The sequence below is a fragment of the Oryzias latipes genome, chromosome 15, assembly GCF_053564925.1.
Source record: "Oryzias latipes strain Hd-rR chromosome 15, Olatipes_Hd-rR_3.1".
NCBI classification, from domain to species: domain Eukaryota; kingdom Metazoa; phylum Chordata; class Actinopteri; order Beloniformes; family Adrianichthyidae; genus Oryzias; species Oryzias latipes.
Window position 1 is genome coordinate 24619782 of NC_136251.1, and position 144179 is coordinate 24763960.

The 144179-nt window shown below is 38.7% G+C and overlaps 2 protein-coding genes across 4 annotated transcripts; both read right to left on the minus strand.

Annotated features, from left to right (window-relative positions):
* Positions 1-24441: 24441 nt before the first annotated feature.
* Positions 24442-89097, minus strand: zgc:171482 (zinc finger protein). Of its 3 annotated transcripts, none has more exons than XM_023963348.2 (7): positions 88513-89097; positions 66226-66342; positions 62326-62418; positions 54000-54177; positions 49623-49880; positions 39950-40046; positions 24442-27196 (listed from the first exon to the last, which is right to left on the minus strand). In XM_023963348.2, exons 2-7 carry the CDS (start codon positions 66334-66336, stop codon positions 27175-27177), a joined length of 759 nt encoding a protein of 252 aa, XP_023819116.1. In that variant the 5' UTR covers positions 66337-66342; positions 88513-89097; the 3' UTR covers positions 24442-27174. The 3 variants fall into 3 exon arrangements, with proteins under 3 accessions (XP_023819116.1, XP_023819117.1, XP_023819118.1); XM_023963349.2 differs by having other exon boundaries at positions 39935-40046; positions 88513-88790; XM_023963350.2 differs by lacking the exon at positions 66226-66342 and having other exon boundaries at positions 88513-88750.
* A 30923-nt stretch (positions 89098-120020) lies between these two features.
* Positions 120021-136878, minus strand: sfrp5 (secreted frizzled-related protein 5). Its single transcript, XM_004077142.4, has 3 exons — positions 135880-136878; positions 130417-130494; positions 120021-121214 (listed from the first exon to the last, which is right to left on the minus strand). Exons 1-3 carry the CDS (start codon positions 136430-136432, stop codon positions 120886-120888), a joined length of 960 nt encoding a protein of 319 aa, XP_004077190.1. The 5' UTR covers positions 136433-136878; the 3' UTR covers positions 120021-120885.
* Positions 136879-144179: the final 7301 nt, after the last annotated feature.

The window sequence follows — 144179 nt, forward strand, 5'->3', positions numbered from 1 at the left end:
ACTTTGCAAAGTTTTGACACAGGAACTTCAAGCTAAAATTGCAACAAAAATCTCTCACTTTATTAAAGAAAACACATATCTTTAGCGTACTTACGTCTTCAGCTGACACATCCCTCATGGTATATGAGAATTTTGTATAAGTTAATTTCATGCATAGAACCCAAAACTCAAAATAAATGAGAAGATTAATCTTAATCAGATTTGCAATCAAACTATGTTTAATAATATCAAGTTATAAGGGTCTGCAAAAATCTGTATGTGTGTTAAGCATAAGGAGACCCTTTGAAGTTAGTGTTCCTGACTTGTCCCTCTAATTTGAGTCGGCTGCATTTCTTAATGCATGATTAAGCTGCCAGAAGGATGCTGCTAATGTCTTCGCCTTTGGAAAAAAAATGCAAACAAATAAAAGTGTCTGTGCACACACAAAGGCATCTGTTATACAAGTTTCTTTCAGAGTGAAAAAGAACAAAATCTGAGCTTTTGCAGTTTGCAAAATGAGTTGCCTGCTTGTAAATGTGTCAAAAACAAAATGTTACAAACATGCATATCAGATTCAGGACAGAAATCTCTGATGATAATCTAGCACCAAGTATTATCAATAACAAACTAATCAGTATAACTGCATGTAAATAAGCGTCACACTGACACGATAATAAAGAAACACTTGTATAATCTCATTTTCTGCATTTGTAATAATAAAAAAAAATGTTATACAAAGACATAGGACTTACAAATGCAGCATTCTACTTCATCAACTGCCTTTTATAAGAAAAACTTGAAGAACCACACCTTTAACCTTGAGGTGGAGTGAAACAGGTAGCATGAGTCATTTGTCTGTGGAAATAAATACCAACCAGACACTCATATTTTTAGAGTCAAGACAAATTTCTATTTCGCATCTTATCACTGCTTCATTTTAAGCTTGATGTTGTGTCTCGGTGGGCATTGTATGTGTGTAAATGTGCAGTATTTTAGAATTTTTAAAGGTAATTTCTAACTTTCATTTATTTGTTCAATTGCAACTTCAAAAGTGATAAAACAAAAATACTTTTTTGTGACAAACATTGATAACAATTTGGTGTCCAAGTGTTTCATTTTTGTTGTTGTTGTTTTTTTTATTAGAACTTCTTAATTTGTTCTACCTTCCTTGTATTTGCTAATTAAACTAGTTTTTCGTTTAAATGTGGAGAATTTTATGTTTTTGCTGAATTAAAAGCTTTGAATTCACGTCAGTCACTTGTCTAAACTACATTATTCTGTAAATCAACATTCAGAAACAAGATGGAATCCAGATGGCTGCAGTGTAATTTCTGCGAGAGCTTCTTTTTTGTGTAAGTCCTCGTCCAGCTTTCTTACGTAGCATCTGATCTCCTGGTGACCGTGGCAACAAATCCACCAGAAAAAAGAAAACATTCCCTCTCTGCTTTTTTTCCCCTTTGCTTGTGCTGAGTTTGTACTTTAGCTCAGCAGTGCCGCTCTTTTCACAGTGTATTTAAAGGGACATACAGGGTTTTCAAGGCATGCCAAACTACTGTTAAACATTGTAATCTGCATTCAATTTTGAATCTGCTTTAGTTTTGAAAAGTCTTGTACCAGAGTAAGATTTGATTGGATAAGATTTTCTTTTTTTCTATTGTCTAATGGCTTTCCATTGTGGTTGACTGGGATTGTTAGTCTGACTTTTGTGTGAAACTTGACTTCCTTCACGATCCAGTCCCTTATTGCATCTTCAAATCCATACCAATTTGTGTTGTGTTTTTTTTTTGTTGTTTTTTTGCTAATTGCACCCATGCCATGTGTTACAATTTTAATAAATGGGATTTGAGTTTCACAACAATTTTATCTGTTCTTCATTTAACTAAACATTAACTCCAGAGTCTCAATTAACTGTGGTTCTCTTCTGTTTTTCTTGTTAACAAGCAGAGAAACAGAAGTAATTACAAATCTCTGCTTTGCATCTTGGTTTGTTGAAGAAGTGAGTGAAAGCAGAGTTGGATTTAGCCCCTTTGGTAATTGGATGACTGTGCGAGATAACCCAGTGACACACTTATGACTTAGCGCAGTGCTGAATTGAACTTTGCCGTTGATCATTTTTACTCACAATCTCCAGGGTAAGTGTAATGGGTCATTTAAGTAACCCATTGCTCTTAGACTTGGGCTGTTTTGGTTTAGTCTACCTGTCTCCAACGGATGTGAAAAAAAGGGATGAAATTTATTTTTCTAATTAACTCAGTAGCAGTTTCCCTGGCTTTTTCTCAACCCCATCTTGAATTTACTCTGCTACATTCTTCTGTACCTTAGAGGTAGAAAGAAAAGACACAGCATCATTTCATGAGTCGCCACATAAACAGATAAACTCTGGCCACTTAGACGACATACAAAGTGGTGTTGGTCAAACACTGCAATGCAAAGCTGCCTAATTTTGCTGCAACTCTGTGTTCTAGGAGAAATAAGATAGGAGAAAACAAGTTATATATTTAACAGTATTTAACCATTTAATACCAGAGTCATCACTGGTGACAGCGAGTGCAAAATTTACTGCAATTCTAAACCCTTTACACAATTAACTTAATTCCACCAGGTTCTAAAGTGGAGTGAAGCCGATTTTCTCCATGTCAAAATTAAGTTAAATATGTAACCAAAATATCACTGAAATGTGTATATTTGCACAAAGCTGCTTTTCTCCAAATTAGAGTCTGTTGGAATTATTTTAATTAGTTCAAGAGTTACAGTAGTTTGTACGTCTCCAGCGTTAAAGGGTAAATAACGGATTGAACACAAAAATACAGAATATTCAGAGATTTATTTAACCATCAGTGTGTTGGACTATCCAATGTCTCTCTTAAGCTTTGTTCACAGCGCTCTTGGCAATGTGCATACAAGCAATCACTTCCAGTGAAACATCCCTGTAAACAATATGCACCTTTTGGGGCTCTGAGTTCAAGTCTCAGATTCACGCATCACAACACAAGTTTCTATGGCCGTTTTCGGGTTCATTGTACGAAATGTGCCCATTGAACGCATTTAAACTAGTTGAATTTTGACCAATCAGGGACTCGCATTTAGTAGTGACTTATAGATGGCGTCCATTTAATGGAAAGGCCAACCATTTGAAAACTGATCATGGAGGAGAAATTAATAATTGCAGTTAGTGCCCGGTAAGAACTATATGACACCAGATCTTTCACATATCGGAACAACGCGGTGAAAGAAATGTCTGGTACAAGATTTGCCAGATTTTGGCATTTCCCTACCAAGCCTCTTCAAACTGTAGGTGGTGGACATGCTCTGGTATTGAGTGGCGACAATACAGTGTGAAGACCTTATGCAAAATGTTCAAGAACTTCCTAAAAACACGCTCTTTAGTTTGCTTGTGTTACGGCGGGTGGTTGGAAGAGTACCCAGGCGCAGAGAGGATGAGGCATCGGTGAATAGGGGCTTTAATATTAACAAAGACTACAAACCAAAAAACCCCTGCATAAGCAGGCTAGAAAACTCGAAACATTATAAACACTCGAAACAGGGGAAGAGCCAAAATATAATCTATGGACCAGCACGGGAGGAAGGGAATGACAGGACTTAAATACAAGCAAGACAACGAGACACAGGTGGAAACAATCAGGACAGAGGAGAACCAAAGTTAAGACTCACAACCAAGGTCAAAACACAGGAACCTTTCAATATAAAACAGGAAGTGACAGAAACAGAAATAAAACAGAAACCGTAACAGCTTGGTGTGAATGTAGCCCAAATGATCAGACTTGGAGGGACACTAAGACATTAGAAATGGTTCAAAACATCATTCCTTGCACCAAATAAATGATCAAAACTCATAACAAATACACTATTGAAACATTACCAAAACTTGGAACAACTGATATCAAACATGAAATATGTCATGTGTTCCTGCTTCACAGAAATTGTTTGATGATCATTTCTTCACAGACAAAACTTAAGAAAAGAGATTACATCGACATTTAATATCATAATGTTTCTGTACTTATGTTAATAAATAATGCACTGAATGAAAAATGTCAATACAATGGTTTTAAATACATTACAAATGTTTTCAAAAACATACTTGTTTCAAAATGGCGCTGCTGTAGCAGAAGATCTGCTTCTTTCCTGTTAGACCTTCTCTCTGATGAGCTGTCAAACAAATCTTTGTCTCTTTATGCAGCCCAGCGTTATTAATTTAATGAAAGGTGCTATTATGTGAGATCCTTAAAGATGAACGAGGGTGTTTGCCTTGGTCATTACTCCCACTGTTTGAGCGCAGCTGCACGACTACCTTGCAGCTCATTTAGATCAGCCAGCGTTTGCCTTGAGCCGTCATAATCAAGGTCAGTGAGGCCTTGCAGGTTTTACATTTAAATGTATGGACACACAATGTGTATGTGTGTGTTCCTTTTATCCTTCACTGGTGTGTCAACACCACAGTAATCTGTGTGTTTTACATGCATTTGCGATCAGTGGAGTCTCCAATATCTCAGCTTGGTGTCACTGCCTATTTATTCCTTTTATCGATCCCAACCTGGTCGTTCCTCTCAAACATACTCACCCTGACGCAACGGCATTTCCCGCAGGGATTCTCTGCTCTTTCCCGACCTTCATGGAGCTCCAGAGTTGCTCTTTCCTTCTCTTTCTCTTAACCTCACCACGTGTGCTAGTTTGGAGCTGAGGGAGCAGTCTACTAATAGAAAGTCTATTGACTGGGCCACTCACTTATTGCTGCTATTATAGCTGCTGAGGCCCTCTGGACGCCAGTCGATAAACCGGCTTGTCTCTGCTCACTGGTGAGACGCCTTTGTCAGCACTGGAGGAAAATTAAATGTTTGATCGACCACCTTGAGATTCAGTTTTATGGCAGGATGGTGTGCATGTGTGTAAGCGGGTGTGTTTGTGCGTAAGATCAGGGAAGGGGAAAAAATAGAAGGCAGGTTTGACAATGCAGCAGTTAATCCTCTTTGACTGTGTGTGTTTTTGTGTATTTGGGAATACCACAGTGGCAGCTAATTCTCAGAAACCTTGCTCCTGTGTGAGGCTGGAACATGCACCACTGGTGCATCGGTCTCAGAACTACCTCTCCCTCTCACACTTCCTCAGTTCCTTTTAGCCGCAGCGGTCGAGGCTATAGGAATATCCATTTAAATCCATAGATTGTGTAAAAGCGTTGTTATTACACAAAAAGTTCCGTATTTAAAAAAACAGCTGGAATATTTCCTATGTTTTGTCTCTCTGCATGAATGCTGTAACGGAGCGCCATCTCAGACGCACCGTTTAGTGGTTCAAAGTTAAGCTGTGCCTCATTAGAGGAGTTCCTGCGGTGGCACCAGAGGGGAGATGTGGAGGTAACTGACAATGCTGGCATTCAGAGTCAGACAATCCGGAGATAAGGGAGGTCACTGTCAGGGAGAAACAGACATGGAAAGGGTTATTTGCATTTATAAAACTTTTTGTACAATGTTAACTTCAATAGTCATGTGGTTCCACACTCCCACAGTTTGGTGTCGAGGCCACAGGGTTTCCAGTAAACTGGTAAGATATGGCTTTATAGCAGCTATGATCCACTGGTTGTTATTAAACGAAGTATCAATGAATGCCTCACTGTTTTGATGTTGGATATGGCATAAAAACAGCCTAAACATGATGCATAGTGACAGCTACAATGTCAGAAATTGGTAACAAAGGAATTGTAGTGTAGCTTAGCAATATGATATATTTAATATAAAGGCCCGTACACACCGGGACGAATATCCGCCAGGCGTTATTCGCCAGCGTTTTTCGCCACATTTTTTGTGTTCACACCCAGGCGATTTTCGCTGACGATGAGCCGAGCGAACATGCAATTTCATTCCCTGACATTAGATGGCGCTTAATGTAAACAGAAATACTCCTGTACACAAGGTGGCGCTGCGCAACTTTACGCTTCTCAAAGTCGCTTTTCACTCAGAAGAAGAGAGCAAGTATTTACGCGCTTGTCAGACTAATACAAAGAAAACATGAATATTTCAAGCACCAGTAGCTCCAACTGGTGCTTGGTTCGGGGATATTTTAGAATGTCAGTCATTATTTCTTCGCGGCAGTGTAGACGCTACTTGGTGTCTATCTTTTTCGCTGGTATGTGTGCTCAGCAAGGCATTTTTATGTTTGAGCGCCCCCAAGTTGTGTTTTACTGTAACTTCAGAAGCTCCAGACACGTGTGCAAAAGTGCCATTCTCATTGGTCGAATAGATTTCGACGCGATGCGTCGAAAAAAAAAAACGAACCCGAGGCGTTTTTTTTTTTGGACGCTTTGACGCGTGCCGTTTTTTAGCGTCGGTGTGCACACTCTCATTGGTGCCCTTTGTTTAGTCACGAGGCGTTAAACGTCGGCGAAAATCGCCGACGAAATTCGTCCCGGTGTGAACGGGCCTTAAGAGTACAACATAGCATCATTTAATTTTTGGATAGTGCTGTGCAGCAGTAATGAAGCATTTTGATAATGTACAAGTAACAGATTAGTAATAACCTGCTGTAGTAAAATAATCTAATGACAAAAAAAAAGTCATTGGTCTGTCGTTTATCGCGTTCTAAAGTAGTCAGCTCTATAAGTAGCCTATTGTCGATGTTTTAAGGCTGTAAAACTTCTCACTACACACTTTAAATACTTTTCTCAGACATGAACATTTTCAAACTTTTCTCTATTGTTTGAACTCTCATAATTCAAACCTTCCTAGAAAAATAAGTTCTGTATTATAGAATGAAAACAAAAATCTGCTCACTAATGAAAATCTTTGTTTTTATTCTATAAAACTGCACTATGAAAACTATGAAAATGTTGTTAAATTACAATTTCAAAAGTGTGAGAAAGTCTGAGAAAAGTGTATAAAGTGTGTAGTGAAGGGTTTTACAGCCTTAAAACATCTATAATCCTTCTTTGCAGATATCATCTATTTCAGGTTATTTTTGTAACGTGATCAACGTGATAAAAAAGGGACTGCTGTAAAAGAAAAAACGTGCAAAATTGCACCAAAAACATCTGGGCTATAGTGATGGACAAATTTATTGTAGCACCGTGATGAGGTAGTGTGAGGATGATTTGGAGCATGAGTATTATTATAGCGCTGTTTCATTTTTGCATAATGCTGGGTAGTAATAATGCTGGGTTTTGATAATGTGTGTGTAACAGCATAGTAGGAACTTACTGTAGTAAAATACTAATGTTTTAAATGTTAGAGAAGCACAGCCGCTTAATCTTGACAGTTTGGACAGATGGATTTTGTCTGTTTTCATCTCTCCTTTTGCTGTGTTCCAAGCATCTAAAAACCACAGTTTTAGAGGTTTGGTGTGACCATTGACTGTATAATATATAACTGACGTCACCCACAAAAAATGTCTTTCTTCTGCTTCCAACCAAATTCAATTCACTTCAGTCGCCTTTTTGTCCGCAAGAAGTCCCTCACCATTTGGGAATCAGACATCCTCAGTAAGTCGTGATTGGTCCGGCTACATTTCCATGGCAACCACTCTCCCCCACAATCAGGAGTGAGCACGTTAGAAGGCCACACCCCTCCTGAAAGTGGGCTTGGGAGAATTTATCAAACGCTTTGAACGTTTGTGGTGAGGCCGCCTACTTTTATTGAGGTATCTGATTTGTCCGTTTATAACTTGAATAACTTGCTCTACAGCAAAAATTGGGATTTGCAATAACATGTTAATAAAAGCATGAAGAGCAAGAAGGATTATTCTGACAAACATAATGACGGAATAATAGCTGCGCAGTTCTCTATAGAAGTCTATGGAATTTCGGATTTTTGGGACCAGCAGTAACACGCAAGGGGGGGGGGGTTGTTCAGTCCAGCTCTTATTTCATGTCAATGGCTGTGACCGCTCTCTTCATCTCGATTGAGTCCCATTTACCTCAGCAAATGCCCCACAACCCCACTGTTGCCGTGTCCAGTGCCTCTGGGCCTTGAATTTTTTTTTTTTTTATCAAGGCCAACTAATCGCATGGGTCTTTTCTGGCATAGTATGCCAGCATGGTGAAACTGGGGCCATCTCAGTGGAAACTTCTGATGCCCGGTCCATTTCACCGCTGGCCTCATGATATATTGGGCCAATTTTGTCCAATTTAAAACATCCCATATCTTGATAGCAGCTATACAGCATTAACTTCCTCTGTCAAAAGTAATGTCTTAGTCAGCCTCTAAGAGCAGTCATTGCCAACACTTTAGTGACCTTCTTGGAGGGTTGGCGGTATCACAGCTGTGAAATAACAAGAAAGTAAATCTACAACGACTACTGTCCAACATTTCTCCTCATAGCAGACCGAGTAGAGCCAACATGAATCTAGTTCATTTCTGCAAAACTGCTGGGAAAGCAGTGCTGGATTTGCAAAAAAAGAACCATTCACACAGCTTAGCTGTATTCATGCACTCAATTAAATAGACAGAATGCAGGAAGGTGGAGAAGTGCTGATTAAATTAAGGTGAAATTAAATGAGAACTTGGAGAAAGTTTTGCTGTTTCCCCCCCAGGCAACCATTCGATTAAGTTCATTAACATACCTGGCTAGAGTTTTTGCGATGGAGAAGGAGTCACGCTGACAGAGAAATGTATGGCTGCATGTGGGGGTGGTCGTGGTGGGAAGGTGGTAAAATTAGGATGAGGCAGTAGCCAGATGGAGAGGGGAGTGAGAGGGAGGAAGGCAGTGCGCGGAGCGCTGAGTGAGTTGCAGGGTAGAAAGCGTGTCATCTGTCATCTAATAGAAAAACTGTGGCGAAGACTGAAATGCAAGAGAAGAAAAAACACATTCTTGTTTCCTATTGAGAGACTCACTTTGTGTTGCTATTTGTACCTACGGTCGGGTCCACTCACATTGCTGCTCATCCATCTGCCCTGTATTACCTGTCACTTTTACGGTTTTAATGCCATTCACCACAGCTGTGTGATTGGAATCCTAAGTGAGTTGGGAATGACTTCAATTTATTGAGAGTTTTTCAGAGCAACATTTGCAAATTCAAGGCAACAAGCTTCTCTGTTTGCTTTCGCATAAACATGTCTGTTTTGATTGGTAAAAGATGCTTGCAATCAGCAGCTTGTGTAATTACGTAAACGCTCCCCTTGATTAGCTGTTTTACGACAGCTTTGGTACAAAGAATAGTTAAAATAGTTAAAAGCCACAGTAATTCAGTCTTACGGGTGATTTTAAACCCAGTCAGACATGTAATTTAGTTAAAGTCAGATGGAACTGCAAGGTCAGAGTGACTTTTCTGAGTTTTGTTCAACCACAAAGTTTGTATTTGACATGTTCCGAATGTTTTTGGGAGATTTTTCTGGTCAACCTGGCAATGGTCACAGTCAACCTGTCCATTTTGGCAAAACTCTTGACAGTTTTCAAAGTTTGAGTTTGACTTTATAATTTTCCGCCTAGAATTGCGAAATTCACTCCCACCTTTTTTTTCCCAAACCTGCCCTTGTGACTCAAGCTTAAGCTACCTAGATACAGGTCAATTGACACATTTAGTCCATGGGGTTCACACTGGACAAACAGGAAAGGACTTCTTCTTCTTCTTTTTTTTATTTGTCTTTTTCTACTGTTTACTGACAGAGGCTTTGAGCAAAATGTGAAAGAGGTGCAAAACTCTTGAATCTTGCTCCAGCTCTATTCTGATATATAAAAAAAAATAGTGTCCTTACATTCCATCCAAGCTCAAAGCCTGATTATTAATGTCTCCTCCATAATCGATTTTTTTAACGATTGGGAATGAAAAGGGACACCATCCATACATCACTGCCAAATTCGAGTCCCTGATTAGTCAAAGTTTGACCCATTTTAGTTAGCAGTCAAAGAGCACAAATTTTGTGTACAAGCTCGAAAATGTTTGTATAAACTCATGTAGCTACATGTGAATGTGAGACTTTTGAACCAAATATACGCCTTATGTTTACATTGGGTTTCATTGGAAGTGGCAGCTTGAACGTGTGTTGTGAAAATAACTTTAGGGATTAATTACAAAATCCATCCCGGAGATCTAAGATAAATGAACAGTTTCTTAAGTCTTGCAGTGTTTCCTCTCCTTGCTGTCTTTGTGATGACAGCAGCACTCTGGTTTGTGACCCAAAAGATTACTCAATCTTTCTCTCTTCATGGAGAGCTCCAGCTAGTTAACTTCCTGGCCTTCTACATTTTCTATCAACAAAAGAGGAGCTTGCTTGCCATCTCCACACTTTTTTTTTCCTTTAATGAAGGCTAAGTGAGTTTTACTGTTATAATGACTTTGCATAAACCCCCTTCCCATCCTGTTCACTTTTACAACATTGTCTGATTAAGGCCAAGACTCCTTGAGCTTCTGCTTAGCAAAGGCATGCATTGTTCCAGGGTTGAGGAGGTTCAGACATTTCAATGCTTAATTATTCATTTCATGCAACTTTTAAGGACTTGAACTTGTGAAGTGTATTACAAAATGCATCTGAAAGTTTCCCTTCAAAAAAATCTTTTTTTAAATAGAAAACATTCTGCACTGATAGCTGCTGAGAAAATATGCATTTCTCTGTATTTCAGAAATAGTTCCATTTTTCCCCCCGTCTTCCAGACCTGACTAGTGCAATCTGTCAGAAAGCCATGTGTGTTTTTTCTCTCTAAAGCTGTTCCCTTATGCTGGATTTTAGAGAAAAATGTTTTATTTAGCTGCAGTCATTTTGAGAAGATTGTGTTCTTTTAGATGCAGTTCTGTCCGGTTTTAGATCAAGACAGGGCACTGAGTCTGCAAAGTTCAAAATAATTTTCTCATATCATGGACTCAAATAAACTATTTCTGCTCTTGATGGTGGATCTGAATGCAGCTTTTGACACCATAGATCATAGAATGATCACCACCCGTCAGCTATAGTTGATCAGTTTCCGTGGAAACATCCTTCAACGATTTAAGCCATTTTTGTCTAAAGAAACCTTTGCAGCTACTAATAAAGACCAATCACCCTCTGACTTCTGAGTCCCTCAAGACATGCTTCCTGGTCCAAATTTGCTTTATATACTTGTAGTCAATATGCAAGGTTGTTCAACAGCAATGTATTTATCACTTCTATGCTGATGACACAGCTTAGTCTTTTAGTTTCTCTAAATGACCTAAATGTTAGGGTAGAAGATGTCCATGATAGAGTGAGGTGGAAAAGGATGATTCGCTGTGGCGACCCCTGATGGGAAAAGCCGAAAGAGAAAGAAGAAATGACCTAAATGTCCTTGACTCTTATATATGACTCTTTAAAGACTGACTCAGATCATCTTTTGATCTATTCTAAAAGCGTTTCCAGTGGTCTCCTGATTATGATTAAGCAGTTTTTAGCCAAAATTAACAACCTTTGTTGTTTTCTAAAACATTGTTTCTACAGAGCGGCCGTAGTACATTAGAAATTCCCCTCTTGATTGTTGTTGTTGGCACAGAGGAACCCCGCCCCCCCTTCTATCACCTATAACTGAGCATTCTGTTTACACGGCCTCCCACTAGTTTACAGCCTCTCACAACCCCAAGAAATAATCAGAAATAAATTTTATGTTATGGTTTGAGTTTTTTGCTTCTGTTTTTTGGTTCTATTTTAGTTCTGTTTCCTTTTTTATTCTGAAAGGTTTCTTCTTTTGTATCATGGTTTCGAGTTTTACTTTTGGTCCCCATCTGTCCTGATTGTTTCTACCTGTGTCTCGTCTGTTCTGTGTCTAAGGCTACGTTCACACTGCAGGCTGAAACGACCCAATTCCGATTTTTTTGCCCCTATCTTTTCATGACAGTCTGATCGACACAGATCTGATCTTTTCAAATGCGACCCAGGCCACTTAGGTATGTGGTCCTGAATCCAATTCGTATACGATCTTTTGAAATGCGACCGCCATCTGAACGGCCAGGCCACATGAATCCGACCCTGGGTGACTTTTTCCCCTTTCCGACCGTGGCCAAAAGCGCGGGGGAGACCTTCTCCAGGGCCGAAGGCGGATCCTCCTCCGGGGTTCACTTCCCCGTTCGGACCCTCAGATTCTCCAGGGCGGGTTAAAACAGAGTCAATAGCATTTATTCTGGGGGAAGCCTTCTTTTATTATCGTTCTCCTTCCTTCGTAACACGCAACACGAATGCGCGCACCCAACACACTTCTGCTGCCCCCCCCCTCCAACATCTCTACGTGCTCTCTCCTCTCTCTTACACACACACACACATGCACGGCCCCAGCACATTCACATCCCCATTCCACAACAGTGGGTACAGACGATCCTGGATCCAATGCCTTCTTAAAATGAGAAGATTGTTATTGTGCTGGCTCCATTGTGAAAATGAATTTAATAATGCAAAAAGAGCTCCGCTGTTGACACCACTGTTGTTGACATCCATTGTTAACGTTAGCTACTTCCACAAACAACAAGTGACGTCGTTGACCGTTGAGTACTCTTCTGCGCATGCGGGTCACTTCTGGGTCATTTCACGGTCACACAGGAGATCACAAAAGTTCGGATTTAATTGGAAATGTGAACGGCCTTGCAAAAAAATATCGGAATTGAGCATTAAGCACTGCAGTGTGAACGTAGCCTAAGTCCTGTCTTTCCCTTCCTCCTATGCTGGTCCATGGTTTGCTGTTACCCTCTTTCTAGTGTTTCAAGTTTTCGAGTTTCTCTAGCCTGCTCAACAGTGGATTTTGGTTTTTACTTTTTGTTATTAAAGATCCTGTTAGACACTGAACCCTGCCTCCTCCTCTCTGCGCCTGGGTACTTCCCTAATCCCCCGACATGACGCTTTTAAGCTTAACTTTCTTAAAAATATCATCCATCATGAGAAAAATGCCACAAGAACATGTTAAAACCAACAAAAATACAGCTTTCAATCGTAATGGATCTTTAACGGAAATAAGCAGGACAACATAATAGTAAAAGTGTAAGTGTTTTATTTGGCCTCAAACTGGCCACTGACATTGGAGTTGTTCTCCATCAAATAATTCAACACTGTGAACCTGAATAAACTTATCAGGGAGTAAAATTTAACAGCTACATTGAAGTGGAGAAACAGATGGACTTGTTAAAGATGACTTTTTCCAGTCATTTAGTTGAAGTGAAGCCATTAATAAATCAGAGGGACCTGGAAAAGTCTGTTCACGTATTTATAAGTTCTTGGCTGGACTTGTGCAATGCACTTAGAATTAGTGGGAACCAGAACAGCCTGCAACTGGTACAAAATGCAAGGATGTTGACAGTGCCTGAAGATGGAAACATGTGACTTCCATCTTTTACTCCCTTTGTTGGTTTTAGAATTGATTAAAAACTTCAATTGTTAATTTCTTTTTTTACCTCTACATTTCCCAGACCAAGCTGAGCTTTGATGTTTTGTACTCTGGAGGTCCCGTCTACAGTTTTTTTTCAGATTGTCCCAAACTTTAGAATACTCCGTTTCCTGGAGTACTGCATCAGAGATTTGATCCTTTTAAAATCAACACTCAAAACTCATTCTTTAAGATTGAGTTTTAAAATGTAAAGCACCACTGTGGCATTTCTTGATTTAATTTTTTTAATCTTCATGATTACATGTAAATTCATTTTTAATTTTGAACACTTTTTTACTCTAATTTTTAAGTGTTTTTTTGTTAATTTTCAATGGAAAGCACAGCTGTGGCTGCTATAATGACATATAAAGGAAAGTTTCATTTAATCGTTTGATTAGATTAGTTATAACTGTAATGTCATTGCACATGTGGATACAAGGCAACACAATACAGTTAGAATCCAACTGGAAGTACATTTGAATGCGTATCCTTTGACATCCAACATGTAACAGACGTGTAACCATGATCCAACCACTCCAACCTTTTTCATGTAGTTTATCAAAGACACTTTAAAGATGAAGCTTTAAGAATGTTTTCAAAAATAGAATAATTAGGATGTTTTAGTGAGGCATTTTCAACTGTCTGCTTGTGTCGTCTTGGTTGAAAGATCACCTAAGTGGACTCCTGTCACTTGAGCTCACTGCAACTGCAGCTGTGTCTGTGTCCTCCTGTGCGATCTGTCTGGCTTCAATTCACATTTGTGTCCATTTGTTGGGATAAACAAGAAAGAAGTCATGCAGGCTCTTGTCCCAGCTGGAGAGCAGCTCAAGGTTACACGTAAAACGTAGCGAGTTGACGCCGGTTTAGAGTGCCTGCCGGAATTGAGCGGTCAATGCACACAGCATGGAGTCCTCCACTGTCCTGCAAAGCAAACACAATCTGATCAGGCAGAGGAGACGCATGTGGAGTAAAAATGACTTGTTTGAATTAGAAGCGTTGACATTCCAAAGAAGCAGTGGCTGATGTCAGAGAGGGTTCATCCTTCACATCTGTGTGTGCACCCACAGTGCAGAGGAAACATGAGAGACTAAACGTGGAGAGATGAAAGAGAGCAGTTGAGCATGACTGTTGGACTAATTTGCCCTTCCACACTCAAAAAACATGAAAACTTTTAAATAATCCAAGTGAAGTCAATTGATGCTTATAAAAAAACAAGTGAAATTCATAAAAAATAGCCGTAAAGATGGAAATATTAGTAGCTCACTGATCTTACTACTGACGTGGATTAAGGTTGAGGGTTTAACATCCGCTTTTCTGAGAAATAGATGATAAATTCTGCTTTTCTGGACAGCGCAGGGACAAATCAACACATGCCACATTTATTTTGTTCTACACCTGAGCCTCTCTTTTCTCACGTCTTTATGCCGTCCATTATTGCGTTTCAAAAAGCTTTTAATTGCTCCATCTTGGGTGTGAATTAAAAGAAAGGCTTGTGAAGCAGCGGTGGTCTCAACCACATTTGACTTATTAAAAAGGAGAAACCACTTCAGGGGGTAGAATCTGCTCCCTGCAGTCATAAGCAGTGTACAAAATAAAACATGAACTTGTTGACTTTGTCTCAAACTGAACATGCGAGTCACCGGGAATACTCCCAGAGTACACAACTGGAGAAGAATAAAGAAATGCTTCATTTTCTTAAATTAAATTAGCAAAACATAAATATTGATGGCTGCAGATTACATTTTTATAACGAAATAATGTGCCAAATATGTATTTTTATAGATTCTGTGTATTTTGATCATCTACAAACATTTTTGAGCAGTTTTTATTCTATGTGCTTTTGTCTAACAGCACACATAGAGAAAAATGTCTCACCGAAAGTCACATTCTGATCGTAATTGTTTTATTTTCAGCATTACAATGCAAGTTTCTGCTTAATTGAAACTCTCAACAGAAACAGCTCTTTTCTGGGTGTCTTTTTTTCCTCTGATGGATGAGTTTTTGGATAATTTATATGGCACCAAAGACAAAGTTCAAACTTCAAAGTGGGAACACCAAAACAGAGAAAGAGATGTAAATTGATGAGTTTTCGCAGAACCTTTTACTGAACCGAAACCTTAAACCCCATGAGATAAAAGTGATTTCCTTCTTGGCTGACCTGGGACTTGAGTTGCTTTAAAATCCAGAGTGAGCTGTGTTGTTTTTTTCTTTTTTTTGTGGCTGTTTTACAATACAACCACATTTTAGTTTAGGATGAAATGTGTTCTCTGACATTGCCTACTAGCAGATGCAAAACCTTTTTATGTTAAGGACAAGGTGACACAACAGAGCAAAGCACCCACTGACACTTAAATCAACTGAGGACAATTACCGGTAACTGAAATGAAGACAGCTGCGGACCATGATAAACATGAACCTGAAGTGACTGAAAGGGGCACCAAAACCAAGAAAACAACTGACAAACCAAACTAACGCACAGAATCCTTACACAAAGAGGTTTTTGAAGTAGAATTTAAAGTCAAATTTTTTTCAAATCTGAGTTTAAAATACATTTTAGGCAAATTGTGTGCTCGTTTTCAAATGTGTTTTTCCTTTAAAGTTTTAATCTATGTATCCTGGTGTCCCAAACATCAAACGTACTGTGGGACCAAGAGTAATAAATGCAATTTCTATTAGACTGCTATGGGAAATCATATCATGTTTCCATGGAATATCAGGGGAAATCAGGAAAAAAACACAACACAAGAGCATTAAGGAAAAAAAAATGCTGTAAAAAAACCCTCAACAAAACAGGTAAAGACGTATCAGAGTAGATTTAGTTATTTTATCGAATGAAAATTATATTTTCTTAGTTGCAGTTTCAAACATATTTGTCATGCGAGTTTTTTCTTTGCCAACAGCGTTAATGTTGCGGATCGTTTGGGTGTTTGTTACGCCTGGTGCCATAACGAGGTATCCTACACCTCCATTTCTTCTCATCATCAAGAGCATTTGCTAAATATATTTGAGAGTGTATTATAAGAGTAAAAATAGAGCTGTGACAGTTTGACTCTGATGAGCTACATTTTTAAATTTATTGCACAATATGTTTTTGCTCTTTGCTTAATTTTAGGAAATTGTTATGTACACTGACCAAAAATATAAACGCAACACTTTTGTTATTGCTCCCGTTTTTTATGGTATGAACTCAAAGATGTGAAACATTTTCCACATACACAAAATAACCAGTTCTCTGAAATATAGTGAGCACTTCTCCTTTGCCAAGACAATCCATCCCACCTCGCAGGTGTGCCATATCAAGATGCTGATTAGACAGCATGATTATTGCACAGGTGTGCCTTAGACTGGCCACAAGAAAAGGCCACTCTGAAATCTTCAGTTTTGTTTTATTGAGGGGGTCAGGGGACTCAGACAACCAGTCAGTATCTGGTGTGACCACCATTTGCCTCATGAAGTGCGACATATTTCCTTCGCATTGAGTTGATCATGTTGTCTATTGTGGCCTGTGGAATGTTGGTCCACTCTTCTTCAATGGCTGTGCAAAGTTGCTGGATATTGAACTGGAACACGCTGTCGTATACGCCGATCCAGAGCATCCCAAACATGCTCAATGGGTGACATGTCCGGTGAATATGCTGGCCATGCAAGATCTGGGATGTTTTCAGCTTCCAAGAATTGTGTACAGATCCTTGCAACATGGGGCCGTGCATTATCATGCAGCAACATGAGGTGATGTCGTTGGATGTACTGCACAACAATGGGCCCCAGGATCTCGTCACGATATCTCTGTGCATTCAAAATGCCATCAATGAAATGCACCTGTGTTCGTCGCCCATAACATGCCTGCCCATACCATAACCCCACCACCACCATGGGCTACTCGATCCACAACATTGACATCAGAAAACCGCTCACCCACACGACGCCACACACGCTGTCTGCCATCTGCCCTGAACAGCGTAAACCGGGATTCAACCGTGAAGAGAACACCTCTCCAACGTGCCAGACGCCATCGCATGTGAGCATTTGCCCACTCAATTCGGTTACGACGACGAACTGGAGTGAGGTCGAGACTTCGATGAAACAAAGAGCATGCAGATGAGCTTCCCTGAGACAGTTTCTGACAGTTTGTGCAGAAATTCTGTGGTTATGCAAACCGATTGTTTCAGCAGCTGTCCGAGTGGCTGGTCTCAGACGATCTTGGAGGTGGACATGCTGGATGTGGAGGTCTTGGTCTGGTGTGGTTACACGTGGTCTGCGGTTGTGAGGCCGGTTGGATGTTCTGCAGAATTCTCAGAAACGCCTTTGGAGACGGCTTATGGTGGAGAAATGGACATTCAATTCCCTAGCAACAGCTCTGGTGGACATTCCTGCTGTCAGCATGCCAATTGCACGCTCCCTCAAAACTTGCGACATCTGTGGCATTGTGCTGTGTCATACAACTGAAGATGTCAGAGTGGCCTTTCCTTGTGGCCAGTCTAAGGCACACCTGTGCAATAATCATGCTGTCTTATCAGCATCTTGATATGGCACACCTGCGAGGTGGGATGGATTGTCTTGGCAAAGGAGAAGTGCTCACTATCACAGATTTAGACAGATTTGTGAACAATATTTCAGAGAACTGGTTATTTTGTGTATGTGGAAAATGTTTTTACATCTTTGTGTTCATACCATAAAAAATGGGAGCAATAACAAAAGTGTTGCATTTATATTTTTGGTCTGTATATTAAACTCTGCCTCACAAGATTCTTTTCCTATTCCAGAAATAACTTGGAATGATTATTCAACAATTGAAAAATTTAGTAGCAGCAGAAATATTCACAAAAAATGATACACAATTGATAGAATATCTGGTAAAGGCATAAATTTATCAAAATGTATGTCTTTACCTACTAAAATGTATTTATTCACTGGGAAGACAACAGGACGTGGAAGATCAAATCCACGTCCTGCTGCTCTTTCATGTAAATAAACACGGTGCTCTCCTGAAACTCCTCTTCTTAATAACATAATAAATAACATTTCAGCCCCGTCTGACGGTCAGAGCAAACATGCCACCGTATAAAGTTATTGATTCTTCCTATATTATATGTGCGCACGATTGGATGGCTGCCCAACACGGACATAAAGCACCATAGTAGCATGCGATTACCTTTGACAACCCATTTCTCAGCTGGAGACGGGCTTCTCATAAATGTGTCAGGGTGCACGTGCGCGCCTCCATGCTGGGAACACATTTAGATCCCGGGATGGGGTGAACTCTGCAGACTGGGAGCGGGATGATGAGATGACAGCAGTAACAGAGGGGAACCATCAGATGTAGCTGTGAGCTGGCAGACAGGCTTATCACACCGGTTTTCCCCTCCTGAGCTGAGGCACAGATACAAACAGTTTTAGCCCAAATGCTGCCTTACTGGCCCCATTTCTGCTCAGCTGGTATTGGAATATGTAGGTGACTGGGGAGACCTCTGTAAAAAAAAATATTTTCCTTTTTCTTAGATAATCATGCAAAGAAATACATTTTCAAGTTTTGGGAAATGGTCATTCTTTAAAAATCAAACTGTTATGCAGATTTTGATGAATTTTGGTAAATCCATCTATCGTATTTTGCTGAAACATTGTCATAAAATTCTCCCAGACAATAATTTTTTTTCTATGTTGAGGGAGCTACATTCATATTTCAAGAGCATTGCACTCAGCTGATTTATCGCAAACACATTTACATGCATGTCAAATATTTGAAAAATAGGATATAGTTAATAAGAAGCTAATCTGGCACATATAGCTTTTCATTTTTCCACACACACAGACTGGGCTGGAGCAGATTTGAATTGCAGATTGAATCAAATCAGAGGTTTAATTAACGCCCCTGTGGCCAGATGTTGAGCAGCGACAGCAAAAAGCCTTTACTGAACTTGGCAGGCAGCAGGCAACAGCTTTCTATTACCTTGAAACACAAAAATGTTCTTCTGAAATAAAATGCTGCTTTATTTTAGCAGGAAATTACACTGAAAGTTAATTTTATTGCACTGCAAAAAATGTTTTTATCTACAAAAGCAGATTAAGCTCAAACTTTTTATTGATGTCTACACAATTGGGGTCACAATTTTATAAACATTCACCCCTAAATTTAATGATTTTCTTTTTCTTATTGTTCCACTACAAACTGAGTGCATTTTTTGTTGAAAAAACAAACACATTCCTGCAATTTCAATCAGTATTTAAGTAACTGCCTTCTGTAAAACACCTTTGAATGTGAGCTGAAAATACAATAATTCAATGAGGCTCATTGAATTATTGTATTTTCAGCTCACATTCAAAGGTGTTGACCGCAGATTTGCTGCAAATAAATGCTGTGTTTATAATAAAAAAAAGCTCAAAAATATTCTGTAAATTAAATAATATTCAGAACAATTCTTGTCCTATTTTTACAAAATTTTTACCTGAATTTACATTTTTTTACCTAAGTGTTAAAGGTAAAGACATTATAATATTTCAAATGTCAAAAACACAACATTTCCAGAAAATGCAGCAAATACATTTATTGCATTTATTGCATGTTTATAGATGAAATGACAAATCAAGATGCCACAAGTGTAAAAATAATGAAACATCACTGTTACATTACATTTCTCACATTTAAGGACCCTCATCTTTTGAGCGATTTTAACCAGACCAGACCTATATCTATGCAGTTTTTTATAGCTGAAAACACACTGTCGTTTTCGTGGACATAGTTTCTGCAAAGCAGCAGTTGCTCATTAGATGTTCACCTACGAGTTGTGGATGAGACTCGGAGCAACTCCTCTTCACATCACCCATAATTGAGAGCTCTCCATTTGCACACTCTCCTGTTAACTTACAGCCCCTCATGCCAGTGACGCAACATTACTGGGCAACAAAAATGACGAGCAAAGTTGGAGCTATCCAGTCATACAAATGTCAGCTCAGACGATGAAAACAAAGACTTAAATGGATCTGTTTGTCTACAAGTGGCTGCATCAAAATGGAGCGGAGCAGGAAGCTTTTGGCCCGTCCAGCATATTTTTACGTCACAAATATGATCTTTTAAGACTGATTTTTTTTCTCTGTTTCCTGATTCACAACAAATTGAAATTGAATTTGAAAAAGTCAGAAATACAATTTTAACCAAACTTCTTTTCATATATGTTCTCCATCATAAAAAAAATGCCACAAGAACATATTGAAAACACTAACAGCAGAAATGTTTTAGAGTGGGTATTTGAGTAACAATTTTTTATATAACATAGCCTTCAGATGATCAGAAAACATATAAAAAAGTCTCTTAATCAATTTTCAAAATCTGATATGATCAAAATGATAATTTAATTGAGAATTACTTGTGTGCTTAGTGATGGCAAACCAAGTTTAACTAATTTTTTGGAACTGATATTATGGATCACGGCCATTCTGTCAGAACCTTTTTTTTTTGGTTCAGATTACTGTTTCAACAGCTGGAACCACAGGTAACGGCACAAACAGAGAAACTCTATTATGTGAAGCGTCAGCATCACATTGTCATATCAGTAATTATCCCAGTTTCAGAGTCTTGGTGTTGGTGAAAATGTATTCAGTTCCGAGCCCCCCCCCTACCTCCGAATGTCAGTCGAGACTGTGGGGTCAATATTGTGATGACAACAATCACTTTTGACAAGGAAGCTCTGACAGGCTCTAACAACGAGCAGTCTGCTGCACAGAGCAGAGCAGCTGAGTGGAAATCTGTTCCTGCAGGGCGGTCCGAGGTCACACCACCACTGCTGACAGCCATATTGGAGCATGCAGATACAACATGCGAGACAGTGAAGAAGCAGCCTCAATCATATTTTAAAAATTAAGGGGGGAAAAAAATTTGAATTTCTTACTATCAATGCACTCTAACGGTATGTTTGGATTAGTAAACCCTCTCAATCGCTCCTCTAAATAAAGGTACAGTTGAATAAAATATTGGACATTTTAGGGGCACCTTCATTTCCTGAAATCCTATTATTTTTGAGTTGTGACAAGAGTGACTCACTGTTGACAGTTTCATTATTCTAATCTGAAGAAACCAGAAGAAAGTAGCTGGTGAACTTGGTGCTACATTTGTCCTTTAAAATGCCAACAAGAGACATACCATATCTGTGTCCTGACATTTCCAGCAAATGCCTCTCATAATGATGGAGCAGGGTCACACAGAGGCAACTCTAACAACCAATCTGCTCCATTACAAAGCACAATCAGTGACTCACTCATATTCTTTCAGGTTTTTTTATGATTACACAGTTACCAAAGCTAATACACCGTAAAAAAAATACTACAATGTTTTAAATGAAGGGGTTCAGGAAAATCAAACAGGAAGACATTAAAAATTACCTTGTCAAGATCCGATTCCAGCAGAGCAGGGGTTGCAGTGATAGGGTCATAAATATGGATGAGTGAGCTAAGTGGGGTGGCAGTCCTGTATTCTTACACCCACTGACTTGCAGCACACAGAGGGTTAGTGGTTCAGTGGAAATGACATAATACTAACCTTAATTTTTTATGCAGCTCATTTTCTGTGGAACATGACGGGCCATTATGGGTTCAAAGCCTCTCCAGTTTGTGTATATATCATTCCGCTACTTAGATTGTTTTTCTTTGCAGTTTTATTGTTCACAAAGTAGCTTTTATAGCACAGACATTGCAAAAAAGATAACGTGTTTTTCCTGCGTTGGAAACATTTCTGGGGAGCATTGCTGTTCTCATCTGTGAAGTTGTTGTGCTCACTTATTTAAGGAGGGTTTGGAGCAGAAACAAACCCTGACAGTAGAAATTGTGTCGAATATTTTAGCTTTGAGGTTGCCGAGATGATGACAGAAACTTATTCTGTTTTTTTTTTGGTAGAGAACATCATGAGAGGAAAAACATTTTCTTAGCTTGGAAAATGTATTCAGATGTCTAGAGTTAAATGACACAAATTTGAAAAAGCTCAGCCCACATCATTTACCTTTATCAGAGGTGCCAAGAAGTCCCTTTTTGCAAGTCAAGAACAAAGTCTTTGCATTTAAATTTAAATTCAGTCTCAAGCTATGAACCTTTCAGTTAAAATAGTATTTTAGTGTCGCAAATTGTCATCAAACTACTTTAAACAACTTGTATGGACACAGTAGCATTAAGTTGGTGCTCTGCATTCCCAATGCAATAGCTTTGGTTCCACATTTAGACTTGACAAAGAGGTCCTAGAGCTAAATCAATATTAATAAACAATGAATACTCAACACAAGTTAAAGAAAAGTTTTCCTTCACATCCTTAGCTCTTTATTTCCACTCATCTACTAGAAAGGGTCTATTTGCTGTATGTCAGAATTTGAGTTGTAACTCTTTTTCGTTAAGTGTTTTCTTGCATTTTGCAAACTTTTATGGCAAACAATAATCTGATAACTTGTAAATTCCTTTTTTATGTAGGGGTTAATGGCCGACAAAGTGTGCATTATAGACAGCTGCTTCTGCTTTTCTCACAAAAGTGAATTATTTGTTACCTGGTGCTGTGTGTTGTCATGTTACTGTGACAACGCACCGCTTAACCAGCTGAGCCGGCACTGACCTCGACCGCAGCGGGAAAGGAAAGCGATATGTATGCTGATCATCACAACAGGTTAAATAAAATCATTTCAGAGAGAAAAAATGACCTCTTACCGCTTGGGTTTGTCCAGATGATGAAGCCAAAGTTTGTTTTAAAGAAGCTCTCACTCCTAAAGGACAATTTTAGAGTTGGTAATCAACAACCAGGCTGCACGAGTTTGCACGGCATTTGGAAAAATTTGGCAGAAGCTAGATGCATCAGATAATTCAAAAGTGCATGCTAAAATTTAAATGTGTTTTGCAAGAAATAGACATGTTTACATGAGAGTCCGTAAAAAAAAGAGAACAAACACTTTTTTCTTGCTTTCTTGACTCAAATTCTCCAAATGTATATAGTATGTATTTTATTCAATTTCATTTATCCATTTATTCTTGTTTATAATCTTTAGTTGCCTGAAAAACAAAGGCGAAATGAGCAAAAGAAGCAAAAGACTTTGTGAGACTTCTAAAGATAGTGACCCCTGAGTAACCTGGCTTTGAGCACAAAGGTTTGCTGGTTACTGAGAAAGATGTTTCAACTGTCCCTCAGTTTCAACAACAGTGAGGTATTGAACATTTTTCAGGAAAAGTCAACAGAAAGCAGCTGGTTTTACAAAGAACACAAAAGAAAAAGAGGACCTCAGGATTAAAATGATAGAAAATGGGATATTTTATCTAGCAAACAGGGAAAATTAATTTGGACTAAAATACAGGAAAGAAAGAGAAGATCAGAAAACGTAGAACTTGCAAAACACAGAAAGCAGGAGGGCTTATGTAAAGTAGTTTGCTATTCATTATTTAGATGCTTACTGATATAAGCTTGAAACAGTGAACTTTTGGGCTTCTCTGCAGATCTACTCATCTAACATTTTGCCCTGATGTGACCATGACCATTCTTTCCTCTTCTTAATTTTGCTTCTGGGTTTACCAGCTATGTCCACATCAAACAGTGTTGCAGTTTAGAACAACTTCTGACAGCATTTGATGAGATAAAAACAAGGTGACGTTTGGCTGATGTAGGTCAGAGGAATTTGTCACAGCTGTACCAACTTTTTGTGAAAGAATCTTTGGTTCATTCATTCATGGTAATTTAAAATGTTGTATTTTGCTAAATCAGAAAGCCTTACTTAAATAACTAATTCCAATTCAGATTTTCCATATCTTTTTTTTTGCCTTTTGATATTAATGAATATAGTGGAACATTTGCTGCCCTTGTGTGCAGTCATGCTGCCACTGGGGATTTTAAACTGATGCGTCTGACTGCATACTAACCCGTAGGGATGTTGTTGCCATAAGAACAGCTACTGAGATCCTCTGGGAAGGGGGGACAAGGTGATTTTAGGTTCAAGTCTGAGTAAGCCCTGATTTCCTGCATTAACCTGGTAAAACAAAAGTAAAATGACAACGTTATTGGTTAACTTTTTTTTAAAGTCTTAAAGGTAGCAATTATGATTTGATTTTTGTTTCTTTTTAAAATATTAATATCTTTTAACTAAAACCATCCAGAAAGTGAATTAATAACACATCTTCAATTAACACACAAGAAAAAACACAAGTCAGGAGTTTAAGAGAGAAAATAAAATGTCATTTTCATTTTCATTGTATTCATCATCAAGTGTGTTTACAAATGTGCTCACAGCTGACAAGGTGACAGCTTCACATACAGACACCCACAGCAAGCATCGTATCACACAGTTACTATCATAGATAAATCTCTCTCATATATTGCGTAACATCAGTTCAAATACGAGACTCAAGGCGCAGTCACTCTTTGCACAGGCTCCAACGTGGACACACGCAGACAGTTTTATTTTGAAAATCCCAGTGCAGAGATAAGTCAGTCACTGCTCATCCAGATGTAATTTGAATCAAAAGCATCAAACGACTTTTTGTTGTTGAAATTTTGTGACAGCATTTCAAAAAGATAATAGAATTCAGCAATTTGTTGTATTTCAATGAAAGCCTATCCTAAACATGCATTTTTTTCCCCAAAATATTTTCTCTGCAAATGTGACAACTTCTATTTGCTAGATTTTGGTCCATTTTTCTTATTATCCATTTTAACAAATTATATACATTCAAATTATAACCATCACACACGATTTTAAGATGATTTTATCATCTTAGTGCCAGAAAAACTATACTTTTCTGAAAGAAAATGATCACCTGTGGTTCAGTGCAGCTCGACATCTTGAGTTTAAAGAGGTTTTTATTTAAAGTTTACCTGCAGCTACAAATTTACACAGAACACATCATAGCACTTTTCGTTGAACTATTTAAAGTCCACATTAAATGGTTGGTAATATTACAGCATGATTGCATAAAAAACATTGCTCATACATATATGCTTTGTGACAAAAAAAGAGTTTAAAACTAAAGAGTCAAAGCAATAAGACACATTAGACAATGTTTGCTTTGCTCATTTTAAAACACTCATTTTTCACTCTGTTGCTGATGGCTGGTCCTGAGCCGTCCTTTCAGTTTTCAGTGCAGACGTACCCTGTAATCTTCAGTCTCAACCATTGAGTGTATATGAGAATTGGACTGGACTGAGTGACCTGTCCCCTCTCACGTTCCAAACAGGAAGTACCTGCTGGCTCCAACATGTCGGAAAAAATGGCGTTTGAATTGACTTCATTTCGTTGAAGCTGGAAGTAAGCCATTTTCTATGGGTGAGGTCACGCTTGATTGTCCAGTTTTCCTGTACATTCAATGGTCTCAACCATCTTTGTGTAGTTGTAAACAATTTGCAACAGCTGCACCAACAAGAAACGGCTGCATCAAAAAGGTTTCTGCAATGTGGGAGAATTGGATGGGAGGAGCAATGGAGCAGTGTCCATCAGCTAAACAATGCTTTCAGGGTGCTTTCACACTGGGATGTTCGGTACACACCTATGTTTGTTTCCTTTGGATAGTGTTTTGTCAGAATGTGTGAAAGCGCAGTTGAACTCTGTTCTGCTAAAAACAACTCTCGGTTTGTTTGCAAGTAAACCCTGTTATGATGCTTTTGTAGTACCCAGTAGAACTTCATCAACTATTAAGGGGTTGTAGTGTAATTCTTCTGAAGCTCAAATCACAAGAAGATCTTGTGTGGAAGCGCCCTCAGAGGCTTTCCTTGCTCTGAAAGCTGATCGAACCGCCTGCTGAGTAAGAATCAACATCGGAGGAGTTGACTGAGTTGTAACTTTCACTCCAAAAAAAGCTTTGAAAAGTGACTTTACAGATACTTTGAAGACAGTAACAATAAAGCTGTCATACTAAAGTAACAAGCCTCATATCAAAGTATCAAAATGTTTTCCCTTTTTTTAAATCATGTATAAACCAAGCTCAAGAGGTGCAGAGGCTCACTCAGTTACAAGCTTGTGCTGTAATCCATGATGAAGCTGTCACTGAAAAGCAGCGCAACGGCCAAAACGCACAATAAACAGGCTTCAAAAAGGCAAGTGAATGCAACGTTTACATGCACTGAGTTACATAGCAGTTGTATGGTACATTGGCTGCTACATGAATCAAAAGGGAAGTACGGTGTTCTTCTCTGTCCTTAGAAATAATGAATTGTTATCTACATGTCGTCCTTCTTGCAGAGTTTTGTGCCTCCTCCATCGCAACTGACATCGGTATTTGGAGCTGTGGGAAAGTTTTTCATAGAGGAGGATTTACAGAAATACTCGGATCCTCTTGAGCAGAAGTCTGTAGTGCTTTTAACTTTAAACTCTAGGTTTTAAATGTGTGGAATTTGTGAAAGAGTCCGTCAATCAGTACTCAGACTCAAAGCAAAGAATCATGTCTGAAGTCAAGCAAACACACAGTCAGTGGTGGTTGAGGTCATCGGGGTTTTCTTGTCCGTGGATTTTAAACCCTTGGCCTGAGAAGATCCCAAGTGGTCTGAAAGTGAGCTGTGCTACTGTCAGAAACTGCAGTCCAGACTTGGATCACCGCCAGAGAACTTGGAGGGCTGCTAGTTGCAGAGCTTTTTGTATGACTTCTGCTCTATGACTATCATTGGAAAGCTCATTACCACTGTGGGCAACTCACTGACATCAGATTAATGTTAGGATTGTTGTTCACAAAGGAGACGCATGTCAACACACGCCAAAGGTCCTTAGACAGTTGAGTGTCGAACTAATCACAAACACTACTCAAATTACTCGTGTGCATACTTTTGATGCAAGCAGATACCATCAAAAGGCACCCCACACTCACACGCATTCAAGTTTTTGTGCATCACTTTTTAACAAGTCCAGCTTTCTGTCAATCCAAAAACTCTTCTTCTCCTTTTTCCATGGATGTCTGTTCTTACTGCTGGTGCTGCTTTAAGCTGAAAGCAAAACAGAGACAGAAATTGTTAGTCCTGCTATGTCCGTCCAGTTATGACAATTGTTTGGTCTGTTCCTGAAGGGAGGAAATCATAACCAGTTAGTGGGGAAATGTTCTCATACTATTTAAACAAAGAATGGATGACACAACGAGCAATATCCTTGCAGAGATTCGATATCACTATAATGCTACATCTGTTGTTTTTCATTAACTGCTGCACTAAACAGCCCCCTTTGGACCATGCAGCCTTTATATGGGAACTTTTGCCAAATATTCTTGTCTCATTCATAATTACAACCGTCCGTCTATTGTGGTAGCTATCTGGCTGTGCCCCAAATTAAAACAAAGAAGATGGACTGGAGCACAAAGCTTCGTGTTTAGTGTGCAGGATTTGCTGTGGATTCTGCCTTTATCTAGAATGCCTGATTGCTTATCATGTTGACAGGTGCAGTTGGACTGCTGTGTGCCTTTATCACCTGGAAGCTAAAGGAACTGCAGATGCAGGAAAGCAGCATGTAATTAAAAAAAGGAACTCGTTGGAATTAGCTTTTTCCCCCACAAAGAGTGCTGTTTATGCATTTTAGAGCTTTTTAACACAGTACAACCTTGACTGATCCACAGTCTTTGTATAGTTCCCATGATGATAGAGAATAGGCAACAGTAGTGCTTTCTAGCTAAATATGGGTATAGCTTTTTGCTTTTATGATGTTCTGAAATGTTAATTCCCCAGTTAAGTCATTCTTCTCATTACCTTATAGCAGACAAAAAAGATCAAATGTTCAAAATAAAAGCTTTTTTTCTCTAATCTTTTGTTCTAATCTTGAAACAAGCGCCAGCCCCTCAGATAGCTCAACAAATTTCAGCGTTCTACACAATTGTCCATCCTACCTCTGCACTTTATCCTAATTGGAGCACAGACATGCAGACACACCCCCACACAGGGCTGAGAAGAAGAGGGATGATACACTGGCTGTCAGCAACTATCCCACTAATGGCTGTTAAAACAGTGGCCTCTACACTCTGTTGCCTCCGTCAGGACTCATCCCTCAAGTTGGCCTTTGAAAAAAGTGGGAGAGCACACTTTTGGTTGTGTCGTTTCCTCTGGAAGGGGACAGGTAGCAGTACATTTGTTCCATGCTGCCAGGGCGCCGTGTGCTCTTCTTGTGCTCTCCTGCTGACTTACTGCCTGGTCCAGGTGAACCAGCCCAGTTTGTAGATTTTTGTTTAACATTTTGTTAGTACAGCCTCAGTCAGTCAGTGGCTGGGCCAGTATTATTTTCTTTTTTTTAAATAATGTTATTTGCCTTTTGTATTTCTGACTAATCATCTTTAATTATTTATGCCCAGCATTAAAAAATATAATAATGTTTTTTGGTGTCTTTTAACATGTTATAGTCCAAGAGTTTAAAGAGTTTTCCTTGCAATTTTAGATTGGATGCAGCCTCATGTGGACTTAAAGCTGATAACAGTCTTCAACAGCAAACCAGTAAATAAATCAAAAGTTGAGAAAAAAAATGCATAACACCAATAAACATTTTTACAGGTAATGCAACATTTTTTGTTGTTGCCTAATCTGCTCCAACCAGCATATTGCTTTATTGGCTGCTTCTCTGGGTCACAAGTTCTTATGCTAACTGGAAAGACAACATAACTGCAATGAATGCCAGTAATAGTCTTCAAATCGTTGTTCTGGCCGACTTTCATGCAGAAAAATGCCTGTTACTGAGAACGTTTGAACCACTGACTACTTTGGTTGTCTAACTGAATCATGCGACTGGTTTAAAAACCCTGAAGGCAGATTTTTGATGGGAGACTTTTGCACAAGCATCTTGAAGGTATATTAATGAAATATGTACATCAATATGAATTGTGTGCATTTGTTACAGTATGCACAGTTGCTGTTCATCTCTGCAATCTGCTGATACTGTATTTATTCATTTGAAAAGCCATTTGGCAAATGCCTCTCATCTGTTAGTAAAACTCTTTCTAATCAATAAGTAATTCAACAATCTCAATCTTCAACTTTTGAAATTCACTCACATCTTACTTGCACTTGTCACATATTTGTGAAAAAATTATCAAAGCATTTTTCATTGATCTGCGTCACTGAAAAAAGGTTTTGACTGGATTGAAATGATTTATAATAGTAGTCAAATACGTGGTTTACTGCTTCACTTGAACATAATTCATTCTTGTACTTATGTAACCCTTAACTTCTAAAAGATGGTCAAGCTTGCAATTCCCCACAATGCATCTATCCATTTCATTATCTTAGAAGAGTTTTTATAATGTCCACATTTTGAAAGAAGTTGATCTTTCCGCTGTGTTCTTAAATTGCTCTCATCTGGTTTGATTCAATTATCAGTGAGCTTCAGTTTTCTGTGACAGATTCCTGTCATGACTACACTCTTGTCAGTTTTTGCAGCTCTGCCCTCAGTTTCTGTTTTCAGATTCCCAGCTGTTGTCTATCTCCTATCGCTCTTGGTGGTTGTTGAAATCCTAGGGCACGGGAACCATAACCTTACATACGCCACAGGGTCTAATTAGAAACCAAAAGCAGCTGTGCTGATTATCAACCTGAACCAGCTGTGACCATGAGGAAGAAAACCTGCAGGAGCTAAAGAGAAGACCTGAACACAAAGACTAAACATTGTTGTGAGAGTTGCATTGATTCCAGAGCTGAGAGGAAGTTACTATTGTTCTTTAGTGGAACCCTTCTATTTAAGTTAATATTTTATTTTTCAAGAGTTAAATCTTTTTTATGTAAAACTGAGTAAATAAAAATCCTTCCTGACACAACCAGACAGGAATGTCAGTGCACGTAAAACCGAAGTAACAAGGGTTTCTATAGTCCAGTAATTTGAACTGTAATTCGTTACATTCCTCCTTTACCAGCAAACATAATTAAATTACAGTAATTTGTTACTTTGTAATCTGTTATCCCGAACACTGGATTTATGTGTAAACTACATCAAATACGCTTAAATGGGTATTCTCAACCGACCAAAAATTTTGAACAGCTCAAAACCTAATTTACGTAAAGACCCATCAGCTAAAACCCTTAACGGACATCTGTGCACATCGAAGAAGAAAGAAACACTTTTGAATTACGTATATCACATATGCATACAAACAGACAGAAATTTGTACAAAATGTACATAGTGGCTGTGTGACATGGCCTTCACAAACCTTCCAGAACTTTTAGATCCTCAGACGCTGCTCTCTTATCTGTATCCAATGTGAGAAGCAGCAAATATTATGTTCTAGGGCTCTTCATGGTTTTAACCATCGTTTATTTATGTTATATATGGCAAGCATCTTATGTTCTACAAAATGTTGATGAAAGGTGCTCTACAATTTGATTGATTGATTGATAAAACGGGTTCTCAAGCTACTTCTTCTGATTCCTAGAGGAATAAAAAAAAAAGTAGCAGAAGACATTTTTAAAATCAACGACAAAAGTTCAAGGTTAAGTAAAATTTATTGACTTGTTTATCTTTTTTATTTTTGCAAGTCGTGATCTTCTATCACACAGGCGTGTTTCTGTGGCTGTCAAAAACGTTGACATCATCCCTACCTTTGTCTATCTTTACACAGATGGCCACAGGATTGAAGGATGAGGTAGGAGTACAAGATTTTCATATTCACACAATTGGTTCAAAAAACTTTTATTGCATTTTTTTATTACTTTTTTTCTTTTTTTTCCCTTTTCTAAACTATTTTTTGGCATTCTTTTACTGTAGCAGCTGAAGTCTGTGACTCATGCTGCTAATGAGATTTTTGTCCATTTGAATACATGGTATTATCTTCATAAACATCATCTTCCTAACACCTTTTTGTTTTAGTGAGCAAGCCTCTATCACCCCCCATCAATCTGCATGCCTCCCTTTTCTGATGATGCTTTCGCCACAGTTATTTTGGTCGCATTCACAAATACCATGCTGGACCCCATCTGAGCTGAAAAACTGCGCCTGATCTTAACAAAGAATGTGTTAACATTAATCATCACACGTTTTCGATGTTCTCACTGCCGTGTTCTGTTGCAGTTGTACACTAAAGTGGGAGGCGGAATTCTTTCTTGGACAACAGAGTCGAAGAAGTGTCATCTAAGATATCTGATCTGCCTAAAATGTTGACAGCTAACTCGTAAACGGAGTCATACACACTTGCCCGCACTGTCACATTACGTGGAGGGCACTACGGCTCTGATTAGTGGTGTTTCATCTCGATAAAAACTTCCTGGTTACTGCGACATCTATGTTTTGACAGATTTTTTTAGGTCACTGATCTTGCTGTATCCCTTTCAGTTTTGTGATGAGTTACAATTGGATTTTCCAGTTTTGGTTATTCTTTTTCATGTGGAAAGAAAAGGCGTATCTTTTCAGAGAGATCCTCTATGGGTCAGAAAATAATAGTGTTTTTAAAATATTTTCTAATTTGACGTTTGCTGGCTAACTTTTTGTTTGAAGGATCACAATTTTTCAAAACTGGTGTGCAGTTTTCTACATTCCAGTTATTTCTATTTTTCTTTTTAAAGTTTTTTTTTCTTCTAATAATTGTTTTGCTTGTTTTTGGCTTACATTCCCTTTGGTGTATGAACCTAATCTAATGTGTTGTAAAACTCGTAATGTATTTGCAAAATGGGCTGCAAACAAATAGAAGTCAATTTATCACAACACAAGCCTGTATGTAGAGAAAAGCCTTAGTATAAAATCGAAGCACATAAGATAAAAGGTGGAAAGCGTGTTGTGATGGAACTGAAGAAAGCAGAGTCAGAGAGACCAGCAGGAATGAGCAAAGTGAAACAGAGGATGGGGTGGATGTGTGAGTGAATGGGGTTTTCAATGTATAAGCCAATGAATCTCCCAGGGTCACATATTCCGGGTGCAAGATATGTGAGAATGAGAATGCTTGACAGGGAGGGCAGTGATAGTACATATAGCTGTACAGGCAGCCCGGATGTTTGTGATTAGATGTGAAGGTCAGCTTTATATCCAAAAATACACACAAAGACGTCTGTCGAATATTTCACACTTGGGTTTGTGCATTACAGTTAGATGAATTTACTGACCAAAATGTGGGTGGCAGACTGTAACGTTATCCTTTTTCCTTTGCATTGAGTAAGAATTGTAACTATTCTGTGTGTGTGAAAAGGAAAAAGGAAACCTTATTAGCTTTTTTTAACATTTTTTTTAAATTTAGCTAATATTAAAGCCAAACTGCCATCAAACAGGTGAGCCCACTATCCATCATCTATTCATCGTCATAGGATGAACTGGCTGAACCTAAACTATTTTGGAACAAGGATGTGAGCATGCCAGTGACGGCTGTAAAGATTGGCATTTTCACGAGAAGATTCTGTGAGTGTCAACTCCCTGCTGCGATTATTTCAGGAGCTGTTTTTGGCTTCATGAGTTCATGTTTGTCAGTTTGAAAATATAGGAAACACCAAAAAAAAAAAAAAAGGAGCATAGGGAATTTCTCTGTTGTGCCTCCATGCTGATAAAAGAGAGAAAAAAAAATCACTTTTAATTTAAGAGTTGTTGGTGTAATTCCAACAACTAAATGCATTTGTAGTCTATACTATTAAAAATGTATATATCATTATTTATCATTAACATATAAAAATAACAAATAAATATATAAATTGTATTATGTTATATCGTATATGTTATTTATTTATTATTTTGTGTATTTTTATATTATTATGTTTCATCAGCCTGGTAAAAAAAAATCAGCTGACAGTTTCTAAGCAGAGATGAGTCCTGATTTCAGAATTATGTGTCCCTGACATGAATTTACAAACATCACAGAAGTGGTTGTTATTTTTGTGAAGAAGAGAAGGACCGGTGCTTTTGGTGGAGGATGAGGAGAGCCTAAGGCATCAGCCTGTGTGTGTTTGTGTGTGTTTAAGTGTGACAGTGGACAGCCAACCAGCAACACTCCTCATTGCCTTTCACCTTGCCTTAAGCAGCGAGAGAAAGCGCATGCGCACTCATAATCAAACTCACAGATGCATCGTGCCTGTTAGCAGGTCGGTGGCTCAACCGTTTGCATTCAGAGTGACTTTACACCAAACAAGTGCAAATTACACTCCTGCTGGCACCTTTTCTCACTTCCTTCGTTTGCTTTTCTCTCTAAAATGTGCTTCAATTAGTTTTTAGGCGCACGTTTATATTCCTAGGCTTGCATTGACTTGCATTTAAAGCTCTAAGAAAGTAATCCAATCAATCCTCTTGACTTTGTGAACATCTCTGTGCTTCTTAAAACACCAGCAGAGTCCATGGTCAGACACATGGGTGGCTCAGGTTTGTCTTAAAGACTCTAAATAACTTCCATAACTGTCATGTCTATTTTACACAAGCTTCTGTAAATCCTTTAACTATGCCTAAATGCCCAGCACTTCCTTTTTTAGACCCCTGGCTGGTTGGTAATAAATGTACATGGTGGCTGTTCATTATACAACACCCCAAATGAACTTTTCAACTCTGTTTCTCTGCTTGTAAGTTGTAATCTCCTACTTGTATTCTCAATAAAAGGAGAACGGAGAGCAGCATTCCTGTGAGAAGGAGAAAAAGGGTCATGGCAATCCCCCGTCAAACTTGTTTTTCTCTCTTGTGCACAAGAAACTTTGCTTGTTGGTGTGGTTTCTTACTGATGAATTCATCGTACAACACTATTCCAACAAATGTCATTTATCCAACTTCTATAACCCCTGTGACCCAGAAAGGGATATAGTGGGTTAAGAAAATGGATGGATGGATGGATGGATGGATGGATGCTTCTGTAGCAAACTATTTTCCACTAACAAATGTTTTTTTGTTCTGGGGAAAATCTACGAACCTATGCAGAAGTTTTTGGACCCTATACAACAATACATTCCATACAGAAGAGTATTAATAAAGGTGAGTAGCACCTTCCACCACATCTGAGAAACTACCAGATGTGGGATTGAGTTCCTATTAATCATAGGAACTCAATCGAGTTCCTATGATTAATGACATATCGTTGCCACTTCACCAAGTAGAACCAATGAAAATGATAGAAGCATCTGTCCTGGATCTTTCTTGAGTATAAAAAAATAATCATCATTGAAACTTCTTTTTAGATGCCCAATTTTGTTATAAATTGGGAATCTGATCTAGTATAAATGGTAATAGTCTAGGCAAATGTTTCAACCATTTTAGCGGTGGGAGAAATCCTGCTCCCACTACTATTACACTGATGTTTCTTCATGGTGATGTTCTTGGTCACCTTTTCTTCTCAACATCTCTGAGCTTTTGAATTTCCTCCAATGTTCTTTACATGGTGTTTGTTAACTGTTTGACAAGCAACTATTCCCGTCTTTACCTACTACATGAAGTACCAATGTATTTTGCCTGTCTGACAAACATAACTGCGTAGATGAGAAAAAAAATCTTTGACTCAGTCTCCTTAAAGCAGAATTGTTGGTATTAGCTGCCAGCTCTTCCATACAGCGCATCTTTAGTCAACTGGAAATTATTAGTGACTGTCTCCACAAATTCTGCATTAAACCTGGAGTCATCTTCAACATCCATCTTTTCAAAATGTGGTCTCCACCTCCGGAGTGTCTCTATTTGCCATATGCAAAATCAGAAAGATCCAAGACCCTACTTTTTTTCTTGACCCAGCTTCTTGTTCAGGCATTTCTGAATGGATTAGTACAATGATCTAATAAGGTTATAAGCCTGCATAATCAAGCCTCCGCGAAGGATCCAAAATGCTGCTGCACATCTCATTTTTACTCTGCTTAAAAAACAAACAAACACACACATCACACCATAGTAAATATGTCTGCACTGGCTTCCTGTGGCTAACATCAAATTCAAAGCCCTGATTCTCATCTGAGGTGCAACTCAACAGCACCTCAACACCTAAACAGTCAATGATTAAATGATCCCTTGACCTGCTGCAAAAAATCCCAGGCTAAACTGTTCAACTCTGACTTATGTTTTTGCTGTTGTACCTCATTTGTGAGTCTTTGTACATAAGACCATCTGTAAAGTGACTAAACATAAACCATTCATTTCCCAAACACAGACTAACGTCAAATAATTAACTAACTACACGTCATATGGCCTAATTCATTTCAGTTTGAATTCAGAATATATTAGGACCAGATCAGAACATTTTCTTCTATGTTTCTTTCAATTAACCAATAAGCACAATGAAAATGTACTTTCAATTGATACTGTTTCATTGATACAATTAATGAGAAAACTGTGGAAAAATTGCAGATAAGAACAGAAAAACTGTGCATTAAGTTATTTTTCTCTCACAAATAAAAAACACGTGATTACATGGGCGGAGCTACAAGGGGTATGGGAGAAGAGCTACTCCTCCAGCAACAAGCTTTGTCCCCCCAATTTTGAGTCAATATTAGTATAATTATTGACAAAGATTAAAAAAAATCATCAATACAATCTTCTGTAAGCATTAGAATGTGCACCTCAGCTAAAAGAACTGCCGTTTTAAAAAAAGTGAAAATAAAAAAAACAGTTTCAAATAGTACTTTTGATACTTTCATTTGGAATGAAACTATGCCGTTCTCTTTTGTCACTTTTCCGAAGTCTTCCGCCCCCATGAAAACCTGACAAAAACATAGACTCAAGTAATAAAAATATTCTTTAGATTAAACTTATGTAACACCTGCTTTAAAACTGCTATTTTTCCAGATGATTATTAACCTTGATCTCTGATTACTTTGTGAGAGGATCTGCTTTTTTCACAGCTGGGAATTGAAATTTCTCATCATAAAACCTTTTCATTTTTGTCACACAGCGGTGTGCCTTGAAAGAACAATGAAGCTTCTCTTGGCACGCAGCCCTTTATTCTGTGTTTAGGTTTCTTTTCTATATCTGGACCATTAGTTTTTAGAGTTTTATATGAGGATTTAGTGTTCATCTGCCTGGTTCAATGCGATGCCTGCCTCTGTCCTTGTCTTCTTGCCAACTAACTGCATAAGCTTAATCTTAACAAACTGTACACGGAAAATGATTTGCCTGCTCATCTCTTTAAGTCCCGCTGCTGTCATTGTGTACAGGTCCAATTACAGCAGCCAGCCTGGACTCACTATTTGCTATATGCTGTGTGGAGCCTTTCAAATGACCTGCAGATGAAACAGATGCTGGGAGAGAGATGCACCCAGCTGTTTAAAAAATGCAGCAGACTGTTGTTTTTTGGATGACACATTCCTAAAGCCGAACATCACAAAGACACAAAACGCACACAAAAAGAGAGACATCCACTCTTGTGATGGAAACTCTGTGGTAACTAATGGTCCTGTCAGCTGTTCTCTTCTTTCATCTCATTCCTACATAAGGAAAAGCTCTTGCTGAGTGTAAAACAACACAGATGTGACACAAGCCCAGATGATGATGACACATGCCATCACTCACAGGTGCAAATGTCTTCATCTGTGGTTTATTTGTTCTATGCCAACACCTTACTCGGCCAAATGAGAGGCACTGTACAATGAATGTGGAGATTTATTAAACCAATCTACTGAGGGATAACCTGTGGTAGATTCTAACACACACTCATGAAGATCCATCTTGTTTTGCTCTGGTGGTTGCACAGAGGAGGTAAGTTTGACCAGGTGGAACCTTTGCTCTTGTTCTCCTTTTCCCCAAGGATGGTTAAAGCACTGAAGCTGCACCGTACAGACTTCCTTCAGTACCTGTGTTCCCTCTATAGCACATTTACAAAAAAATAAATATAAAAAAACATCCCACGAGGACTCAGGGGAAGGTATTACAACACACAAATTACTTGGGCTTAAAAGTACTCTTACTTTTAAAACAGATCGACTTAAACAAACTATTGTATTTTCCCAGCAGAACACCGACTTCAACAGTTCTTACTTTGTCAAAAGATTTCATCTGTTTTTGCTGACATTGCTGTGAATTTCCGGCCTATAATGCAGGGATCCCTCACCTATAGATGTGTAATTTAGTATTGGGTGGTGAAACAGGCTGTAGCAATATTGAAGCAGCAAGCATGTGACATTCTGCCAATAATCCCATGAGACTTCATGCAAAAAATACAAAAAACAGACCCCTCAAATTACAGGAGCGAGCTCACCGATGCTTCATGGATCACCCTGGTCTAAGTGACTTTGAAAAGGCTTTAACCAAAAACAAGAGGGAAGAAACAAACACATCAGCAAATCGGACAACTGAATTTTTATGAACGACCTAAAGGTGACTCACTAACATCCTGCGGACAACGCACATGTGATGGCAGCAAAAACTGATCAACCATCATTGCAGCCCAATGTGTTGAAACACTTTGAATTTAACAAAGACATGTGACCATGCAGTGTGGTAGAATGTTCTAAAAATGTTCCGTCAGGTCAGTGAATCAGATCGTTCAGAATGAACAATTATTGTCTATGAATCGTATTAGTAACCACAAATTATGATACGAATCAAATTGCTGTTAAAATAAATCGTTAGACCCCTAGAATAAGGAAAATCTACCATGACTATTATTAAAATTAGTGAAGGACATCGATTGGGTGAATCCCATTAATGCAACTTTCTGACAGTGGATGGGGTCATTAAATGTACAGCCAATCCTATGAAATTCATTTATAATATCTGTATTATTGTTTTATTTAGGTTTTCTGAAATCCTTCATTTCAGCTAACAGCTCTACATTTAAAAAAAAAAAAAAGATGTTTGAAAGTTGCCTTTGAGGAAAAAGAAGCATCAAATTCTGATGTATCCTCACGCATAAGCTCTGCGCTAAAAAAATAAAATCATACTGAAGGTCCCTGAATAGAATTCCAAATGTATAGAAAACAGAGAGTTAGTTTAAGTCTTTGGTCAAATTTGACTTCAATGTTTATTGTTTTTACATATTAATACAACCAGAGGTTTATCCCTGCCACTCTTCAGCTTTCAAACCACCTACACATATTTTTTCACTGAAAATAATCTAAATAACCCTAAATAAAAGATTTAAAACCCTATTTTAGTTAAACAAAATCAAAATGACTTGTGGCCAAACACTAGACACACAAAGCTTTTTATCTCCTCTTTGATAAAGAAATTTTACACCCACTACTCTAAAAAACAAAAAAACAAAGTTAGTTAGATTGGCTAACTACAGAAAAATTCTGTCACCAAAACAAAAATCCTCCAGTGCCTTTTTTTTTAAATTTGACAATTCATTACTTAAAGACACAAAGTAGCAGTATAATCACTATAATCACAGCATGTCTTGTTAATCACATGCAATTTAATTCTCCTGTGTCACACTTCTGCTGCTAGTGGTTAAAAATAATGAGACGTGTTGTCAATCTGGAACTGATTCTTTATTCTTGTCTTTTATTCTCTTTTGTGTGTCTTACCCTTTATCCAAATATTTGTATCAGCAAAACAAAAACAAAAACAAAACAAAAAAAAAAAAATCACAATTTTAAAGGTGCTTAAAGATGAAAAAGAAAACTTGCAGCAGAAGCTCTAACCAAGAAGAGACGGATGGATCTTCTTTGTAAAATTATAGTTTTGTGTTTGGAAGAAGATAGGAAGTGGATAAGCTGAAAACAATATTTAAAACAGAAATAAGATGAAGACGCAAAGATTTTGGAATAAAAAAGTAAAAAATGAGCTAGAATGAATGACTGGAATATATTGCTAGAGCACTTTATAGCTAGGTCCCATAAAGCTTTACGATACAAAGGAAAGTATTAAAAAGAACATTTCAAACGAGCTAAATAAGAACTAACATTTTAAAACAACCGCATACCATTATACTGGCAATGAATTACAATACAAGACAGTTAAGAATTCACTAAAATAGGTAAAATAAGTAATGAGAAGTAAAAGTCCACAACATCCATGTGCAGGAAAATCTTCCCCAGAATTACAGACTTTTTATTGAACCAAAAGCTAAATTTAACATTATTTATGGCATAGATCAGGCACATTCGAAGCCCGGCCCGTGGGCCAAATATGGCCCGTATTCAAGTTTCTATCGGCCCACAGGTTCCTGTCAAAATGACAAAATAAATAAATAAATAAAATCCAACCCCCAGAACTTTCTCACATTAAGCCTTATAAACCCGAGGCAACAACCTTTGTCCACTTGACCTTCAGAGACATTAGGGCTAAACGAGAACAATAGAATTATTTGTTTCTCTGAATAAAACCACAGAGGTTTGCATTTCAGAATAAGATAACTATTTGTGTCATTTTCCTGTTTACATAAATTAATGTAGAAGTTTGCAGTAAACATTTGACCCTGTGTAATATGTAACATTTGATATGAACTCAGATATAATGTTGACACACTTTTTCTTTGTTTTATTTCTAGTCTTCAAATAAAGTTTATATTAATTATGGTAAAAAAATAGATTTATTTTTGTTGTGTGCAGACATGAAAAATATTCCATTGCAAAATATGTGAGATTATGTACTGTAGTTTGTTAGAAATATATGGTATTATATGGGTTTAAAGAATGCAAGCAAGTTGTTTGGCCATCTGACGTTTTCACTTCACCAAAATTTGGTCTTTGTTGCAATATGTTTGGACACCCTTACCATAAAAAGTTTACACCCTTGTTTTACCTACTTTTCAGCCCTTTCTTTTTTCTTAATACCACAAAGATGAAATGTTAGTGCGTCTTTAACAGCTTCTAACAAATCATTTCAAAGCTCATGCAGTTGGATCATAAAGGAGGTTTTGAAATAACAACCCGCATTTCCATACCTTCAAGGTACTTACTTGTTCTGGTGCTTGGAGCCCTGGAGGTGTGCATGGTACTGCTCGATCGAGTTGAGAACTACGCTGCAGATGCTGCATGAGTAACTACTGCGCAGGCCTGAAAAAAAAAGGAACAGACACATCCAAAAGGGAAGTTACGACAAGGACACTTTAGGGATTCGGTTCATAAAACAACTTAAAAGCTGTCATTATCGTCATTATCAAATGTATTTGCCTGCAAGAAGCACTAAGCCAAACGAGAACCACAATGAAGTCTAAAAAGAAGCTACTTTAGGTTATTTTTATACCCAGAAATGCAAGGTAATTTTCCTAATTAGAGTGCATCTGGAAAGAGATTTGATTTGGCTAATCATTAGCAGAAAATCCAGTTATAGCTTCAGATTCCTAAATGACTGCTTTTGTGCTTCTAGTGCTCAAATGTGTGTGTATGTGCTCTTTTATATCTCAAACTTTAGCTGGCTTCAGCAGAGGAACTAGGACACTGGGAGCAGCAAAAGAACAGTGCAGTCGGTTGTGTGCTTCGAGAATGGCTGCGTGTAAAAGCTGAACTCTATTGTGGGGGTGAATCCGGGCTTGCGATGGTGTGGCTCCGACACAGATGTTAACTAATTAGAGGGTTAGCAGGTGGTTGCCATGCACACCCAAAAATAGACAGATGAGCTCGGAGATTCTGAAAGAATGCACGAAGCGCTTTAGAGGTGAGGAAGTGAGGATCAAGTAGAGCAATTGAGAAAGGGAAATAACCAGAGAAAAATAAGGTGTATGTAGAGCGGTTAAAAAAAACAAAAGAGAGATGGATAATGAGTTGCTGGTGTGATTGCTGTGCCAGCTTTAACAGCGTCTTTCTTTTGTGAGGGCAAAGGAAGCGGAGGAAGTGCTCCCAGTGGTTGATGAGTTCATAGTGATAAGCGATGTGATACAATTGGTCAGAGGTAGAATGTGGTGCTATTTTAGTTTTTGAACATTTTGCGCTCTGCAGAGGAGTCACTGCAGGGCTTTACGCAAATCAAAGATGAGCAGCTTTGACAAATCTAGGTTGTGCAAAAAAAAAATCAGAACCTCAAAGTTGAGGCCATTTCTGCAAAACTTGTTAAAGCTTTTTTTTTTTTTTAAGGAACAATTCCAGTGTGCCATGCTTCAACGTCTGCTTTCAGGGAACATGGGTGAACTGCTTCTGTGTGAGTGCCCTTTTCCCTGCTGTCACAACCGTGCTTGAGATTTATGAGTGGTCAGTGTATTCTGTCACCTTTTGACCTGCTGTGCCGGTAATTGGTGAAGAAATGAAGTTGTTATACTGTTCGAAAAGAAAGAGGGAAGGTTATTTTGAGTTGGCTAGAGCTGCATAATGTGACATATCTACTCTGTGTTGCCCCAAGAGTCACTCTGTCTGTGGTTGAGGGGTATTAACGACAAGCAGACATTTGCAAAAGATATAAATTAAAAATGTCTGGCTAGGCAGCCAGCAATGAACAAAATCATAGTTTAAGAGTTAATGTGCTGCATATGTAAAGAGATTTTACCTAAAACGAAGGTAACCTTCGGCTGATTAGTCTTCATAATTACTTAAGCTATTAGTTTGTGACACTTTTTTATTCATTTTGGTTAACTGTAATTCTATGGTGATTGTAGTTTCCTCAAATTTTGTCTCATCAATAAGAAGGTTGCATGTGCATTTATGTGCACACAAAAACGCAGCTTATTTGCTTTCACTGTGACTTTCCTGTCTTGGCATCACTGATGCACAATGTGCTTAAGTTTGTGTCGGCGCCCCACACAAGGCCGTGCCCCCCAAACCCACTCCCTAACACACATACCCACATCCAGCTTAAATCTCACACATGAGCAAATATGGAGAGCTTTTCGTTCTGGCATTAGAGCATGCAGTGCTCTAATCCATGTTAATTACATGCATGCAAAAGTGTGTGGCAGCACAGTTCAGATTTGGGAAGGGACGTTTTTTTTTCTTTTTTTTGTAAGCATGAATAGCATGTGAGAGGGAGTTTTAAGCCTTGTTAATTACACAAGATGGTATGCCAGGATGAGAGAAAGAGGGGGTGAAATGGGCTAAGGCAGTGGGTGTGGAGCCATTGGTGGCTGTTGCTTAATTTACAGAGCTTTCTGCCATTGCTGGCACTGGTTGTTTGGAGACTCCTAAATGCTTGTCAAAAAACGTAATGAGCTACATTTTGTGCTCACAAAACTGAAAAAAGTATGCTTGTTTGAGGAGCGTCTGTGCATGAAAATCTAACATACCCCTCCAGTTTTAGCATCTGATTTATTTTAAATCAAACCTTTTGCCTTAACTCAAAATTAGTGTCACTTTCTGGAGCAGGATATTTTAGGCCTGTGTTGCTTGGAAGCTCTGTTTCAGGAATGAGTACATCAGAGGGAGAGCACGTTAGAGGTTTTGGAGATAAAGTAAGAGAGGCCAGACTGGTTCAGACATTTCCAGAAGAGAGAGTGTAAATATATTGGTAGAAGGATGCTGAATCTAGGGATGCCAGGTAAGAGGTCAAGAGGAAGACTGAAGAGGAGGTTTATGGATGAAGTAGCTGGTGTTAGAATGGAGGATGCAGGAGACACAGGATGGAGAAACTGATTTGCTGTGGTGATCCCTGAAGGGAAAGCCGAAAGGAACAGAAGAAGAAGCTACTTGTAAGCTCCGTTAGTGAAATTCTGCCTATATAGTGGAGCAGGTTATTACAGTTATCATGCATTTTGTGGTAGAAGCACCAAACTTAGCTTGGATGCATATTTTGGATCCCGTCTTTCACGTTACTCACAAGAAAATCCACGATTTAATTAGAAAAAATTATATTATTTTAATATTATTTTTATATTATTATTTTAAATAGAGAGAGAGAGAGAGAGAGAGAGAGAGAGAGAGAGAGAGAGAGAGAGAGAGAGAGAGAGAGAGAGAGAGAGAGAGAGAGAGAGAGAGAGAGAGAGAGAGAGAGAGAGAGAGAGAGAGAGAGAGAGAGATTATGTCTTAAATGACTTAAGGGAAACTGCCTAGCTACTTGATTTTTTTTTTTTTTCTGGGAGAATTTTACATTTGTTCACACCACATTTGCACTAAATGGTGTCATATATTTTTAACAAAGACACTATATTTTGTTCACAGAATTAATATCTGATTTACAGCTTTTGTTTTTTAAATAATGCGATAGCTATGGCTTTGTTTTTCCAATGTTAAGAACAATGTGCCTGGCAGCTACTTGACTAACTGAATTCTTTGTTTATCCTGTTTACAGCAATTTTGTACTAAATATTAGCACTGCTGTCCATGTTCACTATTGTTTACACCGAATTTTACAGATATTTCCAAACGAAAACTGTTATCGTTGGTCAAAGTCAGAGTATTGCTGATTTCAGCAATGTTACACAAAAGTCTGTTATTCATAACACCAAATAGGACACAAGTTGTTTATTGTAATTTTTTAATTTTTTAAAATTCTTTTTTCCAAAAAACATAGTTTTTCAAGTTGTTCTTTCTTAAAGTTTGCTATATCGTGAGTTGTTAGGCGATATATTTTGAATATTACGATTTCGCCTTTCGTGATAGTATCGTTATCGTGAGTAATGTATTGCAAATCGCATCGTATCGTAAGGTACCAGTGATTCCCAGCCTAATATATATATATATATATATATATATATATATATATATATATATATATATATATATATATATATATATATATATATATATTCATAAAACATTGTTTTTGCATATTAATTGTATAAGAAACTAGCCAGTTAGATCTGATTTTCCAATCTTTTTTTATTATAATCCAGGTCATTCTCCTTGATTGGTCATATGGTCAAGATTTCGGTTTGTGAGCCTTTTACTCCCCTTTAGCCTTCACGCTGTGGTATACCATCTCTGGCATTCTGCTAGACTAAAAATGTTCCGGATTCAAATAGTAACCCCTTGAGATGTGATCAAAACCTACAAACTTCAAAGACTTGACAGAACATCTCGTGGGAATGTATCACACATATCACAGCAGAAAAGGGCTGAGCTCTCAGTGAGTCGCACTATATCCTAGCAGAGTTTCAACAGAAAACTCTACAATTATAATAACGGGCTAATTTGATAGTAATTGGAAAGACCATATGTTTAAAAGGCTTCCAGAAACCATCCATGCAAACCTGTTCTGGGTTGTCCCGATAGCTTTTTCATTTTAGGTTATTTTTTTTACGTATAAAAATTGTATGCTTAACTATGAAATTATTTAAAGCCTGCATTCCCACCAGAAGCCAGTGAAAACAAAGCTTTACGTATCAAAAGGAAAAATATTTAAACCCCATGGAAAAAAATGTAATATAAACAACCGAGTAATAACTAAAAGTAACAGTGTTTATATCTTGTTGCTTGAGGTTTAATGAACCGCTTCTACACTTATTTTCTACTATTTAGCTCCAAAAGTACATGGGGAAAATTCTAAAAACACAATTTCTTAAATAATTTCATTCATTTGTAAGTATTTAGAGGTCAGACTGTCTTCCTTTGCTCAATTTACTAATTTGTTGCTTCCATCTTTTACGCAAGAAAATACTTTAGACCTCATAGTCAAATAGTGTGTATTTCACTAGGTTTCAAATTATAATTTTCTGCAACTAAATCTTGTCTAAATGGAATTAACGTTCCCTCAAAAATCCCCACAATAATATCTGTGTCTGCAACTATTAACCTCAAACTTGTCCTGTTATTGTAATGATGATCCAGGCCTTTTTACAGAAACATCATTGAATTATAGAGTTTCTTAATATTTTATTTTAAAAATTTGATTAAAACACGAGAGTTTCAGTCTTGCCTTTTGGCTTAAATTGGTCAGAAGATGTTACTGTTCTTTGTTGGACTAAATTGGCACTGCTCCTAGGTTGGAGTAATGAGTCAACTGCCTGGTTGTGTCTGGTGCATCCAGACCTTCAGAGCTTCATTAGTGTTGTCTGTCTATCACAAGTTTTGAGTTTTATAAAAAGTTTTAAACAGAAAGTATTGGTCATCACATTATTACTGTTTTTATTCTTGATGAATTCCTTTACACCAATAATCTTCCGAATTTATGATGTAACAATGCAGAAAATGATTAGGCTTAATCTGAGGCGCACAGCATTTCAGTAATTTGATTCTAGGTGTTGTTAGTATGTTATACAGATCACGCCAGAAAATAAAGGTGTCACAGCTCATGAAATGAGACTAACAGACTAGAGGCATCAGATTAAAGAAGTGATTTAAAACCACTAATGCTGCAATGATGCTGAACTAGATAAGGATCAAAGACGGAATACAGACCAAAATTAGCAAGAATTTGACAGTGTGAAGAGAAGTGGTGAGACTAAGTACTGTGGTGATAATGGTGAAGAGCCGAAGCTGGTGTGGAAATGAGGATGGAGAGCAGGTGGAGAAAGTGCAGTCAAGGGACACAACAACCGAGTACAAAGACTGACAGATGATACCAATATTCCAAACACCTCTTCGAAAACAAGCCTATTAGTTTGGACCAAATGCTGCAGATCAGTGAGCAACTAACAACAACGTCTGTAATTTTAAACTTTTTTTCCGGAATCCGTTTATTTTTTCAGAAGTTTCTCCTTACTGAATAGGAGGGTCTAAGGGCAGGGATGTCCAGTTTAGATTAGTCTGTTTAGTTTAGTGTAGCCAATACCTATTGAATTCTATGACTTTATGCTCTTTATGATTTCATGTTTATTATACAATTACTGGTATAAAGCCCATTGAGACGACTATTGTAGTAATATTGAGCAATATATATATAATTGAATTGAATTGTAATTAACCAGCCTTTGCACAACTACACAACATAGTGACTGTTTTTGGGATGACATGAGAATTAAGTTGGCTTATCTGGGTTGCCTAATGCTCTATTCAATTATGCAAAAATTGACTAGGCCGCCTCTCAAAACTGTGTCAGATAAGCTGACGCAACCCCCAGCAGAAAGATCCTCTGACACTGAGCAGTTTAACAAGCCACCTGAACCACATGCTGTCAGAGAGCAGCTGCAGCTCCACATGCCCTAAAGTTCAGAAGCAACAGGCTCCTGACTTCTTTCTCCAGGCACTCTTTGAAGCTCAAGTCATGATGCACATCAGTGACACTTAAGTGACGACAAGAAATGCTAATGCAGTTTATGCACTAAATTTGTCTACAGTCAAACGTTTTTGCACCTGCTTTTAATTTTTTCAAAGATCAAAGTTGTATTTATTTGTTGAACTAGGACTTATACTCAGGAACAACTTACACTATATTACCAAAAGTATTTGCTCACTCATCCAAATGATCAAAACCAGGTGTCTTAATCACTTGGCCTGGCCACATGTGTATAAAATACAGTACTCAGGCATACAAACTGTTTTCACAAACACCTGTAAAAGAATGGGCCGCTCTCGGAAGCTCAGTGAAATCCAATGTGGAACTGTCATAGGATGCCACCTGTGCAACAAATCCATTGGTGAAATTTCCTCACTCCTGAATATTCCACAGTCATCTTCCAGCTCTATCATAACGAAATGGAAGAGTTTGGGAACAATAGCAACTCAGCCATGAAGAGGTAGTCCACAAACTGACGGAGAAGGCTCAGTGGATGCTAAAGCCCATAGTGCAAAGAGGTTGCCGACTTTTTGCAAATTGGGGCTTTGTTCCAGTGAAAGGGACTCTGAATGATTCAGGATACCAAAACATTTGGACAATTTCATACTCCCAGCCTTGTGGGAACAGTTTGGAGCGAGCCCCATCCTCTTCCAACATGGCTGTGTATCAGTGCACAAAGACATGGATGATAGAGTCTGGTGTGGATTAACTTGACTGGCCTGCACAGAGTCCTGACCTGACCTGAACTGTGACTTATACTCTACAAAATATGGTAATCGCGTTTTTACAGGTTTTATATGTATCTGTAGTACAGTTATTGCCGTCTCCAAGGAAAGGGGTCGTCTCCTTCCTGACTCCAGCAAACTCATCAATTACACACAATTTTCTCACTGCTCCACTACGTCACCCTCTCTGGAGTCCTCATGAGCACACACACAGACACAGACAAATACGCTCCCAACCTAAAGGCTTATCTCACTGCCTTTAATTCTCTATGGAGTCTCCGGGGAGGACAGACAAAGCGTCAGGCCTGTCTGGAGGGTTTCTACCCTATTGTGATTTATGAAAAGACTCAGCCACATCATCTGGACCCATCCTTCACCTGTGCACATGGCTGTTTCAACTCTATCCTCCTCCTATGTAATCCAAATCCAAGGGGTTTTATCTGGCACATAGGCATGGAAAATTATGACAGTCTCCTATGTCCCTATTGCTTGCAGTTCAAAGTCCCAGGACAAAGAGATAGTGTCCAAATGCTATGATGGTTTAGTGTTTCCTTGTAGGTGGGTTTAGGAAGGAGTAACACCAATAAAAGGGAAGGTCAATGGTGTTAGGAAGGCAGAAACATGAGGATGAGGTTGTGTAGCCAGATCTTAGAGAGATGGCTGTAAATAATTCCCTTTTACCTCGTGGAAGCTAATGAGGATGACAGAGATGTGATGACAGATCGGAGCCCCCTGCGGCACACTTGCATATTTTCACACAAAGTAATCATTGACGAGCAGTAAAGAGGCGGAAAGCAGTAAGAAGTGGGTAGGTAAAAGATAAACAGACTGCAAACAGAAACAGTCCCAGAGAGCAGAAAACAGGACGAATGCTGAGAGATGAATGTGTGCTGGGCTGAGATTAACCCGCATCTTGCGTCAGCCTAGCAGCCGCCTCTCCCTCTGAGATTACACTCAGCGCACCTGTAACTTCACACCTAGAGTGGTGATAAAAGCCAATCAGACGTGAGAATTTTGCTTCATTGGAAATGTGTCTGACTGAAGAACAAACATCAGCTGTCAGTAAAGCTGCATTGTGAGGAACAAAGTGTTCCTGACTAAAACAGCTTTAAAAAACGGTTGTTTGATCACTTAAAAAGCTTGGATGCTGCATTTCAAAGGAAGGCATGCAACCTTTTTTGCAGCAGCAACCAAATGCATGAAGATTAAAGGCGAGAAAATCTCTTTTTTTCTTAATTATTTTCCCATGTAATTTCAAGCAAAAGAATGTTTTGGATCAAAACTAGAAACCAAAAAAAGAAAACAATTTGGGTCACATCATGCACATGGAGGACGCTATCTAACCTGACACCACTTAAAGCATGTGTGCCTCTGTAGGCGGCAACATGACTCATGTTTTTAATATCATTGGCTTCTTGGGAAGACGACTTCTGTCATGGCATCTGGAGCACATAGCAAACGGCATGGCTTCAGTTTTCAGAAAAGTTGAATGACCTTGGAAAGGCCTGTGCAATGTCTGCAGCATGTGTGTCAAACCTGTCGGTGCACCCTGCATATGCTGATTTTGCTGCAGGATTCAGAAAAATGAAAAGCAGTTTCTGGGACAAATACTCTTTATTGGAATAACCCTCAGGCAGAAATGTGTGTGAGCGCAAAAATCGTGTCATCGTACTGCTATGTTTGTCCACAGACGTGTTTGTGTGGGATACAGAGATAAATGCAGGGGGTGAGGAAGACGTTGGAAATGAAGCCTTAACATCATGTCAGTGTTTAATTTTAGGACTGTTGGTGAGCAGAAATACATAATTTCTTCCTGTCAGACCCCTTCCCATCTCATTTTGTGTGGGATTCCTGTGTCTTAATGTGTAGTCTGCCTTTTTACTATGCAGTTGATTAACGGTTAATTATGATGTACCATGCCAAGACAAGTCACATGACACTTTTCCCCAGTTACAATGCTAACAGTAGCAAGTGTGAAAAGCTGTACAATGAGCAGACTGTGACCCTAAAAAAACTAGCCTTAAAGGTTAGACTGAAGCAAAAAATAATTGCTAGAATATGTTTCACTGCTAATTATGTTTAAAGAAATTTCTACTTAAGTTAATGGATGATTACTGGTGATTCCCAGAGAACTGAAATGGCTAAATAATGAATCCTAATTGGAGAGGAGGATTAAAAGATATGTAAAATAACACATCAAAAGACTTAATCTTTTTATACTTCAAACTTACAATTCAGGTTTTGGAGTTCTGAAATACAAAACAGACAAATAAATCAAGTAGCTCTAATAATATTCAATTCCTAACCCATTTCTTAAGATAGTGTGTGATACTCTGCATTTTATGACACATTTTTCATATGAATTTGTTAATTGCCGTTTTGTTTAGAAAAATGGATATTTGATCACCTAATTATGTAAATAATTAACAACTATAATATAAGATATTCAAATTATGTGGGAGAGATGGATCTGCCCATGGATTGGCTGGCTTTGGCTTTGCAGAAAAAGCATGAATAAGATATATACGGTAATATGATTTTAGTTATTCAAGCCTAAAAATATGTTTCTACCCACTACCCACTTTCTACCCAATAATTCTAAAATCACTTTATTGTTATGATAAAAACTGGGGTTAGTTTTATGAAATAAAAGTCATACTAGTGAGAAAGTGGTAAAATGCAAACTAACAAAAGACACAATTTGTCAGCCAGACTGCCTCTTCATGCTGCACTCAGTCGCCCTTCTAATAAAGTTCCCGCCACCAAAGTCCTAACAGCCTCGCTGCCCTTCATTTGTCAGCGTTCTGGGCACTGGCTCAAGATGCTGACCTGTGCTCTCTGTGGCATCCAGACTGCCTGCTAGCTGCTCCAGGAGGCGTGCTCTGGCTGCGTTCCTGCGATGTTTTTTGCCCTCGTAGTGCTGCTGGGCCATCAAAGGGTTGTTGAACCAGGCTCCACAAAGGCAGCAATACTTCCCAGCTTCTCTACCACCGTTTCCACTGCCTACTGCTGTGGGCCAGGGGAGAGCAGGGGGCGCAGGGGGGCATGCAGCAGGATCTGTGGGCAATGGGGTAGTCGGAGAAGAATCTGGAAGAGAAAGAGAACAGGCAGGAGAATTCAAAAAGGAAAAAGCAATGAAAGCAAGGGCGAATAAAAATTCCAATTCAAGTATAACGAGAGGTCTAAAACCTGAAAAACATAAAATAAAAATGTGTTCATATAATACATGACCTTGAAAATGATGAGTATTTTTGATAGTCATGTTCTCATAGTCGAATGACATCTAAAACACTTGAACACCCACTTGTACGTTTAGACATTCACCAGCTCTAGTTTTCAGTTGTACTCTTCAAAGCTGTTAGCAAATAGATTGCTGTAGGCTGTATCTGTGGAAATTAGATGAAGGTTGGAAAAAGGCCATTTGTACTCCAGGGTCCAGTCTGCAAGTGCTGGCTTTTTGCCCACATCTTGTGTATGGCTGAAGCTTCTCCCTTTTTTTGTAAACATTTTTTTTAGCCTACCTCATTTTCTTGCTCCACTGAGGGAATGAAGGAAAAGGGAAATGGCAGACTTCCAGGTGACCTGCTGCACACGACATGACACTGGTTACCATGGTGATTGCCCATTAATAGCTTACGGGCACTGACATGTCCACAGGACGCTGTTGCGGCTCTCGCAGATGATGGCTGTGCACGTGCGAGGGAGTGCATGAGTGTCTGTGCGTTCATGTGGGAGTAAGGGTGATGGAATGAATGTTTTATTTCAGTCTTGGTAGAAATGTCTGTGCATGCGTTTGTGTGAGCGTGATTGAAATCTCTGGACAGGCTGTTTGCATGTGTGTAAGGTACAGTACGTGTAGCAAAGGAATCATCCTTGGGGGCAGTTAGGTCCACAGACTGTGAGAGAAAGAGTTTGATGCCAGATGGCGCGTCCAAATGTGCCGATTCACCATCCACTATGTGTCAATGTTTGTAGAGTCATTCCAACTGTGATGCAATGCTGCAAGTTTTGACATTTTTACTGAAAGCAAATCCATGTTCTTTTTGGCTTGTTTGAGAGACTTTGTTGTCTTAGAACAGCCTTCAGATGACTAACAACTAATGATGAGTGGAAGTTTGTTGTTGCTGGAGTCAGTTGTACATGAGTTAACTCTGTAGCAGAGCAGATAAACTTGATATTTCAGACAAATTGTGCATTTTGTGGTACACGGACCGAATTTGGATGAATGCAAAATGGTGACCACTTGTAAAGATGGTGGCTATTCCCTCAGTTGTTACGAAAATGTCTGTTCAGTATTAAATTGCCCCAGTCTTAACAATATGGACTTTTTAGGTGACAACATACTAGTATATGTATATTACATAAAGGATATAATCTTGGATTTTCTCATGGATAATGCACTTTTCTGAAAGAGGGGATCTTAAGCTATATTCAATGCCAAAATGCCAAAATTCACGATTATTCTAATAACCTGCTCCAGAACTGTTTATAGGTAGCCCTAAGTAGACTTAACTTTAGCCCAGAGGTGTCCAAATCCAGGCCCTGATGGCCGGCCTCCTGCTAGTTTTCCAGAAACCCTGCCTCATTTGCTGTTGATTACCTGGATCAGGTGTGTTTAGCCAATAAGGAGCTTCAGTGGCACGTTGGTTAGAAAATATGTAGGAAACCGGCCCTCGAGGCCTGGATTTGGGCACCCCTGCCCTCAGCCCCTCTTGTTCATACCATCACAAATCATGTTTGTGTTTTCATAAATGTACTTTGTCTGAAAGCATCAAACCCAAGAACACTATGATGATCAGATTTGTTTTGTGTTTATCTGATTATTGGCTATGTAAAAAAAGCAAGGGCTGAGTAACCATTTTTCCAAAAGGTTTCTTTTTTTGTTCCTTTTTTAACATTTCATTTTGATCTCTATAAATGGCTTTTGTTTTCCTATTTTGTTTTTTTTACCAAAATGTAATTGGAATGGAATCTAAAATGTAGTATTGTTTTTTTCAGTTCTTTTTAGTGATTGTCGTTGTTATCTCTAAAATGTTTTTGTGTCGAATGATTTGTTGGTGTGATTTGCACTTCAGGGCCACCATACTTATCCTCCTCTGACTGGGATCTCTGTACATTGAAGCAGAAGTAAGTGTTTTTCACGGAGTGGGTCATGGGGATTGTGCATGACTGTGTGTGGGTGTGTGTATGTGTGTTTGGAGAAGGAAGTTGTTAGTAGTATGTTAGGGGGATGGGAAGTGCTCCGGGGAAGAAACAAAAGGTCTTTGCTCACCACCTCAAAAATGGTTTCTTCAACATCCGTGGTCCTCGCTCTCTCATTGTGTCAACGTGTCCATGGATGCAAACGGCAGCATCCGTCATCTTGCACGTGTGTGCCTCTGTGCCAATGTGCACCCAAGCCTGTCAGCTTGGTTTCATCTTCTGTGGAGAGCTCAACTCTTGAGTGTTCGCAACAAGTAACTTTGACTTTAATCTCTCTTGAAATCCACTTCTTCTATTCCAGGTTACTTTTCCTCTCTCCATTGCTTTTGTTCTCTTGTACCTTTTTCTCCAGGTCCTTCCGTCATTAGACCACAGAAACTCCAAAACAGCAGCAGTACAGGAGTGACAGTTTTTCACGGCAGAGCAAATTTTCATAGAAGTCTCTTAAGGTTTGATAAATGCATCCCATTTCATTGCACGGTTATGGAAATTTCCCCTTTTTATTCAACTTGAATCACATTATGTAAAGTTCCCTTGAAGATAACCCACTCGCACAGATTTAAAAAAAAGCTTCTCTTAAGCAGTCATGAACTTGACCTAAAATCAGTCAGAGAATGGTTAAAAAGCACCAGACTGCCTCTCTTTCATTTGACTATATGGTTTTAAAGTAAATGCACAGTTCAGAGACTTTTCTGCCCCTTACTCACAGGCAGAAAGTTTTGGCTAACTCCCGCCTTAAGCTTTCAAACACCAAATGCTTTGAACTAAAAATAAATCAAAGCTAGAGTGTGTGTTTGGATGAAGTCCATGTGTTTGGATAGAGGTCAGACTATCTCAGATGACCAACCTGTTTAACATTCTCATTACTGATGGCTCTGGGTTGAAACACAGACAGTCACATTAGGTAAAAGCGAGGGTTGAAATGTGACTATCCTACTACTGGATTCGTTATGGAGTAGTGAACTGTCCAGGGTGTTTCTGCCTTTGCTCTGAAGTAGCAGGGATAGGCTTCTACAGTCCTATGACCCTGCACAGGACTACAGGGGAACAGAAGATGGATAGTTCCAGGTCAGGTAATTGTGAGAAGACTGACCTGAGCAGAGACCTTGATGAAACTGGACAACTTTCAGACTATTTCAGCATTTCAAAATTGAATTTTATACTGCAGGAGCTTTAGGCACCACTGACACACATGGAAAAAGAAGAAACTTAAAGAAACAAAACTTATTGAAAACATGAACAATCCTGGAACCTTTCTTTTTCTAAATAAACTCACTCGTGGCCTTTACTGACCTTCAGGAATAGCATATTTCAATGAAATGCTAGCAAACAGAAAATACATGGAAAACCAAAATAAAACTTCTGTCTTCCAATGAAAGGTATTGTTAAGAATTCTCAAGTATTGCTGGTAAAAATGCTTAAGGGTTGTGTGTGGAACATTCAATAATGTCTTAATCTCTATTTTGAGCAAGTTTTAAAGCAAAACTGTTGTAAACTTGCAGTTTATTTTTTTTAAAGAACCATAGGCTAAAAATATACTACAGTTTTGTTTATTTGAGAAAATGTTTCTAAAACCAATGTTTTTGTTGCTTGGAGTAACTAGTTTCTTTGTTAAACTTAGTTTAGTGTGCGAGCACACAGTAGTAACATGTACAACGTGTGTTCTTTTGATGCAACTGCTCATCTGATGTTACTGTTTTCTGCTATTTAGTCATCTGGTGTCATTCTGTCACCTAGGGAACTGTCAAAAGCTACATTCTTTTAAAGCAATTATCTCTGAAACTTGAGAAAGGGGATGTGATCAGTAGATAGTGAAACAATTAATTAAAGGCACAACCAAAAACCACAACAGATTGAAAGTCGCAAAGTTGTGTTTCAAAATGCATGATGTTGTCATGGATATTCTACATATCTACAAGCGTGTACATCAAGTGATACAAGATAAGTGTACCAATGCTCAGTGGTGAGTAGGAATTAAAATAGCTGATGAAGTGTTGAAGATACCTGTGTTTGTAGGGTTGGCTGTGGCTGTGGTTAGATTAGGCGGCTCTCCCAGCACCAGACGGACTCTTTTGGCATGGGTTTTGCCCTGGTAGTGTGACTGCGCCACAATCGCAGAGGTAAAGAACATGTTACACAACGTACAGCACTTGTTTCTGTCTACCTCTGTTTCAGCACAGTCCTGCAGAGTGGAAAGAGGGGAGGGGGAGTGAAGAAAAAGATAAATGTCAAGAAATGAAAGGGTAAGCAAGGTGAAAAAGGAAAGTGGAAGTTAAAAAATGTATGGTGAACAAAAAAAAGTAAAGGTGGAATTGAGAAAGACAAGATATTCAGAGAGAATTGCAAGTGGCAAAATATACATTTAGCCCAGAGTTTTGGACTTTTTTGTTCTCCCACAGACACACAAACACACAAACACATGCAATGGCAAAGGGATGAATGATCAAATATTCATCTGTCTCTCTGGGCTCAGTTTGTGGCTTGGCCCTTTCACCACTGCTGCTTCATTACTAATGATGAGGGGGAGTTGCTCCCCCGTGGGAGAGAGGGAATACAAACATAAGACCAACCGCCTGACTGACACAGATGTGCAAACACACACTTATAGCCATAAATTCACACGTCCGGTCCAAACACATGATTTCAGAAAAAAAGAAACCTGAAATCCCTTTATTTTCAAATGCGACAGGACAGATCAATTTAAAGATAAATATTAGATATACCAATGTACCCCAGAAACCGAGCAAAACTTCTTAATGTGCTTTTAAACACAAAGGCACAAAAACAGTGCCTAGTTAATCCCATAACCCACATTTTGTGTGTGCGTCCACATCCTATGCTCCCTACAGTTCTAGTTAAAACTAAATAGTTTTCTGCAGCAGACGTTTTCTGCATCTCGCCCCTCTGCTCACTGTTTTAAAGTATTATGGTAAAGGAAAACTTCCTGATCTCATACACTCTAATCAGAGGGACCCAAAGGCTCACTGTTGGGATCTATTCTGTTTGAAATATGCAAATTCCTTTGGCTAATTCATTTGCTGGCTCATGTTTTTGCACCTCTACCAAGTTACTACTGCTGCCATTCCCAGTAGAAAAAAACGCAGTCTCTAATTTTTTCTAAAGAAGGAATTAACTGAGATGATATAAGGCTCTATGTCCTAAAGCATCAGTGAAAGGCACCCCTCTTCCAACCTTACCAATTCAACTTACTCAACTTTCTTGACTCCTACTGATCTTTGCACATCTTTACCATGAATTTCTTATTGCAAACCTTTGCTTGGACTTCAGTAACTTTGTTTTAGCTTAAAATTTTAAGTGTGACTGTTTTCTTGACCCATGATTGATTTACTTTCCTATTAAGCTGCTTTGAAAGAACACCTTCTAAATGACCAAGTGTTAATGTAATTTACTAAAAACAGAAGCACTTATATTCTAGTTTGAGCATGCAACCTAAATGCAAAAAAGTCACAGTAAATTGATTTTTACAGTAAAATTGGATTTTTAACCCTTTGTTACAGAAGCTTTAGCTTCTGTGTTAATGTTTTTTTGAATTTCATAACTCTTCAACCGTTGATGCAATTCACATAATTATAGTGGATTCTGAAGCAGAGAAAAGTAGTCTTGTTACACATTACAGTAGTGAAGAGCTAACGCAGAAGATCACCGGTTTGATTACTTTCCTGGCCACCCATGTGTCAAAGTGTCCTTAGGCAGGACACTAAACTCCTGATGGTTATGGGTTGGTGCCAGTGTGAGGCAGCGGAGCCGCCATCAGTGTGTGAATGTGTGTGTGCATGGGTGAATGGTAATGTGACTGTAAAGCGCCTTGAGCCTTCTGAAAAGGTGGTAAAGCGCTATATAAGTATGAACCATTTATCATTTAGGGAATCAACGTAAATCAGCTGATTCTATTCATGGAGAAAAGTGGTTTTGTGTCATTATGCAACACTTTTCTTCAGTAATATGCCGGTTCAAAGCAACTTTTATTCCGTGTCAGAATCCGCTGATTCATTTTAGTCATCTAAACAGTCGAAGAGTTATGCAACATTCACACCAGCCTCTGCAACAAATGTTGAAGCGACCACTTTCAATTAGAAGTTGTGTGTAGTTGCGCATAAATGCACATTTTGAGCTTCAAGGTTAAAAAAATCATGCATTAACGTGTCGCTAAGTAGGTTTTAAGACCGTTTCTGGACTCTACTTACAAAACAATGGGCCATTGAACGTATGTTGAAAGTTAAGCCAGTTGAACTTTGACCAATCAGGGACTTGGATTTGGTGGTGACATTTGGATGGTGTCCCTTTTACTTCACAGAAGTGCCAACATTGAACACTGATCATGGAGAAGGCATCAATAATTGTCCTTTGTGCCCGTCCAGAATTATATGACACCAAGTTTTTCATGTGTCAGATTTGAGCTATGAAAGAAAAACCCTTTCGCACCACTTTAGCATTTGGCCCCAAGCCTCTACCAACTGCAGGTACACGCGCTAGTATCAAGTAATGAGAGTCCAATGTGAACACCACATGCCAAAAACGCGTTTAAGAATGCACTTTTAGCCCAATCTTGAACACACATCACATGCCCGGTGTAGGATCAGGAAATGTCAAAAAGTGTGTTATTTAGGGGTCGCTGGCGATATCTTCAATGTTAAAAGGTTATGTTAAATTTTCTATCCAAGATCTAAAATGACCTGACAAAAAGGCAATAGAGTTCCTGTCTGTCTGCTTTCTAGAGAGCTTTATTGTTTCGTTGACATAAACATCACATCAAAAGTTTATACTAATGCATGATTAGATGTGCAAAAAAGGGTCAAAATGGTAATCATTCAGATAATTTATAATTTTCTATAGCTAGCCTTTTCAGTACAAAGACTTAAATCAAAAGGACAATGAAAGAAAAAGTATCTTAAACTCTACATGTGAGTGCATGGGGGCATGCTGTTCATCAGGGGACGAGTGAGTGTGTGTTGTGTCAACACTGGTTAGTATCATGGAGAGTGAACATGTGACTTGAGGACACCTTTACCTTCCAGGCGCAGCTTTGTCTTTCAGCCCCCCCCCCCCCCCCTTTTCCCTCACCGCCTCCCTTGTTTCTCATCTTTCCGCCTTGCCTTCAATCTCAGCCTTTTACTCTTTTACTCCCTCCTTCCCTTCCTGCTTCCTCCCTCCCCCTCTGGGCACCAGTCTCACTGACTCTGAGTGTTGTGGGATGAAATATTTATCTGTATTGGCAGGCCTTTGCCACCCCCTCCCCTCCTTGCCATCTCCCGCTTCGCCTCTTTTCCCTCCGCGTGTCTGTCCCTGCTGTGATCATGTTAAAGGTTTGTTATGAAGCGTGCCACACCTCCCCCTCTGTCACCCGGTGCCTGACTTTTTTCTGACGTAGTCAGGACTTTATTCAAACACCAAGCATTAGCTCTTGAAACTAAACAGTAGTGTCTATTCCAAGATATTTGGGATACTTGTATGTAAAGAATAAAAACACATACATTTTAGATTCATGAGGGAGATAAAGTGGCTTGCTGAAGTCAATTTTCAAAATCTTTATTTTGAAGTTTACATTCTGTAATTCTACTAAAATATCACACTACCACTTGCACAAAATGATGTACAGAAAACATTTGATTCCAAATACATGCTGCAGAAGGCTTAGGTTCCACAAATACTGGTGTTCTATTTCCAAATCTTTTCTTTTTAGGTCTATTTTGAGGACAGAGAACCTGAAAAAAATCATTCTGGCAATGTACAGGGATTTCACTTGTCAAAACACACTTAAGGTAACAGAGGCAGTCAACAGAGATGAACCTCTACTGGGTTTTTCTTTTGAAAATGGGTTGAAAAAGGGGCCGGAAAAGTGAAATCAGCTGGAAGTAGCCAAGTGACAGCCATGATGAGAGGTGGTGGAAACCTCTAAATACGTACAATGTATTGTTTGTGTTGCTCGTTCTAGTCAGAGGAATCCTCTGAAGCTTTTTTTAGACAGAAAAAGACATGACTTTAAACACTATTTTGTACAAATTGGTAAAAACTATTTTATACAGAATTGTGTGCAAAATGTCCAGCGACAATGGTGCAGAGGCAGAGGGGTCAATCTAAGATCAGAAGATTGTATGTTCGATTCCTGCCTTGCCTGTCAATGTGTCAAAGTTTTCAACTGTACATGAGAATTGGACCAGAAAATGTCTTACTTCCAGCTAGAGTAAGATTTCAATTCACTTTTTTAGCGATGCAGACGCCGCCATGTTGGATCCAATCAACATCAGTAAACAGCAATTGGTCAGAGTCAGTTTCAGTCAAAATTTCTAGGGCAACCACTTTAAGAAATCACGCAGGGGTGAGCTTGTTGGAAGTCCACACCCCTTCCAACTGAAAGTGGGCTACAGTAACCCTTATGCTATCTTAGATGACCCCACCCTTACATTGATGTGTTCTCCCTACCATGACAAAGGTGGATAAAGGTGGAAAGATTTCATGTAATCCATGGACACCAGTGAAGATCACAAATCATTGAAGAAAAAAGGTTCAGCGCACTGTCTAGTGGGTCTACATGACCCGACTCCCAATGTTAAAGTGCCTAGGATAGCACAAGGGTTAAATCTGCCAATCAAAAGTTTTAAACTTTCAATGCAAGCCCACATACTTTTATTGAGGCATCTTTTTGTCCAGTTTCTTACTTGAATAACTTCACTACAGAAAAAATTATCATAAAAAAATAGGATTGGCAAGAACATGTTAAGAAAATGTTGTAGAGCAGGAAAGGTTATTCTAATAAATATAATAACTGAGTAACAGCTGCTCATTTCTCAATAAAAGTCTATGGGGTTTTGGCTTCATGGGGATAGCGGGTGCTTCCTGTTTAGAATGCAAGTCCAGTCATAAAGTCAATGGTCAAAGTGTCCTTGGGCAAAACACTGAACCCCACATTGCTCCTGTTGGTTATAGGTTGGTGCCAGTGTTAGACATAAGTGTGTGAATGTGTGTGTGCTCTTGGGTGAATGGTACTGTGTCTGTAAAGAGCATTGGGCCTTCAATGAATGTAGACAAGCGCTATACAAGTATTTACCATCTACCCAAATTTTTTCTTGGTTAGTTCAATCATTATAAAAATGTAATAAAGAGCTATGGAGAATTTTAGCTGTACATGTTGTGATTTGTTTGTGAAAAAGTCAAGCTAATTGCATTTACAGAAAGATAATTAAAGGTTATTTTTGTTATTTCTAAAGGATTTAAGTTTACCCACAAAGAAGACTCTACCAAAAGCATGACTGATTTAATGACAGCTCAAGGAAAGTTTGAGATAATCTTAAGTATGTGTGGGTGACAAACATGTGAATAATTGCCAGCTCAATACAGCTGCCACTCCGCTGAACCTTTTTGAACAGTAAACACCGTCTCTGACAAACTGTTTTTCTTCATCTGTCGCTGCTGAAACTTATCTACCTCGCTGTTTCTTTCGGTTTGATTTTTCCTTTCACGCCTTTTCTCTGTCCTTATTTTGTTTCTAACTGTCACTACTGGTAAGACTGACTTCCATGCAGTCTAATTACTGTGTCTGTGTTTGTTTGCATGTACCCAATATGGATGTATGCCTGCTTATCTTCTGCCCAACATTTGAGCTTAAATGGTTGAATATTTGGAGTTTGGTGGACTTTGTTCTGATCACGCACCTATCAATAGATTAGTAGTTATATCTACTTTCATGCTATATTTGTTTTCAGTTCATCCTTTCTTTTCCCATGGCTCTGTGTTGAGGCGATGTGGGAAACATCGCTGAGCGTGCCCAGAGAGCGGAGGGAAACAGTTGTTCTCATTCTAAGTTTGAAGATGCTCTTAATTGAAAGGGTCAACAGTTCAAACGAATAATCAAAAGGAGAATAAAAAGTAAACAAAAATATGTATTTCTTTCCCGCTTGGGTTGTGCAGAGAAAAAATTCCAGACAGATAATGGAGAGAAAAAAAATGCAATGAGTCTCTCCGCTTTCATCTGGGAGCACCTTTATGACCTACTTTTTCTCCCTGTTTGCTGTGACAAACACTTTCACCTACACACAAAAACCACAGGGCATAGAATTTTAACTTGGCATTTCTTTTCCTCAGCGAAAGGAAATCTTTTCAGTCATTCCCACTGGACTGGAGCATTTCCATGGTACGAAAACAGACGTGTGGAAAGAAAAAAAAACGAAAAAAAAAACAGTGAGACACAGTGCCGCAAAGCTATGTGTGAAATCTCCCATGGGAGGAACAGAGAGATCAAAGAAGAAAGTTTATTCTAAACTCCATATATCCTCCTTTCACAACAGTTTCCAGCCCCATCTTATTTCCAATGTTGTGACTCTGCTTGAAAGGCTGCAAACAAATTGCTCACAGTGGCACCCACATTTCATTACAGTATGCCAGATGAGAGCAGTGCGTTTGTGTGACTGTGTGTGCATAATCTGTTTATGTGCATTCAGTGTCCTGTATGAGGTGGCGGCTGGGATGGGCTGAGTCATGTCTTATTCACTTAGGGAGTCAGATTGAGACCCAGGTGTATGTATTTCTACACTATGTGTGATGCTATATCTTAATGCAAAATGATTTCACTGAAAATCTGTTGCATTTCCAAGTTTTTGCTGTGTTTATTTATTTTTCAAGGTACTCTAATTTGCAAAAGCATTGTTCAACTTAATGTTTAACAAATGCTGTATTTACTGTTCTTTATCCTGAAAGCTGCCCGCCTGCTTTATCATAAATGCATCTTAGGTTGTCAAATAGTGGCCAATTAAAGCTGATCTCAATGCAGGTCCTGAAAAAGACTTCGATTTTAAATCCCTTTGGGTGTGTGAAAATTATTTATAGGAATTCAGAATAATGCTCATGAATGAGCATTATTCTCTTAGTTTAAAAAACTTTGGGAAAGGAGGAACATTAAATCACTTTGTATTTCTCACCTTTATATTTTGTCTTTTTTAATTTAATATTTTTTTATTTTGTGCATTTGTTAGTCATTTTTGCATATCCTTTGTCCTTTTATGGTAAAACCTTTCAATTTTTTCTATTCTAGTTATGTATAATACATAATCTAAATAAAAAACAATTAATTCCGTTCTATATCAATTCTGTGGAAAAATATAGGCAAAGACAAAAGTACAATTGTTAATAGGGTTTGTAAAAAAATGTAAAAGACTGATAATCGCTTTCAACATAGTCTGTCTCAAAAAGCACATTGTTGTTCTTTTGCTTTTCTTGACATCATGTCTTAAACTATTTCACATTCTGAATAGATCTCTTACAACAATAATAATAATAAATATTTGTATCATTTTGCTTGGACAAAGAAAGTCAAAACAGTTGAACTTCGCTTTAAAATGCTTTAAAACGTACTCTGTGTCATATCAAGGAACATTTTTATTTATCTCTCATGTTTAGAGGGAAAAACGTCAGTTTTTCTACTTTTAAATAAAAATAAAACTTTTGCGTTTTTTTCCCGAACTGCTTCTCGGCAGAAGTAATGATGCTGCTTTAATTCAGAGTCACTGAAAGTCTCAAATACTGTCAGAAAAAAATAATTGATTTGATGCGAGACACAAGTCACTGAGGGGTAAAATGGAAAAATATTCATACATTTTTATCGGCGTTTATTTTTCGGTCTTATTTTTTTGTCATTGGTCCCTTTTTATTTTCTTTCCTCTCTCATGTATGCTTTATGTGTTTCCCCAAAGAGGGCTCTGCACACTGTATATATCCCCCTGTGCACATTTGCATTTCATGAAGAGTGTCACTAACCAGATAAATGGGGCTCGTATTAAAAACAGCAAAGCTCTCTTTGGAATTCACCATACAGCACACTTTCACACACAAACACATCGTAGCTGTGGCAAAGTACCTGTTAAGCCTGAAGTCCAACAGTACACAACAAATGCAATTGCAACGTCAGCATTAGCTTCATTTGCATAACCTAAAAATGGCCCAAGACACATTGGTATTCCTGCAGCTAATTCATGCAAACAGAAACAAGCTTTTGTAAAGGAGTGACCTCCTTAGCACTGGCATGCAGTGCTTAGGAGCTATTTGGCAAAAACGCTGGTCCACTAAATCTTCTCAGACACACAGCTAATTATTATTTAAATGAGAAAGTCTATAGAATGGACATTTTTGTAATGATTAGGGCAGGGAGTGGACAAGCTTTGCAAGGTTTGACCAAAATTATGGTTAAAAAATGAATTGCTTTTGTAACTTAACATGGCTGATCACTAAACTGCAACACAGAGAAATTGAAATGATCTGTGAATAGGAGAAAAGACAGGTGGTGTTTGTGGGAACCAGACACACATGAGTGCGAGCATACTGGGTTATCTGGTCTCAGTCTCTTCGAAGGCGGTCCTCCATCTTCAGGATGCAGCATGTAGAACAGACGTACCTTGTTGGCATGTTTTTTACTCTAAAAGAGAGAAACAGAAAGAAACTCAGGCAGGAAATTGAATTCTGTTTTCTTATGCGAGACAAGTACGAACAAAATCGGAGGCTGCTACTCTACCTTGGCAGCTTCCTCTGTGGTTTTATCTTTTTTTTAATGCTTATAAGGTTATCAGAACATTTGCCCCCGGATAGGTGTCTAATGTCCTGGGCCAGCCTCAGCTTTTTGATGCCATGATTTGATTGAGAAGTGGAGTTGACAAAGTGGTGGTTGTACTAAAGTTCAGTCCTAGACATTTCAGAATATGGTTAAAATAGGATAAGTTTGGTAGTTTTTGGACATATTTGTTGAAAATTCAACATATTTTCATGGAATAACACTATTTAGAAGGTCTTTCTGGGTTATATAGCATTGGATTAAAAATAAAAAAATCTATAATATTAGGAAAGCCATGGTGAAGAATTGGTCGACCTCTCATCGGAAGATCACAGGTTCAGTTCCCGCCTTGCCCACCTAAAGTGTCCTTGTGCTAGACTCTAAACCCCAGATTCCTCCTGGTGGTAACAGGTTAGTGCCAGTGTTCGGCAGCAGAGCCACCATCAGTGTGTGAATGTGTGTGGTGGCGGCGAATGGGATAGTAAATTGCTTTGGGTCTTCAAGCAAAGTAGCAAAGCATTTAGCATTTAGTATGTGGGAATATGGACAAGTTTTATTTGAAAGATCAGAGAATTTTCCTTGAAACTGCTAGCTGTCACTTAAATGCAGAACCACACACACACACACACAATAGCCAGTAAACGATGAAAAAAAAATGCTTTTATTTAAAAAAGTTCCTTGTTTCAAAAGTTTAATTTCATCACCATCCTTTGTCCTAGATTTCTTCTATTTATATCATTTTAATAATTGTCCAAACTTCTTGTAAAAACTGAGACATTGTTCTTGGTTAAAATTAACCTAAACATAGACCAATAAGACATGGATTTGATGACAAAGAATTGAAAAATGAGATATGTACATGGAAATATACTTCCAAGTGTAAATAGAAATATAGGTTTGAAAAAGTGAATATTAACGTTTGACCAAAGTGCTCCTGCTGCTTCACTGCCTGCATTGGTTGCTTCGCCCCCAGGAGAAAAATCCCTCTTCAACCTTGCTTGACTCCTTCACTTGCCGGACCGCAGTTAATGCTTTCTGCCAGTGGTTATATGTGTGTGTGTGTTTTGGAGTGTATAAGAGACCGCTTGTGTTTGTAGGTGTATAAATGGTCATGCCTTTGATGGCTCTGGTATGGGCTGAAAACAGGATCTTGACTCACCATGCTTACCTTGCACTGACCCTCCTGGCTCACCCTCCTCCAAACCTACTCTAATGGACTGTCTGTGTATCCCTGTCTTTTCTTTCTCTGTTTTTCCAAGTGACAAGTCAAGTCGGAGGAGGCAAACAGGGAGGAATGAAACTATATAAACATGCCAGCCACTTTATAGGGCTATGTGTGTGCTAAAACACAGAGAAGAGGACATTCAAACTTGTGATCTTGTTAACCCAGATACATTTCGTAAAAAAGGGCAGAAGCAGGGTTTGGAGTGGTTCTATTAGCCCTTTTACACTCTTTTTACATTTTTAATAGTTTTCCATACTAAAAGCTTGGGAGGTACTTGTTCTCTCAGTTGAAAACATTTATCCATACATTTAATTTGATGTAATAAAACACATCATAATTGAATTTATTCTCAAAACAGGATAAACAAAAAATAGGATAAGTTAAATAAAAATCAAGAACCTATAATTATACATCACATTGATTACCGGTTTGAACTTTAAACAATGTATAGATATATATTTCATAACACATTTTTTATTTTCTGTAGCAATGGTCCCATCACAGCAGAAAGATATGCTTTTATTGTCACTGTCCACTTGGACAATGAAGTTGGAGGCTCACCCTAGAATAACTGAGCCAGGCTCCAGCAACCTCGATGACTGGTCTTAGGACAAAACTGGTATCGAAATTGATTAAATAAGCAGTTATGGCTGTAAATGTTTAGATTACCTATTTCTGCATGAATGGAAAAATGTGCATATTTTCTCACAACTAACAAACAATTTTGACATGCTGCCTAAAGAACAATAGTACTTGTATTTACAACCCTGCAGAAAAGGCATTGCACAGTCCCAGAGCTGCAAGTGTGGATTTTTAAAATTAGATATAAATAATCCACAAAATACCTCTGGAGGACAGGGTTACCTTATTATCACATAAGAAAGACTCATCTGAAGAAAATGTTTAAACATTTTACCCCGAATCCCAATAGGGACGTCAAACCTGTGGTATACAATCCCCAATGAAAGATTAAACTAGGATTGCACAAGATCAGTAAAAAGTACCGGTAATGCTCCATTTCTGCAAGTAAACACTCTTTCAGTCTGCGTTTGCTAACAGTGGAATAGCAAAAAAAAAGGGAATAAGAACAGAAACCCTCACATACTCAATCATTTCGTCCTCTGGAGGAGAACTTTCTAAAAATGTGTTTGTGATTTTTATATATTTTAGAGAGTGAATATGTAGCTAAAACAAATGAACCGTCTGACAGAGCAAAAGCTCAAATATGAGTTCAAGATGGTGGTACTGTCAAGGATTAAAGAAGTGGCATATTAATGATAATCAAAAGACAGATTAAAGCTTTAATCAGGCTGGAAAGAAATGGAAAGTTCCAACATTCAAAACACTAAACCCTTTCAAACTAAAACACATTTTCTCATTTTCTGGTGGTACTAGATGCACATTTTCAGACTGAAACCGTATACAGTGCTAAAGGCACTGAATTAAATGCAAAGTTGTGACTTCGACTGGTTTTATTGCCTAAAGTTTAAGGGCCAGTAGTTGTCACACACCTGAGTCTGCAAAATTTGTTCTCCACCTTTAACTTGCAGAGCCCTGAGGGCGCCATGAGCTGCCGTCATAACTGCTGGAGAACCATTTACTGGTTTAACCCCTGGATCAGACTGCTGGTGCTGCCAAGCAGAGCAGCCCTGGGTCCCATTTTTAGAGTATGACCTGACAGTGGAGTCAAACCGACAAATTCCCGGACACTCTGACACCTAAGTCACTGAATTTCACCTCTTATAGCAGATTGAAGATGCTTCTTGCCCTCAACCGATATTTCCTTTATTTATGGATCAACTGAAAAGTGCCTCTGCACATTAATGCATCCCAGCTAATGTCTGTGCACTTCTGTCAGACGTTAGGGAGGACAAAGAAATAGATTACTGTTAAGTGAAAGTGGTAATTAAAGGAATGCACACTCTCACATACTGTGGTTGGAGTTTCCTCTGTCTCTCCAGATAAGGCCCTTGTCCTTAGTTAGTCTTAATTACTGTTTTGTGATCCCAGTTGTGTTTTTAATGAGAGTATATACACTCAAAAGAGGTAGGTAGGCAGACAGACACAAGCTTCTGCAAAAACAAACAGGTATTCTGATTCACAACCATTTAGGAGCTGATTATGTCATGGTCATCTATTATAATTCTCTTAGAGCGTCAGCTGAAAGGTAGACTGCATTACAACAAAGTGAGTGTGTGTGTTGGGGGGTGTATGTTTACATGAAAGTAACTTGCATTACCATGCTGCATTGGATCTATGTATAATGGATGAGCACGGTTTCAAACAACACCAGCACAAATTGGTGCAAAAAAGGTTGTTGTGAAATGTCTGGTTTGCAGCAGGAATTTCCCTGCAAAAGCTTTCAACTTTGCAATAAAAGCCACTGAAGGATTTTTTTAATTTTTATTTTACATAGAAACACTTTCAAAACAGAGCAGAGATGGACTCACCTCATAGTGAGCAGTACGCTGGGACTCAGAGATGAGCTGGGCATTGCAGATGTTACAATAGCTTTCTGTGAACAAGCCTCCATCCACGACGCCTGCAGACTTCATCTTCATCTGAGACTAAACAGACAGATATGAATGTCATTCGATTCAGAGGGAAGTGGACTTACAGTGAACCTTTCAGTTTGAGTGAATGGCGTATGCAAACTTAACTTAGAAATAGGTTTGCTTCCCCACCCTGAATGACAGATTTGGGATGACAGCTCAGCCCAAAATATGTTGATCCTGTCTGTCAGAACATCCTCTCATGGAGTATTTTGGATGCAGAGTTGGATGGCCTTAGGCTCACATTTCAATTTCTGCATTTTACCATAAACTATTTTCATCCTTTGTTTTCATTTCAACACATTCTACTGGTGAAGTGCAGCATTAGTTAGTTAAGTTAACCATACAACTAATGTTTCATCTTTTTGAGCAGAGAGTCTAGAGAAGACTCTGGTGTTTGTACAAACAATTATACTGCATTATTCCCCAAAGAAAAGGATTGACACATAGACTAAGGTAGATGTACAGATTTGAAGAAAAAACTAAATTTATCTCAAATGTCTGCTTTAGCGTCCAAACTTAGCTGAAGAATTGTCCATTACCATAAAATCATGAACGATGCAGAGATGTGATCAGTTATTTCCGCAAAGTCCATCCACTTATACCATAGCATAAACAAAATAAATCAACTATTAAATACATTATTAGTACTTTAATCTGGTTATTTTTTAGATTTAAAATGTTTTCACAAGAAGAAGACTATTTAATATGCGGTGCAACCTGTTACCATGGTAACGGCTACTGAGCCTGCACCGACTCTGCTGTGCTGCAGCGGAGGACAGTATGGAAAATGTCATGTGAAGTGATACAAAGCATCACTTCAGAAACAAAGTTCACCCCTGACTGCTTTTTTTTGACCAGATGATGAACCAAGGTTGCTTAAAAAAAAGTCCAACATTAGTTTCCTAGATTGCTGATAACAAAAGAAATATCCACCATTCACTCGGATCATTAAATCTGTATAAAAAAATAAATGGTTTCTTTCATTAATTGTTTAATAATAAAATCATTTATAAACACACTCACACTATATATCAAGCATTAAGGTGAGAAAGACAGAAAACAAACAATTTAAAATTAAGTGCAACATAGTCACCCAGACCATGGCATAATGCAAAATAATGACTCTGGCTTGTAACACTCAAGCCTTTTTAGATATTTGGCAAAACTGTATTTGACTGCATTTATCTCATGTCGGCATCAGTCTTTTGTCTCCAGCTTTGAAAGTAAAAAAACTTAAGTCATGATGTGCATGAACAATCATCCTCAAACCACAGTGAGAAGACAATGGAGACCACATGGAAATGAAGCTTCGAATCCTTTACAACATGGCCACAATATTTGCTTTTGCTTTTATCGCAGTTACTGTGATAGAAAATGGTTTAATGATGACCTCTAGGGTCTTGTATTCAATTTTCTATTCTTTTCATTATGTGTTGGCTGTAGGCAGTCCGGTGACTTTGCCGTGGTAAGTGTGGCTGATCTTCAAGGAATGTTCAGGAACATCAACCATCAAACAGCATTAGATCCATTCAGTGAGGCAGTGGCAGGGCCGACTGCAAGGACGAGGATTTTCATAGCCCAATGTCTAAATACTGCAGAGGTCAGCTTTAACTTTGAATGAATTAACCCTTTTGACTGCTGTGTTATAGTAAGAATCACAGTTCTATGTGATCAGACAAAATTAAATGACTTGATGTGTCAGCAAGGACAAGCTGGGATAAGATCTCCTTTTCTTTTTCAGTCCTCACATTAAGCCAATGCATTTGTCTGTTCATGCACCACATCGCAGCAGGGATAATTACAACTGTCTGATCATGTTGTTGGTATAGTTCACACCGGATATTTCCATTAACTACTGAAAGGCTGTAAAGCCGCTTCCTATTCTGTCTAAAGAAACTCACAAACACATGCAGAAATATAAAGATTAGAATTTAAAAAAAAATCCACATTTCCAAGAAAACAGAATTCTCTTCATATATTCTCAGTGTATCCTGCATGCATATATTTAAAATAAAGATATAAAATTGTTTGGTGTAGAGATCCGGGAGTGTTATTACCTTAACGATGTAAGGTACCGCATAAGACACAGTAAGACAGATGCATTATGAAAACCACCACATTAAAGTTGTCTGAAAATCAACAGCATGTCGAGAAAAATTTGTGGCAAAAAAGACTGCGGAGGCCAGCCAGGCGAAAGAGAACCTATCTTTAAATCTTCCTACTAATTAAAACTGAGCGCAATGATAGAAATATCCATATCTTCCTAATATTTCAATTACCTCAGATTATTACATGCAAGATGGGAGATGCAGAGTAATTAATAGAAGCAATCTGTTGGTGAGATTAATGGAATAGCATGGCCAACGGAGCAAATGATGGAGAGGCAGATAAACATGAAAGAGGAAAGAAAAACACAAAGACTGAGGAGGAAGAAGGATCATGAATAAGATTTGAATATTTGTAAAGTATATGATGATTTATAATTTCTTGTTATGAAGGGTTTCATGAGTTATCAAAATCTGATGTAGGTTTGTCTTCATGCCTAACAACAACCCTAACAATGGGCAACTTTTATACAGAATTCTCTCAGTCAAGAAGCTGTTTATTATTTTTATTATATACCACTTGTTTTAGTCTTTAGTACATCTAGAAATCACAAAAAATATGATAATCATTATTTCTGTGAGCAAACAGTTTATTGGTTTGTAAGTGAACAACATTCTAAACAGAAAAAAATGTAATTTAATGTCACTTAGAAATTTGTAATGATATTTTTTTCAAAATAAAATTAGATACAGCAAAATCTATTATCCATAGACCTATGTAATTATCTGTTTTCTGAACCAGTTGAATGCCTTTCGGGGTCACAGGACCGCTGGAGCCAATTGTCGGGCGAAGGCGGGGCACACGCCGGACAGGGATGCCAGTCTTTTGCAGGGTGACACAACAATCTCACATGCACATCTAAGGACAACTGAACATCTAAAGTATGTTTTTGCACTGATGGAAAAAGCTTGAGTGTCCAGAAAAAAAAAACATGCATGCATGAGGAGAGCATGCAAACTGCACGCAGAAACCTCGCAGCCGGGATTCAAACCAGGGCTTTCTCCCAGTGAGCTGAGAGTGCAAACCACTACCTACCATGCAGTCCCAATATCTTATATTTCCCATTTAAACAAGTGGGTTTTTGTAAATACAGATAATGGTCACACAGAGCTCTACAGGGAAAACAAGTGATACAATTATAAATAGACTCTTCCTAACTTATAGGAGAGAAAAGGGAGAAAGGCTTGGGTAGGCTCTTTTTCTTTTTTGGTTAACCGTACAACACATCTACTATGAAGCAGCGGGATCCGTTCACTCACATTAAAGATTAAATCCAGAAGAAAACCAGACAGATTTCAGCATGTCCTTGATGTGGGTTGTAGCAGGGCGTCATGCATGAATAAGAACCCATTGGCTCCTCAAATGTCTTTGAGAAAAATTTGCTGATTCGATGCGAGTTTTTAAAAAAAAAGAAAATGAATAGAAAAAAAAACTAGAAAAAAACATACTTTTTTTTCTAGAAACATGGTAAAATGGTACCATTTGTCAGATTTACCATCAATATTTAATCACTATCTTTAATGCAAATGCTAGTGTGTCCATCTCCCAACTAATCAACAGCATATGATCTGACAAAATCATGACACCCATGAAAAAAGGTTTGATTGGCTTAATAGAAAGAGCAAAAGTAGATAGAATAGTTTTCTGACTGCACACTGATGTTCTTCTACTCTAAGTCCAGCTTTATTTAAAACCCTTAGCTGGTTTTTGTTTGTATGTGTCCTAATAAGGAGTAATAAGACGGAGGGAAGGCAAAACAATAATGCTTTCAGTAGGAGTGGATGTGGGCAGCAGCCGAGGTGGGTATGAAGTATGACTGAAAGTGACACAACCTGCAAAAATACATGCTGCATAAATTTATTGTTTAAACACAATGATTTAGGGATTGTTATGCATGATCCTAAAAGGCCAAGTCCTTCTTTTAAATGCAAATGACAAAAAACAGTTGAGTCTTTATGAAAGCCTGCAGGCATCTGAAGATGGAATGAACCTTAAAGGGGATTCCCTTTGAGACCAAATTTCCACTGTGCCATATATAAAATATGTTCCTTAAATGTCGAGCCTCGAGGCTGTCCATTCGTAAATCTGTTAATGAATCAGACGAGGGTTATTATTGTTTTCTGAAAAATTCAACCAAAAAGCTGTTTTTATTTTGTTTTATTCCATAGAAAAAATACTTCATATTAACATTAATATCAACGGAAACCAAGTAGCGTTCTGTAACTTTAATATATTGTAATTGCACATATATTTGTTGTTCTTTTATTATTTTAAAGCAAAATGTCAAAATGCATAAAAAGTAAAGTCTGCAGTGATAAAAATATGCTTCACCTAATAAAAAACAGGAAAACAGAAAAACGATTAAAAAATATATATAAAAACATATCTAAATGACTTGTCCATTCATTTAATCTTAGCTCTATTAGAGAGCTGGACAACATAACTAGATTCCCTTTTACATTTTCAATGCTCACATTTTATGATTCTTCTATTTCAGTTTTAATACACTCTTATACAGATTTAGGTCTCGAACTGAAAAGGAAATATTAACCCCAGCCTGACAGCCAATGTCCTGTCTAATGAGCCTCTGGTGAGAATAAAAAGTACGAGGTTGTGGGGTTAATGACAAAAAGCCTTATACAAGAATGACCTTAGAAGGGTCACTTTGATGCCTTACATAACATTTATTCTCTTTCGCTACTGGTAAGGTTATATTTCTGTACAATTGTACTCTAAAAGCTGCAAGCTGAAGATCTGATTAAAAATAAAACATGTTTCCTCTTTTGTGTCAACGCCCAAAGTTTAAATCCAAAAGGCAAAGCTGATCAATTGGGTACAAAAGTTGTGTCGAAGTAGTAATCTGGAGAAAAGGTAGAAGTCTATTAAAGTTTTTTAACCTAAAGGTAATCACTTTCCCATTATGTCAATTTCCTGCCAGCTTGAGGTACTTAAGGTTTTTAAAAGGTTTCTGCAGCTGAGCAAAGCAGCACAGATGGTTTCTTCCAGGATACTTCTGGGATGCACCATGCTGCTCCTGTTGAGATCACTCTAATTGAGTAGAATGGGTGGTCTGGAGCGGCTAATCTGTGGCCCTTCTGGGTCTGCTTAGAGGTGGAGTAGCTTTCGACTAAATGCAATATACAGTAACTCATAAGCACACATTCCTTTACATCTAACCATCTAGGCAAAGATAATTCACACAATTTCAGCTACACAGATTATTTTCACCAGTTTACCCAACTGTTTACATCAAACACTAAGTAACCCCTTAGAACCCAGTTATAGTGCATATTTTTCCACAAGGCACAGCCATTAATTTCGTTATAAAAGTGTTATTTTATATACTGTTTTTGGTTCCTTGGATGCAGCAGAAAAGCAGGAATTTAGTTCAAACAAATATACAATTCAGCTGACTTAAGATAAACCTAAGCCACACCTAGCTATAAAGGTTTCAGTAGTGCAGAATATATTTACCACAGTTTGTTTCCTTTTTAGTTTTTGTTCTGCTAATGCAGCAAAAACTATTTATCGTTTAATTTCTTCTCTTGTTTTTATTTTATTTTAGTGGAGTTGAATGTATTATTTGTTTTGCATTGTGGGGGAACCAGCACTAATAGCAATAGCTGCATTGCTGGAGTGATATTGTCCACGGGTATTACAGGTTTCAGACACTCAAAGAATGAAAGCAGAAAACCCACTGATTCCTTTGACCCATAAAGCCAGATCTGTTAAGTTTCAAACCACTTTTTGAAAAATAAAATCCAGTTTTCACTCATTCACGCTAATACTGTCACTGTAAATGACATTCCTTTACCATATAGATTGATTGCACATTCATTTAACCACTTTAATTAATTATGTTAATTTTGTGGAAAAGAATAGCCTTCTGGTTCTAGCCCATTAAAGCTGTAAAATTACTGAGCAGTTAAGGAAAAGCACATTAGGAAGTGTTAATGTGTAATGTTGACCTGACAAAACTTCATTTTTAGTGTCTCATCATGCATTTTAGCCAGGAACTAAGAAATAAGGATTTCTTCTCATGGCTTGGTTTAACTATTCCCATTGTATAAAAGTTGGACTTCAAAAGTCTTTAACTTTAAAGTTCCATTTATTTTTAATTGATCTAAACAGCCAAACAATCTTTATTTTTAGCTGTTTTTAGGGATAAATGAAACTATTTACAGACATTTATACAAGATTATAATTTTTACAAAATCTTTATGTTTTTCTAATCATCTTTGTAAATAAGGCAAATTCTGGCTACTAATTTAAACAGCTGAGATTAACTGCAGGCCTCTGAGCAGTGACGTGCAGTCAGGAGAGGCAGGTGAGGCACAGCCTCACCTGTCATTATGGGAAGAAAAGAGAAAAAATAAATTCAATTATTATATTTAATCAGTAATTTGTGCTTTGCAGTCATTTTCCATTTAAATGTCCCATTTTTGGGTGTTTTTTCTTTTCAAAATTGCTGAATTTCCGCATTTGCCGTTCAGATACTAAAAAGTGACGTGCGATGAGGCACCAGCCCGCTGAGCCTCACCTTGGATTGCGCAATACTTATGCAGTCAGACGGTACTGCTGTCTCTCTGTATGTCGGTTCAATCACTTGTACTATATGAGCTGAGTTTACATAATTTAGCAGATGTATATGATGTACAGTGTTTGTTTTTATAAAAAACTGTATGTGAAGGATGTGTTTCTTGTGCTGAGCGCTAAACGCCGGCGAAAAAGCCGCTGGGTGAGGCCAGTAGTTCTCGTGCCTCATGTTAGGGGGCGCCGGTGAGCCCTGAGATTATGACGCTAAAAAATACTAGAAGAAGTGATAGCAAGCGGCAAGTCATTTTCTTCAGAAGGAGCGGCGTGTGGACTTTATTTACAAGTAAAGGTAAGATGATAATAACGTTTGTGCTTTTTTCTATGCTGCAGTTTGTATATGAAAAGAAAACACGTTGAAATGATATTTTAAACAAAACACGTTAACTGTTGTCAATCAAATGGTGAATAAGTTACTCAGTATGGTTCATATGTTTGTAAATCTGACTGATGACGTCAGTGCCTCACCAGCCATTAACCTCACCGCACGTCACTGCCTCTGAGTGATAGGTTTTATTTTAAAACTAGTTTGTTTTTTAAACGTAGACTTTTGCACAACCCTCAGCAAGATTTTTTAATCACTGTCAGAAGTCAGAGCTCTATGTTTCCCCCTTTGGTCACCGGCGGGAAACGACTCCAAAGTACTGAATGCACTACATCTCCCAGCAACCCCAGCGCACAGTTCCTGGATGCCACACATCACCAAGTGTTATATCCAGACCTGATCTGCTGACTTCCTAAACCTGTTTTGTCTCTGACTCTGTTTGCCTGCAGCCAGCCCAGAGTCTCTCCTGGATCCTGACTACTCCTGTTTCTTCTTCTTTCTAAAGCTGCAATTATGAACAGGGTCTTTACGGATGCATGATATTAAACCTTTTTATTGCAGATATTATTTAAATGTCAAATGTAAGACCTTGTGTCCAAATAAATTACTTATCAGTCTTGGTTGAGAAGAATTCCAACAAAACTGACAAAATGACAACCCACTCATTGACACTGTCCAAATTATAAAGAAAAGAAAGAAAAAAGAAGGGATTGTTGTCGTTCTTCTGTGAAATAAATAAATAAATAAATAAATAAATAAATAAACCTTTCACATGTGATTTTAAATAGTTCTGGAATTTGATCAAACCACCAGGGCAAAATTCAAGTCTTTTAGTCTCCTTATTCATTTTTAGTACGGTAATTGTACTACATTAAACGGTACTATTTTCAGTTATTTAGAGTTATATTTATTCCAAAAAGATAAAACATATTTGAGCTAAACTTATTACTTTATTTTAGTTGCACAGAATTGAAAGTTCTTCACATTTCAACAATGCAGTAAAAAGCAGTGTAAACATCACATTTCTTTGATACTATGCAATTCGCGCCTGTCGACTGTTGCTTTTCAGCTCTGGCGCTCTCACTCTGCTCACTTCCATTCAAGTATGTGTCAGGTTAAAAACATCAATGATTATCTTGCAGAGCATGTAGCATGAAATATATTTTCATTTTGACAAAGCGAATCATTATTGTGGATATTTGTTCTTCTTTGTTGTGCTTTTTTTGATAAAAAATACACTGTTTTCTTCTTTACAGAGGTTAAAATCATCACTTGACTGCAGATCTTTTAAAAAAGTGTGTCTGCAATCACACAGGCTGACTATCGGACATGTTTTTCTCCGTTTTTGGTTTTTCTGCTCATTTAGCACATCTTCAGCTGTAATTCTGCACTTCTCTTTTAAACAGATTCTGAGTCTTGTTTAAATATTAAACAAATATTTTAAATAAAAAGTCATCAAATTCAGAACTACAGCCTGAGTGCAATCATAAAAAGACACCCTCTCTGACAAGCTCAGTGTGCTTGGCATCCTTTCTCTACAACAGAGGAGGCCATGGACCAAATGTGCGGAGCGCCATACTTGCAGCTCTGGCAAACCATTCTCTAGTATTCTGCTTTTTTTTTACTTGTCCTGTCCAACAGCTAAGCAGGCAGATGAAAGCTGAGGGCCTCTTGTGTTGGACATATTTTACTTTAACAAGAGGGGTTATTAATCTTCAGACAAACCAAAGGTATGACTGAATAAACCCCTTTTGTAATTGAGGCCAAACTTTATTCATTTCAACCATGTTTGAAAATCTTTGGTGTTGGACCGGACGGAAAAGGAAAGAAGGGAAGAAGAGGGAGGGATGTCAGAGGGGGGGGGGGGGTGATAGTGAGAGGGGGGGGGGGTAAGACCATGAAGCAGCATAGAGCAGACAGGTTTACTGGTTGTTTATCATTACGGTACGGTTCAAATGTAGTACAAAAAGGGCGGGGCCTGTTCACACACACTCAAATATTATCAACACACCTGCTAGCTGCAAAAAATGTTCACATGTCAACATGTACACAAAACAGATAGTGTTCACGAACGCATACCTATGCCTTTAAACCAACTAGTGTGAAATCTTTCATTCATTCAATCATGCAAACTATTAGTGCAAAGGTGAGCTAACACCTGTGCTCAAGTGAGTGTTTATGTTCTTCTAAAATGGATGGTGGAATGTGAAAAGAAGGAGGAGGAGCGCCCAGCTACCCCCACACCCAGACCCCCGCCGCAGCAGCAGCGGCAGCCGGAATTCCCCCAACGCCACACGGGAAGAGGCAGGGAACAACCGCCCCCCGGGCGACCAAGACCGCCACCCAGGCCAGGGCCAGCAGGACCGCCGCGAGGCCCCCAGAGCCAGAGAGCAGGGAGGCGCGGAGGGAAAGAGAGTGCCGCCCCAGCCCAGCCAGGAAAGCAGCCGCCCCGCCGCACCGGAAGAGCCCAACGCAGGGCCCCACCGGAGAAGGACGCCCACGGCCCCAGACGAGCACCCCACCACCACCCAGGAGTTCCGGGCATCCCCCCGCCCCAACCCCAGGTACGAGCCAGGACCCCCCAAGGGAGACCCGCTCCGCACTCCAGGCAGCCACCCCCCCGGCCAGGGTTGGTCCAGGGAGGAGCAAGGCAGGGGCCCGCCGCCCCCGCCCAGGAGGGGGGAACCCCGGGGAAAAAAGGGTGGCCCACAAGGGGTGTTATAAATATGGCCCGACCAGGCTTGGCCATGTTGGAAGTTTGGCGGGGCCCAGCGCTCAGGGGCAAGGACCAGGACCCACCCCCCAGGGACACGAACACCCCCGGCTCAGGTGTAATATGAACCCCCCCCACCGTGCGGAGAGAGTACCGCCGGGCCCAGGGAGCCGGCACCCAAGGGACACGGCCGCCGTCGCCAAGGGGCCCGCACCCCCCACCAGGGAGGGGGTGGGGGACAGATGGACCCAGGTCCCACCTTCCTTGCAAAATGTGTGTGCGTGTATGTGTGTTTGAGAGTGTGTGTGTGTGCATGTGTGTGTGTTTATGTTGGAATGTATATATTGAAGGGGGAGGGGTGTGTGTATTAAGGGGGGTGCAGTTAAAATTGGCGAGTAGGGCACTAAGGGGACATCTCCTGATTACTCAAAGTGATGTCCCCTCACCCTCCCCACCAAGGGGCCCTAAATGTCTGAGGTGCGGTTAAAATTGGCGGGTAGGGTGCCAGGAGGACATCTGCTGCTTGCTTGCAGTGATGTCCAAGCACCCCCCCTACCAAGGACCCTACATGTCTAAGGTGCAAATAAAACCGAAAGAGGGGGGGCCCACTCCATACGGCAACCATAGGAGGGGGCCCCCCCCCCCAAGGCGCATCGCAGGCTAGACCCCCCACCCCCTCACCCTAATATGAGGTTATATGAGGAAGGGGGTAAGTTGGGGACAGCTGGTAGACTGTCCCCCGGTGGTCAAACAGCTGTCCCCCCCCCCCCCCCAGCAAAGGGGCCAGGGCCCCACCCCCGGAGGCGCCGACCCCCCAGGCCCGGCATTCATGTCAGTTTTTTTAATAAACTATAATTTGTTATTAAAATAATTGGGCATACTTAGTTTCTGCTGTAACGCTGCTTTCACTTCTTTATGTTTTGACATGAATGAGTAAGAATTTTTGCACCTGTAGTTTCCTTTAAATGTGTAACCTTACATTCCCTTTAAAACATGTGCAACTTTGAGCTTGACAGTCATTGCCATGACAACAAACTTGCCAAGACAGAAGTCAGTGAGATCTTACACCAAGAACAGATTTATACATGCACAAAAAAATAACTGCTAATTCTTTTATTATTTGTTATTATTTACTGAAATAGATCTTTTTCTATGCCATGGCTAAAAGAGATCCATGTTCATCACAGGAACACTGGACAAGAACTGTGTCCACACATCTCTGTTGATAATTAGCGGATAGTTTCACTAATGATCACAGACCATGGCTATTTGAGAATTCCCTCCCTACTCCCTATCTAAGCCCACCCCTTTCCCCATCATCTATCTCTTTACTCACTCTTGCCTTAGTTCAGAGCCCCTCACACAAACCTTACAATACCGCTGTAACAAAACTGTGCAGCAATATGAAGCTATACAGCTGCACAGTTTTGAGCCAGATGCTAACTCAGACAAGGAAAACAAAGACTATGTATATGGATTTGGTTGTTTACAAGTGGATGCATCAGAATGGAGCAGATCAAGGAGCTTGTGGCTTTCTGTAGTTTTTATGTCACACCTACCTGTCACACCCACTACAAGCATTTTCCAAATGCAACTGCTTCTGATTCACAATAATTTCAATAATGAAATACTCAGAGATGCTATTTTAAGCTTAATCTTCTTTATATGTCTTCCATCATCAGAAAAATGCCACAAGAAAATGTTAAAAACATAAAAAATACAATTTTCATTGAGGTGGGTCTTTAAACAGCAACAATAACATCCCAGATTCTCAAAGTAACGACCTAATAAATATGAACATTTTACAGAAACTATTTGTAAATCTAGTGTTCTGAAGATGAAAACTTTGATAATTTATAAAAAGAAAATAAAAAACCATTTTTTTAAATAAAAATAGTTCATCGACGGACACTGATTTTTTGCAGAGATCTTTGGGAGATTTCTAAGGCACTGGATATTGGAATTGTAGATTGTAGATTATGATGTCAACGCAACAAATGGCAAATGGACTATATGATGCACTTACTAGTGAGTAGTGAAGTAATTTGAACACAACCCTAGTTTACCTTAGCTCAGAGACTTTATGTCACCATCAATGACAGAAAAAAAAATGTAACATTGTAAATGTTGTATACTTGTGAAGCTCTTTCCTTCCTTCTTAGAAGGCCCAAAGCATTTTACAATCACAGTCCCATTCACCTATGCACACACATTCACACACTGATGGTAGCTTCGCTGCCAAACGCTGGCGTCAATCTATAACCACCAGGAGCAATGTGGAATTCAGTGTCTTGCCCAAAGACACTTCTACACACAGGCAAGTGTGTACATCACGGCCACTCCATCACATTTTATATCACAATATATCACATTCCTTCTCTATGTAACAAGACACATGATGGTGCCAAATATCCACTTTATATATTCATATGAAATTCTACAAACAAGAACATTTCACAGCTTTTTGTTAAAAAAGTAAAAAGTACCTAAAGCCAAAGAAACAAAGAAATGGAAGCCAAAAATAAACAGTGATAAAAACTCTGCTGCTGTTCTGAAATTGCAATCAATAGTGATCTCTTTTTTTCCTGGATAAAAAGGATTCCTCTGCACTTCTTTCCATTTTCAAACAGAAGATTTCTTGAAAGCCAGTCTGTCAGTTTTTTGCATCGACCTGCAATCAGGCAGCAGGACAAACAAACAAAGTGAGCGCATACCTTTGAGTGTTTGTTACTGGCCAGCACATATGAAAACTGTTTTTATCCAGTGAATTCATGCTGTCAGTCAGGCTAGTGAGGCATTCTGTTCGCTCTCCTTTTAGCTTGTTGATGCCGCTGACAGACAAAAAGCTAGCTTTGAGGGCAGACACACTCAATGGATCTGTGTGGCATGAATGGATAAATGCTTCAGTAGCACTTAAGTGCCGCTCACGTCTCTCACTTTAATAGGGAATTAGCAGAGAGGCCAAAGCAGCTTGTAAAACACAGTTACCTTTCACCCCAAATTTATCTCATTTATTTATGTTGTATAACCTCTCTGCATTTATGAGACCTATGTATTCATGAGAGCTCCTTGGTAGTTTTGTTCCAAATAATCTGACTCTGTGGGCCATTAGCTGTTAATGGTATTAATAAAAGATGTACCACTTTGGGCTACAATATGGACTTATTAGAGGGTGAAAGAAGACTATTATCCCAGGCAAAGTTAGTTCTCCCAGTTTAACCAAGCAGATCTCCGCCTTCCTGTGTCTTTCATTGGCAGACTCCAAGGCAAACTAAGTTAATGACCGGAGACAAAAGGCAGCCCAAAAGTTTTAATGGTTGCTGTTATGCTACTGTAACATATGGAGAACGCTGTGCTGAACTGCAAAAGCTACTGTAGACGTTCTGTTCCATTAGTAACTGCAGTAATTCCATTGTTTTTGCACAAAGATAATTTTAGCCTAACGTTGTTCTGCGCGACTTATTTGGGTTTTGTGGTCACAGTTTACAAACTAAAAAATGAAGAAACATTAGCTGATATATTATGCATAGTATCCACACAGATACTGCAGTGATGTCAAAACCAGATTGGATCATTCCACAAAAAACAGAAGATGTGAGCATATAAATTATGAACCTGAACCTTTCTTTATAGATGAGTAACAAATATGTGAAGTAAAATAAAATTCTGCTTGCCAACATTGACTGGGGGGAGCGGGGATCGAACCCTTCGATCATTGGACGACCTGCTCAACCACCTGAGCTGCTGTTTTACCAAAGTTTCATGTCCTTATTAACACTGGTCCCCCTACCATCAGGCATCGGAGTGGTACTGAAAGAGTGAGAATAAATGTTGTGTTTCTGACCAAAAGTTTTCTTGAAAAAAGATTACATCAGCATCTGGAAGCATGAAGACTCTTGTCTCACAAAACCACCAACCCAATTTCATAAAGCAGGACTTTTTGCAGTGATGGAGAACATCAAACAAAGACTGTTCTGTAAGGAACAAATATTGGGTTTTAGTGCCTTTGATATTCCCAAGATAAATAAGACTGGCTTGCTAAAGACAAACAGCCTCAAAGCTCCAACTTGTTCTTTCTAATTGTGAGTTTTAAATTGTTTTTTTATGTGTGTTTTTATCCTGCTCCAATAGATTTCTATGAAAAAAATGAATAAATAGCACCGCTATGCAATATACCTAAAATGTCTTCAGAACAACTGATTATCTGACACAGTTTTCAGGATTTCAATAAATGAAATGCATGCAATTTGTTTCTTTTGCAGTTTTCTCTACTTTTGACACAGAAACCCTGATTATGTTTCGGTGTTTTCCTAATTTAGTTTTGCAAGTTACTAACTAGTCATTAACTCGACTGATTATCAAACACCAGGCAGCCATTATAAATTTGCACAAAATATGAAGAGAAGAAAAATATGTGAAAATGTGCTTATTATTTATCCATGTGTTGCTTTTAAATGTATATTCGAAGTACAGATTTGAAAACTTCAAATGCATACATCCTATAATCTCTTTTTCAAACGACAAGAGAAACAAGATTGTAAAAGGACACCATGCGCAAGCTGTCACAAATACAAAATTAAAAGACAATAATTATGGTTGAAATATCAATACGACTGCACACAGCTTTAGGAAAATGATCCATGACCATGTGGGGTCCCTCAAAAGCAACACGCACATCAACCATTTTTTTACTGAGCTGCACCTAAGCTTTCACATCGTAATATTAGTGGTTAAGATGTAAAAAAAACATCCAACAAACATCCAACTACAGCAAGGAACAGGCTGGTGGGCTGGAGTGATATATTAGAAAAAAACCTAAAGGAAGACAAACAGTGGGTGTAACTTAGATCTATAACATAACTGTAATGATTAGAAATAAATGATGTCATTAGAGCCAAATAATCTATTTTAAGAACCTCTCTTCCTCATATTTCAAATTTTCCCTCATACTGCATTAGTGAGATAGAAGAACTGCTAACAGCTAATTAGGAAGCTGCTTTAGTGTCCCACAAAAAACAAAACTATGCTGGCAGTTTGACAATTAGGCAAGTGCTGAATGGATATTGTAGAAAGCAGAGTTGCATCTTCACATGAGCACACATTTAAATTGATTTGTCATGAGTTAAATATGGCTTTTAATTTCTAGACTTAAGGCTGTTCTGCAAAACTTTTAATTTGCTTTATTTTTACAACTAAAATTTAAAATTATTATAACTTTAAATTGTGCTGTCATTTTATAGCTGAGCTTAGTAAGAAATTGTGTTTTATTATTGTTCATGACAAAAAGTGACAAATTCTGATTAGTGGACATTTACTGCTTATATTGCCAATAAAAAGAAGAAGAGAAGAAGAAGAGTTACTAATATAACATGTAACCTGTACATGGCAGAGATTTCCAAGATTCTTTTTGAAAACCATTCCTGTTTTAATTGGAATAAATAAGATAGAATGCGGATTAACACAAACTTTGTGTCCAATCAATGGAGCTTATGGTGTTCTTTAAACCTTAAATAAAAAAAAATGTCAATGACCAGAACTTCAGATTAAAAAAAGTTTTTTTCAGCAGCATCAGGTAAACAGAGGACTGATCTTCATTTTGTGTTTGTTTCAAATTAGTAGAATTCTTTACAACAGTAATAATCAATGGGAAGGCTGAAGGGGGGTCTAAAACCAGCAACAATAACATCTAATCTTAGGGCTGATTGTCTGGTTCACATTAAAATCACTGTTTTTTTCTTTTACTAATGTAAAGCTTTTACTAAGTCAGCAACAAATTAAAAAGGTTCGTGCAAGGTATACAGTATTTGGTGACAAATGTTTACAAAAAAAAAATTATAAAGCAAATGTTTAATTTAAAATGTATAGTATGAAGTTGTAAACTATAAATATACGATAAATATACGCCAGAATATTCAAAAAGAACTTTCAGAGCTATAAGTACCAACTTGAGCTTTTTAAATAGAGTAGAGACTCAAAACTTTATATATATTAATATTTATACTGCAGTGGGCCAACAGAACGTCTTCTAGCAACTAAGCAACGTCTTCCCTCCAAGATTTCTCCTTTTTCTGTCTTTCCATTCTCCAACGTTCTACTCCACAACGTCATCCAGTCCCAAACTTCTCCTCATCTGCTGCAAATCTAAAACCAGTTTATGACAAAACTAAAAACAAATGACCCTTTAAATAAGCATCTGAAATTAAAAGTTTTGGACAACAAAACCCAAAACCTGGTCTGACTGGAAGAAACAAAAAGTTGCTCACATTAAAACATGACTTGATCTAAAATCTCCCTTAAAATAGAAAAAAGGGGAAACAATTCTCACATATTTAGGTGGTGTTCCCTCATCTTGTGCATTTTGATGTGTGCTTTTTTAGATTCAAATATGGTAATTCAGTTTCCATTTGGCAACTCTTAAAGAGCCTTTCAGGTCATATAAATGTTTATGATAAACCTTATAAATGACATAATATTTTCACAAACTCAGCAATTAGCAAAAACATATCTAAGTTTTTACAAATATGTGGTACATTGTTTTATAGAAGTGACTTAAGAGGTTACTTAGAGTGTTTTTATTTTGTTAAGTTTTTTTTAAAACATTATTTTGTAGCCACGAGGTGGCCCATGAGTGGGGGACCAAGTCGGGTTCTCTTTCTGCCACTCCCAAGCCTGGATAAATACATAGGATTGTGTCTGGAGGACCATTAATCGTGAAATCTTTGCCAAACCAAATATGCAAATCAGACAAGCTGATTTGCTGAAGGGAATAGCCAAAAGGAAAAGAATAAGGTTTATACAAGTTGTTTCTTTGTTGCGTTCACAATTGTTAAATTAGTTTTCCAATATTTTAACCCACTATTATGTGTCTCTATTATACTTCAGCCAAACATTCAGGAATTTTCTGAAAGGATTGGAGACGTGAAAACTGGGGCTGAAAAGACATTGGATAAATAAATAAGTATAACTTTTGGTTAAATCTGCTAAAACAGCTCTATTTACTTATGCAAATGCATTTTTTTAACTTAAGATTTGCCTCTGGTGAGCAGGTTGTATTTTTTTACTATTTGATTTGACTTTATTTTTTTGGAGGTATTGATTGTTTTTGCAAGAAGACGCATTTTAAGTGATGACATTTAGCAAAAGACATCCCTGACTGCTTACTTCAGCCCTGCCTCCTTTGGCTCTTCACATGGATGGTAAATGTGAAGATTGGAGGTTGAAAACCTAAGATGGAAACTAACAACTCAGAGTTTGTTCTTTTTCAACATTTGCCTTGTATACGTGCATCTGAAGTTTTGATGAACTGTCTCCATGCGCACAAAGACATGTCCAAAAGACGGCATTTATAGGCAATACCCATCATAGGTAAACGAAAGACAAAACCCAACTTGCAACGCAAACTATGTTTTTGATATGCATGAGCTTACATCATACATACTTGCAGATGTAGATGATCTAAATGGGGAAAAATCTCGCAGCACACGGTCTATATTTGATACCTGCATAAAGTGAAAATCGGTGCCTCTTCTGCATGAATTCCATTTTTCAATGTCATAGAAATTTCTCTAAGCAAACAAACCGCTTATGCTGTCAAATTAAACTGAGAAGAACTTGTTCTACATTTGAGAAACATTGTCCCCCCCCCCCCCCCCCCCCCCCAATTTTCTAAAGGATCCCATACATCCTGCTCTCTTCTCTTTATTCCATCTCATCTGGCAGAAGGCCACGTTTCCAGCGTGGTGATGAAGCAGAAGAAAATTGATTTCCAAAGAGTTCTGCCTGCTGGGCTCGGATATCAAATATGCAACGGGCTGTTAGCCCAACAATGACATTACCATAAGATGAAAATGTCAACATGTGAATTAGGAGTGTCTTGTCCTGCTGATAAATACTTGCAATATATAAAAAAAAATAAACTAACAATTATTTTGTCACAAACTGAATTGATATCACCAACACACATAATTATGCCAAACTTAGTTGTTGGCGGGACTTAGAATAATAAATAAAGTTATAATGAAATAAGGTTGACAAGGCTCAGACACCGCAGTGAGAAGCACTTAATGTCTCGATCATGTAGACTTCCACTGGGGTTGTTATTAAATTAGTTATTGTGCAGTTATTAATGACTGTGCGCTATAAAAAGGTCAAACTGCCCACCCACCGATACACATGGTATCCACATATACACATTAACGCAGATGCAGATAACATTCTTTTGCAGAGACAGCCCACTGTGAGAGGAAAGGTCAGAGCACGCCGCGTGAGAGAAAAATGATATTTGAAGATGATATGCTGCCTGTTGCTATGGAGCACTCCTTGAGGAGAACATTCACATAAAGTCACACCTACTCACAATGCTCTGTCAACTAACAATCACGTGCCTATCAGACAAAAATTTGAAAATTAATTTGTCATCTTGAAGACAGCAGAGGTGTCAGAGAAATTTTCATGGTTACAGTCTTTCCTTGCACGATTGTCTTTTTTTTTTTTTTTACAAATTTTTTTTCAAATGCTTTTTTTTAGAATAAGAAAAGAAAACCAGGACTTTCTTTTATTCAAAACAAGAGCTGCTTCTGGTTTCAGTCCTTTAGGCCTGGGTAAATTATGCCATTTGGTTAATAAGATTCATCCTCAGAGACAGAAAAGAAGTACAGAATGAGTTCGTTTACTTCTAGATGTGTAAGACATGGGAACAGCTACACTGCATACATTATGAGTATGCTAATTAAGTGGCATGACTAGCATGCATTTTAAAATGGGGAACTAAATGTACTGTAATAAGCACATAATGATAATAAAAATCGTTTTTTTTTTAACTTAACCACCATTCTTAGTAATCCAAGGAAACCAAATTGTGCTGTTTCAAGTCTGTCTGATTTGAATCTAAAATCGCTCCACTTGTGTCTCATGTCTAAAACTGACAGATTCTAATGATGACCCAGCTCAGATTTTCTCCTGTTTAGATGACTTTTTTCAATACACATGAATGATTTTGTCCTATTTGGAGTGGAGCTCAATCTTTAGCTGTTCAATATTTGTAAAAAAAAAAAAACATTTTCACGTTAAAATCTGATTTTTTCTCTACAGAGAAGTAGAGGGAGAATAGTCATGACTGCCATCTGGCCATCACCGACTCGTAACAAATTCCCATTTTTTAAAGAAAGCATCTCTTACTGTGAGAAAACTATCTGAAAAGAACATGAAAGCTCAGCAAGTTGAAAAGAAAAATAAGTCAGACGCTAACTCAGCAGAGAAGACATCGGACCATCCGATGGTTCAGGAAAGGGAGAGTCTAATCCTCTCCCACAAATGATAACTAATTGTTTCCAATTAAAGCAGAGAAGCATGGAAGCAAGTGTAACAGAAAGGAAAAAGCATTTGGAAAAAATCTTTATAAGATTCAATTCTGGGTTTAATCCACAGTGTTTTGATGACTTTGGTAGATAGTGTAAATTTACATTCATCCTCATAAACCTGCTTAGTCCTGTTCAGGGTCACCAGGATGCTGAAGCCGACCCAGTTAGTATTAACCACCTAAACTGTTAATCAGTTTAACACAGGACCAATGTAAAATTACTTTTGCAATTACAATGAACAGCAAAACTGATACAACTAACTAATCTTTTTAATGCCTTAATGTCAACTTTATTTGATGGAGTGATGAATTTTTTTATGCTTTCCAGGTTTATATGCCTATAAGTTTTTGTATTTTGCACAGCTAATAAGTGGACAAATTGTACATTTGTGGTTAAGGTTGGTTTGTGTAGCTGTAGGAGAGGTTAATGTAATTTTTGCTAAATGCACAGTTGTTCTTTTTCCATATCCTTTGGAATTTCCTTCTGTCTCCTGTCCTTTAATGCATGAAGTTTTCCAGTGGAGTTTCATGAACGTTTTATGTTAACACTCAAAAAAAGGAAATTTGTCAAGTTAACTTGTCATTTCAACCAGAAAATTTTATGTTTGTAAATCTTACGTGAATGTATCATGTTGATTGTACATAAAAATAATCCATTTTAAAAGTTACTAATTTCAATCATGTTGATCCAACATGATACCATTAAATTAAATTGGATAAAATTAGGAATTGTGGGATACCATTTTCTTTGTCTATCTGGGCAGATTGGGGTCTAAGTGTGAGTTTTTTTTCCATGGGTTTTATAGTTTAGCTGTTTTACTCTGTTTTAACTAGTGATTTAAACTGTTATGTTTATTTGTTTTTGCACCATGAGTTAAAGTTTGGTAGAGGATGATCACCAACCCCCTTGTGTGGCAAATTGTTAATGTACCAATACTTATCACAGAGTTCACGGTATTTGAGCTCCTGTCATGTGATGTGGGACTTTGCTGGGTAATTCATGTCTTTGATGTGAAAATTAAAAGACTCATTGGTTGTAACTTTGGAACAACGCATCAATTACAGATGAATAAATAAAATTAAAGAAAAAAATAAAAATTTAAGTTAAATAAACTTCATTTACTTAGGTGTGACCAATTGAAGTGATTCAATTAAGTTGGATCAACTTTTTTTCTTTTTAGAGTGAGCAACAATATTAATTTAAAGGGAGCCAGTTTAGCTCGTGCTGGTTTGCGGCGCCTTCCATCCGTGAAACCAGGGTTCGACTCCAGGCTGCTCCCTGTTCCCTTCTCTACCTCTACCGGTTCCAAGCCCGGTTTGAGAAGGTTGCGTCAGGAAGGGCATCCGGCGTAAAAACATTGCCAAGTTTACCATGCGACTTGTTCGCTGTGGCGACCCCTGATGGGAGAAGCCGAAAGTGGAAGAAGAAGAACAATATTAATTTAAAGTTGGGTGCAACTGCTCTATTTAAATTGAATCAACTTAAATGTATTAGTTTGAACCTCAATACATTAAGTTGACCCAACCTAAATACATTAAGTAGGACCAATATGATTCATTTTTGCTTAAGTAACGCAATCTAACCATGTGGAAATCCTTTCCATAATTTTTTTATGTTCATTCAAAGTGAACGTTTTATGTTTAGGATAAAAAAAAAATAACTATGAGAAGAAAAACTATAAAACAAAAAAAATGGTAAACAAGATGCTAAATTAAAAGCCAAAAATCCTCAGTTTTATAAATGTGCAACACATTATTTTTGTTTAGATTTCATGTTCTTCTATGGTTTATCCTCTGTTTAAGTATATTGGGCTTTAAAGAGAAAGCTTTTTATATTGTTACAATTCAATATTTACTTTAGAAATGCTTTTTCTAACACTGGACAATTTTCATGATATTTGTTAACTGTTGCTCTTACTGGTAGTGCTTTTCTGTTCATTTGCAAACTGCCAACCTTACTGCTGCAGAAGACTCAAGTACAGTTATAAAAGTCCGAATGAAGGGAATTGATCACTTTACAGGACTGACAACCACTCATGCTGACTAGCAATCAATAACCATATGTAAACAGGGAAAGCGGGTCCATTGGTGCTCAGATGAAGAAAAACAGAACAGTTTCAGTAAAGAAGAAAATGCAGTTTTTCAAGAAAAAAAGCTGCTCAAGTCTCAGGCGTGAAATGAGAGCTGTACAATAAATCCATCACATGAAATTGTGTGATCAATATGATACATTCTTAATAGAATCTTGCAGAAGATGGTACTGTATAAGTGGGCCGGTCCGGCTTGACAGGCAGGGAAGGGTTTTGAAAAAAACCTTAAGCTGGAACCCTCCTGTAGCAGACACACAGATGAGGCCGACCAACTTCACTCCCAAACTGATTGACACCAGCAGGAGGAAGCCCACGGAATGCATCCAAATGCATTTTTCATTATAATTGGCATGTTTCTCATATTAGATTGAGATAACCAGGGAACCTGTTCAGGATGAATCCTGGGTCTCGCCACATGGCAGCTGGGACAGGCTCCTGCCTACAACCCATAAAGCAGGTATGGCGGATAGACAGATGCCCATCATTTTCATAGCAATTTATGGCGTGGTAAATATAGATCATGAGGACATCATTTCCCATCACATTTAAACCATATCAGAACTCCAGTGATTCAATCATGATAAAACATCATTGCGTGTGGTGTGTTTCTGAACATTATAGTGAAAACAACAACTCATGTTTAGAGGATCAGCATTTCAATCACATTTGCAAAGTCCAGCTGTTCTCCAAAGTAAACTTATTTGCTTTCATAATAGTAAAAGAGGTTAAAATGTTGAATACTGAGGTAATTTTATGAATTTTTAGCAGTTCCCAGCCAGCCAAACTATTAAATAAATAAGTAAATTGCATGCAAATTGTTGAAACCTACACTGACAACTTAACTAAGACACGCAATAAATAATAACAAAATGGAAATCAAAGAGTTATTGGAGTCAGCTGCTGCACTCTGGAAGCCGTTTTCATGGGGAATAAATAACCTACTTTCAACAAGGTCAGCAATTGAATAAAAGTCACTGTTTGTGAGTCCATCACTCACCTTTCGAAGAGGCAGAGACTCCTCTCCACGACACCAGCAACCATCCGCCAACTGCTGTCCTCAAAAATCCTTCCACGCACCTGTTTCGTTACAATCCGCTAAAAGTCTGCGCGTAAACGGCGCCCGCTCCGTTCACCTGGCGCTGCGCTGCGCTCCGGCGCGGATTCCCGCTTCTCCTCCGCTCCGTGGCGTCGCGGCAAAGACGGAGCTCTCTGTTGATATGTCAGCCGCTCAACTCTGAGCGAAAGGCACCGAGGAGGGAAAACCAAAGCAGACACAAAGTGAGCTATTCTTGCGTGAGGGAGGATGGAGCGGGGGGGGGGGGGGGGGGGGGGGGGGGAGGAGAGCATCCTTCGTAGGGATAAATGAGGGAGTGTGCGGGGGGGTCCTCACGTGAAATAAATCTCTGAAGGACATAGTTTAAACGTGAAAATACGTAACTTTCTGCACACATGCAGGAAAACAACCCACAAACAGAACATGTCCACCGTGGATTGACACTGACTTTAGTCAAAGCTGAAGAGTTCTCAGAGTTGAGAAGACCAGAAAGAGGTTGTTACTCCTTAGCTGTTCTGCCTCAACTCCACAGATGACACGTCTTGTTAAAAGGGGGGAAGTTCGATGTCAGATTTTAATAGGGAACCACTATTATTACGGTAACATCTCGTGAAAATGAAAAAGTCCTATACACCCCAAGATGCACAGAGTCTCCAGAGATTTAGCTTTTCTCACTTTCATTGCTGTGGGCTTATGTTTCTTGGCATGTCACTGGCTCTGTCTGAAGTTCAGGAAAAACTTAAAAGTCAATAAATTATGTCAGAGTGCTGCTACTGCTTTGTTAAAGATGTCCTATTAGTTGTGACATAGATGTCTGTGTTTTTGTTGAGTCATTTAAATTTAAAGTGATATAAATCTTGACAAAAAGTGCAACACCTCCTTGTAACTGTCCCGCTCTGATCATTTTTGATGTTTTTAAGTGTTCCCAGTGGTCTTTTAATTATGATTATGCCGTTTTTAGCCAAATTAAAAAAAAAAAAAAAGCTGTCATTTTCTAGGACACAGTTTCTGCAGAGTGGCAGAAGTTCATTGGTAATTTGTCTTTGAATTGAAGGCAGAACTGTTGGTGCAGAGTAAGCCCCCCTATTTCCCATTTTCCATCATCCATTTGTTTACATAGACTCCCGCTAGTTTTTAGCGCCTTACAAACCCAGACTTAACATTACCGGTGCAACAAAAATGGCGAGCAATATTGAAGTTATCCAGCCGTACAGTTTTGAGTCAGATGCCAGCTCAAACGTGGAAAACGAAGACATACATGGATGTCATCGTTTACAGGTGAAAGCAGCGGAATGGAGCAAGCAGGGAGCTTGTAGCTTCCATCTAAGCTTTAAGCTTTTGGGGTTCATTGATTGTTGCATATCTACATTAATTTGAATACATTCTCAGAAATGAAAATTTAAGATTAATTTCTATTTTAAATGTCCTCCACCATGAGAAAAATCCACAAAACCATGTTAATAACACCCAAAATACAATTTTCATTGAAGTTGGTCTTTAATTTGATTTGTCAGTCAACATTTTTCGTCTAATTAAATTCATCTTTTAAATTCAATCACAGGATTTCTGTGTTTTTTTGTGGCTTTAGAGGCATACATCTAACCTGATGTTGGTTTTACCCTAATATGGACCATCCATTGCAGTCATGAATCATGTTTTAATGTCTTCCTCTGCAGGAAACCTTTGGTATCCAAAGGACAGCTACGAAAAGTTCTATATGTTGAAATAAAAGCCACAAATATTGATTTTCTGTTCTAATCTAATTGTTAAAAACAATGAAATTTACTGTGATGAACATGAGAAAACAAAGAAAGAAAAAAGAGACAGAAGGAAAGGCTTATTGGCTGAAGTAATTAGGATTTAGGGTGAAAGGAAGATGGTCTGTTAAAAGACAATTCACAATGTAGAGATTATTCAAGGCATGTTTCTTTCCATCCAATCCAAAAAACAGACACAATGGAAGAGAAATGGTTCTGTTTTAACTGACGGCTTGGATGAACTCACAATTGTCACAAATTAGCACTTTTGTGAGACTTTCATTCAATTTGTTTCTTTGTCTTTTCAATTTTTTCTTCCCACTTATGACAACAACACAAAGCCATACATCACAACAATTCTTTTCATGCCTGAATGTTTTACAAAGACAACAACTGGAGAGAATTGCATCTTTCACCGCCGTTACCAAAGCACGCCTAACAAATTTAGAGCTCAAGTGAGAAGAGTGACATTGCCAAGCTGTTTGCAAGTATTTTTCTCTATGCTGAAACCCCGAGTGTTGTTGTTCTTTTTTTCTTTTTTAAAAAGATAATTTCTAGAATTTGATTGCATTTATTCTGGAAAAATGGGTTCCACCTCATCTAAGGCTGTAATCGCAGCCTAAAGTGAAGGTGCCAAACCATTGACATGTCAGACATTTCAACCCAGGCAGACGTGCGTTGCCTATGCACACCCGAGCAGTTACTCACACATTGAAATGCACACAAACCCGGTGACACAATGCACATTGACATCACGAAAGAGCCAATTTATCAAACCACCCGCCAAGGCATGCCAGAGGACATTTAGTGCCAACATTCATCTGGACAAGGAAGCCAAGATGTGCCCGTCTGCACATACAAGCAGGTCATAAGTCTGTTTTTTTTCTTCATGTAAGATTCACTTGGGCCTTTGGCTTAATGCATCACCTGATGATTGTAGGAGCAGAGATTTATCATTCTTTTAAATGTCAGGTGCTGTGATGTAAAGACATCCAAGTTTATTAGTATGTTTTTACAATCTAGGATTGACCTCCATGTTAAAACTAATTCAGGTTGAGATGGTTGTGCGGCAGATTAAACGGGTTACGAAGCTCTTTCCTTTATTCTGTATTTCTAGAGGATTGCAGAGGATGTGGCTAGGGTAAGAACCAAGTCGTATTTTCTGTGTCCGCTTGCCCACAGGCTCACGAGACATGATGTAAGTTTTAACACCTGCCCAATTCGACACGGGTCCTCAACGATTCCTCTGGAGTCCTTTAAGGCAATCTGCAACCCTGACATTTCTCAGCATCAGCAATGAGGAAGTCACAATTCTGCAGTTTTCTGTATGGATTTATTGCTGAAGTCCACCAGCTTTTCACCCAACAGAGCTTTTTTGAGAAGCAGCGACATGATGAAATGTGGGATTCATTCATGTATTTTTATAATTCTTGATGCATACAGTTTTTTTCTGTTTTGCATCATGGAGTATTCGAGAGTTCATATGTCAAAATAGCCAAGGAAAAGTTATGCACATGTGCAGAGCCTTAATTGGTTTGCACCTGTCAATATGCAAAGCAGTAGTCCTGACTGCATTGGTCTTTATTTTACTTGGAGGCAGCCATTGTGCAGAGGCAGAGCAATCAACCTCTCTAAGTTTGGTTTTCCCATTTCCCGCTCATCTTACCAAGTGTCCTTGAGCCAGGCACATTACTCCCGGTGGTGGAGGGTGGCGCACTATAAGGCAGCAGTTTGTGAATGTGTGTGTGAAAGGGACTGCGACTGTTAAGTGTTTTGGGCCTTAAATCGAGGTAGAAAAGAGCTATAAGGGAGTACAGATGCACGCCATTCACTGTTTACTTAAAACAAAAGTAAATCCATTGCCATGGTTTTTATAAAACAGCAGCTTCCCAAGACTGTCTCTTAGAGTACATGTCATTGTTCAAGCCGTTTTATTAACATGTTAATCATACATGTTTAATGTGAAATCTGACACTAATAGAGGATTTTTATCCACACAAGTGAAACTTTGTTTTATGCAGCCACATTAAAACAGACACCAAAAGGACGAGGAGAAATCAGCAGAGATTCAACTGATACAGCAGATGTTATTTCCACTCATCCGCTAACTCCCTTGCTGAAGCTGTGTTTAAATTTAGATGACTGTTTACTTAGGAGGGAGAGCATTTTAAATCCACACCCTCTTGATTTTGAGATCAGCACCTGCTGGCTGTGGTCTGTTAGGAAACTGGACTGGTTTTAGAGAAAAATAGATTTTCTGTTATAACAAGAAATACATTGATTACAGTTCAAGGCCAATGCCAAGAATCATGGTCCCCAAAATGCGCTGCTTCTAAGCGTTTAGAGTTAAATAAAGAAGGCAGAATCTGGGATGCAGACAAATAAAGATCCAATATTCCTGCCAAAAAAGAGCTTATTGGGAACAGGTGAGAAGAAATCCTAAGAGCTTTGATTTCAGGAGCATCAGCAGCTCTTACATTACAGCTCAGATCACTTGCAAGCAGCCATATATAGAAGGACAGCTGACGGTGAGAGAGAGTGCCCTGAGGGGATGAAATCCAAATTAACATGAACAGGTCATCACCCTGAACGTCCCTCGACGAGGAAGAGTGTCAGCATTAGTTATAACATCATAACTATGATCAAATTTCACACCTTTCACACATTTATAAAATTTCTACATTGAAATTTTTTTCACTTCCATAAATCACAAGTTAAATGACAAGCATTTGCACTTGGACGTGGAGGTGGCAGACAGATCTTATGTCTTCAGCCCTACATCAACACGATCCTTGTTATCGGATGTCTGAAGCCGTCCTTTTGCCCCGACTCTGGCTGCAGAGCGTCATCAAATTTGTCTGTGCGCTTCCAGTGAAACTCCTATCCTGTTGTCAAATATTTCTTTGCAGTTTTCAGCTTGTGAATAATAGAACTATTCTCTCCATTGTTGTGGTTGTTCATCCAGATTTTTTGCTGTAGTTAGTTCAGTCGTTGAATCAAAATATCCTAAAAAAGGATGGTGTTTTCAAATTCACGCCTTTTTAACTAAAGCATGCAAAACTTTTCAAAAGCGTCTTTAGCAAACATTCAAGAGGACACCTTGGAAAGGACTCTTGCTGACCTCTAGCCATGTTAACAAATCCTTCCTAAAGAATGTCATTTATAGTTTGCAGTTGGTCGCTGTGGCCATCTAGAGGAAATATAAACACAGTGCAGATTTCAAGAGTTTCTATTAGAGTTTTATCTAAAAAAAATCTAAAAAATAGATGAAGTGTCTCCTCAGTAAGACAAAATGTGAAAATGAAAATGTTTAAAAATAGAAATGCTAAAACAAGTCAGAGGAGAAAGGCTGGGGTTATAGTAAAAGAAAATGGGCTTTAGGTAAAAGAATTGAACTGTATTGTATCACCACAAAGTTAGTAGAATTTTCTATGTATCCATTTGTGGACCATGTATAAAAGTGTATATCGATCTCATGAGAGAGGGAAAGATACACAATCTTGTTACGGCTGTGTCTGTAATGTTGGTTTCTTTGTACTTTTGGAGTGTTTTCTGTCTTTGTTTTCTTTTGTCTTCTGCTGCAGTGGGAGGTTCTGTCTTTCTTTTTCTTCCCTCCCTATATTTGTGTGCAGATCGGAGCCCCAATTGTCCTATCAAACAAAGGACAGTGATTAAAATAGGAAAAACAAAAGTGAGACGTCAAAACATCAGGAAAATGAGGAAACACTGAGGGAGAGTTGGTCAAAATTAAAGTTCTGGTAATAGGTGATTGTAAACGTTTATTTTTCCCCTTTTATTTTTTTTACAGCCCCAAGTTATTGAGTAAGTTTTGAATGTTTAAATAAAAAGGCATTTGTCATGGAATTGGGAGAAACAAATACATTAAAATTGTAAATATTACATCCTTTAAAATATTTTCTAACCAAAACAAATAGTTTTAACGTATTGGAGAACAGATCAAGGGATAGTTATAGTTGCAAAAAACAAAAGCATACACAAGTTGCATATTGCAAATGACAAGAAAAAGAAGCTTAATGCATTCTATTCTTATTTTTCCATACATAGGTTTCACAGCAGATGTTGTTGGAAGTCTAACAGCCACAAGGTGTCACTCTATGACTGCTGTTTCACTGTAACTCAACAGAAGACAGAAAAGTTGCAACACAGAAAAGCCAGTCAGCAGAAAAACAGCAGAACTTCAGTAGAGTTTCATGACTGAGTGCTTCCATTTAAACCAGCATTAATTAAATTCATGGCAAATTGAGTTTACATAGTGGGACCTAGTTTTTGTTCCTAAAGTAACTTTCAGTTGATTCACTCCATCTTTTCCACTCGGTTGCTTATAATTGCTTTGAAACAACTCAGTCCTCATTAATGATGTCTGCTTTGAATTTAAACACTTGTGCTGTTTGGCTTGTCTGATCTGTAGAGCAAGTGTGTGAGCACTTGGAACATATGTGTTAGATTGTGCATCATAAATGCCTTGCTCATGTTCATGTGTGGCTGTTCAATCCAATCAATAAAGTGATGTTTTGGAATATTGTTAGAAAAAAGCTGGATGTTACCACTAAATTCCTTAATCAGGAGCTGGGAGCACAAAAAAGATTCAAAGTCAAACTTACCCTCATGGTCTTGTCTCTCATTTACATTTAGAGCTATAGAGATATTGTCTTACATGATTGAACTGTATGAGGTTTGTAGGTGTTGCATTCACAGTGTCACTTGTAAAATGTAAAATTAGACTTTTAAGTTAGCCTTGTATTGCTTAAAACAGGGATCTGACAAATTTTGGAGCCCCTCCAACATCTCAAGTGTTTTGTTGCTTCTTTTTAATTTAAGAAAACTTCAATTTTTTTCTCCCATTTGCAAACGTAATGAGTACATTAAAAGTTTCTCAATAAGGAAAATTGTGTTTTTGGTGTTTTTAACTAGTTTTGGTGTTTTGGAGGACAGTAAGAAAACAATGATCAAAATTGTATTTCTGAGAATTTTTTTTATTGAAATCGCTAAATTCGGACCAGACGGCAAAATATCATTTGAAATAGTGCTTATTTGTAGCATAGAAAATATGCTGGGCTGGCCACAAGCTCCCTGCTTCCTTCCTTTGCAGACAGATCCATGTTGTTCTCCTCATGTTGAGGATATTGGTTGCCATTACTGTTGCACCTTTAATGTTAAGCTTGGGGTGTGATGGGTTGTAATCTAGAGGGAAAGTATGTTTAAATTGTAATTTTATTTGTTGTCTGTGTTTGTAACTTTTTGCTGCCTCTTGGCCAGGACTCCCTTGTAAAAGAGGTTTTTAATCTCAATGGGACTTTCCTGGTTAAATAAAGGTTAAATTAAAAAAAAAAATGTTTACAGAGAGCACCCAGCAATGGGAAAGGGGACGGGGGCAGAGTCAGAGGTGAATTTCCATTTTTATGAACAATCCCATTTTAAAGGTCTACCTCCTGATCATCATTTCCAAGTATCCTGCTCTAAAAATCAGAACTCAAGTGTTGGGAATTTTCATGTCAATGCCACGTGGAACTGTGACATAATCCTCCAATGGCTTTGTTTAAAATCCTCTAAAAGCTGTAACACCCTCTGGGATCAAAGCAAAGAAAGAAAAGCGGCGTAATTTTCTGACAAGCTACCATTCTTCTACCTTCAAGCGCTTCTCATCTATCCCCGTTATGAAATATTCACACTGTTGTAAGTGTAAAACTAACATTTATGGAAGGGCATCCAAGTGAACACTTCTGCACTCCTGAAGGTGACTTTGGTAAATATAAGCTGTGCAGTTAAGCTTTTGAAATAGTGATTACGTTAAAAAACTTGTTGTTTTAGCAGAGTTGATGCAATCCACAGCAAAATCAATCAGATATGAAACAAATTGACAAAAAACAATGCATTATTGTTACAAAGCTAAACTGTTAACAGTGCACAGACCATAGGTTGATTTCCTCTTCTTTTCTTTTTTTTTTTTGCTATGACTCAGTAGAGTCAAAGCAAAGACTCCAAAAATGAGACCAAATGCCTCCCTGCTTGACACTCTCAAGGAGTCAGCTTGGGGGGTTAAATCACCAAATGGTTCCCGAGTGCGACTGTGTATGCAGCTCACTGCACCTTCAGGGATGTTTCAACTACAAAGAACACAATTTCCAAAACTGATGGGACCTTAACTTTAATATAGTTGAACATCACAATCCGTTTTAAACGTTAAAGTAGTGTCACTGAACCAGCATGGTGCATCCTTTTTAATGTTTAAAGTGCTGTCAAAACATTGCAAAACTGTTTTGGAAATTTAAATTTAGGCAACGAATTTAATACTTTATAAAATAGTTCAATACTTCTAATTAGAAGTAAACAAAGCCTTATTAATTCATACTGCAATGTGGCAATGACATATAGAAAGAAACAGTTTGTTGAAGCTAGTTCTATGAATTTTTGCTACATATATGTCTCTGAGTTAAATTTGATCCATATGCTCACAATATCCAATAGTAGTCTAAGGCCTTTTTGAAGTTTTTTTAACTACCTTACGATATGCTCTATTATAATATTTTTAAAAATGCTTTTTGTGGCAATGCTTTACATCCATGTTTCTATACTAACCCCAGCTTTTTAAAAAAAATTATTTTACACAAGAAGTTCATAATGAACCTGAACGGTCCAAAAAAACTCAAGTCCGAGTAGTTAATTTTGTCATTTTCTACTGCTTCAGAGTATTTAAGATCAAACAGTTTGTTTTAGAGCAAAAGGTGAAAGACGTAGAGACAAAATAAAAAATCTTAAATCCACAAACAAAGCAAAGACAAGGTCAAAACAATGTGAAAAAAAGTCTAAAAGAAGTTCCAATGCACAATAGAACTTCTGTCTAAACAAAGTGCTGTACATTTGTTTCATGCGTTTACTTCCTGTTGCTCCAGTAGTTCATCCCAAAAGGCAATCCAACCACACACAGTTTACCAGTACACTCTTGGTGTTCAACATACAGCTGAAGAGACACGGACATACAGTAGATGCTTGAAAAGTCATCAAACGGAGAGACCTGTGAGGCCTTCACTGTCCTAACTGTATGCATGCACGTGTGCGTGTGCATGAAACTGTTATTCCCTTAATTCACTGTCCACACTTTCCTACATTTTTCTCCTCCCTTTCTGGTGTGTTTTGCCAAGACGTGATTGACAGATGTGCCAAAGTGGTTCACTTGGATGTGTATTTGTCTGCTTGGCCTTCACTCAATAGGTCCAGTGATTTATGCCTCACAGGTGGACCTACAGTTCTTACAGGGAAAACACAAGATACAGAGATCAGCAGTTTCATTCCTGCTATGCTTCACTGATGGCTCTCAAGTGTGTGGATGTAAGGTGTCGAGGGAAAGGGCCTACCTTTTTGCTATATTACTCTGTACATCCATCATGGCTGCTGATAACAAGCTATTTGTTTAATCTCACGGAGATCCATCATGCATCAGATTGTACTCCAGCAGATGGACACTCTTTCTTTGGCTGCATGAGGACATCCCGCTGAGACACATCTGCCTGTTGAGAATTTGGCAGAACCATATATAATGTGTTTGCGGGCTTTATGTATCTGCTGAACAGTACAGACTATTGTCCCACTCATCTCAAACACAGTCTGGAAAGGCACACAATAAAGGGCGATTGAACTTGGAAATTGGCGATTGAACCCTTACTAAAGGGTCCCAAATGGAACAAAAATTAGGTCTACATATACTGTCATTTATCCAACACAAATGTGTGATTTGGAGAGAGCAGTGTCATTGCTTTTTGGATTATGCAATAGATAGTTCTACCATGCATTCTACCACCCATTGGCCAAATGGGTTTTCAAACCGCATTTTATGTGTCTGTTTAGTGCACTGAGGTGAGTTCTATGGAATATTTTGGGGGTATGAACTCTGCAGCTTTATTTTAAGACTTTTATTTGTTGTATTTGAGTCTCAAACGTGGACACAACCGAAACTGGAGCCTGACGCTTTCTACAGAAATACTAAATCTTTTATTGTTGTTCCCATTTGCAGATAACATTCACATTCCTGGATTATGTGATATTTGTGTATGTTTAAACTCAGATGGTGAGAAACTGGGGTTTGGGAGAACTAATAAGATTAGGAGACTCAACATTTTAGATTTGGACATGAACACGAATAAATAGTTGGTTTAGTTTGCATATATAAATACTGAAGTGCCAATAAAAACAGACGCATGCTCTGACTTTTTCTGCTGGCATGCGCAAGCATTAAGGGGGCGGTTAAGCGTCTCCACTGGAATACAGCTGTAAGTAAGGCCTTTCTTGGATTCAAAAGTGGAAATAAAAAAGGACAGCACTTATATTTCTCTATTATGAATTGACTGGTGTCTTCTGTGAGCTTGTGTTGGAAAGAAAAAGCATGTGGGTGCTTGAATGTTGAATGTTTATCACAAAAAGTTCCTTCACTCTGCATTTCAACGTGCACCACTTCGGTCTCTGAAAATGATCAGATCATTTCAGCATCAACAAAAGTCATGGATAGTAAACATGTGTGAGTCTTTGGTCAAACGATGTGTAATGTAAAATTTCCTAAAACTGCTTTTTACATGTTCAGTTCATATTATTATATCTTATTTAAAGTGTACTTTGGTGAATGTAGGACAATTAAAGGGAAAGTAATAAGGCAGACTAAACAGGCTTCACCTGGGAGTCTGCATGTGTCTGTTAGACTAAACAGTTCAGACACAAAAAGGCAGTACATTTAGTTTACTTCTCATGTATAAGTAGCCACTATGTAAACAAACCAGAGGAAATGTGCAATTGAAACAATTTGCACATCTGTTTCAGCTTCAGCAGGCAGTGGTAAACATCTGCAGAACATTGACACCCTGTAACTAACCGTTTGTGGTGGGCTTAAAACAAAGTGTGTGCAGATTCTTAGGATGAAAATGTGTGTGTGTGTGCTCTGTGACAAGTCTGATCTGATGGAAGTTTGTGTTTGCAGAGTCAGTAATGGCTCTACAAGGCAGAGTTACTTTAGGGACACCACTATTACATGAACACACACATTTTTGCTCTGAGCTGAAAGTGCATTGCAATTTACTCAGCCCTTGGTAACAAGTGGTGTTTGGAACAATGTTTTAGAGACGTGTGCCATGAGACAGATGTGATAACATATTGGACCTTTTCTGCTTCCTTTGGTAAATAAGAGGGGAGGAAGTCAAAACTGAAGTACACTTGAGAAGCAGAAGACTTAGAGGCTGCTTCTGCCTTGTTGGCATTTAAAGCATAAATGATCATGAAATATCATGCTCCTACATTCACAGGATGCACTCACTCTTTCTTGTTTTCCATACCACTTAATTGTTGTGCAGATTCATGCATTTGAAGTCTACCCTAGCCTTCGTTAGGGGAAAGAATAAAGTCACACATTTAAATCAATGAAGATCACTTGGTCACATTTGATTTTTAGAAGAAGAAACATTAAACTGCCTACCATGCACAGTTGTGGAGTATCAGACACACACATACAGGAAACTGCCAGCTTTTAAAACTTCTCAGCTTTGGGCCACACAATTAAACAGACCAACATGCAGATGTTGTTGTCTTTATTTATTGCATTTACAAAGGATTAATTTGATTTTTTCACACAGATTAATTGTTTAATTTTTTCCCAAAATGCTCCCTTTTTGTTTCCATCATGTTTGGGTAATTTTTTTCTTTTGTTTGCCATATTTTCAGTTTTTACTATTTAGTTTATTTGAGATTCTTGTATGCAATTAGACAAAAAATAGGTTTTATCATGTTGAAAACATTATTTTCCTTTTCATAACATGTCCAACTTTTTGTTTTGGCATTTGGTGTTCAGGTTTAGATTATATACATGGTTTTCATGTATTTACTTTTCATACCTGACAGAAGATTAAGGCAGAATCTTTTAAGAATGCTCTTGTGGGCAGAAAGCTTATCCTTTTTTAACAAACCAGTGCAAAGGTGAAAAGTGTGTGAGAGAATTATCTGTTTCTTTTAAATAAGATTAGGGGCCTTCCAAATCCCTGACTCCTTGGTAGCCAAGTTGCCAGGTTCAATCTAAGACATTTTAGTGAAGTTTCAGGTTTTTCACCAACAAATTACGCTTTAAACTTGAGAATTAAAACAGTAGGACAACCACATATAAATAGGAATTATGATTGGTTCTTATGTTTTTTAAAAGATTTAAAAATGAAGAGTTCTGCTTTCTTTTCACTGTCTGGATGTGTGGGCGTTGCTGGTGTATCTGTTGGAGGAGGGCATTGCACGGCAGGTTTTGCCTGTCCTGCTGAGAATCTAAAGAACGTGAATGGCCTGATGAGTGCACTGGTTCAGAGGTGATGGCGTAAATCCATCTGTCACATATCTGCAGATACACGGTGGCTGTGTCACGGTCAGACGACCGGATTCAACTATTTTTACTCAATCAAAGCCAACCAACTCAAGTTCAAAGGGAGCGGTCACTTTGTGTGGCTGGAGTGATAAAACTGCCAGTCGGTGAAAGAATGTTAATGATTACTGGTGTCCTACTTTAGATGGAGGAAAATATATATAGAGGGAACCGTGTGAGAGCGTGTGAAAGACTTCAAGTGAGTGTGTATCTCACATAAAAGTTCTCATTAAACATTGCATGGTTATCACACTAAAATGGTAACATAACACTGAACAACTGAGATAAAGGGACTGTGAGAGCCAGATGAGGTATTAGTGGTGTTATTAGTCCAATGTGGCCAATATTTGTTGAACGCTCTTAGGAGGTCATGGCAGGTTTAGACGGTGTGGCCATAAACGTTGATGAAGAGCAACCGTGAGAAAAAGAGACCAGCAAAGCGTTGTGAGAAGGTAATGCAAAGAGCCACTTAGTGGAAATTATGAATCAGATTATTTTGGACACTGCATTCAGAATGTGGACTCAGAGAGGGAAGACTCACAAAGACCGGCATGGAAAAACAAATCACTGAGGATTTAGGGCATTTGATTTCTCCTTTGAGAGGGCCTTTCCTCCAATAAGCAAGGAAATACATCTTCAGTCAGTCTCCTTGATGACACCAGAGCGTAGGATACACATTCTTGCTCCCCTTAACCCATCTGTGCCCCTCACTTTCCCCCATGCTGCTCCTCATTTGTCCCTCCTTTTAAACTGATGGTAATAATTCAGATCATTGAAAGTGTTGAGAGGAAGACAGGAGGTTAAAAAAGGAAAAAAATGGAGAAAGAAAGTATGTATAGTTCACTGTGCTTAGGGGATTCCCTGGAAGCGGAAAAAGTGCGCTGGTCGCCTCTTCATCCTCCTCTAGGGAGCACATTTTTCCAGGAAGTGTAGAGGTTAAACACACACAGATCGGCAATAACCCCTCACCTGAAACTAGCCTAGCGTGGCCGCTAAGTGGTTGAATGACCCTTCCACTCAGCTTGAAAGCCTTTCAATCCATTTTCACACAGTAACAGTGCACAAATAAAAATAAATGCACAAAATGCATTGGCTGTTGTGGAAAGTAGATTGTTAGACATTTCAAAACCTCACGTCCAAGCAGCAGCTACCATAGAAGCTGCTGACAACAACAGGACCCTGATCTGTTTGTGTTTGAATATCTGCGGTTGTGACTCCAGCTTCTCTCTTGGCTTTACGTTGTGTGATTTTAGGCTTAACTGCTGTGATCATAACCACAAGCTTTGGTACAGTTTCTTCCCTCTTCTTGCTCACCTGACCCGTTTCTGACCTTGTTTCCCTTGTCATGCCCGATATTACAAAAGTTTAATCATTGCCGGTAGACACACAAAGAGGATTAACATTCCTAGGGCTTCAACATTCAGACTTTCTCCTCTGTTCGGTGTTTTGCTCCTTCACTTTCCTCTTCCCCACATTTTTTTGGCAACCCTCAATAAGCTTTTAAATAAAAATGCTGTAATCATATTTTAAAAAGGTTGGACATATGTCACTGATTTCAAATTTCCTTATGTTGACAGTCCATTTTGGTTTATTGTGTTGTGTAAAAGCATCTGACGTTTTTGTTGATCTTTTTTTCCTGTTTTTGTTTATTTGCAGCACATCCGACCACACTGATTTGTCTGTGCAGAACAAATAAACAGGTATAGTGTGGAGTTTTATCTCAGAAGCTTCTTTCAGCCTGAAGAATCAAGAGTGTCTGCTGTATGTGGGCTCCCTGGTGCCATGTCCTCCTTAATACAGTCCGGACATGTCTGCTGTCTGTGTATTCTGTATCAACAGAACATATATACACACTGTCTTTGGCTGCATACAGCTCTCCCTGTACTGCCAAAAAGATGGTCTGTATTTCACTCAGTAATAAGTTTGAAGAGAGGTAAGTGTGGTCATAGGTTACAGCTATTTGTGCCTTCAGGAGACCTCATGTTTCTTTTAAGATGTCATTGCTAAAAGTTTTATGATTTTTTTGCTTTGGCAGTTTAACTATTTTTCTAAAGGTTTTACTCTCATCTACAATAGAGTAAAAGATACACAAGAATAAAGTAATGAAAGCATGAGAAAAGCAGTCTAATACTTATGAGAATTAAGTAATAAAAATATGAGAAAAAACGTGTTTTAAGAGAAAATTAGAACATTAGAATTATGAGCAAATGAGTCAATATTTCACAATAATATAGTTATAATTTAGTTTTAAAATGCTGTTTAGTTTACAAAGAAAAATATAAACAACAAAAAAAGTATGTTTCAGTACGACTGGAGTTGATGGTATTGTAAAAGCACTTCCTTTAGCACTGGTTTCAAAAATAAAAAAATACTAGATTTTTTAGTGAGTCAACATTGTTTTATCATAAGGACATAGAAAAGGATTTACGGGAAATTGAGGGTGTGGTTAGACTGGAAACATTTGGTTCACTTAAAGTGATCCACAATTCGTTTCCCCCGATAATCCAGAACAAATTTTCAGTCTGACTACACCCAAGCGAACCCTGGTCCGGGACCAGGAACCCCTCTCTGACCCATCTTTCGAGGTGGCCTTGGTCCATTTTTAATCCGACTGTGCTCCGGTCTGCTCAAAGTTTCCTCAGTCTGAATAGGCTCCGTGCTCGGAATGGAGCAACTGGACCCAAACGGCCACCATAACCGGGCATTTTGGGATGTAAGCAGAGTAGAAAAAGTAACCATAAGCCATGGATAAAGGTGAAGCCACGATGAGACTTACTGAAAATTGGTCAGATGACCAAAACAACTTTTATCGTGATAAATATTGCTTCTCATACTTTCCCGACAATTTATATGTCATAAACACTTATCCCAGTGTTTTTTCTAAATTGATTTCTCCTCAGTTACCCCCTCGTGGCCTCTGTGGAACAAGTAAGAAGTGTAGTACCTGATGTTGATACAGACATTCATAATTGGTTTGAATGAGTAAACTTTTCCAACTAGGATTGCAAAGCACAGGACTTCCCATTAAGCTTTGGTTCGCTTGAAGGCAGTCTGAATACAAACCAAGCCCAATGTCCAGGACTCAGTCCAGACCAAATTAAACAAACTCGGTCTTGACCAACAGACTTTTACAGTCTGACTACACCCTGAGACTTTTCAGAAGAAGATTCTTGACCCACAAGAAGTTGATTTCCTGTGGGCCTATGACAAACTAAAGCCTTAAGGCATCACCATTAAGGGCTGAATTGATGGATTTGAATCGGTTAGTACAAAAGGGGCCCAAGTCCACAATTTTTTCAAAATAGAGACATTATATGTTTTATGGTCTTCAAGGGAAAAGCTATCTGATTGTGTGCAAAAAAGTCCCAACTCAGTTGTAATGTATTGACTATGCTTGACATTTAATATGCATTAAGTGCAAAATGGGTTTAGTTTTATCCCAAAGATGGCAGCACTAGTTATCCAATATGGCAGTGCCCTTGTTTAATTCAAGAAGGGCCCAAGTCCAGAGACTTTAGTTTGCTAGTCCTCCAAAATTATAAAAGTGAAGTGCTTCATATTTTTGTAAGCTATGAACTGGTGCTAAATCTGGGTAAAGTATTAAGCATTTGGTGTAGCCTCCCTTTAAGGTATATGCAATTAAAATCAATTCCTGGAAAAACAAACCTCTTGGACGTGGGCGCCTTTTGAAGTAACCAATTCATTTAGTCGGCACGTATGTGAACGGAGGCTTACAGAACCAACTTTTTTTTTTTAAGTATGGCTTTTGCCTTGCAAAATTTTGACTCATTATTCTCGTAAAACTATTCTTGTAAATTATCGACTTTTTTTCTCAACTTTATTCTTGTATATTCATTTTTTTCTTTGGCCCCAAAACTCCTTTACTTGTGTAAAAAAAAAAAACCCTCAGGAAAAAACAAGATAAACCCATTTTAGCAAAAAGACAGCTGAACATGAACTAGAACCAGGTGTATCTCTGACGCTTGTATATAAAGAGGTTCTGGTGTCAAAGCTTTCCTTACAGTGATGCAAGTTAAGGAGACGCATGAAAATGTTTGTATAGAAACATTCCACGTGTCTGTTTTCTAAGTAAATCCTGTGTGGGCTAAAGTCAGATCACTTTCCGCAGCAGCCAAAGAGCAGTGTAGTATTTCCAGGCTGTTTTTGATGTATGATGTTATCTTCTGAATGTACAGCACTACCTCAGTTCTGTCTCCAGACTGTTAAGTCGTTAGCCCGGGGCCATACAGTAGACTTAACTCACCTTTGAAGTTTTCTGCTGATGAGCTCAACCGCCATTGGTTACGGCCTTGTTTCAGCTTACCAAAGCGATGCTTCATGAGTTGAACTATGTCGGGTTTGCACCCTTTAAAACAAGATAATCTAAGCCGTAAAATACATTTTTTCTACAAGTTAAACAACCAAAACTAAGAGTTCAGATGGGAAAGTATAGGAGAAATATTATGCTTGATTAAGGGGCTGTCCCTGCACTGAGCCATGTGACAGTTTAAGCTTTGGTACGGTAGAAATGCTGAGTTTTTTTGTTTTTTTTCTTAGGTCCAGCAAAAAATTACAAATCTTTAATAATAAAAGGGGTTGGTTGATAACATCTGATGTTCAAAAAGCAAATAAACACTTTTGTTATTTAATTTAAGCAATAAATGAGATAGATCTTTATCAAAGTCATGCGATACTTTGTCAATGAAGTGTTGCGTTTGCTGCTCTAAAAGTAAAAAAGAACTACTTGGAGATATAAAACAAATATTACAGGCAACGCTTGAAAAATGTATTGCATTTTTCAGTGCCAAAATCTATAGCTTCCATTGTTTCAGTACTCTTTTGTCTCAGCTTTCATTTTTCATAACTTAATCCTGCAGTATGATAGACAAAACGGTTTAAGGCTCCACCAAAAGGATATAACCTTACATGTTCATTTTGCTGGAGGGGTCCAGTTGTTTTACTGCCGTCTCATCTCACAGTTTTCAGATTAATCTTGCTTTCAGATCCTTTTTTTAATCTTGGTGTTGCTTTTGTTCAGCTGTAAGGTTGAACTATTTCTTGTCTGAAAGGTCAGTTCGAGGCCATCTTTTGTTTTACACAGATCTGTAAATTAATCTGGTTTACAACATATCATTGCACATCATCCTACAGTTCTTCATAAATAAAAAGCTATTGAACATAATCATGTTCATACTAAGCCTTTTTGACTCCCTCTAACAATTAAAGTGATTAACCTTGATGACTAAAATGCTGCTGCTCCTGGGTTCTTTACTTTCTGCTTAAGGAACTGGTTCTTTTTCTTATTTTAAGAGCTCCTTTCATAAAAAAAAGATCCTCAGTGCTAATCCAAAACCTGGTTTGAGGTTTAAATTCACTGAAGATGTTGGCGTTTTAACTTTTTCTTTTTGTCCAAGACATCCCATGGCTATGATCAAGCAGCCATAGAAAATAAAAACCACTAATAATAACTGTCACTGAAATACTTTCCAGTTTAAAATCTATAAAAAATTTATTTTAAAATTATTTAATTTACCTCGTTTTTAAACTTGGCAAACATAACCCAATTGGTTCGGTTTTTATGACTCATGTACTAAAACCTTGAGTATTTTTAGCATCAAACATGAAAGTAAAATGTTAACTTTTCAACACCTTTGGAGTTTTTCCTTGAAGGACTGAAGGACTTTACTTTTCAAACGTGTGACTTTGTTTTTTTTTCTCATTGTAGAATTTATAGTTTTCCCATTGTAGTGAACAGCACCAGGGTTCACCTGCAAGTGGACCTACTACATTATTTTCTGGAGAACCACTTCTCTTGTCTGTTAAGATGAACCACTTGTCAAACAAGGCAAGCAGCCAGAGTGAAACCAAAAGAAAGAGAAGAACTTCTTATAAAAGTAAACATTCTTCCATTCAGAGTAGCATCCTCCTATAGGGAATTTTGGAGGATTTAGAGGGTGGTACACGTAAAAAACATAAAAAAATAAAATCCAAACAGGAGGGGGATGCCAAACCCACACAAAATTACCAACAGTATTTAAGCCAGAAGCCATTTTTCTGTGTAAAGAAGTATAGATTACCACCAACTACATTTTTTCAACATTTACATAAACGCAACACTAAACAGTCTTTGTCTTCATGAATGTGAGACTGATTGATGATGTCTGGCCACCATGTTGCCCTTGTTCCCTTGATTAAGTGTTTGGTCTATTCTGACAGTTGCACTGCAAAAACCTGACTTGATCTTATCACGGACTACTGAGTTTAAAAGATGACAAACAGAAGACACGAAACAGAAATCTAGTGATTTACCTGGATATTTTTCTCATTGAATATCATCATTTGTCTCTTAAAATACAAGATATTGCAACTTTAAATCTATTTATTTAGACTTGATTTTTTAAAACTGGCAAATCAAGTGTTAAATACTAAAGTCTGAGTCATTAGTGTTATCATTTGTGTGCTGTGGTCCACCCAACACTGACCTCTTCCTCTGCCTGCGCGTTGCAGCAGCTTTCATCAAAGAGCTGTTCTTCTCAAGCTATCATCAGCTGTCATTAGTGCTCTGTGAGGCCCTGCTGTTGGTCACACACACACACACACACACACACACACACACCCACACACCCACACACACGCACACACACACACACACCCACACACACCCTCTCACAAAGGTGACATATCATAGACTAGCCCTCAAGGTTACGACTTAGTCACCTCCTGCACGGTCGTCTTTGATAAGATTTAGGCCCCAAATGTCAGGGAATGAGGGGCGTTCCATTCTTTGGCAATTTGTTTGTTGTAAATCATGCTTTCTATGACGTTTTATGACACCAACCTTGTGTTAGTTTTAAGATTTCCCCTTATTTGAGAGGAAGAACTTTTATTTGCAAAGCCCATTCGCACACATAATTAACCATGAGCAGTTGTAACGCACAGACTCACAGGCATGTGCACAAGCACCTCTGACCCTTCCTCCTCAGGTATCTCCTCAAAATGCATTTTTTGCTGGCAAGTTGCCAGTAACACCATCTTTTTCTGAACTGACAGGATGAATTATTGTAACCCCTACCCAAACACTCCATCTTGAAAGGAATATACACATTTTTCTGCCTTGTTGTTGCTTTGATAAAGACATGTGCTCTTGAGGCTCTGAAACTATGTTTTATCTTTACTGACTTTTCAACAGTGCGACCAATTCCACCCCAATCCATTAGCTTAGATGGAAATTCTTTTCAGATTGTCCCTGGTAAATAAAAGGCAAAATTATATTTGAGAGCTCCCAAACATTTGGTTTTGTGGACAAAAATGAGGTAGTTGTGTGTTCTGCCTATTGATTTAGTGCAGCACGGACAACACTTTCATGTTGTATGGACTGGTGTTTTTTTTGTGGTGAATTTTTCTTTTTTAACCCACTGCATTTATTAAAGCAAACAATCCAAAGATGAACCTGTCTCACTGGGAAGCCTCTCCTCTGACTGAAAGACTTCTGTGTCTTTTTTTACTTTAGGAAAAGCTGTAAAATTTGTCTAAAGTTTCTTTTTATTTGTAGCTTGGCATCTGTGATGTGTGAAATCAGCATATCTTTCATGTTAGCCCTCAGTAAACATAGATGAAGGTTCACACACATTTCAAGTGTATCCTTTGTAGACGTAACGAGATAATTACAGGAGATTACTTGTGTTTGTGTTGCAGATTTTATGTTTGTGTCCACAAATTGCTGTACATATGGACAAGCTTTTGCACGGTTGGAGTGTTGTGTAATTAGTTTAGCAAATAAAATCCAGAATATGTTGACTTGTCCTTTCCATCGGCTGAGCTGCCTGCTGCTAGAATTCAGTGATGGAAAACAGATAAGAGGAGAAGAAGAGAAAGAGAAGCTAGCCACGTCTGGAAACTGACTCTAAACTGGTTATATTTCTCTCAAAGGTTGACCTCAGGACATGTGCAAATGATCTGACTAAACATTCATCATTATGCTGATACAAACTTTATTTTTTAACCTGTTAACCTGGTTAGCGCTCTTGCCTCACAGATAGAAGGCCCCCTGGTTCAAGTCCCGGCTGGGGGACCTGAAACAGAACACCTTTCTGTGTGGAGTTTGCATGTTCTCCCCGTGCAAGTGTGGCTTTTCTCAGGGGACTTCGGCTTCCTCCCACCTTCCAAAAACATGCTTCATAGGTTAGTTGGTTACTCTAAATCACATATGTCAAACTCAAGGCCCGGGGGCCAAATGTGGCCCTCCATGTCATTTTATGGCCCCCGAGAGCATAAAATTTTTCGATTTCTTAAAATAAAAAATAAAATTGGTGTGTATTTATTCATATCTAGGGGGAATCTGCCTTGAAATATCGGATTGGGCAACTATACATTAGGACTCAAACACTGTCCATATAATCTAACCTGACAGAATCTCATTTAAAAAGATTTATGCTAGAATAACAAGCAAACATGTTTTCCATGCAACTGTAATTGTCACTTTCAAAAGTTATAATAAATAAATAAATTAGTTGTTTAACATTAAGGAGTAGTTACATGTACAGCGGGGAAAATAAGTATTGAACACGTCAACATTTCTCTCAAAAAACATATTTCTAATCGAGCTATTGACATGAAATTTTCACAACATGTCAGCATCAACCCAAGTAATGCACACATAGAAAGAAATCCGAACATTTATGTCCATAAATGAAGTTATGTGTAATAAAGTGAAATGGCACAGGGAATAAGTATTGAACACGCTTACTGAAATTTATTTAATACTTAGTGCAAAAAACGTTGTTGGTGATTACAGCCTTAAGACGCTTCCTGTATGGAGAAACCAGTCGAATACATTGCTCAGGTGTGATTTTGGCCCATTCATCCACACAAACTGCCTTCAAATCTTCAAGGTTCCGGGGGTCTCTTCTGTGAACCCGGATTTTCAGTTCTTTCCAAAGATTTTCAATTGGATTCAAGTCTGGTGATTGCCTGGGCCATTCTAGCAGCTTTATTTTCTTCAACCAGTTGAGTGTTACCTTGGCTGTGTGCTTGGGATCGTTGTCTTGCTGAAAGATCCACCCTCTTTCCATCTTCAGCAGCCTGGCAGATGACAGCAGATTCTGATCAAGAATGTCTCAATACTTTTCTCCAGTCATTATTCCTTCAATGATATGAAGTCTACCAGTACCACATGCTAAAAAACAGCCCCACACCATGATGCTCCCACCTCCAAACTTGACTGTTGGTATGGTGTTTTGGGGGTGATGTGCGGTGCCATTTTTCCTCCAAACATGTTGTGTCTGATAACATCCGAAGAGTTCAATTTTGGTCTCATCTGACCAGAGTATCTTCTCCCAGAATGTCATGGGTTTATCCAAATGTTGTTTTGCAAACTCCAAACGAGCTTCAACGTGCTGCTTCTTCAAAAATAGAGAGTCTTGCGTGGTGTGCGTGCATGGAGATCATGGCGGTTGAGTGCATTACTTATTGTTTTCTTTGAAACAACGGTACGTGCTGATACCAGGTCTTTCTGAAGCTCTCCACGAGTGGTCCTGGGCTGTTGGAGAACCCTTCTGATGATTGTTCTGACTCGTCTGTCTGAGATCTTGCGAGGAGCACCTGGCTTTGGCAGGTTTATGGTAATGCCGTGTTCTTTCCACTTCCGGATGATGGCCCCAATGGTACTCACTGGAACTTTCAGAAGTTTAGGAATGTGCCTGTAACCAATGCCTTCAGTGTGTTTTGCAACAATAAGGTTGCGTAGGTCTTTGGACAGCTCTTTGCTTTTACCCATCATGCAATGCTTCTTGTCTAACACCTTGCTGGTGATAAACCTTTTTAAAAGGCATCAATCAGGACTATACCAGCTGATATTACTTTGCACTAATAGGGGGCAGGTTAACCTTCTGAATATTGACAAACTCCAGCTGCTTTCTTGGCTTGCCAGACCTTTTTACCCCTCCTTTTCTTAATGTGTTCAATACTTATTCCCTGTGCCATTTCACTTTATTACAGATAACTTCATTTATGGACATAAATGTTTGGATTTCTTTCTATGTGTGCATTACTTGGGTTGATGCCAAAGTCTGGTAAAAATTTCATGTCAATAGCTCGATGAGAAATATGTTTTTTGAGAGAAATGTTGACGTGTTCAATACTTATTTTCCCCGCTGTATGTTTCATTACATTTAGTTACATGTATAAGTTATATCCGGCCCTTTGAGGACAGCCGCTATACTGATGTGGCCCTCGGTGGAAATGAGTTTGACACCCCTGCTCTAAATAGTCCATAGGTGTGAATGTGAGTGTGCATGTGTGTGATTTGTGCCAACCTGTCCAGGGTGTCCCTTGCCTTCGCCCACGACCAGGGTAGGCTGCCCCCGTGACCCCGAAACGGACAAAACGGGTTTAGCAAATGAACGAATTAGGAGAAACCCTTTAACAATTGGTTTCACAATGCATTGATGCATTTCTAATACCCTATCTCATTAGCATGACCTAATCATCCTTAAAAACCGTTCTGCCCTGTAATGCATCTTCATTCCTCTAGAGGCAGTGGAGGAGCTGTTCCTGCTCATTTCAAAAAGGCTGCTTTCAGGAAATCTTAAAAACTCTTATGGTGAGAAAATATTTGCTAATATTTTAAACTTTATGGTGAGAATAACTCATCAATTGCTTTTTTATATAAACAAATGTTGTATTAAAGAATGCAAAATTTGTTAATAATCCTTTGTTTGTATTATAGTTACACTATGTTAAAAATGTGCTTTTATTTTCCCCAAACATTCATATCGAATATTTTTTATATCTTGTTTTTGCATCTTAAGCTAACACTGTTGTATGCTGTGATATAAACCAATGTCAAATTGAACATTTAAACTTATGCTCTGAACTCGTTCAATGTTCTTCATTTAAGTTTTGTACATTATAAAAACAAAACAAAAAAGACAAGAAATCAGGCTGTTACCAAATTAAAGGGAAAACACAACAAAATAGAACAATGCAGTTCTTGGTATGTGTTGGATTCAGGTCACAGCATACAAATGAGGTTGTTGAGTAATAGCAGTGACCAGAATGTGACAGTGTACCTTCCAGGCAAAGAGCTGGCACCCTGAGAAGCTCCTATGATTCATCCAGCAAGGGCGGCTTTTAAAAGCCCCTAGTGGTGAGTGAGCAGTGACCTAATGGTCATAACTTGACCACAGAGAGGAATTCAATGCAGATAAAAGAGGTTGGTTGATAAAAGTATGCTAATGGAGGGATGGACTTCCAGGAAAAAGGTCTAAAGCACTAAACCAGACGTGATGGGTGTACACAGCAGAACTGAGTATGAATCAATTATTTGAAGGTGGCCCTTTGAGCCACAGTGGTTTTTGTAAAATTACTTTCAACAAAAGTTGCTGAATTAAATACTGAATTACTTATGCTTGCTGAATTACTTGCTGAATTGCTGAATTACTTATCAAACTATGAGTAAAACAATGTTGCCAAATCTACAGAGAGGGTTTGATATTGTTGACTCTCTTGTTGATGGCTCTTTCTTTATGTAATGGTGTTGACAGACAGAGGCAGAGGTTCTGTGAGGATCATAAAAGAGATGAGCTGTTTTTTTTTTTTTTTTTCGATCAAGGTCAAATTTACAAAAAGGTTTTTCTTTACTCCTTTTAGTTGACTACACTGAAAAATGGACATACAACAATAAATATAAAATGATAAAAAAATCAACCAAAAACATTTAGATTTATGATTATCAATTTATTTAACAGTTGAAGCAAAAACAATTCTTAAGCATTATGCTCTTGGCTTCTGCTCCTTGAAGGTCTCATAACATTTTACTAAGAAGCAGCTCCAAGCGGACATGAAAGGTTGTGAGCCGTTTTAAAAATGAAACAGTAAGTTACTGAATTGAAATAAATCTGGCTTGGAACATTTGTCCAGACATTTCTGTCAAAGAGATTAGGTCTGAACACACACACAAAGACTTGCACGTGTTGCAAAGGGCAATCAGAAGCTACATATTATAAAGATCCCCGGATTATATTGTTTGTTGTATGGCTTTTTAAAAAGGCCCCTTGATCGTGTTAATTCTACGATCCGCTTAGCTAAAAAACCCCTGTAAGCCCATTAGAAAAACACTGGAGGCCTGGTGGTCCATGTGAGAAAAAGGCTGCTGGTCTTACTGAGCAATCATTTAACTGTGAAGTATTTCTGTGTACAAAGTTACAAAACATAGAAATTCCACTTATTTTGAAAGTTTTATTTTATTTTAAGTTTCATTTCTGTGGGAAACTACATGCAAACCCTGTGAGAATGTTTCAGCTGTTTGTGCCATTCCATACTTTGGGAATAAAGTGTTGAAGTCACATCATTTTAGTCTGTTTTCCACAGATATTGTTCAGATGAAGAAAACTGGCTTTTGTTATGGAGCCAGTACAACTCTTTGAACACAGAAGTAGCTTCACGTTTGCTGCAGAACGAGAACAGAACAGGTCTCCAGTGTCCTATACCAGCATTTATGGGTTTTAAGACCGTGGGTGTATTAAAGGGACAATTTATGTTGCCGGTGCAAAATTCAAACGTAAGTAAGGGTTAATGGCTGACGAAGTGTGCATTGTCAGAAATTGACGCACGCCGTGGAAGCCAAACTGTACTCTGCTTCGTGCCGGACGGTTGCTTTCGCAAAGTCTGTTCGTTTCTGATGATGCACACTTCGAAGACCATTAATCCGTTTTATACCATGTTCACGTACAAAATAAATAAACATTATATCAGTTTTTAGTACTTTATTCTTGTTATTTGTTTGGTTTAGATCACTTTTTTCACAAAAAGCTGACTATTTGTTACATGGTGATGCGGTAACATGACAATGCGCCGCACTGACCTCAACTGCAGCGGCAAAGGAAAGCGATATTTATATGCTGATTGTCACGATAGGTTAAATAAGATCAACTTTATTAATCTCCGTAGGGAAATAAAGCATCACTTCAGAGAGAAGGGTCACTTCTTACCACTTGTTTTTGTCCAGATCATAAAGCGATACTTTGTTTTAAAGAAGCCAGCGCAGTGATATAGAACATTTAGGCAATGTGACCGGAACTTCTTTTTTAGGCATGCTTTATTATAGTGCATAATCACTTTTTTAATCCACACCCAACAGCCAATCAGGATTGTATATTCACCCAGACCAAGGTATAATCATATTTAAAGTTCTTTAAAAGATGTCTAACTGTAACTTAAGATTTCAAAGGTTATGCATTTTCCATTAGTTTTATTTATATTGTATGATTGAACCAATGAAAAGGAATGATATATCACTCCTCACAATAAGTTGGGGATATTATTTACATCGGTGCTTCCTATTTGGTCTGAATTTTAGTGAAATATGTTAAAGTTTCCTTTGATATTACCAATAATGAATGAGAGGAAAAAACATTTTCATTAGTTGGATATTTGTTAACCTAATAGTTTTTTCACTTGTGTTGGCTTTTTCTACATGCAGCGTAGTTGGAATCTGTTGATTCCCATCATGTTTGCTCATTCTCTATCTTTACATTACATACAATCTCTGAGTTATTTAATTTGCAATATTTTTTATCACTTTTCACTATTCATTTTTGCTGCTTGTATTTTGCTTTCATTTTTATTTTTTTCCCTCTTTTTATGGGGGGGGGGGGGGGGGGGTCCTTTTAATTTCCCTTTTTTATCTTTGTATGGCTATAGCAAACAGCCCATGCAGACACCCACCACAACATTATTAATTTTAATAAAGTTTTCTTTAGGGAGGTACACCAGCATAGAAATAAAAAAATATATATTTTATTTTATGTTTTGTTTCTTAACCTCTCATGCCTGCTTACTTGAAAATAGTCAAATAGCTAAAAATGTCAATGCATTCATTTGAGTTTTTAACTTTTTTATTATATTTATTAAACAATAAAAATGTTTTGAAATGTTTTCAAAATAATTCATGATCCTGGATTGTAACTTCAACTCCCTAAATTCTTTAAGCATAAGCCTCATTAACAGAGTTTAGTTGGAGTTTATTAAGCTTTGAATTGAAGAGAATAGAATTGTTGAGGACCATATAGAGGTGGTATAGGAGTATGTTTCTAAAGAACTAGCTCATTAGGGATTGATGCCAAACTTTTGCAAACACAGACTAGTTGGTCATGCAAACCTTTGCTTGCCATGCTCTAATTCTTTTCATCACCCTTAAACATCCCAGACCCGACAGTGCTCAGTTGTTTGGGTCAGTAAGAGAAAACATGGCAGAAAGGACAATGGCATAGAACCCATTTCCACGTAACAAAAGCCGAATGCCACCCATGCACTCCGTCCCTGAGACACGCTGATTGTGGTCTGTTTGAAAAGAGACTGACAATTAAGACATGGGAGATTATGTCAATTAGTTGCTTCTGTCCCACCTGACTGCATCGCCTCGTCTCCTGGGGTCTGCAAAGATCAGAGTTCATGACCTCACCGCCACTACACCATGGCTGCTACCCTTCAGCCTCGGTGGCGGGCTGTACGGTCTTAGCAACCTTCCAGCCCTGCACAAAAACAGACACCAACACACTTTCACTTCCCTCTGACCTCCTGTGCATTGCTGCTCGCCCTTGACCTCCAGTGTGGCGTGTGTGAAAATAAGAGAAAGAGGGGGTCAAAAGGCCTCTTGGGAAGACATTTATTTATTGGCTGATGCTTGTCTTTCCAAAAGTGTGTAAATCTTTTCTCCAGCCAAGTGCTTGTGCATTTATGTGGGGGGTGTGATGAGCAAGAACTTTAGCTTCCTCTGATGTGTTTGTGAAAGTATTTGTTTTTGTCTGAGTTATTCTGGAAGTGTTCAGTGCAAACAGGTGTGGACACATGTCTGACTGTAAATAGCTGAGTCCTATTTAATGCAAATGTGTGTGAGGGTGTTTGAGCGTGTGTGTGTGTGTGTGTTTGTACGCATATCTACTTTCCATTTGGCTGTAAATCTCTGAGCTGACTTGTTGGTTCAGTAGGCACACAGCAGTATTGGGACGCACTGATGGCCTTTACAGATGGCTTCAGGACCTGAGAACCGGAGATGCTCCACTCAAACTATTAATTTATTCATTTTCCACACTGACGTCAATGTGATTGTTTCCGAACACCAGAATCCCCTGAGAAATGGTTGGTTGTTAATTTTTTTTCTTTCTCGGTCTACAGCTTCAACCTTTCTGCAAGCTCCTTGTGTTCCGTCTATTTTGTTATACATTTATAACTTGTATACAGTGTTGGAGGATTGTCTAAAAGGCTTTGACTGCATCGGTCATGTCAGTTTGCCACTGAGCCAAGAAATATGTTCTGTTGTTTGAAGGCATTGCATTTTAAATCAAAGTTTACTGATCAAAGCGTAGGATAATTTGTTGATAAGCAGATACATGTTAATGTATGTTATTGCAGCTTTTAATTTGGCATTTCACTACATCCATAAATATTTTTTTCTTCTGCTTTTTAGAATTTAATCCAACTTTTTTTATTTGTAAGATGCTACACTGCCTTATGTTTAGGATTTCAGTGTTTCAAATGGAAAAACTGTATAATTGTGAATTTTGTTAATAAGAAATACAACTTCTAATCAGAGTACTCAATGTGTAATCAGATTACACGCTTCTGGGATTACTCAAATTCTATTCAGGATGTAATTAGCATCTAGAAGCAATTGGACACAAATTTCTTCCTGAAGCTGTATTATACTCAGTTTTCTACCAGTTTACCTGCAAAACAAGAAATCACAACCCTCATCAGCTTTCCAGATGCATATTTGTTTTTGTCAGTTTAAACGTTCAGAGACTGAGGAATCAACAGGTTTTTTTAAATTTTATTTCAGAAACATTTATGCAAATAACTGTCTTTGAAACTCAACCCTTATACGTAATTTCTCTGTATTGTGCTTTTTTAACTAGATAGATGAAAGTCTAAAGAAAATCAATGTTAGGTTACTCCCCCCAACACTTGAACCATTCAGTTGTGAAATTTGGGATGTTCTGAGCAGATAACTTCATAAAACTTTAGGAGTTACTGTAGGAACCTAAGCGTTGGATACTGAGCTCGTGGCATGAACGTCCATATTTGATAGATACCAAAAATGACGACAAAGCAAAAAAACAAACCAAAACAGACACTTAAATAATCTGGGGATAATTAACTGAAATGATGACAGCTGTGGATGATTGTTCACCTGAACCTGGTGTAACTGTCAGGAGGTGAACCTGAAAACAGAACATGACAAGAAAACACACCTAAAATGAAACACAAAGCTCATGTAGACAGCTAATTATGTTAAGAAAGAAGATGAATGCATCAGCATAGCAGCAATATTTCACTATCGCAAAGCACACAGCTCACTTGGTGTTTTGAACAAAAAGAGCATATTAACTCTAAGCTTGAGAAAACTTGGTATTTTATATTGAAAAAAATAAAAGGTTAAAGATCAGACGTTTGTTATCATTTTTTAAACCTCAGCTTTTTCACTGCTTTAGTTTAGGTTTCATTAACCCAAATTAAAGCAAAAGTTAATTTTGGTTTGATTTGTGTCAAGATAATATTGTGTAGAATCTTTTCTTATGAACTGTGCAACATAATGGTGGCATTGTTACACATAAACATTTTAGAAAGATAAGCAGACAAAAGCTAGAATGACAAAAATGAAAGTTTGACTGAACGGATGAGTGTGTTACAAACGTTCCCTTCAGGGCTGGTTCCTGAACTGAACATAAATCTGTTTCATGATGCAAGTACAAGCTCAAATCCCAGAAGAACTTCATCACGCAGGGAAAACAATTTTCTCAATTATTAAAGTTTTTTTTTAATGCTAGATCACACCCATCTTTGGCTTTTTCTTTTAAAAATGTTAAACCAGATCATTTTATGATTAGGGAAATAATTTTACATAAAAAAAGTTAGCCGTTACTCCTGGAATGTCAACCCAAGTACAAAGTGTGAGTAGCTGGTGTGTGTGTGTGTGACGTGTTTTCTATCCAGCTGTGAAAAAGGTGCTACTTATCAGCAAACGGCCATGAAAGCACACAAGGTTGCTCCTGTTCCACAGTTTCTCTCTGTGTGTTTTGTTATGCTGCTTTAACCCCTTTCCTTGTTTTACTTCTGTAGTTTCATTCATCGTTGTGCCTCTAACCAGAGTAGTAAACATTTTATCGGTTGATGTCCGTTCAAATTATCATTTTTTTATAAAGAAAAACAAGATCAAAAAGTAAGCATGTGGTGTTTGTGTGCCTTTTTTGGCATTGCTGGTCCCTCATCAGGCCCTTATTAACTACACAAGTGACCTTTGAGGAGGTGATGATGGGTTTCTTTGGGACGGAGCCAGGTTTCTCCCCTGTTGCTCTTTTCAGTTTTTTTCTTTCAGATAACTCCGTTTCAACATTAATGAAAAATCACTTTTGCTTCACCTGATATTCACAGTATTGTTTCTAAACACAGGCTGAAAACTTTCTGATTGAAATTCTTCATATTAAGCACCATTTATAATAAGTTCAAAAGTGGTTCCTAGCATCGTCTTCCGTTGTTTTTTTTTTAAATCTATTTTTGAGAACTGCTCACCATCTCCGAAAACCTTTGGAAATGGATCCATGCTCCCTGGCGTTCACACTTCAGATGCTCTCCAAAACTCCCCTCATTCTGGGAAAAATGGGTGGAAGACACTTAACATTGCGGAGGGTCACAGTTGATCCATCTTGGAGAATAAAAATCTTCTGATCTTTTTATTGCTGTAAATTAGATTTCTGTGCGTGTCCTGAATGATTAAAACCATACATGGTTTTCATTAAGTTGGTCATCTGCACTGCAGCCTGCTGTCTTTCTATTGCATCCCATTTTTATTCTGTTCCTCACATTTTGCCATTACTTCAATGATGATGCTCACATTAAAGTTGGCCATATTTTCAAATAATGTGTTGGGCGTATGCTTAAAAAAAATCCATATGAGCCGGACAATAAGGCTTTGGACAGCTAGGAACTCCCTTCAAAAATTGCCTTCACTTTTTATGTGGAGACGACATCAGCTCTGAGCAATTTTGCTCTAGGCGCCACATAGTTTTGAAGGCAAAAAAAGGATCTTTCTGTAATCTAAGAGCTCTGCATAAAGTGAGTATTTAAAAAAGCATGTCCTATTTTCACATGCTAAAGCCAGTGGGGAGTGAGTAAAATTCACAAAGACGTCGATAACTCTTAAAATTTGAATGAGCAGGTTTCTGAATAAAACATTTGTGGCAAAAAATAAATGATACTGTTTTTATTTCCTATATTATATTACATATATATATGTGTGTGTGTGTGTGACTAAGCTGTAATGTCAGAGCACATCCATTCCTTCTCTTGCACAAGATAAGTGTGTGAGACACATTTCTTGCATTTCCTTTATTCACAATTTTAATCTTAGAAGGCTAAGAAAAGGAAGGTCTAAACTATAATCTACTTGCAGCAAGCAGCTCTACTGAAGCTCACCATGTGATAACATGAACACCAATAAAAGAAAAAGGGTGCATTGTTGAATTGCATTAAGTCTTGTAAGCAACAACAAATTTGACAAAATAATTTATATATATATATTTTTTTGTAATTGAGATTTTTTTTTCAACTTTTTGATTATATTCACTAAACAAATTTACAATACATTTTTTTTATAAGACATACATAGTATCAAGTATCCATCGTTTGGTCTTTACTCACAATAATGTAAGTTTTAGACTAAAAAATAAAAAAATACTAACATGAATGTTCAGGAAAGAAAACACCTTATTTTCCCGCCGTCTCAAATTTGATATGCATAATTATAACATGCACTAACTGTAGACAACATGCAGTGTGTAACAAGTAGTCATTTAAAAGTATAACAATATGAATTCTGCTCATAATTAGCAAAACCTTTTCTGCCGTTTTGAAATGAACACGATAAGCCAATCTACTGCCTCTAGTGGACGGATAATCCACTACAGGACAGAAAAGATGGACCAAATTATGTTACAGTTGGCTTTTAATGAAATTTTGGATCATGGTATTAATATAGGGGTCTCAGAAATGCCTGTATCATAAAGTTGATATTACAAATGGATATAGGGTTTGTGATCTTCCGCTGGACATTTCTAATAATGCATTTTTTTTTTGACCTGATCATCCTGAGAAGCACTTAGTCTCTGGTGCTTAATTTTTTTGCATTAATAAAATAATAATAATTTGTCTTTTCTTTTGAAATGCACCTTTTAGGGGTGCATTTCTAATTCACACTTTGATTCAAACTTTTCTTCAGTAGTAACGACACAACAACAAGACACTTTAAAGTTATTCTTTATAAAAAATTTCAAATATATATTTTTTTTCATTTTCCTTTGATAGAAAACAAATATCTATCTTGATAACAGGACTACACAGAGGTTAAAATGTTAGGCAAAATTGTGAAAATAGATTTCCCATTGTTACAGCAACAGTATATTTTAATGTGTCTGATTTCTGCTTTCATACCATAACAGTTTAACAGAGACAAATTTTAAGGGAAAATAAATTGCAATCTTTAGAGACCAATAATGGGTTCTGTCCAAGGTCTGTCTTTTCTTCTTGCCTTCCATTTGTACTCGGTTGGATGTCGCGTCTGCCTTAAACTTCCTTCTTTTTCCAAATTTAAAATAAAAAATGATTTCCCCTCTACCACAAAAACAGTGCTGTACAAAGTCAGTCCAAGCATCATAAAGTCCAGTGGTCCAAGTCTTCTTTCTCACAAGCGATAAAGAGGAGAAAAGCTATCTAATAGCATTTGTATGAATTACATACTTTAAACATTATCAAAAGATAAGTGAGTCATCTACATTTCTTTCCTTTGATGTTTCTTACGTAGGACGTCTGAGGCATGAGCACCAACGCATCCTGCACTCCTCACTGCTTTATACAAGAAAACAAACATTCCCACTACCTTTGCTCTACTTTTGTTCAGTCTGTCTATGATCATTAAACTTTGCAGCATTTATAGTACAACAGATTTTTTGACAAGAATAGAGATTCAAGCAACTGTTTTTTGTTACCAGTAGAGCAGAGAAGATTCATTATAAGTGAGCCAAAGTTTTAGACAGATTTTGGATCCATCTCGGATCAGAGAGAAGTTAAACAGAAGTATGTGTTGGTGGAATGGGGTGAACAGTAGTGTCACTGGAAGACGGAGTGGTAGGTGGGACACTGGTGGGATTTCATGTACTTAATGGCAAACTTGAGCTCCTTGCTCTTCTTGTCCCACTTGTGAATGGACATGAGCAGCAGCTGCTGGTCCACTTTGCGACCCATGACGAGGAAGTGAGAGCCCAGGCTGTCCAGCTGGGAGCACGGGCAGTTGGCACCATTCTTGATGTACAGGGTGAGTTTCTTTAGATCCTTCTTTCTCAGCACTCCCTGCTTCAAAACCTTCTTCTTCTTTTGAGCTGCAATCAGCTTCCGGTCAGCCTTCTCCTTTTTCACCTCCTTGATTTTCATCTTCAGGACTGAAAAATAAAGAAGGTAAATATGAAAACTCCAATTCACTAGAATTTATCAGTTTTCTGATAAATGAGATCCCTATTTTTGACTAAACGTCTAATTCTTTTCAAAAGTCCTAATTTCTGTGCTAAAGGAGGCAAACAGTTTTTCATTGTCTAGTTTTCTTGTGTATTATAAAAAAGTATTTACTTCCTCTTTACTTATTTTTGGATGATTTACTAGACCAAGCTAACTTGAATTATGCCAAAAGAAGTCCATATAAGAGTTTGCATCGGTTAGCAACACGTCTTTCACAGCTTTTAGATGCTCTTGAAGCTTTTTTTAGATTATGGACATCATCCATCTAAATGTTTAAGACACAGGAAAAGCCTCAAAAAGATGGAATGATGTCACATGAGAACAAGAAGCTGAGTTCAACAGTTTGCATCGGTTTACCAGCAAGAAATGTTAGAAGATCAGGGAAAAATTTGCTGCATCTTTGATTTCTATTTTAAAAAGGTGAAATAGTCCAAATCTGGCAGATCATAAAAAGCCATGCAAAAAATAAATTCCACAATCTTTCTTGTTTCTTATTTGAACTTCCCGTCATCAGACCTTCACCAAGCTCTGGCCACATGATCTACTGTTTTGATGTTTGTTTCAGCAAATAGATCAATTGATAATCGTGACCAACACGTGTATATGTAGGTGGTGGGTGAAACTGTGCCGGGACTCCTCTGCATGATATTTTATCATTTATCCCAGGTACATGGTGCCTTAAGTTTGAGCAAAACTAAAAAAAGTTATTTTAGCTGTTGGTTTTACATTAACAGTATATTTTAAGGAACTTCATCTGTAACAAGCGTTTTTGTGAATAAATGTCATGTTAAAGTAAATAAAAAAGAGATTAAACAATGCAAATAATAAGACACAAACCCTACAACATTGAGTGTATAACACATAGTCATCTGCACAGCCATGCAGTAACAATGAGTGAAAACTAATATCCTCATTAGGATTATTATTCTCATCGGTTGCACCTTTGGAGCTGTGGATCAAACATGCACATTTTTACTTTGTTTTTAAATCAAGTCTTTGTTTAATTGAACTTTTTTTTTAAATAATTAAACTTTTTTTTGTTTATTTGCTCGGTATTCATGTCATTTTCTTTCAATTTGAGTCAAAATAAAACAACTGGTTAAAAAAAGGGCAGCTGGGCAAAACATTACTTTTGTCACAGATTCTGTTGTTCCATGGTTGTTCCACTTAAAGATGGGAGAGGTCTGAAATGTTTATCATAGATACACTTTAACTGTTAGAGACATAATGGATAAAAATAATCTATTTTTTATAAAATGTAGCCATATAATGGTGCATAAAATAAATATTCAGCTCCTCCAAACAAGCAAGAATTCTGTCCCTTACAGTCATATTACTTCCTCTTTAAGAAGCTTTTATATCCTCCAATTGCTGCCTGTATTGATTACACCTGTTTGAACTGGTTATCTGTAAAGAAACCTGTCCAGACCATTTAACAGTCAGACTTTAACTTCAACAAAAAGGAACGCTACACGACACGATATAGGGCTGCTGAGGTATTTACCCATTTATTTATTATGTCAACTTTTACTACCGCTTTTTACTACTTCTTAATTCTTACTCTTGCCATTTGTTTTTCTGACTGTTAAATTTATTGCTTGGCTACTGAAACAACTCAATTTTTCCCTCCGGAGGTCAATAAAGTCCCATCTTATCTCATCTTATCGTAAGACCAAAGTGCTTTCTAAAGACACCAAGGATTTCCTTCCAACTGGGGCTCTATGATAGATCTCACCTAGAAAGGTGATCTTGAGAGAGAACAGAGTTGCTTCCCAAAAACACCAGACCCATTGTCATGGCCGGCCCTCCCTATACGCGAATTACGCAGCCGCGTAGGGCCCCCGTCATCACCAGGGCCCCGAAGTGGCGAAAAAAATGAAATAAAGAAAGACCCAAATCTGGCAACCCATTTGATAGAATTTCCGTACCAACGTGCGCTCTGAATGTTGTGCAAAAGAAACTTGCCTGCACTTTTGTGATCCCCCCCTTCAACACACCTGAACCAATCTGGCAACCCAAATAAGGGCGTCACGCCCCTCTTAGCAACGATTGGTCAACATCATTCCATCTGAGCCATACACAGTGTGCATTTACGAGCGCATTTTGTTTCAATAAAGTTGGGAAAAAGAAAAAAACGAGCACATTTTATCACACTGATCAAAACGACAAGAGAACTTCATGCCAAAGAGATTTTATCCATCATTAGGAGCTGAAAAAAGATGAAGAACTTTAACATCAATCATAAGGTAAGTTTGGAGGATGTTGGAGCCGTATTTATACATTATCCTGCCTTACGGTGCAGCTGCGCAATTTACGTCAAATACTAATCGATCCGAGGTGAAGATTGCATAAACAATCCAGTTTGTCGTTATTTCCAATGGAAAACTCGAAAATAATTCTGTTATCCAAGTTTCCAAGATCATGAGGTCGGACATGACCTTCCAAAACGGCTAATAGCAGAGAAAAGTAAATAATGATTATGGTATGGTGGCTGAAAAATGTTTTACTCATGTTATAATCGTATTGTTTAATTGTTTTGCTAACACATATAGTGCGTTCTACATTTTCCGGTTTATGTCATTAAAAAACTGCTGTTTATTATAGCAGGTCAGGTAGTCTGACTTTTTCAACATTGAATGTGTCTTTAAATCTTGCATTGGCATGGAATATGGAGAATCAAAACTGCCAAATACATAGGAAATAAATGTTCTCATTTATAAATGATAAACAAAATAAATGTACTTATTTTAAAATCATGAACGTAAAATAATAGATAAGGACGTGTATAAATGCTTATATTTCCATTTATACTCAAATTAGTGTTCACATTTATTATTTATAAATGGGTACATTTTTTTCTTATTTGTATTTTACAGTTTTGATTTTACATAATGAGGATGTTCATGTTCGTTCATGTTCAGCCAACAGTTTCTTCTGCTCTCATAACGTATTGGAGGAGGTGCAGCGTCCACATCCCAAGATGTTCTTGTCATCACTAAGGATGTAATCTCAGGTAATTTTATAGCATGTAAAGTAATTTGAAAAACAGTGTCTGCATAACCCCTTTTTTCATAAACAGCAGCTGAAGAGAATGGAGTCCCAAGTTCTTCATAATTAAATTAATAAATATCACCTCATGCAAATAATCAAACAATAAATCTCTCATAAATGTATAAAAAAGATCATGAAATTGTGAAAAACTGGCTTTTTATTGGCTTTATCAGTGATTATTCTATAATAATATTTAATCTAGCCACAGGGGTTGCAAGCCAGTTGCCTCTGTGCCGGTCCCAAGCCCGGATAAATAGAGAGGGTTGCGTCAGGAAGGGCATCCGGCGTAAAAATTGCCAAAATAACCATGCGAATCATCCACAACACTTTAGACATACCGGATCGGTCGAGGCCCGGGTTAACAACGACCGCCACCGATGCTGTTAACCTACAGGGTGTCGGTGGAAATTTGACTACTGTTGGTCGAAGAAAGAGGGGAGGCAAAAGGGTCCGTGGCCAGAGAGAGAAGGGAAAAGGCAGGAACATAGGTTTGAGAATAGGGACTCTTAACGTTGGCACAATGACAGGGAAAGGCAGAGAACTGGCAGACATGATGGAGAGAAGGAAGGTAGATGTACTGTGTGTGCAGGAGACAAGGTGGAAGGGCAGCAAGGCACGTAGTATTGGAGGAGGATACAAACTGTTCTATCATGGTGTTGATAGGAAGAGAAATGGGGTAGGTGTGATTCTGAAGGGGGAGTTTGTAAACAGTGTTCTAGAGGTGAAAAGAGTCTCAGACAGGATGATGAGCCTAAAGTTAGAAATTGAAGGGGTGATGGTGAATGTAGTCAGCGGGTATGCGCCACAGGTTGGCTGTGAGTTAGAAGTGAAGGAGAGATTCTGGAGTGAGTTGGATGAGGTCATAGAGAGTATCCCCAGAGGAGAGAGAGTTGTTATTGGAGCAGACTTTAATGGCCATGTTGGTGAGGGCAACAGAGGTGATGAGGAGGTGATGGGCAGGTTTGGTGTGAAGGAAAGGAATCTGGAGGGACAGATGGTGGTGGACTTTGCGAAGAGGATGGAAATGGCTGTAGTCAACACTTACTTCCAGAAGAGAGAGGAACATAGAGTGACATACAGAAGTGGAGGTAGGAGTACTCAGGTGGACTACATCCTATGTAGACGAGGTTATTTGAGAGAGGTTAATGACTGCAAAGTGGTGGTAGGAGAGAGTGTAGCCAAACAGCACCGCATGGTGGTGTGTAAGATGACTCTGGAGGTCAGGAAGAAGAAGAGAGGGAAAACAGAAAAGAAGACCAAGTGGTGGAAGCTACAGAATGAAGAAACTTGTGAGGAATTTAGGCAGAAGTTGAGACAGGTTCTGGGTGGTCAGGATGAGCTTCCAGAGGACTGGGAAACTACAGCAGAGATTATCAGGGAAACAGGTAGGAAGGTGCTAGGTGTGTCATCTGGAAAGAGGAAAGACGGTAAAGACACTTGGTGGTGGAATGAGGAAATACAGGACTGCGTCCAGAGGAAGAGGTTGGCTAAAAGGAAGTGGGATGTAGAAAGGACTGAGGAAGGTAGACAGGAGTACAAGGAAGCGCAGCGTAGAGTGAAGAGAGAGGTGGCAAAGGCCAAACAGAAAGCTTACGATGAGCTATATGACAGGTTAGACACAAAGGAAGGAGAGAAGGACTTGTACAGGCTAGCCAGACAGAGAGACAGAGATGGGAAGGACGTGCAACAGATAAGGGTGATTAAGGACAGAGATGGAAAGGTGCTAACAACCCAGGAGAGTGTACAGAAAAGATGGAAGGAGTATTTTGAGGAGCTGATGAACGTGGAAAATGACAGGGAAAGAAGGGAGGAAGATGTGGTTGTTGTGGAGCAGGAAGTAGCAGAGATTGGAAAGGAGGAGGTTAGGAAGGCTCTGAAAAGGATGAAGAGCGGAAAGGCCGTTGGTCCTGATGACGTACCTGTGGAGGTATGGAAGTGCCTAGGAGAGACAGCAGTGGAATTTCTAACAAGGTTGTTCAATAGGATTTTAGAGAGTGAGAAGATGCCTGAGGAATGGAGGAGAAGCGTTCTGGTCCCGATCTTTAAGAACAAGGGTGACACGCAGAACTGCAGCAACTATAGAGGAATAAAGTTGATGAGCCACACAATGAAGCTGTGGGAAAGAGTAGTGGAAGCCAGGCTTAGGAAGAAGGTGGAGATCTGTGAGCAGCAGTATGGTTTCATGCCCCGTAAGAGCACCACTGATGCCATTTTTGCTTTGAGAATGTTGATGGAAAAGTATAGAGAAGGTCAGAAGGAGCTGCATTGTGTGTTCGTAGATTTAGAGAAGGCGTATGACAGGGTGCCGAGGGAGGAGCTGTGGTACTGTATGAGGTCGTCTGGAGTGGCAGAGAAGTATGTCAGAGTAGTTCAGGACATGTATGAGAGAAGTATGACGGTGGTGAGATGTGCTGTAGGTCAGACAGAGGAGTTCAAGGTGGAGGTGGGACTACACCAAGGATCAGCTTTGAGTCCTTTTTTGTTTGCTATGCTGATGGACAGGCTGACAGACGAGGTAAGACAGGAATCTCCCTGGACAATGATGTTTGCGGATGACATTGTAATTTGCAGTGAGAGTAGAGAGCAGGTGGAGGAACAGCTAGAGAGGTGGAGGTTTGCTCTGGAAAGAAGAGGCATGAAGGTCAGTCGTAGTAAGACAGAATACATGTGTTTGAATGAGAGGGATCAAGGTAGAAGCGTTAGGTTACAGGGGGCTGAGGTGAAGAAGGTGCAGGAGTTTAAGTACTTGGGGTCAACAGTTCAGTGTGATGGGGAGTGTGGAAAAGAGGTGAAGAGGCGAGTGCAGGCAGGTTGGAGCGGGTGGAGGAAAGTGTCAGGAGTGTTGTGTGACAGAAGAGTGTCAGCAAGACTCAAAGGAAAGGTGTACAAGACAGTGGTGAGACCAGCTCTGCTCTATGGGTTAGAGACGGTAGCAGTGAGACAGAGACAAGAGGCTGAGATGGAGGTAGCGGAGATGAAGATGTTGAGGTTCTCCTTAGGAGTGACCAGGTTAGACAGGATAAGGAATGAGTACATCAGAGGGACGGCTCATGTTGCCTGTGTTAGCGACAAAGTCAGAGAAGCCAGACTGAGATGGTTTGGACATGTTCAGAGGAGGGATAGTGGATATATTGGTAGAAGGATGTTGGAGATGGAGCTGCCTGGCAGGAGGGCAAGAGGACGGCCAAAGAGGAGATACATGGATGTCTTAACAGAGGACATGAAGTTGGCTAATGTTAGGGTAGAAGATGTTCATGATAGAGTGAGGTGGAAAAGGATGATTCGCTGTGGCGACCCCTGATGGGAAAAGCCGAAAGAGAAAGAAAGAAGAAGATTCTATAATAATATTTCTTGTTTTTTAGCTGCAGAAGAAACTGCTGTCACCACTTCTACTGTTGAAAGGCAAACATTTGACTGTTTTACTTTTCACTGTTTGCTTTTATTGAAGTTCTGTATCTTATGTTCCAGAGGCTCCAAGAGAGGCGTGTATGGAAGAGGAGCAGACTGGATCCAAAATTCCACCTTCCTCCAATCCAATTGGTCCAGCTGAATGGCCAACCACACTCTCTGATCCAGTAAGAATGGATTTGGTGCAGAGAGGTCCTTTTCAGACTGAGAAAGACTCTGACTTTCCAAAATCCCCCTCATTGAGCTGTTGTGTTCTTTATGTTGGATTGTTTTATTGTTATTTGATTTTCTATTAAGTTGCTGTTTTAAATAAGTTGGAGTTTTGTGAATGTCATTTGTTGAGTGCCTAATGTTACATTAAAAAATATATCTATATGCATTTGTCATTCATATTTATTTCTTTGCATTTAAAATTTGTTGTGCACCACTAAATGTGCATCCAACATGCAGGCAATTTACTGTATTCAATTCTTCGGCAGCAACAATAATTCACAAATGTATTAATGGAGATATCTCATTTATATTACAACAACAGTTGCGCTTTGTTGGTGCTGCAGATCAGTTAGAGGGCCCACAAATAAAATTTCGCTTAGGGCCCACAGAAGACCAGGGCCGGCCCTGCCCATTGTGAAGCATCGTGGAAACTTCAGGCTTTGGGGCTGCTTTTCTGCAAATGGGACAGGCCGACTAATCCGTATAAGGAAAAGGACCATGTGAGGTCAGACTTTGGGGATAAACTTCCATCAATGAGAGCTTAGAATATATATTTTTTTCTCTCTTGTGTCATTATTGGTTGTTGTCTTTGTTCGACAGATCTGTTTTTCCAGTGTATTTTCATTTGTTTGTTGTTTGTTTTTTTGTGTTGCCTCACTTAAAATAAAAAAATTAAGTAAAATTAAAAAAAGAATATGAAATGTGACTGGATCTTCCAGCATGACAATGGTGCCAATCCCATCACCAAGACAATGAAAGAGTGGCAATGGGTGGGGAGTGGCTCAACTAGACCTCAATCGAATAGAGAATCAGTGAAGGGAGCTCAAAGTCTGTGTTGTCCAGCAGCCACAAAACATCACAGTTCTTGAAAAGATCTGTAGATCTGTGGTTCTTGAAAGGATCTGCATGGAAGTATGGACCAAAATAGCAGCAACTGTGAGTGAAAACCTGGTAAATACCTGGAGGAAACGTTTAACCTCTGTCAATATCAACCAGTGTTACAAATACACAATGACAGTATAAAACTGATCTGTTTTTGTTTTGTTTTTTTATATTCCATATGATTTCCTGAATTATTGTGTAAGTGTATCTATGATCAACATAACAGATCTCTCTCATCCTTTTAAGTGGAACAACCTGCAGACTCAGTTACTGACAAATGCTGTTTGCCCCTCCACTACCATTTTTTTCTGTGATTTTTGAGATGTTTTTATGACACAGCAGACTCAGCTTTCTATGGTTAACAAAATGCTGTCTCATGTTCATAAAGTGGTATTTTCACATCGGGGTATTTATAGAGAACAAGCAGGTATTTGAGAGCAGTTAATCTGTGTGAACATTTTGACAGATGAAATTAATCAAGGGTTTGGACGGAGGCGCGGGAGCGGTATGAGGCGTCACATGCACGCCCAGGTTGGTTGGACCACGGCCATTTTCACTTCTCGCCTGCTTGCCTATGGTTGTACAAACACCCCTCAGTGTGAATGCTGCACATGTGAAGTGATCGAATACTCAAGAAGGAATGCGTTCGTGTTTATGCGCTGCACTTGTGCGCCTACATGTCCGAGTAATTTTGTGAATGATTGCATTCATGTATGTGCATGCGTTCAAGTAAAAAGCCACAGTTTTTGCTTTGTCTTGTTTCTCCTCTAAATGGACATCACGTTGAGTCACATTGAGTCAGAAGTACAAGGAGAGAGGCCCAGTGTGCAGCCTGGCAAGCATCTTTGTGACAAGCTGTGGCTGCGTCTGTACACAAACTCACCCCCTCTAATGAGAGCAGAGAGAAGCGGGCTGTCATCTTGAGAAGAAACAGATTTTTCTTTAAGCTAAAGCGAGTGGTTGCCAACTGCGTTAATGTGTGCTGCCAGATTAATATCGTAGCCGGCCTTTTCTCATCGCATGGCGCTTTATAAAGAGAATAATCAAAGACAGTACCACATTAAAGGGGTTTTCCTCTACTGTACAAAACTGTAAAATCCTTCATCTTACCAGTACATTCACTTATTTTCCTTTTTATCTATTTTATGTCAATGTGCTTACAGACTTTTCTGCCATATTTATGGATTCAGGCATCCATATTTTATTTTAGTTAAAAAAAAAAAAGATGTCTCTTATTAATATTATATTTCCGTTTAAACGTCACATTTTTTTGACCTTCTAGAGTAAAAAATGTAGCCCCGATATGCCTATTGATGCAAATATGCATCAAACCACTTCACTCCAAGATAACCTTAAGTTAGCATCAACTTTTTTTCCTTCTGGAAGGATCCCAATGTATCAACTCCTCTTAGAAACAATTACAATTACAATAACAAAAAACGTGTTCACTTGCATAGCTTTTTACAACAATGCCCCTCCTCCTGGAAACTAAAACACCTAAAATGTGCATAAAGTCTAAAACTGTTAGCATGATTTGAGGCTGGACTGTTGATTTGTCTTTTTCAATTTACTTACCAAAGTCACTGGCGCAGTAATGCTCCATGATGTTGTCTGTTTTCAGCTCGTTGTCACATGGTGGGCAGACCTTCGGCACTGAAAGGACAGGGAAACACTTTGTCATCATTTGGAGAGAATGATTTTTTTACTCAGGGTCATTAAGGCCCGATTAGCTGATATTTAACAGCTGGGGTCACAGCGAGTCGAGCCAAAGTCGTGATGGTGCAAAACACTTAAACCTTGAATACATTTGAGTCACATATTTCCAGCCCCCTCCAGCTCCTCTTGTCAGAGGCGATTTGCCGGGGAGCAAATATTCAGTCCAGTCCAGCAGACTGACTGATGTTTGCCCTGCAATTACACTGGAGAAAATGTTTTTATTCTGCCCGTTGTATATTTTGGTGGTGCAGGCGTGGTCTTGGCCGTGCAGAAAGATAAACGCTGTGGCAGGAGCTGCTGAACATGGTGAAAAGTGGTTCAGTACACAAACACAGCCAGCTCTCGGGCCACACACCAACCACACATTATGAAACAGCGAGAGGAAAGGTCTGTGTATTTGTAACTCCAAATTTATGGTCACGCAAGCTTTGCCCAGGAGCACGTTTGGCACTGGCTTGCTTTGATATGAGGTTTTGGAGCTGTGCTCCAACAGAGCGTAGACACATCATCATCGGGATCTTTTATCACTCTTTAATATAAAAATTTAAAACAACATAACCCGTCTTAAGAGGTTGGTTCTGCTCGTTGAATATGAGCCCACCATTCCAAAAAAAAAGCTTGAAACCAAGCTAGTCTACCACATATAGTATAAGAAGTGAAGGAGAAAAGGATGTCTTGGAGAAATCTTCACACCACATATGCAGTCAGCATCTTCATATCAAAGAAATCTGAAATAAGAGATGACTGGTTTGCAGGGAAAGTGCCGCTGCTGCTGAGTGAGCAGCCTTTTTTTTCCAGAATGACTCCTTAACAAAAAGTTACATTTTTTAGTCATTCACTTACCACAATGTCTAAAATATGTCCTCCTCACTCAGTTTCCTCTTCTCTCTTCTTCTCTGACTCCCACCCAGAAACATCTTCTTAAACACATGGGACAGTACGTGTACGGTTCAGCCCCCGGGGTAAAAATCAGAGTTCAGAGGTTATCACCCCAGTCCAGACCTCAGCGTCTGGACAGATAATCACAGGGGTCAAAGTTTGGCATGCTCCGCTGCGTGGGTCCCAGGGATGTGTGTGCCTGCGCATATGTGCGTGTCAGATGTAGCTGAACCATGTTCTTGTAGAGCAACTGCCAGTTTTTCTCCTCAGAGGGTTCCCATGCTTTCACAGTCAGGAGGCCTGTGAGCCCAGGGTCAGGCTTGTAATTGTCTGGTGCTGACATGAAGACTGAAACACACACTTTCTCACACACAACCACGCACTGACAAGGAGAGATCGAAACGTCTCTGGATTTGTCTGTTCTGAGTTATTTCTTTGAAGCTGTCGCGTCTTATTGGGCCTGCATGGCCATTCATACTGGTTTCACCGGGGTGGTATGCTGGAAGGAGGTCCAGCTGTGTTGGTGCCAGACCATATGTCAGAAGAAAGCAGCGCCTCCATGGCTCTCAGTTGAGTTTGGACGGAACCCCACGGTTGGATCCCACTGAGAATTCACTTAAGCAGTAAGTGCCCTCATGACTGGTCTCTATTGAGGAAACCTGAGTCGTGTTCTGATTGAAACAAATGCCCCATGGCTCATTACTTTATACCTCTTTCCTGGATGTACTTCTGTAGCCAATATTTTCACTTGATTATCATTTTAAATCAATTTAACTTGTTTTTTATTATCCTTGATTAAACAGTAAAAACTATCTTTTGTTAAAGCCAACTTCGGACTGGTTTTGTCATTGGCTTGCTTGAGGAGAAATTCTCATTGATTCTGACAAATGATATTAGTGCAAAAATCTACTGATATGGATGATGACTGATGACTAGAGCTGCTTTTGTGGTCCCTTTGCAAACATCAAGCCTTATTCTTTATTCTTTAAAGTTAATATTGCTCCTTATTGGATCCCTGCTGTGTCTTTAAGATGACTACAGAAACCCCCAACAAAAAAGCTATTGAACTTATGGGTCTACGCTTGATGTCAGGGGGGAAAGGATGTGAAAGGTCATCTGTAAGACGAACAGAAGGCGACCTGCTCTAACAGCGTGGTCACCTGATTGCTTGTCTTGCACCTCATCGCCTGTCTCCAACATTCATGGGGAGGAACATTTCCTTTCAAATATTTCCAGGTCAGCCCTTCAAGTTATTCCTCATTTGGTCTCTTTGCGGTCAGAGCACCAACACTTATGATGGTTACAGAGCTAAAACTGAACATCATGTGTGATTTATGTTAACGTCTGTTTAAATGTGGGATGCAGGCAGACAGAGGAAGTCCTGAACATGGCCCAAAGGCACTGCATGACCCCACCCGCACACTGACACACACACACTTCCCACCCTCGATTCACCAAAACAAACCCCATACGGAACAGAAAATGGACGCAAGTTCTCTTCGGTGGACAGAGTATTGGATCACATTTTCCTTTTTCATGTAGCAGCCAGGTCCACATGAGTGGCATCCATTGTGCTGTTGAAGCCCTGACAGAGTAGCCTGTCCCCTGTAACATAGCTGTAACCTAAACCAGTCACATCACAAAGAAAGACTTCGGTAAAGGTAATATCATTCATGGAATGGAACATTTTTCACTTTCCCTTTATTATTCTAAATGAGAATAAATGTATAAATACTTAACAGCCTTTAACAATTATTTAAATGCACAAATGTATGTGTGTGAAGTGACATCTAACAAAAAACTAAAACATATCACATTTATGAGCCTTTTTAGTTTTTTTCACTTACTCATAACAATTATTCGGCTCTTTTATCTTTACCTTCATTTAACATCAAATCATTCTACAATGAATGTACCTCAACAAAGAGAAGCACTAGATTATGACCAACACACCCTGCAGAACAACGTGTGAAGCGTCCTCCCTCTCTGTCTGATATTTAACAATGTCACAAAGGTTGCACTAACATCTCAGAGAATTGCAAAAACCTTTAAAAATGTGTCAGGGTGTGGAAGAACATCTGCTGCGCAAACTTTAGAGACGGAAAACAATGAACAACACTGTCAGTATTTATCACACCCATTTATTTACTGACACGGGCAATAGCTAAACGCAGCATCATTGGGCTGGAGTTAATGGAGCGGCAGAAACTGTTGTCTGCCTGACAGCCCCAGCTCAGCCGGGCTTTTCTGCTCCACAAAAATGGGCCTCTTTTTGTCACCAGTCTTGCTTGTGTTCCCAGTAAAACATAAAGACTTTTGTTTCACTTAATCACACCCCACAGAGCACTGACACACACATGTGCCAAATCTTATCACTCACACCCAAAATGCTCTCAATAGTGGCAGTTTTCTTCACTTTTGGGGAAGAGAGGTGAAAAGTGACTCCAACCCAGTAGTTTCCACAGACACTCAAAGCATGCTGGGTTGTGTAACTGCAGCATAAATCACAGCATCTGGGCCCTCCTAGATGTGGAGAGCACCAGGCAGTGCAGTGCTCAAATCTTGATTGACCCATCTCCTCATGATTCAGATGGATTACAGCAGAATTTCTTTCATGATCCCAGAGAAAGAGCACCAATCAAAGATGCCGGACTTGCAGAAAGCTCCCTTCTAAGAGCTCTTAGCTGAAAGTCCTTTTTTATTATTGCTGGATGATTTTCTTTTCTTGCAAGTGTGTGTAAGCTTGCAGATGCAGTTTGGAGTTTGTCCTCTGGAGCTTATCGGCACATCTGAGAATCTCGTGTGTCTGACAAAAGGCCAGCGACCGAGCCTTTGGGCATGAAGCAATGTGCATTCACTCCAAATTTTAGCAAATAACAAAGGCACACTCCACTTCAGTTCCTTACCTACAACAAGATTCTTTACTCTTGTTGTTATAAATTCAATTTCTGCCTTTTTATTTGTTCCTAAAACGACTTTAAATTATAAAACTAAAATCCTTCTTTGTACTGTTCCTTGTCATCTTGCCACGTCTGATCTTTGTTTGTCTAGATTATATAAGAATGTGACAGATGAAGTTAAAGCTTCCTCCCTCTTGGAGAGCATGTGAAAAAATAAATTACAACTCTCCAAAGCAAAAATCTCATGGTTGATAACTGTCCTACAAAAACAGAGCGGCTATTTTCTCTAATGGAACAAGTAAGCTATGCACACTGCTGACCAGGAATCAATTTTCATTTTCTCTGCTTTTTAAAGATAATCAGGACAGATAGTTGGAAGTCAGCATGTTTTAAAAAAAAACAAGAAAGAAAGGTGTTCTGGGCTTTCAATGGCTTTTCCTGCAGTGAAATTTAGAATTCTTCAGAAAGAAAAGAACAAGCTGTTGAGAATCGACAATAAACAAGGGAAGTAGTGGAGACAATTCTTTTTTTCTATGAAAGAAACCAGAGAGTGCAGCAGAAAACAGCCTTGTTAGCTAGATTGATGCCCCGTCTGCCTCTCAGGGTACTCTGGATCCCTTTTGCTTTCTCTCCTCTCTATTCGGTTCTCTCAACAATCAGACTTCTACCATTTTCCTTCTCTGCCTCCCCCTCTTGTTCTGTCATGTCTACTAATTATCAGGAGCTTAGTAATTGGCCTTCTGGTTAATTAGCCTGCTGGCTGCGAGACCCAACAAAAGCTTTGAGGACTGGGACACAGTGGGGACCATTCTACTCCTCCGTCTAAAGACTCTCATCAAATCCCTCTCAGCGCTGATTGTTCTGTAAAAAGACTGCTTAAATAGTCATGGTATTTGCACAAATACAAACACAAAGCCTAATAAGTTCCAACTCAATTTCCCACATTGACATATCTGCCTGTGTTTCTCCTCATTGATTTTAAAGGTTTTTATGAAGATGTGCGTTTTTCTGCTCGTAGGAGCTTGTAAGTGGAAACCCTGACACAGGACATTCCCAATTGCTGCACTGATTGATTAGCTGTGGAAAGATGTCTACTGATAAAGGTGAGTGTGCGTACACTTTCTTCTTTTAATTAAGACGTATATAACATCCTGGTCAATTTATCTTAACTTGATGATCTGTCCTCTGGAGTCTTTCAGTCTCTCAGGTCTGTTGCTCCCTGAGGGGAGTCAGCCCTTCTGAAATGTCCACTTTCTCAGGAACGTTCCCCTTTAGCCTCCTCCACCCACCCCTCGATAGTCTTTCACTTTGACCACCAAACTGTTCTCGTGGCATTGTTCATGCTGTACACCTAAAATGTAGCTTCTTTTATCTCTACAGTTTTACGAAGACAAAAAGGTTTTTAAGGTTTTAAATATTAAAGATAATAAAATTAAATTTTGGGTAAATATGAATGTTACAACAGGTGTCACCTGACCATATACAAATCCCCACTTAAAACACTTAAAACAGTTTCTTTTTGTTGGGTGTGAGAGTGTATTACCTGGAGGCAGGGTGGCGTGATTTCCAGCAAACTGCATGGGGATGCAGAGGTCATTATCGATGGGGAACTTGTCGCAAGTCAGCATATCTGGCCAGGGAAAGCCATAGGTCTCCATCACCGGAGCACAGCTGTTCCTGACAGCTTCACACAGAGATCGGCAGGGATAGATGGGTCTGTCCAGGCACACAGGCGCAAACAGTGAGCACAGGAAGACCTGGGTATCAGCATGACACCTTTTGGCAAGGAGGGGCACCCAGCTGCCCGCCTGCTGCTTGACTTCAGGCATGGTCTCGTGGTCCAGGAGGTTGGGCAGCCTCATCTTCTTGTAGCCCACATTGTGGCACAGGCGCAGGTCAGATGGTATGTCCACACACTGCGGTTGTTTGGTGTAGAAACGGCCATTGTGGAAGTTGTCTGACTGCCAGCTGTAGTAGTCGTACTCATCCGCAGCCACAATGGTAAGCAGGAGGAGGGAGAAGAGCAACAGGCCAAGAGCCAGGCCAAAGGAGCTCTGGGTTAATGCCCACCTGGGGCTTTTTTGTCCATGTGCCATGCCTCTCTGAGTTCAGAACAGCAATTCAAGAAGGTTGTATCCAAATTTTCCAATGCAACTTTGCAGGAACAAAATGCAAAGAGGAACAATTGAGCTACGAACAATCTATATTCCTATTTTCCCACTATGGATGAAGAAAAAACTCAAGTTTAATTCCCTTCTTTCCTGGATGACAGCTTTCAAAGTCTCCCTAAAGCACCTCCCAATATGACTATGTGTGCCCCAGGTGGAGTGGGGATGTGTGAGCAAACAAGTAAAACCTCAATTTTTTCTAACCTGCCTTGCTCTCAGCTTCTCACTCCTGCTTTTGCCCTCACAACTGTCTCCAGCTCTCCCCTGTGCTGCCTGCCTATCAGTTTGTTGCTGCAGAAGAGAATCAAGACTTTAAGAGGCAGCGGTGGCTGCTTTCCTCAGCTGCCTGCCCCCCTGACACACTCACAAAACATGCATTTTTCCTACTGGCCTCCCTTAGATTCACTCACAAGAGCTTTGACCAATCACAGCCATGAAGGGAGGCTCCCAACGGTCAGGACACTCCCTCTGCCCCTTACTCCCTACAAGTTGACAAGAGGGAGGAAGAGACAAACCCATGGCAAGTTACCCTGTTTTGTTTTCATCTGTAAAAATGTGCAGCAGGTGCTGTGATAGTCTGACTCAGAAAAACGGTAGGAGCTACAGTTATCAAAGACTGCATGTAACCATTTAAAACACTCATTTAAATTAATAACATCGCAAGAAAATTCAAATGATGCAACAAATGAGTTGAAGGTGCAGCGTAGGAGGTGCTATAGAGGTGGCCAGGTGCTATACAGGCACTGTGCAATTTATACAAATGTGTATATTAACTGCGAATCAGGTCACACTGACCCTCAATCTCTTTCCCTCGGGGCTCTGTGAAGGCCTTCAGCTTTGCACCAAAGGGTCATATTCAGATTTGTGAACAGGATGTGGCTCGATCTTGTGCTACTTTCACACATGCTCAGAAAAGTGCATTCAAGCGACCACTACCAATGAAAGGTCTACGTAAACATGCGTATATTCGTGTTTCAGCCTTCCGTGATCAAAACCTCTGTTTACAGGTCACTATGCATATTTTTCAGTCTATTTTCGGGCTCTACAAAACTCGCACCCATTGATTGACAAAAGTTAAACCAGTTGAATTTTGACCAATCAGGGGCTCGGATTTGATAGTGATGTAAGGATAGTACCCTTTTTAAAACATGGAGGTGCCAACCGTTTAAAACTTGATCATATAGGAGAAATTGATACTTGTGGTTTGTGCCTGGCTGGAATAATGTGACACCAAGTCTTTCATATATCGGAATAGAGCTGTGAAAGAAAAAGCCTGGAGCAGATTTGCAGCGCTTTGACATACGCACCAAGCCTCCTTCAACTGTGAGTAGATGCGCTTGTATCTGGTCCAGTGTGAACACCATATGCCAAAAACGGATTCAAGAATGCCAGTTTAGCTCATCCCTGAATCCCCATCACATGCCCGGTGTGTACATAGTTTCAGAGTGTAGGTCCAAGCTGACTGTTTGCAAACACCAGCTTTTCATCATGTGAGTTTGGATCATTCTGAACAAACATGACACCGAGACAGTGAAGTGTCATGGTGTTGTGGATTAGATTCTGAAAAGCTCTGTTTTTCTATTAGAAAATTAAAGATAAAATTCCAGAAAACCAGACAGCTCATCAACAAATGTTCAATAATAATGAAATTGATCAAAACAACATGATATATTTGGAGGAAATCAGCTACACAAGTAAAAGCCAACATTATCTTTGAAACCACTTAGATACTTCAAAGTGTCTTGGCAACACACACTTTATTTCCGAGCCAAAGGTTTTGCACGACATTGGAGTTTGACCAGAACAAGAATCTTTGTTAACATTACATGCCATGACTTTAACTGTAAAAAAGTGATTTTTATTAACCTTTTGGCAGTAATGGAATCACTGCAACTTTGTGGTAATAGACTTGACGGATGTAGGAAAAGTTGCCTGTGAACATAAATCTTGTTCATAAAGGTTAGATATTCACTGATAGTTTCTGCACTGACATAACCCGTAAAGACGCTTCATGTTCTGTTTCTCTGCTGCCCCAGTGATTATTAATAGAAACTCCTTAATCGTTTAAAAAGGCAGAACATTTCTCAAACGCAGCAAAAATTAATTTGCTAAGTAGACGATGGTTCCTGGAAACCCAAACGGTACTACTAAAATGTCCTTCAACAGACTTTTTCATGACTTACACTGGACAGATGACATGGTGGTATGTCATCCAAAACTGCTGACATAAAGTATAACGTAACTGATCATTCTTTTTTCTCCATCTCTGCCTTTGCCCTCTTATTTTACAAATGGTTGTAGAAGAAGCTAAACCTTTGCACTATTGCTAATGGTTATAACTCAGGGCTAATAGTCAGAGCAGACTGAGTGCACAGATAAGCCATCCCTTCACAAACTATCTTAATGAAGTATGTTGCATAGACTTGAGTGCAGCACTGACGTCTTTTAGGAACGCCAGCGTTTCCTCTTGATACACACACAATGTCATGCCTTCAAGTCAGCAACAAAAGTGTCTTTCACGGTAATCAGTCAACAATGGTTGTCTCCTCTTGTTCTCCTTCCCCTAACTGGCCCCTGTGGCCAACAGCCAATCAAGGCTGCTCTTAAGTTTCCAGTCCTCCGATTGGATGTTACTTCGAAGATTAGGTCCAGCCTGTATTGTTGTGTCTAAAGGTTTAGCATGGTATGAAAAGAGTGTCTCAGCAATTGTAAGAGTGAGTGTGTGCATTTAAAAGTGGTTGGGTGTGTGTGTGTGTGTGTCAGGGTGATTGTCAAGCTGGAAAAGGCTAGAGAGTGGGTGAGGTGGTCAGACGCCCAGATATGCCCAACAAGCAGAGTTGGAATTCCAAACCACACAAGAAGTGGACGTACTGGGCAACACACACAGGAGCATGACTGAACCTCTGCACAAGTCAGAAAGCGACAGAAATATCTAAGGAGTAGGAAAAGGATGAGAATGAAAAAGGATTTTGTACATTGCAAACACAGTAGAAAAAAGTCAAAAATTCTTAAAGAAAAATCTTGATAAGTATAAAATTTGCAAAGGGGATAAGAAAATTGGTCTTACCAAGATTCTTGAGAAAAAAATCTTTTCATTAAAACATGTTTTAAAGATTATTTTGTTGCAAGCCGGAAACACATTTTTTTTTAAACAAGGGTCATTTTACTTCGTGATTCAGTTTTTGCAGTGCAATGCTGCAAAGAAAGCTCATAACAGACAGGACACATTGAAAGATGAAAGATTTTTTTGTGAATCAACAGCTCACAACACACAATCAAACTTTACAGTGCACAGTGCAACAATGAGGGAAAGCAGAACTCCCACAACATGTGTGACACTCAGAATTGTGTCTCACGTAAACTCTTTTTCTGCATACTTCATTTTATTTCTGCAGTTCAGAGGATCGTTTTTCAAATATTCAGCTGACATTAATTTTGATGAAGAAGAACATTGTTTACATTAACTGTCACGTAAACTTTTTTTTCCCCTTTTTGGCTCCTGATATTTCTTTAATCTTTTTCGTGACAACATTTTCTTTTCCTTTTTCAAATCTCTAAACTAAAACTGATCAGCTAAATTATAAAAAACAAATCAATTCCTTGCGCAAACATCCGGGAGAAGGTCCCAAAGCAGCGTTGATAAACTTTAAAGTCCTGAGCCAAACCATGAAATTGTGAATCATTTCCTGAAAGGATAACATGAGCCTAAAAATGTCCTTTTTAAATTCCTTCCTTCCCTTTTTTTCTATTTCTGCAACTCAAAGCAGGGGGGAAAAAAGAACAGGTTTAATACAAATGTGACTTTTCCCTGAACATGTCCACGGTTTGCCCATGTCCTGAGCATGTGTGAATACCTCCTTGAACAATAGCAGCAGTGTCAGTCAGCAGACCACAAAAAATAAATATACAAAGAGCAGACTTATATAAAAACAGAATACATCAGCAGAGGTCTTTATTTCTCCATGAATGTCACACATTTGCACAACGCTGTCAGCTTGAATGCCATCAGGAAACATCAGGCTTTTTGCGGTGTGACTGATTTTCTCCTCAATGTTGCTCATTCAGCCTTGAGCCAGGAACAACGTGGTCCAAAAGGGAACTATTACACATAGTTGCTGAAATGTGATGAAATGATGTCGAAGGATTTTAGCACCACGCAGTCATGGCGGGCCGGAACGGTGAGCTATGCTGCTGTGTTTGCTGTTTCCCTGCTGTCGTTTTTGATAGCTGATTTTTTATTGTTTTTGCAGCCTTTTGCTTGAATGTTTGGGCTCAACGCCACAACCAAGAGGAACAGGCTGATAAAGAATCAGATAATGTCTCATCTGGCCTCACAAGTGCCAGCAGACACACTCACACCTCCCTCAGCTGTCAGCTTAAACCCTCCCCTGTCGGACTCTTTCTAAAGGGGCTTTGACCAGCTCACCATCGTGGAACCCGATGTAAAGAGACAGATAGAAGAAAGGGTTACCCAAACTGGGGCAGAGGGCGTTTTTTACTACTCCTGAGTGACAGGAGACTTCCCCTCAAGTGTGACGCACACACAAGCATATTTTAACAAGCTGTTGTTTCAAGTGAGGCAGAGATGAGGCCTGTTGTCAGCATTTTGGGCAAAACTTGTTACCGCCGTGCGAAAATTCACACAATTGTTACATGTGTGAGAGCGTGCATGGGAATGCTTACATATCCAGTTTGCAGTCGTACATGGAAAAAATGTGTTGCTTCCAACTGGGGAACGCCAGTGAGTGTCAGCTTCCGTCTCGTCATTTCCAGCAGCATATGTTTCATCCTTGCATCTTGATTTTGTCCACATGCATTCACTGCGCAGTCAGATGGAAAGAGCAGGAGATGAAATAGGAGAGGCTAGCTGGGGGAAAGGCGAAAAAGGAACAAAGAACAAAAGCCTCAGGAGTGCATCCCCCTGGAGAGAATGTACTTTCCACCGACCTTTTGACATAACTCATTCAAGGTACATTTGGTGGACTTCACTCAGTAAAAAGCTGGATAAAGTTAAGAGTACCCCCCATCTTAAACCGTTTCCCATCTCATGACATGCACACTGTTTGATCTGTATATTTTTAAGGAAATGAGATTGGATCAGTTCAAAGTAAAAGTTAAATCAGTTTTGAAGATGCAACAGAACTCCAAAGTTTAGGCTCTGGAACAAGACTTGACTGTAGAGTTTCCTGGGGGGGGTCAACTTTGTCAAAGTGATTACATGTTAAACAGCTCCAGCAACATCCTTCTAAATGTTTTAAAGGATTTTTAAGTCCCCTTTTGATCATCTTTTGATCCATTTTACAACCATTCCAAAAGCAAAAAACCTGTGACGATTGTTTCTGCAGAGCAGCAATGGTTTATTAAAAATTTCACTCTGAGTTTAGTGGGACAGTTTCCACAGAGCAACCCTTCCCATCATCTATCCGTTTACATGCCCCCAGCGTTTACCCGCTGGCTTCCAGCCCCTCACACCCCCAACCTAACATTACCAGTGCAACAAAAATTGCAAACAATATCAGATTTTAAAGTCAGATGCCAGGCCAGATGAGAAAAAAAAGAGACGTATCTGCAAGTCGATGTATCAGAATGGAGCAGAGCAGGGAGCTTGTAGCTTGCCGTAGTGACATAAACATCGCACCTATACGGTTTGTCCAATTGCATTTTTTGCATCTGCTCCTGATTTATTTAATTATTACAGAAAAATGCCAGAGGAGTATGTTAAAACATGTTAAAAACGATTTTCATCGTAGTGGGTCTTCAAGCTAATGGGTTCCTGCTCAGATAGTTTTCAGTCAAAGGCCTTCTTCTTTTTTAAAGCGTTGCTATTTGTAATGTCAATCTAAGCTTTGGTCACTGCAAGATCTTTTGACTCGATCTGTTTGCCACATTAATGCCCAAGTGTTAACCCACCTGCTTGTCTTTCAACAAGCAGTCCAAAGGATGTCTCTGAGGACAGTCAATTTGCTTCTCCCCCGTATCTCCTCATCTTCTGTTGCTGTGTATGTGCCTCCTCCCCACCCCCCACCCGCTCATCTCTGTGATGGCTAGGGTCATAGGTATCCTCAAACCTAATCTCTACTGAGAGGGAGATAGGGAGTTTCGACAAACAGGGAAGGATTTTCCCGTATCTCTGAAAGATTGCATGATAAGATTTCCAGCTGATAAGAAGGAAGGCCTTGGCATTTATGTCTGCCTTCTTCAGTGGTTAGTTGGAAACTTATAGTCTATTGCACAAAGTGAATCAATAACACAAATGGCTACTATGGTAAATGGCAAATGGCGTATACTTATATAGCGCTTTCCTATCTTCATGGAAGGCCCAAAGCACTTTACTGCTGCAGTCCCATTTACCCATTCACACATATCCACACACTGATGGCGGCTCCGTTGCCTAACACTGGCGCCAACCTATTATCGACCTATATGGGGTTAGGTGTCTTGCCCAAGAACACTTTTACATATGGGCGGGCAGGGCAGGGACCGAGCCTGCAATATTCTGATCAGAGGTCGCCCGCTCTTCCATAGCACCACGGCCGCTCCATCAAAAAAATATTTTCAAAATATAAAATGTGCTATATAGTTGCTTTTGGACAACAGCTAATCTCTTTCCCTGACCTGGAACTTTAATTCATTTGCTTTTACCTTCTTCAGCTAACACGTTTTTAATAAATGCTTTGTTTAATTGCTTTGTTTTTGAAACTTTAAGCTCATGGACTTGACCCAATAAGGGGAATTTCAGTTACAAGTTCAGAACTGTCTCTGTATGGCCGAAACAAGAGCTCGGTTCGCATAGCCGTTAGTAAGTAAGGCCTGTTCCAGGGCGGCAATAAGCCCTTGCCAGACAGCTGCCCCCACGACCCGGTCCCGGATACGCGGAAGAAGATGGATGGCTGGCTGGCTGGCTGGCTGGCTGGCTGGCTGGCTGGCATTAATTCAAGTCTATGCCAAAGTGGCTTAGGCTCCTTATCTAAGACAAAAAGATGTCTAAATTAAAATTAAAAAAAAAGAATGAAAATGAAACAAAACAAATCCACAACAAAAAGAATGACATTCTTTTAGCACCAAATGAAACAAAGGTTATAATACGAGTTGTAAGTCTGCAAAAAGCAGCAAAATGATCTAATTATTTCCTAATAAAAATAGTGGGTTTATTGTGCCTCTTAGTTTTCCCAGGATAGATTCAACTTCTAAAATAAAAGCACAACTGCAGTTTGCTTCGTGTCTATGGAGCTATTACCAGTCGGGGTAGAGAAGATACGATGTCAACACATGCCAGTCAAAAGTGTTACTCTGGGAAAAAAAGACAGACAAAGGCGTTCTGAAATGAACAATCTGACATTTGATTTGCTCTTATATACAGCGGAATTGTGCTGCTTTTTGCTTTTATTCATGACTCACATTGACCTCAGCTCTCTCCACTTAAAAAAAGAAAAACTGACAGAACAGACATTACCTTCCTTTGAGATTAGGGACTCACAGTTTATTCTTTATTGAGGCTGAAAGTCAAATCCAGCTGTCAGTCAGTGAAGGTGGTTTTTGATTAATGTTATTTAAGGTGGTGCAGCTTTAAACACACGAACGTCCTTGTGTGGAAGCGCATACTTGAAGCTGGCAGCAGCTGTAAACGAGAAGTAGGTGCAAGTGGATGCCTTAAATAATGTGAAATGTTGCATAA

Excerpts from the sequence above, each read along its gene's own strand:
- zgc:171482 (XM_023963348.2), bottom strand. The coding sequence starts at position 66,336 with ATGAAGATGAAGTCTGCAGGCGTCGTGGATGGAGGCTTGTTCACAGAA. Across the intron at positions 54,178-62,325 it reads GACTGAGACCAGATAACCCA|GACTGTGCTGAAACAGAGGT; the intron begins GTATGCTCGCAC and ends TCCACTCTGCAG. Across the intron at positions 27,197-39,949 it reads GGCTCCAAGCACCAGAACAA|CTTAAAGCAGCACCAGCAGT; the intron begins GTAAGTACCTTG and ends TTTTGCTTTCAG.
- sfrp5 (XM_004077142.4), bottom strand. The coding sequence starts at position 136,432 with ATGGCACATGGACAAAAAAGCCCCAGGTGGGCATTAACCCAGAGCTCC. Across the intron at positions 130,495-135,879 it reads TCACGCCACCCTGCCTCCAG|TGCCGAAGGTCTGCCCACCA; the intron begins GTAATACACTCT and ends CTGTCCTTTCAG. Across the intron at positions 121,215-130,416 it reads TTACTGCGCCAGTGACTTTG|TCCTGAAGATGAAAATCAAG; the intron begins GTAAGTAAATTG and ends TTTATTTTTCAG.